This window comes from Cnephaeus nilssonii (genome assembly GCF_951640355.1).
Source record: "Cnephaeus nilssonii genome assembly, chromosome: 6".
NCBI lineage: Eukaryota > Metazoa > Chordata > Mammalia > Chiroptera > Vespertilionidae > Cnephaeus > Cnephaeus nilssonii.
This window is the reverse complement of record NC_137077.1, coordinates 62,452,027-62,596,205: the sequence shown is the minus strand read 5'-3', so window position 1 is coordinate 62,596,205 and position 144,179 is coordinate 62,452,027. Positions and strand designations below refer to the sequence as shown.

At 39.6% G+C, this 144,179-nt stretch overlaps 1 protein-coding gene and 1 pseudogene across 2 annotated transcripts; both read right to left on the bottom strand.

The window, feature by feature from the left end:
* Positions 1–27,804: 27,804 nt before the first annotated feature.
* LOC307101079 (AN1-type zinc finger protein 5-like) lies at positions 27,805–28,436 on the bottom strand (annotated as a pseudogene). The gene has a single exon. The product of its transcript is annotated as an AN1-type zinc finger protein 5-like (transcript).
* Positions 28,437–42,702: 14,266 nt separating this feature from the next.
* CAND1 (cullin associated and neddylation dissociated 1) lies at positions 42,703–96,948 on the bottom strand. Its single transcript, XM_079775385.1, has 15 exons — positions 96,514–96,948; positions 83,503–83,646; positions 74,245–74,399; positions 72,606–72,729; positions 71,051–71,307; positions 70,859–70,964; positions 67,835–67,980; positions 55,377–55,669; positions 52,519–52,660; positions 50,678–52,171; positions 49,073–49,168; positions 46,055–46,224; positions 45,806–45,970; positions 44,007–44,114; positions 42,703–43,264 (listed from the first exon to the last, which is right to left on the bottom strand). The coding sequence occupies exons 1-15, from the start codon at positions 96,579–96,581 to the stop codon at positions 43,040–43,042; spliced, it is 3,693 nt and encodes a 1,230-aa protein (XP_079631511.1). The 5' UTR covers positions 96,582–96,948; the 3' UTR covers positions 42,703–43,039.
* Positions 96,949–144,179: the final 47,231 nt, after the last annotated feature.

Genomic DNA, 144,179 nt, shown 5'->3' with positions numbered 1-144,179 from the left:
ATCTGTTCTTTCTAAAGATTTGGCCCCCATCCCGTCCTGACTCTTGGGGAAATTGGTTGCTTATACAGCTCACCAACGTCCTGGAGTAGCCAGGGGCGGCTGATTCCTTTCTGAATACCCATTATGCTTATTCATAAAACACAGAACATGGAACACAGGTTCAGGATTTTAGATCTGGATGCAACCTTTCTTTTATAACTGATGAAGTGATTTGCTGGTGATGAAGTGATTTGCTGCTATTTTGGAAGATGGCAGGTTTGAACACAGCATTGAATATGTCAGGCTTCTTGTTGTTGTTCCTAATAAAGCTTTTCTTGAGGGCCTACCCTATAAAAACAGTGTGAGAAACTACTTTTTTAAAAGATATAACTCCTATTCCCAAAAGGTTGACTCTGGTGTCTGAAATTGGCTGCCCCATCGACCCATAAACTGAAAGAAAGCTCATGGTGGCCCAGGAAAAAACAGAAAGATACTCTTGACAAAGTATCTCATGTAACATGACAGAGTTACTTGCTAAAGCCAATCACATGGGAACTCTCCCAGGCTTGAGGGCCAAGGGGAGAAATAACTTTCGTTACTGCTGAGCTTCTTGAGATAGGAACTCTGCCCACACAACGACATCAACAACAGCATTGCAGCATCCCCACCTCCCCCGGAACCCACATTTGGGGTCAGAAGTTCAGTTTTACAAATATCCATGAATTGAAATGTTTCAGTGACCCACAACCAAATTCTTGGGAACTGTTAGGCTTCCTTTCAGTTCTTTCATCCTTTCCTTTCCTTTATTCCTCTTCCTCCCTCGCCCTGGAATCTTGGTTGCTTTGATGTTCCAGCAGTTTTGGACACCTTCCTGCTTATCTTCTAGTTCTTCTCAGCTGAACACTGGGTTGTTTATGTTTAATGACAGATCCAAATAGCCTGACTCTTGGCCAAGATATACAAGGTTTTGAGATGATCAATTCAGCAATTATTTTCCAACTTCCTAAAGACTCTCATCAAAATGGTGCTCTAACCTGTCAGTGAGATTACACCAAAATAAACCAAGGGGCTGGCCACCTTCATACACTTCATTTCAAAAGTTGTCAAAAACGTATCTAAATTGGCACTGATCCTCTCCCTGTAGATTTCACCACTCTTCAATGAGTTGGTTTTAGGCAATTTCTCTTCTTCCACCACGAACTCAACTTCCAGCACAGAGAACTACTTGCAAGCTTTCTTAAATATGCCAGGCTCCCTTGGGTCCCCATGCTTCATATGAGTTCTTGCTTCTACTTCAAATGCCTTCCCTTTGACCTGCTTGTCCTTTAAACTTCAGCCCAGGAGTTGCCTTCTCTTGTCTCCTCCAGGCAATCTGGAGACCCTCACCTTTGTGTTCATACAGACCCTCTACATACCTCCATCACAGCACCATCACAAGTTAGTAAAACTGTTTTCCCTTCCCACACGCTATAGGTTCATTCTAGGAAATGGTTTAAGAGTCTGACTGTCTACCCCAGCACTCAGAGTTGAGTCACAAACATAGCCAGGTCTCTGCAAATGTCTGCCAGAAGGATGACCAATGATTGAGATGTTAAGAATGGGGTTGCTCTCTGGTGGGACGCAGCACTACGAACAGCCAGGACAATGGCTTCTTGGCCAGTTCGGACAGGCAAAAAGACATGCCCACTTACTTCCTCCCTCCCCCTCGTGTCATCTACCGGCTGTTCTAGAGAGCCCCTCTCCCCACCAGCCCACGTTTTAGACCCACAAGAATGAACCTTTACGTGAAGCAGTCACCGCTCCTCAGCTTTCCCAGGCCTCTCTGCAGTGCTGCTGACTCTCTCTGGGTCCAGCCGTGACTAAGTAGGCCGCCTGTATGCTCCCGAACTCAAAGGGGCTGGCCACTTGGGTGCTACATTCAAAAAGGAGACATGGTTGTTGCAAGGTAATTTTATTTACTTGCAGCACGTAAAGGAAACAGGGGATTCATATCCAAAGCCCTGCCTCCCAGAAGGGAGGCTTGGCCATTACTTATATACACTACTTGGTCAATTACATGTTGATTTCTTCTTTGCCGCTGGCAACTTTCATCTGGTTGAGTTCCTGTCAGCTCATCCTATTTATAGCTGCCTCCATAAAATGCTATGCTACATTTTAACATTTTGTAAGAAATAACATTTAGAACTGCCCAGACCTTGAGACTCTGGCCCTACCTAACGTGTCCTCCTGTGGCCAGGACCCTCTCGTATGTAGTCACGTAGCACTACGCCAGGTGTGCAGTTGACGCTCAGGTATTGTAGGAATCTGAGTTTTTAAGTCGTGGCCTCAGCAGGGACATCAGAACTTTCCCTCTCCTCCCAACTCAATTCACTAAAAGCCTACGCTTCATTAGTTTGCCTCCTATAGTCATCTTTGTTATAAAGGGAGTTCTGATTCTAAGGTAGAAATTAGTCACTTCATATTTAAAGTTCCTCACTGACTCTTTGAAGGCACCATTACTATGTCCAGGGAAAATGATATTCAGACAGATCCCTTAACTTCTAAAGACTATGTAACAGAAGGAAACTCCATCTCCCAAATAACGTGTTTGGTTCACTGTCAGAAATAATACCAGGCTGGTTAGAATAAGGACTTGATACTGGGTTTCCAATATTATATATGATCTCAATATTCTAGATTATGAAGTACCAGCTTACTTCTTTTATCAATTTTGATGATCTGCAGAGACTTGAAATTTATAAAGAGCAGAATGTGTATACCTACCATACTTTAAAATGTCAATTTCTGTCCATTCATCACTAAGACTTTGTTTAAATATCTTCTTTCAGAAAACTCTTCTCTTTTAAGTCTCCAAGTAATTATTTTACTTCTCTGACCGTGGTCTGATACTTTTGCCACATTACAATAATGAAGTAATATTTTATTATCGAACTGTATATTTTTCCATTTCCTCTTTTCACCACAGCCATTCCCACAGCCACCACTCAAGCGGTAGCTGGAGTTTTATATGTACTGCCCTTCATTGCAAAAGACATGGCTTCCAATTCTCAAAGGCAGGAAATTGAGAAAGAATAGCTTCTTGTTTTGTTTTTTAGAAGGAAAGGAGTTAACTTTTTGTCTTGTTTTGTTTATTTCTGAAAATCTGGGCCTTAAGTATCGGAAGCCAAATCCTGGTGGACCTGGAGCATAGACTTTGTACAATAAACTCACAGTGTGATGATATTGTTACAGGATTCCAGGGCAGGAGGAATGGGGAAACAGACCAAAAAAAAAAAAAAAAGTTAAAACAAGACCAAACTGTGGACAATTTGCAGCCAGCTTGTAAATAGCAAGCCATTATCTTCCCAGGCCAAGGACATGAGAGCAAATGGTTAAAAGCCTCCCTAAGGAGAGAATGCAGAAAGGGAGGGGAAAAGGAGAAAGGAAAAAAGGACAGTTTTACTCCCTAATCAATAAAGCCAACAGTCTCAAGGTTTGGCAAGATAAAATTGCTAGGTGCTTCTCATGAATTCTGGGAAGGCCACAACAAAGTAAAAAAAGACCTTAAAAATTAATCTATACCAAAATATTCAGCAAAGACAGAAGGGTATATAACGCCTCGGACCTCCACCCAACTTGCTCTTCAGATTAGTGGAGAGCCAGTCTGCACTTCATAAGCCAAATGCATAGGTTTGCTTGCTCTGCTTCTTTAATAAAGGTGTGTGCTTTAATTGCTTTAATAAATTGGCTTTACACAACACAATCTAGGTCTCTCATATAAACTCATTTATATGAGAAGACAAGGATCAAGGTTGGGACAGTCCTCTCCCACTGACTCATGTCAATAAAAGGTGCCTCTACCAATATGAGTTGCCATATTAACCGGCAAATAAAGTAAGAGTTTAACTAGAAAATAAAAAAGGGAGGCTCAGAGAGGCGGTGACCAGCTTCCGTAAACTGGAAGATCCCAGAGTAAAGGCCTGACCCTCCAGGCCACAAACTGATTCCTGGGAGCAAGTGGGGGCAGCAAGACTATAGAAACTGCCCTCACCGGTTTGGCTGGGTGGATAGAGTCGGCCTGCAGACTGAGGGGTCCCAGGTTCGATTCCGGTCAAGGGCACGTACCTTGGTTGCGGGCACATGCCCAGTAGGGAGTGTGCAGGAGGCAGCTGGTCGATGTTTCTCTCTCATCGATGTTTCTGACTCTGTATCCCTCTCCCTTCCTCTCTGTAAAAAATCAATAAAATATATATATATATATATAAAAAAAGACTATAGAAACTTCCATAAAAACCTCAGGAAAGTTAGGGGGAGATCCCAGAGGAGAAGGAACAGTGCCCACCTTCTCAGAGTATTGTCCATAATGGTACCAATCTTATGGAGAAGCCGCGTTTACCTGAATGCAATAGATAAAGAAGATACATAGGCTAGTTGTTGGGCCCGGGGAGGTCCCACCGGGTCCCTGCATTCCCACGTTTCCTGAGAAGTGTGCAGAGTGGCCGAGAACCAGCCAGCAGCCGCAGGGGATACAGAGTGAAGGGAGTGTTTGTAGCAATCTGATGCCCCAGCAGAATCACAGTTAACTCAAGGGACGTAATGGCTGTAAGGACTGAAGCCCAAGGGTCAGGTAGAGAGAGCCACACCTCTGCAGGCACTGGTCAGGCCACAGAGCTACTAGACAAAATGGCATAAACCAGGTGGCTAAATAAATAGCAGCCATTTATTTCTCACAGTTCTGGAGGCTGGGAAGTCCAAGACCAAGGTGCCAACAGGTTCGGTGTCTAGGGAGGACGAGTTTCCTAAGATGGACTTCTTCTCACTGTGTCTACTCAAGGCAGAGGGGTGGGCGAGCCCTCTGGTGTCTCTTCTATAAGCACCTTAATCCCACTCCTGAGGCTTCCGTCCGCATAATCTAATCACCTCCCAGAGACCCTCACCTCCTAATACCATCACGTTGGGAATTAGATTTCAACATACGAATTTTGTGGAGACACCGACATAATGTCTATAGCAATCCTCTAAGAACTTGGGCCACCTGAGGTACCTCTGAGGGAAAGGGCAGAGAATTCTGAAAGAGACAGAGTCTTAAACCAGAGCAGACTAAGTAACCTTGAATTGGAAAGACTGAGTTTTCCGTTATCCAGTAAAAACAGAGGCTTGCGACTTGCATTAATTTTAATTTAATGAAATAGATTTATACTTGTTCAAGTATATATTTATAGTTTTCCAAGTCCTTACTCTATAAAAATGAAAACCTAAAGCATTAACACCATTTATTCATTCAACCAAAAATTGAACATCTATTCCAAGCACTTTGCTGAAAGCTAGAACTAGGAAGACAAATAAGCTGTCATTAAGAAGTGCATGGTTTAGTGCAGGAGACCCTATGGTTATATGTGATAAGTACTATTGTAAAGGTATATGTATTTGTTTCCTGGGGCTGCTGTAATAAATTACCACAAATTTGGTGACCTAAGACAACAGAAATTTATTCTCTGTCAGTTCTGGAGGCCAAAAATCTGAAGTCAATATTTACTAAATTAAGAAATCCATGGGGCATATGCAATTCACACATAATATATAAAGCTGTCCAAAATAAGGTTTAATAATCTGCCAATCAAAATAGAGTGATTTTCACATATTTTATATAGGTACATAATCAAAATATCTGAACTAGAAAATTGTTGCAATAAAGCTGCTGCTAAATAAAAACAGTATTTCAGCCAAGCACTGTTTTCTCTTTGCTGCCTATTATCAATTGGACTTTTAAAATGCCTGGCGCTTGCCCTGACCAGTTTGGCTCAGTGGATAGAGCGTCAGTTTGCAGACTGAAGGGTCCCTGGTTCGATTCTGTCAAGGACACATGCCCGGGTTTCGGGCTTGATCCCCAGTGGGGGGCGTGCAGGAAGCAGCCAATCAATGGTTCTCTCCCATCACTGATGTTTCTATCTCTCTCTCCCTCTCCCTTCCTCTTTGAAATCAATAAAAATATATTTTTAAAAAATAATAATGTATAAAAAATGCTTAATTCTTTAAATAAATTACTTTTTAAATCAACTTAAGCCGTCAACCATGGTATTAGACTTTTTTAAATTTTCAATTATAATTTACATTCAACATTATTCTGTATTAGTTTCAGGAGTACAGCAAAGTGGTTAGAAAATCGTGTACTTTACAGAGTGCTCCCCCTGCTGCTTCAACTACCCACCTGGCCCCCTACCTAGTTATCATGATATTATTGACTGTATTCCCTATTCTGTAATCTACATCTCTGTGACTATTCTGTAAATACCAATTTGTACTCCCTAACCCTTCACCTTTTTCACACAGCCCTCCCCTAAGTCCCCCCCCCCCCACCTCTGAAAACCGTAGGTCTGTTCTCTGTATCTATGAGTCTGTTTCTATTTTGTTTATTTTGTTCTCCAGATTCCACATATAAGTAAAATCATATGGTATTCGTCTTTGGCTTATTTCACTTAGTGTAATACCCTCTGGGTCCATCCATGATGTCACGAAAGGTAAGGTCTCGTTCTTTTTTATGGCTGGATAGTATTCCATTGTGTAGCACCACAACTTTTGTTGTTGTTGTTGTTGTTGCTTTCAAACTGTAATAGAAAGTTTCTTTAGAAAGTCACAGAGGTAGAAGAAGTGAGCAGCAGAAAAAACAGGCTCAGGAAACTAGTTACAGAGGCAAACGAAGGGCCCTTGGAGCTTAGGAGAGAGAAGGCAAGAAAAACTCGCCTGGGGAAAGGGGTGGGGAAAGGCACAGCTTTTTTATCCACTCACCTATTGATGGGCACTTGGGTAGCTTCCATATCTTGGCTATTGTAAATAGCGGCATAATGAACATAGGGGTACATATATTCTTTCGAATTAGTGTTTTGGGCTTCTTCAGATAAATTGCCAGAAGTGGAATCACTGGGTCATAAGGCAGCTCCATTTTTAATCTTTTTAGGAACCTCCACACTGTTTTCCATAGTGGTTGCACCAATCTGCATTCCCATCAACAGTGCACTGGGATTCCCTTTTCTCCACATCCTTGCCAACACTTATTGTTTGTGGATTTATTGATGACTAGAGGCCGGGTGCACGAATTCGTGCACAGTTGGGGTCCAGCCAGCCCAGCCTGGTGGGGGTCCATCAGGCTGGGCCGGTTGGGGGTGGGGGGTGGGAGGGCTGATCGGGGCCTGGATCAGGCTGGTTGGCTGCCACAGTGCACATCATAGCCACCAGTCATTCTGGTCATTCTGGTCATTCTGCCGTTCCGGTCGCTGAGCTTTTATATATATAGATAGCCGTTCTGATAGGTGTGAGGTGGGATGTCATTGTAGAATAACTTTTTTGGTAAACAAATTATCTATATTTGGTTGCATTTTATTAAAAAGTATTGGAATCTTTAATCAAGGTATTCAACAAATGGAGGACCAAAAAACTTCAGTTTGTGAAAAGTTTCAGGGAATTAAGGTTATTGAATAAAGCTTATAAACAGAGAAGCAATGAAATGTGTCCCTATGAAAGCAGGGAAGTGAACAAATGTAACAATCGTTTAAACAGTGATATACAGAATTTTGAAATCTTATAATTACACTTTGAAATATCTCCACTTGGGAAAAACCTTTTGATGGAACTCCTATTTTAATTGGATAAATAGGCATGCTGTTCCCGAATAGAGTGGTTTACTCAAGAAGCCTACGCTTTTATAACATTTAAATTTGGTGAAATGTTTTAAACATAAAAAAACACAACTTTCCTGATGAGTTTGTCTTACAAAACTACATAGCAAAGAAAGGTAAACTGAGTCAAAGAAAAATATGTGGGTTAAAATTGTTTCTCCTTTGAAAATATAAACAATAGAATTAAAAATATCCTCCACTTAGCAGAGTTTGCTCTGAGATTTTGAAGTACCTTAAAGAGGATATATTCTCTTTAAACTGCGGCCCCCAGAGCTTGAAGGAACCCACCACACCACTGGCTGTGGCTCAGGCCCGGGGGCGGGTCAGTGCGAAGGGGCGGAGCTTCTGAAGGAACCGCAGCTCCTCATTGGCCGTGGAGAGCGCAGGTGGTGGAATCCGGTTGGGGGCGGGGTCGAAGGCGGAGCTCAGCGGACACGTGAGCGGCCGACAGGGGCACGTGGGTGGCAGACGCAGGCCTCACCGGAGCCCTCGGCCGGTGCCTGGATAGCCTAGGCCCGCAGAGCTCGGAGCTTTGCACGAGCCCAGCGACTGCGGGGCCTAGCGGAGACGTAGGCTGGAGCTCCCGGAAATAGGCTGCATACATTCTCCCTCCGGGTGCCTTTCCCGTCCTCCTGGGAGGCAGACATCGCCCGCGGGGCCCTGGCCCCAGAGCCCGAGCCTCGCCGAGGGGCAATTGGGAAGGAGCTCCCGGTGCACTGAGTCCTGGCGGTCAGCTGGGGGGCCGAAGACCCTCGCCCCCCGCGGACCTCCATCGTCAGCTTCCTCAGCCAGCTTTCCCTGGTGGTGCGCACCATGCAGCGCTTGGGGGGGGGGGGGGGGGGGCCTTTCCCGCTGAGCCCGAGCTGGGGAAAGGGGGCTGAGGCCCAGCCTCGTGTCCGGTCCTGGGCAGTGGGTCCTTCCTGCCGCCCCGATTCCTGCAGGAGTTCCACTTATCATGGGGCCCCAATCTTTTGCCTGTACTGTTCCTTGGGCGCTTGTGGTTCACTTATTTTGTTTGATGCTTAAGTGCTTGTCACTGCAGCAAATAAAACTGAGCGACTAAAATAAGTCAATGCCCTGGCGACTGGCTCCGTTGGTTGGGCGTCCTCCCGGGCGGAAAGGCTGTTGGTTCGATTCCCCCGTCTGGCACACGCCCAGTTTGCGGTCAGGATCCCCGTTGCAGGAAGCAGTCAATCCATGATCTTCAGCTTTCACATGTGTCTCTCCCCTTTCCTTCCACTCTCTCTAAAAATCCATTTTTAAACATCTTCAAAAATAAATAAAATAGCCCTGGCCAGTTTGGCTCAGTGGATAGAGCCTTGGCCCACATAACAGAAGGGTCCTGGGTTTGATTCTGGTCAAGGGCATGTAGGAGGCAATCAATCACGTGTCTCACATCCTTGTCTCTCTCTCTGTCTCTCCCCCTCCCTTCCACTCTCTAAAAATGGAAAAATATTACAAATAAATAAAATAGGATCCTCAGAGAAAATGCAATTAAATGTCAAATGTTTCCAATTTATATACCATAAAATACAATTTTGAATGTTATAAGCAATTTCATGAAAACTTTAGGAACATATTGAAAAAAATGCATTATTTACTCAAAAGAGAGAGGAGAAACACAGTCATAGACGTAGGGACAGATCCAACTAAGAAAGTAATTAAAATACAGTAATATGGTTCAAAAATAATTATTATGCTTGTGTTATTTTTTTAAACATTCAGATAATATATCTGCTTTAATATTTGTAAAGAGGCTTAAAAACAATTTTAATTGAATCATTTTAAGTGTCCAACAATAACATAAAACTAGTTTGTTGACTAGTAAGTAAATATGAAAAAAAAATCAGGTGATTTTAATTCTTTTTAACAACTCTTATTCTCACAAATAACTCGGTTGCCCAGCTGATGTGGCTCAGTGATTGAGCATTGACCCATGAACCCAGAGGTTGCAGGTTCGATTCCTGGACAGGGCACATGCCCGGGTTGCGGGTTCCATCGCCAGTAGGGGGCGTTCGGGGGGCATCTGATCAGTGATTCTCATCATTGATGTTTCTCTCTCTCCCTCTCCCTTCCTCTCTGAAATCAATGAAGATATATTTTTTTTTAAATAATAACTCGGTTGACTAATTTGATTCTTAATTAAGCTCAGCCAAAGTCCAGATTGCATGGCAGCATCTGAGGGTGGGAAGGATGCCCTGGGCCACACTGAGAGCTATGATTATGTCCTAGCAGTTCAGAGAACGGGACAGGGTACAAGAGCAGAAAACAAGTGGGCCAGATAGGCAGGGTGTCACCGCCCACCCACACTTCATCCGGAGCAGCCCAGCTTCTATCTGTTTGTCCACTGGACTTCCATGTAAGCTCTAATGTGAAGAGCTGGTTCTCTCGCTAAAAATAAGCTTGAAAAACACTGCTGAGGGCAGGGTCAGGGATGAATTTTAAGCAGGGGAGTAACATGATCAGGTTTGCATTTTTTAAAGTGACTTTGGCAACAAGGGAGGGTGGCCGCTGTGCAAAGTAAGCTCTGGGATATGTGGGTTAGCACGTGCGTAGAGGACTTAACTGTACTCAGATTAATGTCATGCCCTTGGCTTTTACAAAAGACCAACAAAATCATGTTTCAAAGCCCTCGTGTGAAGACCTGCACGTTGAAGTGCGATTAGCATTCCATGGAAAGTTCTGTTTCTTCAGACAACCTAATTTTATTTCAATTACAAATCAACAAGAACTCTTACGTAATGTGGTGGGTGTTTGATGTAGTTCTCTAGATGCTCAGAACTAAATTAAATGTTTGGCTGTAGCAACTAATTTTTTCTAGCTACTTACAATACAAAAATTTCCTCTACTTTTGTTTTGCCTTTTTTTTTCCCCCCTAAATTGTCATTTTGAATATCTTTTGGAAGTACTGAATCTAAATCATAAATAATAATATAATGATTGTTTACATTATATAGGGCTTACATATACCTGACGATGTTCTAGACTCTTTGTATATATATATATATATACTAGTAGCCCGTTTGCACGAAGATTCGTGCAATAGACCTTCATTCACCTGGCTGCCTGCACCAGTTTTCTGCCGGCACCGGGGACCCAGGCCTTGGCTGTGGCCACCGCCTTCTGCCTTCTTTCAGGGTCGGGGCTTGGCCCCGGGCGGTGGCCTTGGGCTCGGCCGCACCCAACATCCCTGCTAAGGATCGCAGGAGCCAACCCCCAGTGATTTCCTGCGATCCGTGCAGGCTCCCCGCTGGTGCCCAAGACCGGGAAAGCCTCGGGCGGCTTTCCCGGCCTTGGGCTCCGCCACACCCCAAGGTCCCTGCAACGGTTTCCTGGTGGGCGTGGCTTGGTTGGTGGGTGTGGCTTGGGCATAGCGAAGGTGCGGTCAATTTGCATATTTGTCTATTATAAGGTAAGATATTAACTCATTAATCCTCACCAAAACTAAATATGGAACTCTCCCTGGCTTTGGGATTAGTGAATTTATTTATAATACACTGGAGACATCAAATAACATCTGTTTCCGTTTATCACCAGTATAAACTTAACTAATCATCAAAGCATTGAAGTAGCCAATTTCAGAAAATAATTCCAATGAACTAAAAACTGAATCACCAGAAGTCACCTCCATAATTTTCAACTCTCTCATATATAAAATAAGGATAAAAATAATGATATGTACTCTACCTGGTTTGGCTCAGTGGATAGAGCATTGGCCTGCAGACTGAAGGGTCCTGGTTAGATTCCCATCAAGGGCACAAGTCTGGGTTGCAGGCTTGATCCCCAGTAGGGGCATGCAGGAGGCAGCCAATCAAAGATTCTCTCTCATCATTGATGTTCCCATCTCTCTCTCCCTCTCCCTTCCTCTCTGAAATCAATAAAAATATATTTTTAAAAAATAAATAATGATATATAACAAGGTTTTAGAAAGTTCCAATGAGAAAATTAATGAAAAGTCAGGTTGAAATTTTTAAATTGGTAAACAAATGTTAGTTATATTTAATAGCTTATGTTAAAAATAAGTTATTCTGAAAAACAAACAAAAATAAGTTATTCTGAAAAAGAAATGTGGAGTCTTTATTATCTTACACCTTTCTTGTGCTTCATTGGCAAGTTGCTCTTCACAATAAGTCCAGAATTTGATCACTTCTCAGCACCTCCGCCCTGGTCTGAGAGACCATCGTCTCACACTGGGACCATTGCCACATTCTTCTAAAGGGTATCCTGCTTCACATTCTCCTCCACACAGCAGACAGTCATTCTTTTAATATATTTGTATTGATTTCAGAGAGGAAAGGAGAGAGATAGAAACATCAGTGATGAGAGAGAATCATCGATCGGCTGCCTCCTGTACACCTCCCCCACCCCTGGGGGTGGAGCCCACAATCCGGGCATGTGCCCTTGACTGGAATTGAACCTGGGACCCTTCAGTCTGCAGGCCAACGCTCTATCCACTGAGCCAAACCGGCTCAGGCAGACAGTGATTCTTTTAAAATATAGTGCAGATCATATTACGCCTCTGCTTAAAATTCTCTAAGATAGGCAGAATATTGATCCCTCAAAGTTTTTCTAATCCCTACCACCTATGAATAAGTTCCCTTCTACTGCAAAGTGGTCTTTGCAGGTGTGGTTAAATTAAGGATTTTGAGATTTATAAAAGGGAGATTACCCTTGACTTTCCAGATGTAATCACCAGGGTCCTTAGAAGAGAGGCAGGAGTGCAGAGTCAGAGGAGATGTGACACAGAAGGAGAGGGTTGAGTGGTGCCATTGTTGGCAGGCAACCTCCAAAAGGTGGGTAAGTCTGGGGACAGATTCTCCCCTAAAGTCCCAAGAAGGAAAGCAGCCCTGCCATCACTTTGATTTCAGCCCCGTGTTACAGGTTGAATTGGGTCTCCCCCTAAAATATGTTGGAGTCCTAAGCCCCAGTTCTTCAGAATATGACCTTATTTGGAGATGGTCTTTATAGAGGTAAATAAGGTAAAATGATGTCATTAGGGTCGGCCCTATTTCAATATGACTGGTGTGTATACAAAAAGGGGACATTTGGGCACAGACATGCACACAGAGAGAACACCAGGTGAAGATGAAGGCAGAGATCATGGTGGTAGCTCAACAAACCAAGGAATTCCAGAGATCGCCAGCAAACCCCCAGAAGCTAAGGGAGAGGCATGGGACAGATTCTTCCTCACAGCCCTTGGAAGGAGCCACGCCTGCCAACACCTTGATCTCAGACTTTTAACCTCCAGAAATGTGAGACAATAATTCTGTGTTTAAGTCACCCACTTGTGGTACTTTATGATGGCAGCCCTAGCCAACTAGTATATTCCATTAGAGCCATTTCGAGTGTCTGACCTCCAGCACTGTAAGATAATCAACTTGTGCTGCTCTAAGCCAATACGTGAGTGGCAATTTGTTATAGCAACAAATGAAACTCATATGTCTCCAAAGGCTCCCCATCAGAAGCCCTAAAGCCTGAACTTATCACCATAGCTTACAGTCTTCCGACCTGACTCTTCATCTCTGACTTAATCTCCCACTACTCTTCCCCTCACTCCCTCGGTCCCAGCCTCACAGGCATCCTTGCTGTTCTTTGAACACCCTTACTCATTCACCCCAGGGCCTTTGCATTTGCTGCTTCCTTTGACTGAAATGCTCTTTATCCTCACATGCTCCCTAACTTCCTTCATATGTCACCTTGTCAAAGAGGCCTTCCTTCAGCATCCTATATGAAACAGCACTCTCTAGCTCCTTCCTCTACTTTATCTCTTTTTGCAGGTACCACCCTTTGACAGGTTATAGACATTTGTTAATCTGTGGTCATCATCTCCCTTGCCCCTATTAGAACATAAGCACCTTGAGAGCAGGAGTTGTGTGGTCTGCTCCTGTGTCCCCAAGGTCTACAACAGTGCCAGGCACACAGGAAGCACTCACTACATCTCTGTGGATTGAATGAATTCAAACTGCTGCTATATTCTGCCTCTAAAGTTCTTTCCACCTAAACTGTCTCAGTATTTTTGTCTTTGAGCATATAAACAAAGAAACCATAGGTTCTGGGGCCATACATCCAATATACTCAACCCATGTGGCCCTCATCAAAATAAACCGGAAGGAGATGAGCTCACCTGGAAGGAAGCAGTACAGATTTCCTGCAGAATTTCAAAACCTTTTAAACCAGATAGTCCAGATCACAACAAGGCAGACCAGGCCTGACCAGGGAAACCAGTCAAGATGTAATGACAGTTCTGGACTTATAATTAATCTCAAAAGCCTAGCTGGGCAATTAAGCCTAGGTCTGGAACAAGATATTAAAATACTGTAATGCACTAAAATATTTTTCATGCAGTAATAAAAGGGGATAGGCTTTAGTTGTTTTTAAGAAATTCAAAGTTAATCATAGTTTTCAAAAGCTCTCCTGTTTCCAACTTTAAATTTTAACAAGGATGTAACTGTGGTTGCAAAAAAAAAAAAGGCACTCTCATAATAAAAGTTATAATGTGGGTATACAGGCTGGAGAATTCATCTTGAAATAAAACTGCCTCCTGAGTCCATACTCTTATGATTTTTTTCCCTTCAGTTTAGAAGTCGAATCACACTCCACATCTGAATCTGGATGAGATTATAAAGGCTTTTGTTTTTATCTTTGTTTTAACCATAAAGTTATGTTCCTTTGTTTATTTGTATCACCATGCCCATAGACTTAGGAGTTATAAAGCAAACATAAGCAAAGGAAGGAATGGATGTGTCTATCTTGTTCTTAAGTTTAAATGAGTGTCTTCAGCTACTTTTCATTGCTGGGCAGACATCGGCCCCTCAGTAGTATAGAACAGAGATGTTTCTAAACCCCTCAAATCCCCAAGTCCGTAACTGCCCTTGTCAGAGGAGGAATGTGTACGCCGTCCTAGCTACTCTCAAGGAAGGAGGAGGGGCTAATCTGAGTAATCAGGATCCAAGATAATCAGTTGGACATGTTTACTAATATGTTTTGAATAGCCATTTGCCCTGTGCCAATCTTTAGCTCCTGTTCCTTATCTACAGCAGGAATAGTCCCTGAGTCCAGGCTGCCCCTGGGACCCAGCAATCTCACTCTTTTCCATCATATGCCTGGACTTGTTAGTCACCAATAAAAGTTTCTCTACTAGGAAGCCAGACAGAGGTAAGATTCCAAAATGTGGATGTAGGCCTGAGGGGGAGCTGAGAAGTCCCAAGAGGCCTCAAATGTAAGCCAGAGCTCTCTTCATGTACACCATGGGGTATTGGCCGAGTCTCCTCTCGCCCCAACCACTAGTGACCCCTCTGTTTTCCATCTGCTATTGGTCCTTCTGTCTGTTTCCCTCAGGCTTTTCTGAGTGCCTCTTGCCAAGTACTAGTAAAACTGCTGTTTACTCCACTATCCTATATAATAAAAGGCTAATATGCAAATTGTCGCCTCGACCAGGAGTTCAACCAGGGGTCGGGGCTGGCCCAGCCAGGGGTTGGGGCTGGTCGACCAACCACCTGCGTCCCCTCCCGCCGGCTGGCCGGACCCCCACCCATGCATGAACAGTATAAAAGAAACATATAAACTTAAATGATCCCTTGGGTTTCTTAATGGGCATCAGAACACACAACGCCATTGGCTGAGAACTACCTGTTAATCCACTCTCCCAAATTTAAATGGCATGAAAACTACATTACAGCAAAATCGCACGAGCCTGCAAGGCTGCTTGTGAACAGTTAAAACTGTGTATGTGAGATGCAAGAATATTACTGTCCACGGTTTTATTTTTAATAATGTGAATTGCTCTCAGTTACTAGAGGCCACCCTCAGGTCCCTGCCACGTAGCCCCTCCAGGAATAGTTCACAGGAATATATGCTGCTTGGAAGGTCTCTGACCTCTAGATCCTCTTTTAAAGAGCTCATCTGATTAGGTCAGATCATCCAGGATAATCTCCCTTTTGACTAACTCAAAATCAACTGATTAGGAAGCTTAATTACATCTGCAAAAATCCCTTCACCTTTAGCTTACAATATAACCTAATCATGGACATCCACAACATCCATCATATTCGCAGCTCCTGCCCACAATCAAGAGGAGGGAATTACATAGGGTGTGTACATAAGGGACAGAGTCTTGGGGCCACTTTAGAATTCTGCCCACCACAATCTAAAATCAAAGACTTGCAATTATAGAACAGAATTCACAGATTTACTTTTTCTGTAGTGGTCTAAAAAATTACATTATTTTAAAATGAAGATAGAAACTGAGAAATATCCTGGCCAGTGTGGCTCACTGGTTGAGCATGTATCTATAAACCAGGATTTCACAGTTTGACTCCTGGTCAGGGCACATGCCCAGGTTGCAGGCTCAATCCCCAGTAGGGAGCATGCAGGAGGCAGCTGATCAGTGATTCTCCAATGATTCTCTCTCATCATTGATGTTTCTATCTCTCCCTCTCCTTTCCTCGCTGAAATCAACAAATATATACGGTATATATATGTATACTAGAGGCCCAGTGCACAAATTTGTGGGGTGGGGTCCGGCCAGCCCTGATTGGGGCCGATCAGGGCCAGGCTGGCCAGGAGGAGGGGATGTGAGAGGTCAGCTGGCCAGCCCCTCACCCAATTGAGGTGGAAGGGGGCTATCGGGGCCACAGGGCACATCAAAGCAACCGGTCATTCTGGTCGTTCCAGTCATTCCAGTCGTTCTGGCGTTCGGTCGCTTGGCTTTTATATAGAGAGATATATTTAATATTTGTTATTGCTTTTTAGAGAGAGAGGAAGGGAGAGAGATAGAAAGATAGAAACATCCATGAGAGAGAAACATCATGGATTGGCTGCCTCCTGCAAAGCTAAATTCAATAAGAGCTCAGGGTACAGATAGGACAAATGGATGACTTGATGGGTTCCATTGTATTGAAAGTGGTTCTACAGTTCTAAGAGTGATAGGTACAAAGAAATCTAAACAGCAGGAACTAAGAGATTATTAAATCCAAGGAAAACCAAAGTTGGTCAGAAAATGAATGTAACCAAAGAGCACTTCGGGGTTCAGAAGTGAATATATTTACATATCATAGTAAAAATAAACACAGAACATTAATTCAACCAAAGTTGTGATGTAACTTTTGGGGAAGACACAATGGTAAGGAAAGTGAGAGAAAGGGGTAGCCTAAAAATGCTAAATCCACATTTTGTCTAATAAGAAGTTGATAAAGAATGACTAACATCGGATAATCAGAAGATTGCAGTTTATGCACATTAATGAGAAATCTGGAAGAAAATATTAGAAGAAAGAGATAAAGGTGGTGAAAGTTATTGCCTCTGGAGATTCAGGGGTGAACATAGTGACTTCTAATGTTTTCTCTCCAAATCCCTATAGACCTGGCTGTATGTCCCACAAACACATCAAGTGTGTTTACATGCAAAACCTGCCCCTGCATTCTCCTCCAAGACACTACCATTCATCTCTTTATTCATGCTTGAAACTTGAGATTCAGCCTCTAAAGCAATGCTGACCCATTTCCCCCTATAAGGCACTAGGTCCCATAAAGGCCACCTTCTAAATAGTTCTGACATATGTCCTCCCATCTTGAGGCCTACTAATATAATTCCAGTTCAGGCTTTTGTCGTATTTTTAAGACATTTTTTTAAGCAGTTTTAGTTTCACAGCAAAAGTGAGAGGAAGGTACAGACATTCCTCATATACTGCCTACCCCCACACATGCATAGACTCCCTCATTATCAACATTGTCCACCAAAATGGTACATTTTTCACAAGTAATGAACCTATACTGACACATCATCATCACCCTAAGTCCATAGTTTATGTTGGGGTTCACTTAGTGTTGTACATTCTAGAGGGTTGGACAAATGTCTGATGACACCTATTCATCAATATCTATATATATAAAAGCCAAGTGACCCCGAACGCCAGAACAACTGGAATGACCAGAATGACTGGTTGCTTTGATGCCCACTGTGGCCCCAATAGCCCCCTCCCACCCTGATCGGGGGTGGGGCTGGCTGGCCAACCACCTGCGGCCCCTCCCCCCGGCTGGCCCAGCTCCGATCAGCCCCAATCAGGGCCAGCTGGACCCCACCCGTGCATGAATTTGTACACCAGGCCTCTAGGAGTATTATAAAGAGTATTTTCACTGCCCTAAAAATTCTCTGTGCTCTGTCTCTCTCTATTCATCGTTTCTCACACAGCACAAGTCCTGGCAAATACAAATATTATTCCTGTCTAAATAATTTTGTCTTTTCCAGAATACCATGTAGTTGTAATCATACTTTTGTAAATACACTTTTAGATTGGCTTCTTTCACTTACTAATATGCATTTAAGGTTCCTCTGTGTCTTTTCATGGCTTGATAGCTCATTTATTTTGAGCACTGAATAATATTCCATTGTCTGGATGTCCCACAGTTTATTTATCCATTCACCTACTAAAGGACGTCTTGGTTGCTTACAAGTTGTAGCAACTATGAATAAAGCTGCTATAAATATCCACATGCTGGTTTTTTGTTCAGACATAAATTTTCAGCTCTTTTGGATAAATACCAAAGAACATGCTTGCTAGATCTTATGTTAAGGCTTGTTAATTTTGTAAGAAACTACCTAACTATCTTCCAACGTGTTTGTACATTTTGCATTCCTAACAGCAATGAATGAGAGTTCCTATTGCCCCAGATTCTCACCAGCATTTGGTGTTATCAGTGTTCTGGATTTTGGCCAAATAGTTGTACAGTGGTATCTCATTGTTTTACTTTGCATTTCCCTGATGGCATTTGATGTGGAGCATCTTTTCATGTGCCAATTTTCCATCTGTACGTCTTTAATGTGACGCTTATTATGGTCTTTGGCCAATTTTAAAAATCAAGTTGTTTGTTTAATTTCCCAGGATGCACATTTGTAGGATGGTGGGTTTTTCTCTGAACACTTTAAATATTTTACTCCACTGTCTTCTTGCTTGCATGCATTGAGTAGAATTCAATAGACTTCTTACCTTTGTTCCAAGTAAGGTGTTGTTTCCTCTCATTTTCTTCAGGATTTTTCTTTATTTTCTATTTTATTTAATTTGGAAATAACATGCCTATTTAGTTTGAAAATGATATGCCTAGGTATAGTGTTTTTTGTTTTGTTTTGTTTTGTTTTTGTTTTGATATTTATGGTGCTTGGTGATTTAGAGCTTCCTGGAACTGTGGTTGGTGATCTAATTTGGGGAAAATTCTCAGTCATTATTGTTCAAATATTTCTCCTGTTCCTTCTCTCCCTCTCTCTCTCTCTCTCCTTTTTTTTTTTTAATATATATTTTATTGATTTTTTTACAGAGAGGAAGGGAGAGGGATAGAGAGTTAGAAACATCGATGAGAGAGAAACATCAAACAGCTGCCTCCTGTACACCCCCTACTGGGGATGTGCCCACAACCAAGGTATATGCCCTTGACCGGAATCGAACCTGGGACCCTTCAGTCCACAGGCCGACGCTCTATCCACTGAGCCAAACCGGTTTCGGCTCTCCCTCCCTTTTCCTTGTAGTATTCCCACAAGAGCATGCATAGGTTATACCTGTTGTTGTTGTCTCACAGACCTTGGGTATTTTACTCTGTTCTTTTCAACCTTTGTTCTCTTGGCTTTTAAGTTTGGGAGGTTTCGATTCACCTCAAATTGTCTCAAGCTCAGAGATTCTTTCCTCAACTGAGTCCAGTCTACTAATAAGCCCATCGACGTCATTCTTCATTTCTGTTACCGTGTTTTTGGTTCTTTTTCATTCTTTCTTAGGATTTCCCTCTCTGCTTACCTTGCCCATCTCTTCTTGCATGCTGGCTACTCTATCCATTAGAGCTCCTAACATATTTATTTATTTATTTATTTATTTATTTATATATTTTATTGATTTTTTACAGAGAGGAAGAGAGAGGGATAGAGTTAGAAACATCGATCAGCTGCCTCTTGCACACCCCCTACTGGGGATGTGCCCACAACCAAGGTACATGCCCTTGACCGGAATCAAACCTGGGACCCTTGAGTCCGCAGGCCGACGCTCTATCCACTGAGCCAAACCGGTTTCGGCAACTCCTAACATATTAATCACAGTGGTTTCAAATCCCTTGTCTGGTAATTCGAACATCCCTGCCTTGTCTGGTTCTGATGTTTGCTCTGTCTCTTCAAGTTGTACTTTTTGCCTTGTGGTATGTCTTGTGAATTTTTCTTGCTGGTGAGCATGATGGACCAGGTCAATTGAACCGCTGTAAGCAGGCCTGTAGCAAGGTAGCTGTGCAGGGAGGGAGTGCTCCGCAGCCCTGGGGTGAGGTCTCAGTCTCAGTGAGCCTGTGCCTCTGGACCAAGCATGTCAAACTCAAAGGCTAACACGGGCCAAATAAACAAGGTTTAAGTTTATGTGGGCCGCAAAAAAACAAAAGCTTCAATTTTCATAGAAATGTAGGTTTATTTCAATAGAGACATGCTGAATACAAAGGGCTGAAGTAAATGAGTCATCGTTAACATAAAATAATAGAACATTTTAATAAAAATTAATTTTTTTCTTGAACATTAACTTACCAGACACTGAATAACTGCACAAATAAGCGTAACACAAATAAACCTATTTTTCTTGTTCTCCGAAAGCGAAATATTTCCTGTTGCCCACACCAAACAAGTCAGCCCAAGACTAATGACGTGCAATCAGCTGCTAAAATATTCGCTGCTAGTATTAGTGGAGAGAAATGGTGTGCCTGCGTGTAAGGCGCATTAGGGAAATGAATGCAACACGATTATAGTAATCAGTCATTAGCGAACGTTGTAGTTCATTATTAATAATTATGTATAACAGAATATTGTAAAAATTAAGTTATGAAATTTTTATTAAAACATTTTTTACATACCGTTATATTGGCTGGGCCTCAAAAATATTCATTGTGGGCCACGAGTTTGACATACTTGCTCTGGACTGTGAGCGTCACCTGTGCTTCGTTTCTCTCCCCCTCAGGTAGGACAGGATGCCTAGATGGAGCTAAAGTTCAGTGTTTCCTTCCCCCCAGGCCAGTTGGGCTCTGATAATACCCAGCAGGTGAGGCCCTGGGCAATTAGTTTCCCTGAGGGCAGGTCTTATTAAGAACAGAGTGCCTGGCCGGCTTCAAACTGTCTTTTTCTCCTCACCCTGCTGGAAGCATGAGGAGATTCTTCTCCCATATGAGCTCCTGGAGGTAAAACCCACAAAATTGTGGAGTCCCTCTGAAGTTTTTAACTCTCAGTCAGTCCACACTGACTGAGCCTCCAGCAATTCATCAGTTTCAGCTCAGGGTTCCTACCCCAGCGCTGGTTCCCAGGCGGTTTCCACTCGCCCCTGCTCCGGTAAGTTGGGACACCCTGTGTGTGCCTGACTGTCTCAGCAACCCTAGGGGCGGTTTGCCCTAGTCCTCCCTGCTCTTGCAGTTCCCAGAAGAGCTGTTGGTTCTTCATTGTGCTTAGCTTTTTACTTGTCAGTTTTCATCTGGTCTACTAAAATTGATCCTGACTGGAGGCCCTTTCTCCCCTATTGTCTCTTCTCTTTCCACATTCTGCAATTTAGCTTTTCTTTTAGTCCTCCAAGCCCCTGTATAGGCTATTTTCATCTTCCATTACTTCCATTTTCTACCTGACAAAATTTTATTGTATGAGTTAAGATTCTAGTGGTTACAAATGGGAGAAAAGACAACTCAAGCTGGCTTAAGGAAATTGATTGACTCACGGAGCTGAATTTCCAAGGTAAGCTGGCTTTGGGACTAACTTGATTCATGGATCAAAATAGGTCACTGAGACTGTTTTTCTCTATCTCTCTGCTTATCCCCTGCTTTTTTGACATGTGTTGATTTAATTCTCAGTGTTATTGCAGTGGCAAGTGGCCATGATAATTCCAACCTCATATTGTTGAGGTTCAAGTCCAGCTAGGATGAGAGGATGCAGGCATACCTCAGAGCTATTGTTACCGATTGGGGTTACCAGCTGGGTAACCTTCTCCTCGATGCAGAAAAGATTTTAAGGTCAACGAAAATGAAAGTAAAGCAAGCAAGAATGTATTGACCACAGCAAAAATATAGTTAGGAGAGTGAATCCAGGAAGGGCATAGAAGAAGCAACAGGAGACCTACGCTGGGCTGCCTGGCTCACTGGGAAGTCAGAGAACAGGGGGCCTTGGAGACAGGATCAGGGGTTAGCCCAGGCCGAGCTGCCACTGCCCATTACTCCCCTGGGTGCAAGTCTCCTGGGGTCCCATAGATGCGGGGAGATACGTGCCTGAAGTGGAATGAATGGCACAGGCACGCTCCCTGTAGGGAGAGTGTGAGCTGGGTCCTTTGTCCTGAGCATATTTCTCTCTCTTGCAGGTGGAAATCTTAGGGGAGATACCAGGGGAGGGTCTTAATAGAATATTCATCAGCTTTCCAGGTGTGCTCTTTCAGGGTCATCATCTCTACAGCTTGGCCAGTGCCAGGGAAGGGGTCATTAGTCAATGCAGCTGGTCCTGAAGCAGCCATGGATTACTTGTCTGGTTTTGCTGCTTTTTCTGGGCCTGGAGCTGAAATACAACTGAGGCCTAGATGCTAGCTTTAGGGAGGAAAAGGTCAAGGTATCTAAACCCTCTGACCAGCCATATGAAAGACTAGGGGTCCAAACTGGCTGGTCGGCTGGCTACTGGGTTGCCCATAGATAGGCGGTCTGTAGGCAGTGTTGGCACGTCCTGTGTTCAGGACCCCAGGACAGGCCCCACCCCAGCCGCTCATATCTAATTGCCTACCTAACAATATCATTGGTTCAGTTCCAGACCACCACAATAAAGCAAGTATCACAATAAAGTGAGTCATAAATCTTTTTGCTGGAGAGTCTTGTCTTTAATTTGTAAAAAAAAAAAAAAAAAAAAAAAAAAAGCAACCTCTGTGTTGTGCAATGAAATGAGTTATTTATGCCTGTATCTTACTGAAACACAGTGATCTACTATATTAATTTTTTAAGACTCAGCTTAAGCATCCCCACTAGACTGAGATCTTTGAGGGCAGGGACTATATCTTTTTCATCTTGGCACCTTAATGCCTTAAACCTATTAAGTGCTCAATAAGTACGTATGAATGAAGAACTGTTATAGGCTATAGTAAGAAGCTAGGAAACTTCTAGAGCAGGAGGAATAGGAAAACAGACAAGAAAATTAACCAAGGCCAGTTTACAACCATTTTTAAACAGTGAAGCCAGCAATCTCGGGGCTTATCAAGATAAAATCACCAGGTACTTCTCATAAATTCTAGGAAAGCCATAACAAAGTAAAAGGGGAGACCTTAAGAGTTCATCTGCATCAAGATAATCGGCAGAGGAATTTTAAAACCTATAGACAAAAACATACTTAACTGCCAAAGCCCCACCACACCGGCTCCTCAGGTTAGCTGAGAGAGTCCATCTGAACCTTATAGGCCAGATGTGTTTTGATAAATTTGCCTGCTTGGCTTCTTTAATAAATGAACTTGCTTTACTTTTTAAATAAATTGACTTTATTGCAACACTGCTGTCATTCATTTGACTTCATTCCTACAAGATTGACAAGAACCAATGAGGGGATGGCCCTCTCCCTCTAACTCGGGGGACTGTCCTACAACACCCTTTCTGGTGTTTCTGGGGTGCCTATAACAGAACCTGTTTTTAGAAAAAGAGGCAGCAACTAACTGCTAGGGGAGTTGGGAAAAGTTTCAGAGAGGTGGTAACACTTCAGACAGGCTGGCTAGTGAGCTGAGCGTGGGTGCACCAGGAGTTGGGGATATAGCAAGAAGGGCTTCACAAAGAAGCAATAACCTGTGAAAATGCACAGGTCAGCAGGGACTGTTTAAACCTAAACCATCTGGATTAGAAGTAGAAGATAACACGGGAGGAAATGGGACAGGTCAAGGAGATAGGGGGAAGTTTATAAAAGACAAAGAAAACAAACAAACGGAAAAAAAAAACCACAATGAAAACTTAAAATTTGTATTTATCAATAGGCAATGGAGAATCACTGCAAGATTTTAAATGAGGGATTCATGTAATCACGTATTTTATGTTAGAAAGACAACATTGATTTCTTCTTCTGCCCATCTATCCTCCCCTCTGCTGTGAGAGTCAAAAAACCAACGAGGTCCCCCCACCCTGATATTTCAAGTACTCTCACCTTGCAATATTGGGGGAACCACTTTGTAAAGTATACAGTTGTCTAACCACTATGCTATACATCTGAAATATTAACTGTAATATTGAGTGCAAACTGTAATTGAAAAAGAAAATACATTAAACTGAAAGAAACCAATTAGAATACTGTTACCTAATCAGAGCAGAGAATTATGAGGGAAATCAATAACAAGAGGTACTTTTAGGAGGTAAAATTAAGAACTGATAGTGATACACGCATTTGGATATGGAGGCATGAGAGATTGTAGGAGATTATCAGACTGGCCAAATGGATGGCAGTGCCAGGAACAAAGATAAGGAGCAGAGAAAGCTAGAGGCATTCTGAAATATGCCTCCTCTTCCTTCTTTGACTTGCTGTTTCTGTGCTGTATTTTCCTTTGCTTTTTCAATACACACACACACACACACACACACACACACACACACACAGAGCCCAGCTGGCCTGGCTCAGAGGATGAGCATCGACCTATGAACCAGGAGGTCATGGTTTGATTCCCAGTCAGGGCACATGCCTGGGTTGCAGGCTCAATCCCCAGTGTGGGGCATGCAGGAGGCAGCCACTCAATGATTCTCTCTCATTGCTGATGTTTCTCTCTCTCTCCCTCTCCCTTCCTCTTTGAATCAATAAAAATATATTTTAAAAAAACATTTAACTCTTACTATGTGCAACACAGTTAGGCTAGATCTACCCAAATTGGTAACTATCTTGCCAAGACTCTAAGGACAAGGAAAGGATGATGTTTCTAGAAACCTGTAAAGAGGGGTTCTGGCATAAATTCACCTGCATAGAGTTATAATTTTCCCAGGAGAGCCTTATGTGAAACAGGGAATTTGAGGAATCTAGCTGTAAGACTTAGTTGGAGCAATGAAAAAGATGATGGGGAAAAGCAGCAGGGAAAAACTCTTACCCTGCATTAGCCAATAATAATAGCGTCCACCTCCCCGCCACCCAGTTCTATTGAGTAATAATTGACACATCACTGTATAAGTTTAAGGAGTGCAGCATGGTGTTTTGATTTGCATATATTGTGAAATGATTACCACATAGGTTTAGTTAACATCTGTCATCTCATGTAGATACAATAAAAAGGAAAGAAAAAAATATTCTCTTTGTGATGAGAATTCTTAGTATCTACTCTCTTAACAACTTGCTATATACCAGTATCATAAGTAGTATTAACTATATCACCAAGATATACATTAATCCCTAGGAGTTCTTATGTATTTATCCTATAACTGGAAGTTTGTACCTTTTGACCACCTTCCTCCAACACACACCCTCTACCACCTCCTGCCTCTAGTAACCAAAAATCCGATCTTTTCTCCTGTGAGTTTGGTTGTGATGAACTCTAGCTTTTTGCTTGTGTAGAAAGCTCTTATCTCCCTCCCCTTCACTTTTGAGTGATAACTGCAGGTCATAGTATTCTTGGTTGGAAGTTTTTTCTTTTAGCACTTTGAATATATTGTGTCACTTCCTTTTGGCCTACAAAGTTTCTGCTGAAAAAATCAGTTTGTTTTTCTCTAGATGTTCTATGATTTCAGGTCTTACATTTAAGTCATTAATCCATTTTGAGTTGATTTTTTATATGGTTAAAAAGAATTGTCCAGTTTTATTTTATTTTTTGCATCTATCTGTGTCATTTTCCCAGTACAGTGAAACCTTGATATAATGGACTAATTCAGGTGAGGGGTTGTCCATTAAAGCTGAAAGTCCATTACATAATAAAGTAGGTTTTCCGAATGCTTATGTTAAAAATTTGACAAATCAGTTAACCTGTTTTTACTTATGTAGACACATTTGTGTAATTAAAATTAAATATGTATGAAAAGTTTAATTTCACAGAAAAGTTTTCTATATGTTACAGTAATTTTAAATTTATACTAAGTAGGTCAGGTAAATGCAAGCATTCACCAGTCACCGCTAGTAAACAAATGCACACAGCTGAGGTGGGGCTTAGTGCACATAGGAACATCACCAGCAGGCATTAAAGCTGCTGCAAAAAGTCACGCCACTCGACAACAGAACCAGTTACTAGAGTCATGCAGTGCGATCACGTGCTAATCATTTGCTGAACATTGTTTATGAGCAGGTACTCTTGATTTAAATATGTAGGCTACAGTTGTAGACGTGTAATATTTATTTATGTCAGCGAAATTACTACAGTGTTTTTTCCAATATATAGCCTATTTGCTAGAATTTGTCAAAAAGAATAGTGAATTAATAACAAAAATAATGACCTGTTAATTTAATTATATGCAAATCTTGGTTAAAAGCATTTTAAAATTAATAGGGTATTAATGTTCACATATGACATATGACATATGGACCGAAAATTTTGTCCATTAAATCTAAAGTCCATTAAGTAAAGGTCCGGAAAATTGAGAGTTTACTGTACCAGTTGTTGAAAAAACTGTCATTTTTCCATTTTATATTCTTGTCTTTTTTTGTCATAGATTAATTGACCATATAAGCCTGAGTTTACTTCTGGGCTCTCTATTCTGTTCCATTGACCTATGTGTCTATTTTTGTGCCAGTACACACTGTTTGATTATTATAGTTTTATACTGTAGTTTTAAATCAGAGTGTGATACCTCCAACTTTGTTCTTTTTTTCTCAAGATTGCTTAAGTTATTTGAGGTCTTTTGTGATTCCTTATAAACTCTAGAATTATTTATTCTACTTTTGAGAAGAATGCCATTGGTATTTTGATAGGGACTGCCTTGAATATGTAGCTTGTTTTGGATGGTATTGTCATTTAAACAATATTAATCCTTCAAATTCATGAGTACCACATATCCTTCCATTTATTTGTACCTTCAATTTTTTCCCATGTTTTATACTTTTCAGTGTACATGTATTTCACCTCCTTGGTTAAATTTATTCCTAGGATTTTATTCTTTTTTATGTAGTTGTAAATGTGATTGTTTTATTATTTTTTCCTTCTGTTCATTTGTCAGTGTATTAAAATGCAACAGATTTCTGTATATTAATTTTGTATCCTGCTACTTTACTGCTTTGTTTTAATTCTATTAGTGTTTTGGTGGATTCTTTAGGGTTTATAGTTTCAGTTTTCTTCCTTTCTAATTTGGCTGTCCTCCTCCTCCTCCTCCTCCTCCTCCTCCTCCTCCTCCTCCTCCTCCTTCTCCTTCTCTGATTGTTTTGTCTACAACTTCCAATACTATATTGAGTAGCAGTGGTGAGGATTCACATTTTTATCTTGTTCCTGGTTTTAGATGAAAAGCTTTCAGCTTTTTGCCATTGAGTATAATATTAGCTGTGGGATTGTTATATATTGCCTTTGTTGAGAGTTATTATCATAAATGGATGGTAAATTTTGTCAAATGCCTCCTCTGATTCTATTGAAATGATCATATAATTTTTATCCTTGGTTTTTTTGATATAATGAATCACATTACTTGTTTTGTGGATGTTGAACCATTGTCCCTGGTAAAAATCCTACATAATTATGGTGTATAATTTTCTTAATATATTGTTAAAATCAGCTATTTTGTGTGTTTTTTCAGGTATCTGTTTATTGCTATGAATTTCCCTCTTAGAACTGCTTTTGCTGCATCTTATAAATTTTAGTATGTTATGTTTCCATTTTTCTTTGTCTCAAAGTATTTTTTTTATTTCTCTCAATTTTTAAAAAATATATTTTTATTGATTTCAGAGAGGAAGGGAGAGGGAGAGAGAGAGATAAAAACATAAATGATGAGAGAATCATTTGATTGGCTGTCTCTTGCATGCGCCCTACTGGGGATCAAGCCTACAACCTGGGCATGTGCCCTGACTAGAAATTGAACCATGACCTCCTTCCTGGTTCATAAGTCATTGTTCAGACACTCTGCCACACCAATTGGGCTCTCTCAAATTTTTTATTGACCCATTTTTTGTTCAGTAGCATGTTGCTTAATCTTTTTTATTTAAATGGCCATGCATCTGCTCTTTAATGTTTTCCTATGATATATTAAAATAAAAACAAAGTTTCAGTCACTTCACAAGTAGTAATTTACATTCTCTGGATTTTTTCAGCCACAACAACTGGATTCTCTTTTCTGATTTTTGTTGCAGCTTCTGCTTTGTAATCATATGGACAGTTGTGCTTGTCAGAGTAACGGTGAAGTCCACAAAACAAATTTCCACATCGGCAGTCAAACCCTGTAAGGCCAACTTTCTTTCTGCACATTAAACATCTATTCTTCTTTGGTTTGGGTAACTCAGGAGCTTTTTCTTCACTTTGAGAAGTACTGGGTTGAGAAACTGATGAATTGGACTGAGTTTATCAGGTGGCTCTGACACCTCTGTTTTTGGGGTAGTTATTTAGTCCTCTCTTAAAATGCTCATTTCTGTCATTTGCTGAGTTACAGGCAAGGCAGCCACAGGCACATTTCTTGATTTTTCAGATGTGCTGCCAGCAGCATCTTCACAGTTGTTTAAACTAGCGTCTGCTCTTTGCACAGATGGAGAATCTGAGGTAGGACTGTTGGAACCACTAGCTGTCCCCATTGGGCTCATTCTGCCACTATTCTGCTGCTCTTTGTAGCAAACAGAACACATTCCATTTGTCCTAGGATTCCCATAAAAGCCACATCCTGTACTACACAGCATGGGCCCTGGGGTCTGGTTAGTCTCCTGGGCCATATTTTTCTGTGGTTGTATCACGGTGCACGTGGGATATCGGTGTGAGATAGTTCAATATTTCCCTGTGTCTCTCCTCCTCTCTCTGTTTCTCTTTGCATGTTGCTTAATCTTTACATATTTGTGAATTTTCCAGTTTTCTTCATGTAATTAATTTCTATTTTCATACTATTGTATGAAAAAATTGTTGATATTATTTCAATATTCTTAATTTATTAAGACTTGTTTTGTGGCCTAATGTGATCTATCTTGGAAAATGTTCCATGTGTATTTGAGAAGAATAGGTATTCTGTTACTTTTGGATAAAATGTTCTGTAAATATCTGTTAATTTCATCTGGTCTAATGTGTCATTTAAATCTAATGTGTGTTTTTTTTAATTAATTTTCTATCTTGGTTTATCCATTGATGTAAGTCAAGTATTAAAGTCCCTTACTATTATTGTAATGCCATCTAATTTTTTCCTTTAGGTCTGTTAATATTTGTTTTATATATTTAGGTGCTCCTAAGTTGGGTGCATAAATATGTACATATGTTATATTTTCTTGTTGGATTGATCCCATGATCATTTTATAATACTCTTCTTTGTCTCTCATTACAGTCATTGTTTTAGAGTCTATTTTTCCTGATATGCATATAACTAGTGCATGTTTCTTTTATTTTTCCTTTGCATGGAACATCTTTTTTCATCTCTTCACTTTCAGTCTCTGTGTGTTCTCACATCTAAAGTGAGTCTCTTGGAGGCAGCATATAGATGTATCTTGGGTTTTTAAAGAAATGTATTCATCCAATATCTTTTTTTCATCTTCACCTGTTTAGAGAAAGGAAGAAGAGAGAGAGAGAGAGAGAGAGAGAGAGAGAGAGAGAGAGAGAGAGAGAGGAACATCAATGTGAGTGAGAAACATCCATCTGTTGCCTTCCATATGTGCCCTCACCAGGGATTGAACCGACACATAGATATGTGCCCTGACCAGGAATCGAACCTGCAACCTTTTGTTGTATGGGACAATGTTCCAACCAACTGGGCCACCTGGCCCCTAGGGCAAGTGATTGTGTTTGAGCGCTTTAAGAGGCATTTCACAATTTGCTACAGCCCTTTGGGTCTTGTGGACATGACCCAAAGCCAAGATGGTTTTCAAAGCCAAGATGCTTTGTGAGCTCATTTCTCAGGCTCAGGTCTTAAAAGTTGGGGTGCCTGCCCTAGTCAGTTTGGCTCAGTGTATAGAATGTTGGTCTGTGGCCCAAAGGATCCCAGGTTCGATTCCGGTCAAGGGCATGTACCTCGGTTGCAGGCTCCTCCCTGGCCCAGGGCCTGGTCCTGGCACATACAGAAGGAAGCCAATCAATGTGTTTCTCTTACATTGATGTTTCTCTCTTTCCGTCTCTCTCCCACTCTCTCTAAAAATCAATGGAAAAATATCCTCGGGTGAGGATTAACAAAAAATAAAACAAAAAAGTTGGGGTGCCTAATGTGGGGTACAAAGCCTTCACTCCTCAGGGAGTTTCTCCTGATTATGGGTTGCTGCACGTGGGGTGGGGTTTTGGTGAGTTGTCTCAGCCTCTCTGACTCACCTTGATGTGGCCCTTTGCTCATTTGCTGATGTGAAGTACTTGCTCAGCTAGTTTTTAGGTCTTTTTCAGAGAAAATTGTTCCACATGTGTTCATAGAAGGAGGTGAGTTCAGGATCCTAGGTTATTATCTTTTACTGTCTTCCTTGATCTCTTTTCTCTTCAATTATGTTTTTATTGATTTCAGAGAGGAAGGGAAAGGGAGAGAAACATCCATGAGAGGGAATCATTGATCAGCTCCCTCCTGCCTGCCCCCTACTGGGGATTGATCCCGCAACCCAGGCATGTGCCCTGACTGGAATCAAACCGTGACCTCTTGGTTGATAGATCAACACTCAACTACTAAGCCACACTAGCCAGGCCCTTTATCTTTTTTAATTCATATCACTCATTATCTTTTCTTGCTTTGTTTAATTTTTTTTTAACATCCCCAAGATAATGCTATATAATAATGCTGGTACTCTAGCACATAACTTTAAATCAAATAGTTTTTATGTTTCACCACTTAGGATATTATTTGTTATTGGTTTCTGATAACTAGTCTTTATACTTTTACTGTTTCACTTCACTAATATAATAGTTTAGGCTGATATAGTTCCTAATATTGAGCCATCCTAGCATTCTCAAAATATGGGGTAAAAATTTCCCTCTAAGTACTTTTATAACATCCCTCTTTAAAAAGCTCAATTAATCAGTAATGAAAGTAACATCAGAAAAATGAGTAGACTATGAAGCTCTTATAGTCAGTCATGTATGAATAGATATATTTTTCAAACATATTTATTGAGTGCTTACTACATACCACACGCTGTTTTATATGTATATGTATGTGTTAACCTTTTTTAAAAATAATTCTTTATTGTTGAAAGTATTACATATGTCCCCTTTTGTCCCCCATTGGCCCCCTTCAGCCCACCCCTCCCTACCTCAGGCCTTCAGCACCCTATTGTCTATGTCCATTGATTATGCATATATGCATACAAGGTCTTTGGTTGATTACCTCCCACCCACCCACCCTCCCCCACCTTCCCTCTGAGATTCTGCACTCTGTTCCATGCTTCCATGTCTCTGGATCCACTCCCTTCATCAGTTTGTTACTTAGATTTCACATGTGAGTGCAATCATGTGATACTTGTCTTTCTCTGACTGACTTATTTCACTTAGCATGATATTCTCCAGGTCCCTCCATGCTGTCTCAAATGGTAAGAGATTCTTCTTTTTTACTGTTGCATAGTATCCCAATGTGTAAATGCACCACAGCTTTTTTATCCACTCATCTACTGATGAGCACTTGGGCTGGTTCCAGATCTTAACTATTATAAATTGTGTTGCTATGAACATAGGTGTGAATACATTCTTTCTGTTTGGTGCTTTGTGTTTCTTAGGATATATTTCTAGAAGTGGGATCACTGGGTCAAATGGCAGTTTCATATTTAACTTTTTGAGGAAACTCCATACTGTTTTTCCATAATGGTTGCACCAGTCTGCATTTCCACCAGCAGTGTACTAGGGTTCCCTTTTCTCCACATCCTCACCAGCACTTGTCATTTGTTGATGGTAGCCATTCTGACAGGTGTGAGATGGTACCTCATTGCCATTTTGACTTGCATATCTTGGATGATTAGTGACTTTGAGCATTTTTTCATATGTCTCTTGGCCCTCTGTATGTCCTCTTTGGAGAAGTGTCTATTTAGGCCCTTTGCCCATTTTTTAATTGGATTGTTTGTCTTCCTTTTGTTAAGATGTATGAGTTCCTTATATATTTTGGATATTAACCCTTTATCAGATGTATCATTGCCAAATAAGTTCTCTCATATGTGTTAACCTTCTTAACAATTCTTTGGTGATACACATAACTCCATTTTACTAATGAGGAAACAGACCCAAAAATATTAGTAATTTCCCCCAAGTCTCACATCTAATTAGTGGTAGAATAAAATTTGAGATGAGCTCTTACCAACTATGTCATACTGTTTCTCATGAAAGCATTAGAGAAGATGGCAGACAAATCTCATGTGCTATTCAGCCTCAAAATTCTACTTAAATGACAGTAAACATTTGTAAAAAGGAATAAATCCCAAACAATATATAGAGCAGATGGGAAGGCCCAAGGATGTATTTCAGAAATTCTGACCAACCCCTAGAAGACAGAAAGCAGGGGCCATCAGAGTAGAGGAAGTCACAAAGCCCTTAGGGGGTTTAGTCCAGCCAAATCCCAGGACTCTAAGCTGTGAAACATTTGGCACAGGGTGGGACTGGGTGGCTGCAGTATTCAGTGTTACATAAAGGGCTGTCTGTGAACAGTTGGTCCAGTTGGCCTGTTCCTTTCCCTTCCTGCACTCAGCCATTGCGATGGCATGGGGGATAGCAGTATCTATGCAATGTTACCAGAGGGGTGCTTTTTAAGAAATTGGACCATACATGTGTGTATGAAATCAGGCCCCAAACATGGGAGTTGGCTCCTAAATGATGCCCTTTTTGTTATGTGGCATCAGAGAAAACTTCCTGGAGTCCTTGACTCAAACTACACACAAAAGAAAGAGAATTCTGGATATTCTGGACAAGAGGCACAACTTAAACTTGAACAAAGCTATGAGGGCAGGGAACAGCCTGGTGGCTGAGGGAAATATTTTGTTCCCTCAGAGGATAAAGGTCAGTCCTAGGTGTGACAGCAACTGAGGCTAGCAATGTAAACAGTAGCCAGATCTGGAGCTTGTACATCCCCTATAAGCAAAAGGGAGCCATTGAAGGCTGTAGTGCAAGAATGTGAAGAACATTATTTTGGCAGTTGTGTGGAGAGATTTGGGGATGAATGCTCTTTGGGTATCCTAATGCTGTGATCCCCAAAGTTTTGTTTTGGGTAGTAGCATCGAGACCAGAAAATTTAGGAGAAATGAAAATTATTGGGCTCCACTACAATCTACTGAACCAGACCTCTGGAGCTGGGGCCCAGTAAAGTGTTTTAATAAACCATCCAGATGAATATGATACACACTCATTTGAAAACCACTCTTCTAAGGAATACCTCTTAGGACATTTCATCTTTTACAAACCTTTCCTGCCCAATTCATGCAAAATGGATCATATCCTTCATTTTTACCCACTCTGTCCCTCGTATATATTTCTCATATGGTAGAATTTTGTGGTGTTTCCTTATGTCAGTATTCTCATGGTATCCAGCACACTTCTTTATATCAGGTACTCTCTCTCACCTGCCTTTGCAAGACCTAGCAAAATGCTTAATAAATTAACTTGCTAAATGAACACAAAATACCAATTAGGAGCCATTTGCTGTAGTCCAATCATAAAGAGGAAATGAGATCTTTAACCAAAAAAGTAGTGGGGAGGAACCGAAAAGATATTTAGGAAACAAAATGGGCAGAATGCTAGTAAGAGCTAACAATTATATAGCACTTACTATGTACCAGGAAGTTTTAACTATTTTATAAGTATTCCTACTTAGTCCTCACAATAACTCTATGAGGTAGTTACTATTTTCATCCCCATGTTATAGAAGTGGGAACTGAGGCTAAATAATTTACACAAGTCAAACAGCGAGCAATCAGCCAACGTTCAAACACAGGCCATGTCTGGCAGCAGAATCCTTGTTTATGCTATTCTGCCTCCGAAACTTGTGCTCAGATTCTCAGCTTGAGTGGTTAGGTAAAGAGGAAGCCATCAGCAAGGACATAAAGATAGGAAAAGCCAGGGGGAGATGCCGAGTTCAGCATTAGAGATGCTATATGAGATACCTTTACAGGGTGTCCAGCTAGTAGTTTCATATAATACAGGGTTATGGAGAGGGCTAGGCACACAGATTTAGAGATCAACAACATGTAAATCTGAGAATGAATAAGATGACCCAGGAGGGATTATATACAATGAGGAGACATGTGGACTGAAGGCCTCAGTGAACAATATTTAAGGAAAACTAAGACTCAGTGGCCTCACAGATATAAGGAAACCCCCAGAAGACAGTGGTGTCCTAGAAGCCAAGACAAAAAGTAGTGTCATGAAGGGAGTGATCTATAGTATTAGCATCAATGAGTTCAAATAAGAAGTCTGAAGGCCATTTTGCCTTCTAAGACTTCACTGAAATTGTTTTGCTATGATCACCAATTGAGGAGTGAAAGCCAGATTAGAAAAGGTTAAGAAGTGAGAAGGCAAAAAATTGGGAATGCACATCTAATTCTCTACAGATAGATGGCAACTTGTGGAAGATTCAATTAAAAAAAAATTAAAACCTTTTAGATTAGATTTCAGCATATTTTGACAATTTAGCAGATGGAACCAGCGGAAGTGGCATTGAAATGAAAGAGAAGATATGGAGAACCAGCTTAACCGAAACCTGGGTCAGAGGTTGAGCTAAAGGACAACTCAGTCTCTGAGATGAGGCTATGAGGAGAATGGACATGAGATTTTTAGGTGGAAGGACAGGAATAATGGCCTTAATTGCATTGATGAAGTGAGCCTACTGGGTAGGCAAGGGATAACTGTTACACTTAAAGGAAAGGTTAGGGGATGCAAGGAGCATCTCTAAATGCAATAAAAAGACAAGTAACTTTATGAATAAGCCATTTATAAAATCAATCAGATCAAGGTTGGACAAAGAAGGCTAGGAGAGACTGGGAGAAAATGGTGGGAAATACAGACTGCAGGACTAAGATCAGTTTATAACGAGTGAGGACAGGACTTGATAGGCTGTAGAGTAGGATATTAGAGTTCACGTTCAAACAGCTCCGGATGAAAACATCCAAGCTGTAGCCTTCAGAGTGGATGGTTGAAATGGTAGACATGAAGGTTGATAAAAGCAAGAATCATGGGACTGGGATATTAGAGTATCTACATAAGTATATGTCAGAAGACATTTAAATTGTTGGCACTCGTAAGGAGACTGCTGTTTTTGTTTGGAAAAATACACCTGAAATGTGAAAGGGGGTTGGGGGGTGGGGTGCTTGAGGTAGATGATCCACGGTTCTGGATGCCACAGCTTAAAAAGCAGCTAACAAAATCTGATTATTACTCTGGAAGGGGTGAGGGTGGCCACAGAGGAGGGAAGAAAGAAAAGATAAAGGAAGAAGGGAGAGGAGTCGACTGGCACTGAGTAGAGGAAGAGCTTAAGAGAAACAGTGGCAGGGTGGGTTGAAAACAACTTGTAAGGATATGTAGGAACATCTAATTTCTATTTTTTATTGATGAGACACAGAGAGGGGAGAAACATTGATTTGTTGTTCCACTTACTTATGCACTAATTGGTTGCTTATTGTATGTGTCCTGACCAGGGATCAAACCCACAACCTCAGTGAATCCAGACACTGCTCTAACCAACTGAGCTGCCCAGTCAAGGTGTAAGGAACATCCAATTTTGAATTGTTTGCGGTGAAGTATGCAATGTGACATAACTACTCTACTCCCCTGCCTCTAAGAAAGGATCACTCCACAGCTCATCTGAGCTCACTATTCTCACCAATGCCTTGTGAATGGCGTTCAGCTGTTAGGTGTAACCATGACTCCCGGCCCACCAAAATAGGATCCGAAGGGGTGACTGTCACTGGCAGGAGGGAGCACTAGAAGAAGTGGATTCTGTGTTCACTTCCCCTTGGTCACAGCAACCGAAAATCGAATGGTAGCTCGGTCTAAGAGATGGAAGCAGACCCCCAATGGCACAATGGAGAGTAAGTTGTTTTCAATTACCTATTTTGGGGACTATCCGTATTGCAGAATAGCACATAATTCCAATATTTAACCAATTACTGTTCTATAATTTTATCTGACATCCGGACTTCCACTCTAAAACTACACTGGTTCAGAGTAACATCCCTCTCACTTGTGTTACCCCAGTAATGTCCCATCAGCAAATGTCTTACCTTCCTTTCTTTCTACCTAAATTGCAGATAATCTTTCAAAAGTACAAATCTGATCACAAGACCGCCTGGCTTGCCATCACCCCTGAAATTAGATCAAATTACAGGCCCCCTATAATCGTCCCCTCTAACTGCCCCTTATATTTCAAACTACAATACTCAGCTTTACAAGAGGTCATGTCCCTATGTTTTTGCCAATTCTATACCCTGTCTAGAGTGCGTGACTTCTGGCTTAGGCTGGATTCCCAGGCCAGGAACCTCAGTGCCACAAATCACACAGAATCATGTATTCCCCCATCTCGACACTATTTAATGAAACTTATCAAGTATGTTTTCCACTGTCCTTGATGCTAAGCACCTAGTGCTAAAAACCAGAAGGTACCAAGGGAAGAAGGGAAAAGGGTAATTAGGTAGCTTTGCCTCTGATGACCAGTTTACAGGAATGGAGGCATGGCAATAAATTTTGTATCCATCTTGCCATGCAGAGCACTGAGCATGGGCTATGGTGGAACAGGTCACAGTGGGCCTCTCAGATTTTAAAGACTGATTTTCAAAGTTTCCAAACTTAGCATTCTGAGCTTATTCAAACTGCTGACCAATCAGCCTCATTAATATTTCAGTATCAGCATGTAAAAGGAAAATCTTATTTTTGTTTGAGCCAATTCTCTCAAATGGGACTGAAACGGTTCAGAAGTTTGAAAGACTACTCACTCGCTCAATGGTCTTGTTTCAAATGGGCAATTTGTGGTAGCTTCCCTGCCATGTGCTATCTCCATCAGTCTTTAAAATCCATGTGTGGGTATACTGTGTGGGTATAAAGAAGCATTTTATTGTCTCCAAATATCATCTAATCCTTGGAATGTAGTAAAAACCTGCTATAGTCAGCTTAATTTTAATAGTTGCCTTCAAAGTTCAATTATATCTTGTTTAGGAATTACATAATATATCACTATTTAGCATGTCTTTATTGCTAGAGGCCCGATGTACAAAATTCCTGCACTCAGGGGATGTCCGACCGATGTCTTAGGCCTGCTCCCTGCTGTGCTCGCCAGCTGTGAGCCTGGCTTCTGGCTGAGTAGCACTCCCCCTGTGGGAGCGCATGGACCACCAGGGGGCAGCTCCTGCATTGAGCGTTTGCCCCTAGTGGTGAGTGCACACCATAGCGACTGGTTGTTTTGCCATTTGGTCAATTTGCATATTGGCCTTTTATTATATAGGCTAGGAAATGACCCATACTAGTTCAAAGAAGTAAATGGGCAAACTTTTCTTAAAGAGAAGGTAAATGAGTAATTTTGAAAATCTATTTACTCTTTTTATAAGAATTCAAGGAAAACACACTAGCTGCCCATGGCTAGTGTTCCTAAACATTTTAATACAGTATACTAGAGGCTTGGTGCACCAGTGGGGTCCCTCAGCCTGGCCTGCACCCTCTTGCAATCCAGGACCCCTCAGGGGATATCAGACTGCTGGTTTGGGTCCAATCCCACTCATCCTGGTCCCGCTGCGCCTGCCGCCTCTGCCACTTGATGGCGCTGCCATGAAGGTGAGAGAGGTTCATGCTGCCGCAGCTGCATTCACCAGCTGTGAGCCTCATGTCTGGCGCCTGTTGGTCAGCTGAGCAGCACTCCCGCTGTGGGAGTGCACTGACCACCAGGGGGCAGCTCCTGTTTGAGCGTCTGCCCCCTGGTGGTCAGTGCTCCTGGACCAGTTGCTTAGGCTTTTTTTATATATAGACTAGAGGCACAGTGCATGAAAATTCATGCACTGGAGGGGGGGGGGTCCCTCAGCCCAGCCTTCCCCTTCTCAGTCTGGGAGCCCTCAGGGGCGGGAAGCGACCTGGCAATCAGGGGAAGGCGACGCCCCATCACACCTCTGCTGCTGCCACTGCCAGCAGCGCAAGCCTCAGCCGGCCCTGGGCAACTCGGCGCCGCCATCTTTGCGACGATGTGATGGTCAATTAGCATATTCCCACTTTATTAGATAGGATTCCGAAGCACTCAAAGTGCCTCATACTCCCCTGTATAGTAGTAGCTCCTTTAAAACTCACTAGAGGCCCAATGCACACAGATTCATACAAGAATGGGCCTTCCTTCCCCTGGCTGCCGGCACTGCCTTCGCTCTGGCCTGGAGCCGCCTTTCCGCCTTCCCACGCTGCCCAGAGGCCCAGAGCGGCTGGGGCGGTGTAGAACGCCTGCATCGTCGCTATGGCGATGACACAGGCATCCCAGCCCCGGCTGCTCAGTGCCTGTGTATGCAAATTAACCCACCATATTTGTTGGGTTAATTTGCATACTCACTCCTGATTGGTTGGTGTCACAAAGGTACGGTCAATTTACATCTTTCTCTTTTATTAGTGTAGATAGTATGCAGAAAGCATTTTATACCCATAGAAAAACAGTATGCTAAAGGATTTAATAAGCATTTAAATCAGAGAAAGTAACAGTATATAAAGTAGAAATCTACTTTTACTAAATCATAACAGTTCTAAATAACGGGTGAAAGACGTTAATTAGAAGCAGTACTTAAATTGAGTTTGGAAGCTGACGAACTGGCACTCAAAAATATCTTGAAACTTCTACATGTATATAAGCTATAGCTGCTAGCAAGAAAAATCTCTAAAACAGTAGTTCTGAATTGCAATTCTGTGCCTTACTGCACCCTCCTCTGGGAACATTTGGCAATAGCTGGAGACAATTTTGGTTGTCACAAAGGGGATAGCGGTATCTAAGTGGGTCAAGGCCAGGCAAGCTAATACCTTACAATGCTTAGGGCAGCATCCCATGACAGAATTATCCAGTCCAGAATGTCAACAGTGCCAAGGTTGAGAAATCCTGATCTAAAAAGAACATGCAGTTTTCTATTAAAATATAAATTCTGGAGGAAAGCATGGATTTTTACTTCTGGAATAAGGAAACAGTTTATTTCCAGACTTCTTAGGAAGGCCTAACTTAGTTCATGGATGGTTGACGATTCTAACCAAGATGCACATTTATATCTTTTAAAAATACGCCAAGATTACAGTAAGCTACCACCATACACATTTATGTTGCCCTTGCCTAAGTAAGCAGTTGGTTTATATTAAAAGTGAAATGTCTATGAAACAAGTGAAACAGCTCTGCAGAGTAATAGGATTATTACAGGCTAGTAAAACATGAATTATCATAATATTACACATTAACCAGTTCCGGAGTACAATTCTTTAGACGTTTATGTGTGAGAGAGCATTTTAGAATAAAATCACTCAATGTGCATCAACCATTAGTTACTGATAATGGCTAAATACACCAATTCCAATACTCCCTAATCCAGAATTTCAGTTCACAGAATATAAACTTTTTCTTTTCTAAAACCTAAATGAACCAATTCAATTTGCCAAAATCACCACTGATCATTAAGATCAGAATAAAAAGGTATGAAGAAGTCAGGGGTATTAAGAGTCCCTCTACTAAAGATCATTCTGAAACCCGAAACACGTTGACATGATCTAACAAAGTTAACATTATCTGCAATACTCTCCTCAGTAATTTTAATTGAAGTTGGCTTTTGTTATAAAAAACAAATCCTATTTTGAATTTAGAGCTAACTTTCTAAGTTACAAAGAGCAAAAACATGTTGCCGATATATCTTGTCTTAAATTACAGTATTAAGTGTTCACAAATCTTTATTTCCAGTATTAATAGGAAAGTAAAGCAACTTACTGGATTGTAAAAGGGAACTATATAATTCCAGTATGCATCTTTCTTAATGGCCTTATCTAGTGAACTTGTGGCAGCTTGCCACCAAATACTTCCATTGTGTTCCATTTTTGCAACTGAAGGTATCAAAGGAGTTCTAATTAACTAGAAAAGTCAGTTAAATCAAGAATATCCTTTTTCCAAATAGTAAAATGAACACTGTATTGTCCCTTTTTCATTTCACAGAAGATTGAATAAGATTTCAAAAAAGATGAATTTGATGTGGCAGTGGTTTAAAAATTAGAATTCAATTTAGAGCTAGAGTCTGAATTATTTTGCTAAAATTTTAAGCTCTTTAATATCAAAACATTTATTAGGTATATTATATCTAGAGATTAGCAGTTAATTTTAACACTTTATCTTGGGTAAAATTTAAAGTGAGCAGAAATGGCCCTGGCCAGGGTGGCTCAGTTGGAACGTTGTCCCATACACTGAAAGGTTGCAGGTTTGATTCTGGTCAGAGCACATACCTAGGTTGTGGGTTTGACTTCCAGTCAGGGTATGTGCAGGAGACAACCGATGGATGTTTCTCTCTCTCCTTTCCCCTCTCTCTAAAATCAATAAAAACATGTTCTTGGGTGAAGATTAAAAAATAATAAAGTGGGCATAAATGTTCAACTTCTTAAATTGTGAGATATTATTATATACTTTATCATGTGGTTAAGTATAACTTACAAGGCCTCTTAACCAGGTAACTGAATTTTTCAATGAGGATTTAGTATCTCATTATTTTGAACTTCATGCCTTTATGATGTCCGAGACTGAGCTAGATATAAAGGTATCAGAACATCCCTTAGAATTGGTTAAATTAGACATGGACATTATTTCTTTACCTTTTACCCAACAAAAGTGTTAAAAAATGACCGATTTGGTTATTAACTATGGTTACATAAAAATTATGTAAATACTGAAACATTTGATGAAGTCATTGTATTCCAACCTTCTAAGAATTCTAATTACCAATGGGATCTTTAGATATCATTAATGAATAATATGACCATAATTTAAAAATTATCATTCAATGCTACTGATTTTATAAATGTTTAGGTTAGGCCTTGCTATACCAAATGACCTTTCTGCCTTATTTTCATAAAATAACCTGAACTCAAAACACAACTCCATATTGAGTTTTCCTTAAAAAGAAATCAGGTGAATCCAAACAATTGAAACATCCTCAAGGAAATCAGCAAACAGCTCTTTTCTTACAATTAACTTTTAGATCTCCTAAAGAACCTATATGAGTAGAAATGCTAAGCAGAACTAGCTAATAAATCTTAAAAGACCAATAAGCAGTCTGAGTGGCAGATTATGACTGGACCTCACACCTTGCAACCACCATATCAGTATCAGGACATCACCAGTAGAAGTATGGGGTTAATCAGTATGACTTGGTATTTAAAATCTGAGCATTCTTCTGTTACTCAGTTTATATATGTGAATATACATTATATATGTAAACCATATCTACTACTACAAAGAGCAGAACCTATTTTTGTATTAAAGGAGAATTTCAGCTATATTAAAAAAAATTAACCATCTTTCAAAACTTAAAAAAAAATATGGAAGGTTAAAAAAGGGAGAAATCCAATACATGAAAAATATTTGAATTTAACTTTAGATAATTAACTAAGACATCACACAACATATGCATGTTAGTTTCCTATTTGGTCCTAGAGCCTGCAGTATTGTAATTTATTGTGAAACCATGTAACCAAATACTTAAATATATCCACAACATCTATACCACGGTAATGTATAGTACATATATACTAATGTCTCAAAATAAATTTCTATTACAATTTTATGCAAATTATGGTATACGATTACCACCTGCCACATTCTGAAATGGCACCAACTTCATGTAACATTCCATGTCAATGTAATGTTTTATGCATTACCATCTGAATATTCAAAATTAAGCTGTTAACCTAATAACCACAGTATGTCACCAATTCAAATCACTGCATATTTAGATGTTAAAGCAGGTAGGTAATACAGCAGAAAAAAATATTTCTAATTCACAGTTTCAAAAATAAAGGGTGCAGTTTTCAAATATCTGACTGCTTAAAACTGGTCACTAAATTTAACAACTGCCTCCTTCAATACATGTAAACTATGTTTTGCACAGCATAGGAGATGTCTTTATTCAGAAGATAGTTCTTACTGTTACAGGAGCACCACAAATTTGAAGGAAGAGGCTACAGTGTGAAATGAGTTCACTGAAGGATATGTTCAAAAAATTTCAACTATGGTATAAAGTACTGCAAAGCTTTGTTTCCCCCAGCAGAGACCCCTTAATCAGGAAAAGTAGTCAAATACAATATGTAAATTAGCTCTACAAGAGAGGGGGGAAATCTAACTCAATTAAAAGGAAATGCTATAATTAGCTAACAAACCTGTGGCAGTCGGTTTCAGAATTTCCTAAAACTAAAATTTAAAAGCATACACAGTATTTATATCCTTTGATAATGGGACATAGAGATACAAATGGAATGAAAGAAAAAAACTGGCCTTGAGAATTTAATTTCTAAGTGGCAACACACACACAAATGGGTAACTGAGAAAAACTGTGTACTTAAATATTCAAATTTTAAATGTGTAAGAAAATTTATAATAGAAAAGAGTGGCAAATTGTTATTGTGACTTGATTTGCTGAAAACATCGGCAAATTCACACTGGCATTAAGAAAACCAAAGTTTCAAAAATTTACTCCTCACTTTCTCTCCAGATTTGTTTTCTGTGCAAAAATAAGTATCTGCAAATTGCACTAATACAATACTTGTTTTAACTTTTGTATTATGAATAATCTGCACATGCTGCTTTACAGACAATACATATTTGTAAACTTGCTCATGCAAAAATAGTGTGCGCAACAGGGATATTGCTAATCCCTATACTTTAAAAAAAAATGATATCTTATCTTTTTTAAATTGCCAAATCCTCCAAAATGTAACAAATCTTACAGATATTCTTCTCTGCCAGCTAAAAGTCAATTTATGTTGCTGAAACAAAAAGTTATATAAGGAAAAGAAACATGGTTTTTGTCTTGCAGAATTTTTGATTTTTAAATATGAGAAATTTATAAAAGAAAGAAATTCATGGTCACAAAATTTTAACATTTTAATCCTAAACATTACAGGGCAAGTAGATCCTGGACCCTATCTCCATATTCCATAAATCCTAACTCTTAGTTTCCATTTTAAATGTTGCCCTAACCACTAAAACACTAGTGGTTTTACAACCTCTGGGTTATGGAAATACATATTTCTGAAATAAATGTTACAAAAACAAAAATGGAAGAAAGCCAAACTGTCTCCGTGAAGGAAAAAAAAGTGGAACATTTTGAAGCTTTTAGATACTTCTCTTTCCATGTCTTATGATTAACCTGTCGATTCAGTGCATCATAAGGTCAATATCATGGTCCTCATGTTGAACAAACATCTAACTAGTGTCCATTGATTCCAAGTTAGTGGAGGATGAATCTTTTTGGATACTTTCAAAAATGGCTGCCAGCTCAGGGTTGGAACTGATCTGCGACTGGAATTCACTCATCAGTGGACTCTTCTCTGCTTCTGGAATGGTCAGCAGTGCTGCTACTGCTCTCATGGCAGATCGCTTTAGTTCATCTTGCTTTTCAAACTCCTGCTTTACTGAGTTTGCCTTTACCTGTAACATTGAGTAAATTTATATTATATGCTATAAAAGACAAACTATCATACAAACAAAATTTAAGCACCTAGAAATTTCTGGTAAATAAAGCAAAGCTGCTCTTTCATAGGTCCAAAAGTCATGTTGTATTTTAAGCATGGTTGTTTTTAAATTTCTTTTTAGCAGTAGCTTGTCTCCTTTTAAGTGAGTAAACAAAATCCTGAACCATGGTTGAAAGAGAGAAAACCTGAGCTTTATCTGCTTAGCAAGTCCTACTTTGGCCTCCACCAAGAAACTACCCCTCTAGACACCCTATTTATTCATTATTCTTCAGACACATCATGTACTAAACATCTCTGTGCCTTAATTCATATAGTTAATTTTATATGGAAAGCCCTGTTTCACCTTCTGAATCTAAACATATTTCTGACGTTTTAAGGTCCATTTTAAATGCAATCATGTTCATCTGAAGTCTTCTATGATTACCATCCCACCTCCACCAGAATTAAACACTTCCTTTCTCGTGGAACAATCTCACTTTATCCTATATCAATACTTCAAAATATGTATCAAATTGTTATTATAAAAATAAAAACTTTAAAGAATAGCATTAAATAAGTGCTAAGTATTCTAAAGTATCCACATTCAATAGGTTAACTTTTAAAACCTGCTACATATGGTGCTAGCATGGTTAAATTAGGACAACTAGAAATCTTGAATACACCAAATACACCCTAAGTTGATGTCTACCAATGATTACCTTAGTTGTACATGTGGCACGTAATGGCTCTACAAGCCGGTCCAACCTCTGCAGTACTGCACTTGGGCAAAGGGTGGAGAGTCTCACCAACATTAAAAATGTTAGCATCTATTATGAATAAAGAAAGACAAAATGTGACCTCTTGTTATTTTTCTAAAGACAATTCCAAATTCTAACAAAGCTTTTAAAAGGAAAATGACCAGCATGCACCATGAAGTTTCATTTTCATGTAATCTGTCTCAAAAAGTTTTAACCTTACCTGAGGTAATTTCAGTTACAAGTACTACTGAGACCTCACTTATACCTGGTAATGTGGTCCTAGTGTAAGAACTAGAAAAGTGGTTCTCAATCTTGGCCACACATTAGAACTGGGGAACTTTGCCCCATTACCAGAGATTTTTACTTAACCTGTTAGGATAGGGCCATAGATTTAGAATTTTTAAAAAGCTCACGTGCAGCCCTAATTGGTTTGGCTCAGTGGATCGAGCATTGGCCTGCGGACTCAAGGGTCCCAGGTTCAATTCCAGTCAAGGGCATGTACCTTGGTTGCGGGCACACCCCCAGTAGGGGGTGTGCAGGAGGCAGCTGATTGATGTTTCTCTTTCATCAATGTTTCTAACTCTCTCTCCCTCTCCCTTCCTCTCTGTAAAAAATCAATAAAATATATATATATATATATATATATATATATATATATATATATATATATATATATATATATATATTTTAAAAAAAGCTCACGTGCACCAAAATGGAAAGCATTAAGAAAGTAACTGAACCAGGAGAAAGGTTTTTTTAGTTTCTACTATCTTAGCAGATTTTCCTTTAAAAACAAAAAACAAACTGGTTATTCAGATTAACCCACAGAAAGCCTGGTAACCCATAACCATTTTTCTATTGACTATAAACTGTAGATTTCAACAGGAAGATCCTATTACGCCCTTGGGGGCTCTTTTTAATGGATCTGGGAGGAGGATCTTTTTAATGGACCTGGGAGGGGTCAGGTTACTACCACAAATGGAAACAAAAATGTTGGAGTTCTGAGTCTGGCTGCATAACTGCTCAACTACTACTTTTGCTTGCTTGACCAAAGGCCATGAACGGAAAAAAAAGAAGAAAAAAAAAAAGAGAGACAATGCACTTACTATTTTTCAATTTACCCTTTAATATTTACATTTTAAATGAACATGATCAAATAGGAAAACAAAGAACAGTTTAAATGAAGTTCATTCTCTAAACCTAAAAAGTGGTATGATTTCTCTTCTAGTTGCTTCTACATAGATTGTTTAGAGAATGAAACTATCTGAAAATAGTTCTTGCATGTTATCCTTTAAAAAATACTTGATATTAATCCCATATATTAGACTGGAAAACAAAAATCCCTCATTCAGGTAAATAATATGGTTATCTTGTAAAACGGCAAAATACCCTCCATGGGTAGTAACTGCAGCACACTTTTAACACATGCCAAACAGATCACAGGTATACTTTGAACAACAAAACCTGTCTGTTCTCTTTGGAGAGAAAGCACCTAGGGACTATGTGCTAATAAGCAAGCTGCACAGAATTTCTTGGAATTTCCCATCCACTAAGAGTTGACCTCTTCCTTCAATGAAAAGGTTTCCAGATTTTTTCTGTATGTCAACTAATGTTACAATTATACCACTAGTACTTTTGCATATTATAGTTCATTGACAAGCAAACAATTTTTCTCACTTAATAGACAAAAGTAAATTACAAGGGTAAAAGTCACTGTAGTTAGTCTTCTAAAACATTCTAAAAACAGGCAAACATCTTACCTTAATATCGTAATGGTCCTTCAAACCATCTTCAACATGATTTAGAAATTCAAAGATATCTAGTCTATCAAGACAACTGTCTAGAAGTGTGTACATACACTCAAAAGCTGCTTTTCTAATATCCAGGCCGTCATCAACTGTATGCTTAAATGGACCCATTTCTACCTGTTGAAATACAAAAGAGTATATGCATATACTTAAAAGAAAAAGATAATCTTAGAGAAAGTGTAATTGAACAAACTAGCTTACCTCTCTTATAAGCTCCTTTCTAACTTTTGTTTCATTGTAAAGATGTGGAAGAACAGTGTCTAGAAGATCCCTTATTAAAGATGGCTTATTATGTGCCGCTGAATTGAATGTGACCAAGGCTACTCTTCTTACATTCAAATCTGGGTCTTCCAACGTTTTTAGGAAATCACCTGAGAAATTATAAGAGAAGCAACATACAATTAAGATAAGCTTAAAAGAAAATATATGTGATACCTTTTTCTAAACTGATAGTTTATTGTGGTTGGTATTGTTATTTCTTCAATTAGGGTTAGGAAATAACATGATGAAATACTAAGTGAACTATCTAGTTTCTTTTGGCAGCAGGTAAACCATCATATCTCAATGTGAGTGGATTTAACTGATAATCTACTCTCAAGCACCTATAATACAGAGCAGTGGTCATCAACCGGCGGTCCGTGAGGTCCAAAGGTTGGTGACAGCTGGTTTAAGGAAACCTTTGAAGCAGCGGTCACCAACCAGCTGTTCATGGACCACTCCTGGTCCGTGAGGTCCGAAAGATTGGAGACCACTGATACAGAGGCTACATGGTGAGAGTTCAGAACATTCCTTAATTACTTTATAGATAATTTATAAAAAGGTAGGTTGCAAAGAGAAGTGGTGGAGCTCTGCACAAGACACAGAATCTAATAACTTGAATGACTGTCCTTAGAGTTCAAAATTAATTACTACACTAAAAACAACCTAAACAGAATTTTAAAAACTGAGTTCAAAATAAGATAAACAAGGTGAGGACATATCCATTGCTTGATAAAGATGGAATACTGCCCAAACCAGTTTGGCTCAGCAGATAGAGCATCGGCCTGCAGACTGAAGGGTCCCAGGTTCGATTTTGGTCAAGGGCGTGTACCTTGGTTTCGGGCACATCCCCAGTAGGGGGTATGCAGGAGGCAGCTGATCGATGTTTCTCTCTCATTGATGTTTCTAACTCTCTATCCCTTACCCTTCCTCTCTGTAAAAAAAAAATCAATAAAAAAAAAAATATATATATTTTAAAAAGATGGAATACTGTTAACAAGTACACAATCTATCAGATGACAAAGAGAAATGTGCCTCCAAAAGTCCTATTTTTATATGTATCTTTAATGAGAAATATATCAATTGGTAAAAGGTAAGAATACAAAAGGAGGAAACTGAAACCCAACAGGATAAAAAGCTAACGCGACTAAGGCACTTTAAAACAGATATACATCTGGTTTTCTAACAAATGTGGGGGAGAAATTATAGTGCAAAAATCTTTGGAGTCATATAGATGATGATTCAAACCACTTCATTTGTCAATTGTATGACTTCTGGCAATTTACTTTAGGCAGGAGTCTCGGTTTCCCAGTTTATAAAATGAGAATTATAAACACTTTAGTTCTACTGAGCAGAAAAAATACCATGTATATTATTGAATACAGTGTCTAATATGCACCTCGTATTCACACATGGAGCTATCATTATGTAATAACCCTATCATCAGCAATCTTTTAGAATTCACAAGGAAAAAGAGAAGTGCCAGAAGACTTAAACGTATCACAACAGCAATTTAAAAAAATGGGAGGAAAGAAATACTTCAGACACCACAGATCGGTGAACTCAATGTTGACTATCCAGGAAAGTTCTGATTACAAAAACTTAGGAGATAGCTTGGGTTAAAAAAGAATTTAAATGTACCATACTAAACCTCTTCATCCTGTTGGTTTAGAGTTACTAAGACATTAAATTAGAATACTAAATTGGAATGAAAATGCATTCAGTAAAGCATCTAAATAAAACATTGCTATTATTATGGACAAATGGTGACATGGACTAGGATGCGTGGTTCTCAACTCTGGTCTAGGAATTTCAGTTTCTAAAAAGCTTCCTAGGTGTTTGTAGGATGTTCATATAATCACAAATAATACTGAACTCAACCATAATTCAATTAGAACAATAATCACCTGATTGAATAACTACACCAATGTTGAACACTGACTGTTGTCAACCTGGAAAGATGTCTCTAGGGATGTGGCACAGGTCTTTTTCTTTGTCCTAGCTTATACAGTATCAAATGTAAATAAATATACCAAAGAGGGGAAAAAAAAAAAAAAAGGATGAGGGGATACAAAGGCAAGAATTTTTGGATAGAAAATTTCTTTGAATTATTTCTAGGTTCCAGCAATAGCACCCATTTATCCCTGGGTCCTCTTTACTCTGAATTAGTAATTCCTTTCTGTAGTTCTTTTAAATTGTTTTCCCCCTTTCTGGTTCACTGTAGAATAACCTGACAATGGGAAGCTTCTTTCCCATGTCCTTCTATCCTCTCTACTTCTATTTCTGTTCTTGTGTCCTCAAGAAAGCATAAAAGTGAGTTCTCAGGGCTTTTAGCTACTACTACCAACTCTAGGAAAACTGATGATGAAAAAAACAAGGGAAGTTATGACATCATGTAAAAAGTCCTCAAAGCTAATTCTTGTCTTCACAGAAATAGAGAGCCCTAGTCATTCTGGAGTATCTCCTTTTAGTTCTTCTGGTAATTATCTTCTTTATTCTTAGGTTGTTACATATAGAAGTTTCAACAATCCCCTCAGGAATTGAAGGGTTACGCGTAATAACAGAAAATTTGGGCCCTAACAGCTCAGGTTAAGATTCATTTTTCTGGGAGGAAATTTCAGGACTATTTAGAAAGATAAAATATTCCCCACTAGTTATTTTAGGCCATCCCCAGAATATGATTATCAAATGTATAGTTGACTCTAAAGACATTTTAGTGTGTATTTACTAATTTCAGTTATTTACAAAATTATCTGGTAACAATTTCAAACTAAGGGGTGACAGAATATAAGTATATAAGATCATACATTAGCAACATCTTTCTAATGAAACAATAACCAGCCCCTTAAAAGCATTTTAGGTTCCTTGGTGAAATTCTTAGTTATTGAAATGATTTGTTTTTTTGACAATTAACTACTAAATAGTTAATCAATCAGTATGTTTATCTTTGTTTCCACTTACCTATGCAGTTCTTTAATAGTGGATCAATAGGTTGTGGATGATCAGAAATAGTAAATTTCACAGCTGTAACCACTGAGCTTCGGGCATATGATGAGCCTAATTAAAAATAAATTTCAGTCTATTGGTAGGTAAGTCTACTAAAATCCATGGACATGTTTATCATTTTCAAACCACTTCAAATAACACTAGTGTTTTCAATTTTTTTAAATTCTCTTTGGCCAGAGAGGGTATTGCTATCAGAATACTAACAGATGAGCATTACTTATGAAACATAATCTATATAAAACCCTAATATGCAAATAGACTAAACAGCAAAACAACCGAACAACCAGTCTCTATGATGTGCACTGACCACCAGGGAGTGCGCACGGACCATGGTGGGCATCGGCCATGGCAGGATGGTGAAGCAGATGAGTGGGGACACCAGACCAAGGCAGGCTGCCAGTCGCTGTCATCAGGACGAGCCTCTGGTGGTTACTGAAAATTCTTTGCTCCCGTGTGCCAAGGTCCTGCCTGGTGCTCACACCTGCTGCCGGCACCTGGTACCGGCCCCAATCACTTGGTGCCGTAAGCGGGTGTGAGCAGAGGCTGCCGGCCCCGATTGCCCCTCAGAGCTTCTCCACCTCCCTCTGCTCCTGAGGGGCGATCAGGGCCAGCAGCTGTCACTCACACCCACTGCTGGTGACAGCCCCGCTTGCACCCGCTGCAGGTGCGGGAGTCGCCGCTCGCACCCGCTGCTGGCACCCAGTGCCAGTCCCGATCGCTCGGCGCCGTCAGCCCCACTCGCACCCGCTACTGGCGCTGGCCCCAATAGAATATAATAGTTCTATTATATTTCTAAATAAACAATATCTTCGAGGAGGAGGAGTCCTAGGAGAGTAGCAGTGGAGGATCTAGCCCTCACAAAAGGGAATTGATTAAATCTATAAATACCTTATAATATCTTCAAGTTTTTTCATTTTAAAAGGAAGCAACTTCTAGGAATAAATGGCTATTATTACCTTCTACTTCATTCAAAGGGATTTACACTACTAAATTTGGAAATTCTTCTAGCATCTTTCATTGAACTAAAGTTAAGTGTACCAATTTTAGTATTATAATTATTACTAGCAAGTTCCTCAGGATATATTAATTCAAGAGACACCTGTCTTTGCCACATTTTAAAACAAGAGTAACATTAGAATATAATGAAAATTAGAACACACTTATTTAACCATTATCTAATTACACTCTCTTTATCCTTTTAAACAAGAAGTTATTCAAATATGGCTCCATATTATAACATAAGGCAATGGGTTCTATATGTAACAAGATATAGAAACATTTTAAATTATGCATTAGGCACCCTTTAAGGCAACCAACTGCTAATAATAAAAATTTTTTAAGATAAAGGAAACCTAGGGCCCTGGCTGGTGTGGCTCAGTTGATCATAGCATCGTCCTGTATACCAGAAGGTGAAGGTTCCATTCCCGATCAAGGGCACATACCCAGGTTGCAGGTTCCATCCCTAGTCAGGGGCATGTAGGAGGCAACCAATCAATGTATCTCTTTCTTCTCTCTCTGAGATCAATAAAAAAAAATAAATAAGAAAACCTGGGTACTCACCTGATATCAAGTACCCTTTAAGACGTGGAAGGAGAGTTTCTGGATCAATTAGAGTGAGTTTGCCTAGACATTCAGCAACAACATTTCTGGTTCCTTCTTCTGCACACTCACAGTGCTTTAGCAATAAGGCCCAGATGTTTTCAACATATGGTTTAAGGCCCACCACTGATGCAGAGCTAATAATTTCCTTCAAGGAATGAAGCAGAAGATACTGCCTTTTGGGTTGACTGGTTATTTCTTGTAAGACAAATGGTAGATATTCAGGAAGGTTGCCCACACTAATGCTGCCTAATGCATAAGATGCAGCTGATTTGACTTCTTCACTAGGAGACGAGAAGGCTTCTAATATTACAGATTTTAGTTCCAGTTGCCCACTTAAGTCAATATGATGCCCAACTTCTCCAAGAGAAAGTAGAGCTAAAAGACGAATAGAATCTGTAGACCTTGAGTTCTTAACATCTTGAATAAACTGACCTACTACAGCTGGTCCTTCTTTAGGACATGCTCGAGTAAGGGCAGCTACACATTTGGCAATAGAATAATAGGACTGCTTGTGAGTAAGAGCTGTGCTCTGAGAATAAACTGGACCCGTCAGCATGCGCAACAAATCCATATATCCTAGATTATTTGTTCCAGTGACAACCAGAGCTTGGAAAAAGTCCAGCATGGCGCTAAGAGCGCCCCCCTGCAATAAGGGTGATCTCACAAGTCCAATAAGTTCATTGAGAATGGATTCACTTATCTTTGAAAGGGAGGACGGATACACTTTTGCCAGTGTGGTAAGAAAACTGATAGCCATCTGTGAAACATGCATATCACTTTCACTGATAAGAGGTGGGAGCTCATCTAGAACTGCATCAATCATGGCAGTTGTCAAGCTGTCGCTATAGTTTTTAATTAGAATATCTAGGGCAGAAAGAGTCCCCAGTTTCAAAGCTCTCTGGTTTTTCCTGAGAAATGAAGCAAGGATAGGAACCCCTTCTCCCAGGACAGGCCTCAAATCTATCTTCAAAGGTGACCCAGCAATCAGTGTCAACGCCTTCACTGTAGTTAGCCGGGTAATTTCATTCTTTAGTCTCTCCAAGAAAATCTGAAGTGTATTAGGCAAGTCAGAACCCAAATTGTCTCCAAGGTTGCAAATAATTTGTCCCATACAGGAAATAGCCCTTTCCTTGACTTCCTGATCAATATCAGCTGCTTTTAATCTCTTAATGGTACAGGTAAATAGATCTTTGATGTAAGGAGTTGCGTCAAACGAGGAAGGTTGATCTAAGGGGCGAATTACTTTGACAAGCTGTTGAGTAACAAGAAGTGCTTCAGATGTAATCTTGTAAAATGGGTCTCCAACACAAGCCACCACTGGAGGAACCAAAGCCTGAACATGAGGATGGAAGACTTGAGGAGAGTGGTTACAGAGGATTACGTATAGACACGACAAAGCATCAATCTTCAAATTTGATGAGCTTGATTTGTCATTCAATGAGAAAATGATTCCTAAAAAGACAATAAAAAAATCCAATAATTTTTATGTATAGTTTCAAGAAAAAAATTTAAAAACTAACCCCTAAAATATTGCTAGTTTCTACTTCATCACATTATCACTAAAGTAGTAGAAATTCCACAATCTATGATGTCAGAGCCAAAAAGTTTAAGGATAAGATTTAACTTTTTACTTGCAAATTTCTAACTTTAGGTGTTCTAGATGGTTCTATAACAAAGCTTAGGTCTATGTACAAATCAAGTTGTCACAAATTATCCTTTTGAAGGACTCATTCAAGCTTATCTAGGTCTTAATAAAGTCTATATTAAATTCCAAAAGTGATTTACTCTTTTTTTCATACCTGGCACAAGAACAGGAATGTGCTGTGTTAGGGCCCCAGGTAACACATTTACCAGTTCAGTTAACATGTTAAAACAGCACTGTCGCGTCTTCACACTTTTTTCTTTCATCTGTTTGTGCAGAGCTTTAACTATGTTGGGAACCTGTAATTATCACACATTCATTAGCTGTTTCAGCTACTGGTATTTCTTCAGTACAATTAACACAAATTACAGGGGATGAAGAGAATGGGAAGAACTTACCTTTTTTTGTTAAATTCCTAATTCCTCTAACTGCTAACAAGACTATTAAATATAAACTTTGCTGCATCAATTCTGTTCTCTTGTAACTGTATTTGCTTGATACTGATAGAGAAATACACAAGACTAAATATAAATCTAACCAAATAACAAAAATTTCAACCAAAATATTCAGAGCATAATTTATAAATTTTTTTAACATGAATAACACAGAAAAGCATGAAAAGAAAAAAAGACAAATTATGGAAAAGAAACCATTAAACGAGTCCTCTTTTTTGCTTTTAGTTTGCGATTACAATGAAATCAACCTCATATCAAACAAGAAACAGGGGCATGATTCAAAAATGTAAGCTTCTAAATTTTCTATCCTAATGTTCTGGTAGTAAAACCTAAATAGGATATTTACTAATAAATCTTATGAATGCCTGGATACAGCCACATATCATATCAAGCAATGATCTGAGAACTACAGACAAAAGAAAACACCTAATTCATCACAGCATAATCAGAATTTCCTGTGTTTTTACCTAATTTCTATACACTTATTCAATTACTCATGTCATCCATATACTTTATCTTATTTCTATAATTAATCTTCAATGTCCACAAAACTTTTAAATTTGTACTACTTAAAAACAAGATAGATATGGTATATATATCCCATTCTCTGGTTTAGTTGTTTAATTTGGCTCACATGTTTTAGAATCTATAAAAATGGACAAATATGCATCCCATTGGGCTGCAACAGGGATTACACATATGATAGGAAAATGCCTACCACATACCAAATGGGAGCTATATAGCTGTAGTGTTTAGGATCTTAGAAAAGATGACCTAAAGTGAAAATGTGTATTTTATTAACCATAAGAGCTGCTATTTACAAGTACTATGTATAAGGCACTACATTAAATGTCTACATAGATCATTTCTTCTATCACTACCTTAGGCAGACAGTTCTAAGTAAACCCTTATTACAAATGAAAAAAGTGAGGTTTAATAAAATGAATAAATAATCTAGCCTGGCCAGCGTGGCTCAGTGGTTGAGTGTCGACCTATGAACCAGGAGGTCTCGGTTCAATTCCCAGTCAGGGCACATGCCCAAGTTGCAGGTTTGATCCCCATGCAGGAGGCAGCCAATAAATGATTCTTTCTCATCAATGATGTTTCTCTCCCTTTCCCTTCCTCTCTGAAATCAATAAAAATATATTTCAAAGAAGAATAAATAATCTCTCCAAGATCACACAGCTAAATTAGGAATGAAGCCAGTTATGAATGCAAGTGAGGCGTTAGAAGCCGCTAGGCAGTTAGGGACGGGACAACTATGAGAAGATAAATGTAAAGTGGAAATGCAGCTAACCCCTGCAGGCATGAGTAGGAACCAGTTCATCAGCCTCACCCTGTCCCATGTAAAATTACAAGAACGAAGGGCCCCGATTATGAGGTGGACACAGGGTGGGGAAAGTAAATGGGAACCCTGAAATTTAAAATGTGTATGGATGTTGCTAGGGCTGAATTTTTCAGACCAACCAATGGGAAGTTAGCAGGACACATTAACTCCTAGAACAGTGGTTCTCAACCTTTCTAATGCCACGACCCTTTAATACAGTTCCTCATATTGTGGTGACCCCCAACCATAAAATTATTTTCGTTGCTACTTCATTACTGTAATTTTGCTACTGTTAATGAATCGGAATGTAAATATCTGTATTTTCCAATGGTCTTAGGCTCTACAGCAGCGGTTCTCAACCTGTGGGTCGCGACAGGTTGAGAACAGCTAGCAGGGTCGCCTAAGACCACCGGGAAAACACAGATATTTACATTCCGATTCATAACAGTAGCAAAATTACAGTTATGAAATAGCAACGAAAATAATTTTATGGTTGGGGGTCACCACAACATGAGGAACTGTATTAAAGGGTCGCGGCATTAGAAAGGTTGAGAACCACTGTACCTAGACAAAGAAGCTTCTGTGGCAAGTTGTTTGGGTCCCCTCCCTGCAACAGGGAGCTTTTCTGTAATAAAACTTTGCTTTTGCTCATCTCTTTGTCCATGAACTCATTCTTTGATTTCTCTAGACCCGTGGTCGGCAAACTGTGGCTCGCGAGCCACATGCGGCTCTTTGGCCCCTTGAGTGTGGCTCTTCCACAAAATACCATGGCCTGGGCGAGTCTATTTTGAAGAAGTGGCATTAGAAGAAGTTTAAAAAATTTGACTCTCAAAAGAAATTTCAATAGTTGTACTGTTAATATTTGGCTCTGTTGACTAATGAGTTTGCCGACCACTGCTCTAGACAATGAACTCAGACCCGAACAGAAAATTGGTATCACAAGTAGTCCGACTCCACTGTCTAAGATTTCTCCATTAATATCAAAGATTAAAAATTACTTTACTGAATCATGAAATTATTTTAATATTATTTATCCAGGAAAATAAAGAATACTTCCATCAGAATAAACTATTTATAAGTAACATAATATGAATATACCTAAATTACTATAAAACACATCCCAGAACTTCGTTTCACTAAACATGTTCTGGAGTTCACATTTCCACATTAAAAATACAATTTTAAAGATCACACTTACTAGCATGACTTTCAAAGCCATACTTTTAAACTAACCTGACTCTGAAGCATTGTTAAAGGTGTTTCTCCCTGTTCCATGGCATCAGGGTCACACAGCCAACTTTGCACAGGACGAGTTTGTTTCAAAAGAGAAAGGTATGCATGAAAAACATCTGCCTTTACATTTTCTTCACGCTCTTTAAATCTGGATATCAGTGCAGGAGAGACAGTCTTGTAGAATTCTGCAAGCATTTCATGCCTTGTGCTAACGACAGCATCCAAGCACTTAGCAGCTGCACGTCTCACTTTCCAGCTCATGTCATCATCATCACTGTATTCATCATCACTCCCTAAAGAGAAGTTTTAACATTAGGCCATTAATCATAGGAAAAGTTTATTGTTTAACACAGGAAGTAAGTTCATAACTAAGATAGTTTTCTAACTTTTACTAACATATACAGAGTGGATAAGTTTACAAAGAACTAGAACTTAAACAGATATAGTTAACTTTGATAAATAAACCTCTAAATAAAAATGATCAAAATTTTGTTTTTTGTTTTTTGTTAATCCTCACCTGAGGATATTTTTCCATTGATTTGTTAGGGAGAGTGGAAGAGGGGGGGAAAGACAGAGAGAACTATCAATGTGAGAGAAACACATCAATTTGTTGCCTCCTACATGAGCCCTGACCAGGGCCTGGGCCAGGGAGAAGCCTGCAACCAAGATACGTGCCCTTGACCAGAATCAAACCCAGAACCCTTTAGTCCGCAAGTAGATGCTCTATCCACTGAGCCAAACCGGCTAAGGGCACAATTGTGTTTTTAATTGTTAAACATTTTATCATTTATAGCAAGTAATGAGCTGCTTATTAACCCTTTAAAATCATAACACATTAAACTTATTTAGAACAAAAATATTTGTAAAATCATATATGTCCCATTCTTTTAAACAATTTGAATTAAAGGTCAAAATCAAACAATCGGAGAGTTTTTAAGATAACTAGTGGCCCGGTGCACGGATTCATGCACATTGAGAGGAAATTAATTAGAAGAAAAAACTTTTTAATATATTGCTATTTGCCCTTTCTCTATAATAGAAGTGTCAGAGATGAAAAAAAATTAGTAAAATGTATATGAAAATAATGTATAAATTGATTAATAAATAAACAATAACATGATATAACAACAACCACAACAGGAGGTTGGCTGGCTGGGGAAGGGATTGCAGGAGGGCTCCAGGGCGTGTTTGGCCCATCTCTCCCAATCCCAATCAGCTGGGCCCCAGCAGCAAGCTAACCTACCAGTCAGAGCATCTGCCCCCTGGTGGTCAGTGCACATCACAGCGACCAGTTGAAAGGTCAGATACTTAGCATATTAGGCTTTAATATATACAGATTCTTGATTTGTGGCTATACATGATGTGATAAGAAAAATGGCTATCAATCCCAGGACATCCTGTAGAACTAATTTTCTGGGGATAAAGAGAATTCTAACATCAGCTTTCTTTGCAACTACAAGACTTTTCACTAAATTTGTTAATGGGGGGTTATTAGGAACAAATATGCATATTCTCAACCTTTCAAGATACTGTCTTAATGTAGTTTAAAGAAACTATACTGTCTCAATTATAACAAGAAAATTCTGCCCATATAACAGAGCATCTTATTCTCCAAACTCCTATTAAGCCTTAAAACAATATTCTAATCATAAGCATTAATAATTCCACCTCATTTATATATACCTGATAACTTTTTTGTGTGTGAAATCTCTGAAAATTATTTCCTTCTAACACCATCAGTTTGATGAATAAGCTGGGTAACATGAAGTCAGGAGGATGGTTAAAATATTAACCCTTTGCACTCGCTTTTTTCTTGATTCCTTTATTCTACTCAGGATTTAATTTTTTAAATACCCCAGATTTTACAAAGCGCAGCAGTAGAATAAAAAACTGGAGTTTCTTTTCATACAAACATATTTATTTGGATTTTTTTATATTTCAAATTATTGATATATTCAAAGAGTAATTTTAATCTCGACATCCGAGTGCAAAAGGTTAACAGTTCTAAGGGCAGCCCAAAATTATCTAACAAGAATTTTGCTATTCTTAGATAAGACTAAAGGCCTGAAATGATTCCTCACTGGGGGAAAAAAATATCATTTCTTCATTGACTTATTTCCCAATCAGCCAGTGAAAGGTGAATGTAGCCTTAGAAAATCCTAGGATATATAATAAAATTGTCCAATATCTAAAAGTTTACTTAATTTCCTTTTAGCACATTATAGGAAAACTCAACCAAATACTGTTAAACCCAAGGCATTTGATTTATTCACCAATACCTACTTGAATAAAAATTACAAGGTGCTATTAAAATAGGCTATTTAAAAGCAAATAAATAAGTGAAGTTTTTCTCATGGCAACTCAACTATGGGAATGTATTTTATTTTTAAAAATAGGTTATAAAATTCAAGCATCCTAATCACTGAAATTATAATATGTAAACCGATAAAGCAGCTGAAGTTGGTTTATTTTTCAATGTAAGTGCACTAAAAGCCAACTATCCAAACCTGGAACATATACTGCTACAGCTTCTTTCAAATGATATTCCTATTAGAAGCTAAGATTTCCCTTCATTAATACAACACATTTATTGAGTGCCTACTGTGTGTCAAGTACGGTCCTGGGCACTAGGATAAAGCAATCAATAAGGAACTAAAATGAAAATCTCTGCCTTCATGAAGCTGACATCCTGCTATGTGGAAAATAATTACAAAATGTCAGAAAGTGATTAAGTGTATTTAAGAAAAGTGCCGAAAAGAGAGAATAAGAGTATAAAATAAGGGAAAAGGCCCTGACCAGTTTGACTCAGTGGATAGAGCGTCGGCCTGTGGACTCAAGGGTCCCCGGTTCGATTCCGGTCAAGGGCATGTACCTAGGTTGGGGGCACATCACCAGTAGGGTGTGTGCAGGAGGCAGCTGATTGATGTTTCTCTCTCACTGATGTTTCTAACTCTCTATACCTCTCCCTTCCTCTCTGTAAAAAATCAATAAAATATATTTTTTAAAAAATAAGGGAAAAGGCCTAAGATGGGGGGTAGAGGGGAGAGAAAAATGAGAAAAAGTAATCAGGTATAACCCCAAAGTTTTTGGTCTGAGAAACTAAAAAAGAATGGAGATGCCATTCTGAGATGGAAAAGGCTAAAGAAACAGGTTAGGCAGGGGATGGAAGAAGGGTTGGGAGAAGATACTTTATAGACATCTAAGCAGCAAACAAACAGCTGTATACATGAACCCGGAATTCATAGAAAGGTCTCAGATAAAGATAAAATTTGGATTTTCAGCTAGAAGACTAGACAAGATAAACAAAAACATTCTATTTAATAAAGAGGTAATATGCAAATTGACTGTCACTCCAACACACAAGATGGCCGCCCCCATGTGGTCAAAGATGGCCACCCCCATGAGGACACAAGATGGCCACCACAAGATGGCCGCCAGTGGAGGGCAGTTGTGGGGGATCAGGTCAGCAGCGGAGGGCAGCTGGGAGGGACCAGGCCTGCAAGGGAGGTCAGTTGTGGGGGACCAGGTCTGCAGGGGATGGCAGTTGAGAGGAACCAGGCCTGCAGGGGAGGGCAGTTGGGAGAGACCAGGCCTGCAGGGGAGGGCAGTTGGGAGGGACAACGCCTGCAGGGGAGGGCAGTTGGGAGGGACAACGCCTGCAGGGGAGGGCAGTTGGGGTACCAGGCCTGCAGGAGAGGGCTGTTGGGGGTGACCAGGCCTGCAAGGAGGGCAGTTGGGGGCGGCCAGGCATGCAGTTAGGGGTGACCAGGCTAGCAAGAGAGGGAAGTTAGTGGTAACCAGGCCAACAGGGAAGGGCAGTTGGAGGTGACCAGGCCGGCAGGGGAGGGCAGTTAGGAGTGACCGGACCAGCAGGAGAGGGCAGTTAGGGGCAACCAGGCCTGCAGGGGAGGACAGTTGGGGGAGACCCAGGCCTGCAGGGGAGAGCAGTTGAGAGAAACCAGGCCTGCAAGGGAGGGCAGTTAGGGGGTGATCAGGCTGGCAGGCAGAAGTTAGGGGCAATCAGGCAGGCAGGCAGGCGAGCGGTTGGGAGCCAGCAGTCCTGGATTGTGAGAGGGATCACAGATTGGAGAGGGTGCAAGATGGGCTGAGGGACACACACTCCTCCCACCCCCCATGCACGAATTTCGTGCACCGGGCCTCTAGTAAGAGTATAAGAGAGAAGTTCAAGGACTGAGCCCCAAAATACTCCAAAGTTCAGTGGTCAGGGTGATGAAGAGGACCAATATGGAGACTGATAGGACAAAGACCAGGAGAGTGTGGGTGGTATTCTGAATGTTAAATAAAGAAATGCTGCTGAGAGAAGAGGAAGATGGCTGCTGAGAGGAAGGCAGACTGCAAGATAGTGTGTGAGTGAGAGAACGAAAGGAGAGTGTGTGGACGTATGGGGAGTGTATATTTGTGGGTGAGGGTCACCTATACTCCATGGGACTGTTGGGGACTGCCGGACTGAGCTCCCCTGACCGGGCAGCCTACACTGCTGCTGAAATCTCTCCCGGAGCGATGGGCTCTACTGCGGAAACCGCACCATCTTGAAGGGAAGAGTGGCTGTTATATAAGCCCATACATCCCGCGACTCTATAAACAGAACACCCAGGGACCAACTCCAAACCCAGGAACACTGGATCTCAGGCAGCGCGAATACACTGACTCGGAGGAGCTCTGCACCTTCTCAAGGAAAGTTCAGATTACGCCTAGGGAAAGGAGAGAGAGGACTACATAACCAGACACCCAGAGAAGAGAGATCATGGGGAGACAAAGAAACAGCCCGCATATGAAAGAAAAGGAGGCATCTCCAGAAAAGGAAGTAAACGAAATGAAAGCAACCTGTCAGAGAAAGAATTCAGAGAAATGGCCATAAGGTGGCTGAAAAGAAAGGAACAAATTCAACAATATGTGTAACAACAAAGAGGAAGAACTAAGAAGAAATGAAAAATGACATCGCTGCTATAAGGAACTCAATAGAAAGCATCAACAGTACACTAGAAGAAGCAGAGGACTGCATCAATGAGATAGGAGACAAGATAGGAAAAAATACCCAAGCAGAGCAGCATCTAGGAAAAAAAATTAAAAAACAGAAGGAGAGCCTAGGGGAACTTTGGGACAACACGAAACGAAACAACATCCGCATAATACAGGTGCCAGAAGGAAACTAAGCAAGGAATAGAAAACCTGTTTGAAGAAATAATGACAGAAAACTTCCCTCATATAGGGAAAACACAAATCCAAGAAGCTCAGAGTCCCAAACAAAATGAACCCCAAAAGACCAATGCCAAGGCACATTATAATTAAATTGGCAAACACCAATGACAAAGTAAGTATCTTAAAAGCTGCCAAAGAGAGACAGAAAGTTACCTACAAAGGATCCCTCATCAGACTAGCGACTGATTTCTCAACAGAAACACATCAGGCCAGAAGGGAATGGAATGAAATATAGAAAGTCATGCAAAGGAAGGGTCTGAATCCAAGAATACCGTACTCAGCAAGGGTATCAATCAAAATTGAGGGTGCAATCAGGAGCTTCACAGACAAAAAGAGACTAATGGAGTTTATTACCACCAAACCAGCAATGCAAGAAAAGCTAAAGGGTCTGCTGTAAAAAGAAGAAATAGGAAGCAAAGAAGGAACACAGGGGTAAAGAATAAAAATGGCAACAAACAAGTACCTACCAATAATAACTTTAAATGTAAATGGATTAAATGCCTCAATCAAAAGACATAGGGTAACTGAGTGGATAAGAAAACATGACCCATTTATCTGCTGTCTACAGGAAACCCACCTCAGAAAAAAAGACACACACAGACTGATGGTAAAGGAATGGAAAAAGGTTTTTCAGGCGAATAGAATTGAAAAAAAAGCTGGGGTAGCAATACATATATCTGACAAATTAGATATCAAAGTGAAGGACATAAAAAGAGATTAGGAAGGCCACTTCATAATACTAAAGGGAGCAATCCAACAAGAAGAAATAACGCTGGTAAACATACATGCACCCAATACAGGAGCACCCAAATACAAAAAAAAAAAAACAAAAAACAACCACGTCTGGAGGATATCAAGGGAGAGATTGACAGCAATACAATCATAGTAGTGGACTTTAATAACCCACTATCACCATTGGACAAATCCTCTCTAAACAAAAAAAATCAGCAAAGAAACATCAATCCTAAATGACTCACTAGACCAGATGGAATTAATTGACATCTTCAGAACATTTCACCCCAAAGCCACAGAATATACATTCTTCTAAAGAGCACGTGGGTCATTTTCAAAGATAGACCATATATTGGGTTACAGGCAAAGTCTCTTCAAATTCAAGAAGATAGAAATCATATCAAGCATCTTCTCAGATCACTATGGCATAAAACTGGAAATCAACTACAATAAAAACAATCCAAAAAATGTAAACACATGGAGGCTAAATAGCATGCTATTAAACAATGACTGGGTTACCAGAGATCAAAGAAGAAATAAAAATCATGGCAACAAACGACAATGAAAACACAACAATCCAAAATCTATGGGACACAGTGAAAGCAGTCCTGAGATGGAAGTTCATAGCTCTACAAGCTTACCGCAAAAAATAATAATAATAATAATAAATTACCTAACTCTACAACTCAAAGAGTTAGAAAGAGAGCAACAAGAAAATCCCAGTGTAAGCAGAAGGAAAGAAATAATAAAGATCGGAGCAGAGATAAACGACATAGAGACCAAAAAAATAATACAAAAGATCAACAAAACCAAGAGCAGGTTCTTTAAAAGGATAAACAAGATTGATGAACCTCTAGGCAGTCTCACCAAGAAGCAAAGAGAGAGGACCCAAATAAACAAAATCAGAAATGAAAGAGGAGAAATAACAACAGACCCCACAGAAATACAAAGGGTTGTTAAAAAATACTATGAACAACTCTATTCCAACAAACTGGACAAACTGAAGGAAATGGACATATTCCTAGAAAAATACAACCTTCCAAAACTCAATCAGGAAGAATCTAAAATTCTCAATTGGCCAATAACTATGGAAGAAATTGAAGCAGTCATCAAAAAGCTTCCAGCAAACAAAAGCTCAGGGCCAGATGGCTTCACAGGGGAGTTTTACCAAACATTCAAGGAAGAACTAAAACCTATCCTCCTCAGACTATTCCAAAAAATTCAAGAGGAAGGAACACTTCCAAGCTCCTTTTATGAAGCCAGCATAACCCTAATACCAAAACCAGATAAAGACAACACAATGAAAGAGAATTACAAGCCAATATCCCTCATGAACATAGATGCCAAAATCCTCAACAAAATTCTAGCAAATCTGATCCAGCAGTACATCAGAAAGATCATACACCATGACCAAGTAGGATTTATCCCAGGAATGCAAGTATGGTACAATATCCGCAGATCAATAAACGTGATACATCACATAAACAAAGTGAGAGATAAAAACCACATAGTCATATCAATTGATGCAGAAAAAGCATTTGACAAAATCCAACACCCTTTCTTGATAAAAACTCTCAGCAAGGTGGGAATAGGAGGATCATACCTCAACATAATAAAAGCCATATATGACAAACCCACAGCCAACATCATACTCAATGGGCAAAAACTAAAACCATTTCCCCTAAGAATAGGAATAAGACAGGGATGCCCACTCTCACCACTCCTGTTTGACATAGTACTGGAAGTATTAGCCATTGTGATTAGACAAGAAGAAATAAAAGGCATCCAAATTGGAAAAGAGGAAGTAAAACTGTCCTATTCGTAGATGACATGATATTGTACATAAAAAACCCGAAAGACTCCATCAAAAAATTATTAGACTTAAAAAATGAATTTGGCAATGTAGCAGGATACAAATTTAACGCCAAGAAATCTATGGCATTTCTATACACCAATAATGAACTTACAGAAAAAGAGACTAAACAAGCAATCCCATTTACCATCGCACCAAAAAAATTAAGATATCTAGGAATAAACTTAACTAAGGAGGTAAAAGACCTATACTCGGAAAACCACAGGACACTGAAAAAAGAGATAGAGGAAGACGTAAATAGATGGAAGAACATTCCGTGTTCATGGATTGGTAGAATCAACATCATTAAAATGTCCATACTACCCAAAGAAATCTATAGATTCAATGCACTCCTCATTAAAATACCAACGGAATATTTCACACACCTAGAAAGAACTCTCCAAAAATTCATCTAGAATAAAAAAAGACCCCGAATAGCTGCAGCAATCCTGAGAAAGAAGAACAAAGTAGGTGGGATCTCAATACCAGATTTCAAGGTGTATTACAAAGCCACTGTTCTCAAAACAGCCTGGTACTGGCACAAGAACAGACATATAGACCAATGGAATAGAATAGAGAACCCAGATATCGACCCAAACCACTATGCTCAATTAATATTTGACAAAGGAGGCATGAACATACAATGGAATCAAGGCAGTCTCTTCAATAAATGGTGTTGGGAAAATTGGACAGATACATGCAAAAAAATGAAACTAGATCACCAACTTACACCATACACAAAAATAAACTCAAAATGGATACAGGACTTAAACATAAGACGGGAAACCATAAAAATACTAGAGGAATCCACAGGCAACAAAATCTCAGACATATGCCAAAAGAACTTCTTCACTGACACTACCCCTAGGGCAATGGAAGCTAAAGAGAAAATTAACAAATGGGACTACATCAAAATAAAAAGCTTTTGCACAGCAAAAGAAACCATCAACAAAACAACAAGAAAGCCCACTGTATGGGAGAACATATTTGCCAATATTATCACCGATAAAGGTTTAATCTCCAACATTTACAGGGAACTCATACAACTTAATAAAAGGAAGATAAACGATCCAATAAAAAAAAATGGGCAACGGACCTAAATAGATATTTTGAAAGAAGACAGAAGGAAGGCCAGGAGACATATAAAAACATGCTCAAAGTCACTAATTACCCGAGAGATGTGGTACCATCTCACACCTGTCAGAATGGCTATCATCAACAAATCAACAAATGACAAGTGCTGGAGAGGATGCGGAGAAAAAGGAACACTCGTGCACTGCTGGTGGGAATGCAGACTGGTGCAGACACTGTGGAGAACAGTATGGAGTTTCCTCAAAAAACTAAAAATGGAACTCCCATTTGACTCATTATCCCATTTCTAGGAATGTATTCCAAGAAACTAGAAACACCAATCAGAAAGAATATATGCACCCCTATGTTCATAGCAGCACAATTCACCATATCTAAGATTTGGAAACAGCCTAAATGCCCATCAACAGATGAGTGGATTAGAAAACAATGGTACATCTACACAATGGAATACTATGCTGCTATACAAAAGAAGGAATTCTTACCATTTGCAGCAGCATGGATGGAACTGGAGAGAATTATGCTAAGTGAAATAAGCCAGGCAATGAAAGAAAAATACCACATGATTTCACTCATTTATGGAAAATAAAGAATATTATAACCTGATGAATAAAAAGATAGATACAGAGGTAGTGAAGCATTGAACAGACTGTCAAATTACAGCAGAAAGGCTGGGGAGTGTTGGGGAGTGGGGAAAAGAGATCAACTGAACAACTTGTATGCATGCATATAAGCACAACCAATGGACACAAGACACTGGGAGGGGCGTAGGGGTGGGATGAGGGCATGTGCCAGGGAGTAGGGGAGGCTGGGGGAAGGTCAATGGGGGTAAAAAGGAGATATATGTACTACTATTTGTAATACTTTAAACAATAAAATAAAATTTAAAAATAAATAAATAAAAGTAAAAAAAAAAAGAAATGCTGCTGAGACTGAGTAATAGGCAGAGGCAAACATGAGGTCACTGGCAATCTTGTCCATCACTGGAAAACTGAATTCAAGAGAGAAGGGGAAGAAAAGAACTGGCGAGCCTTCTTTTAAGGAGTTCTGCTGTAAAGGAGAAAAACTGGGAAGTAGTGGCTAGAGTATAATTAGGGTTTAAAGGAGTTTTTTGTAAGTTGTTTTTGTTTTGTTTTTAAAAGATTAATGAAATTACAGATTTTAGAGGAAAGTCATTATGTAAATTCCCTCAAAGAATCAAATGAAAAAGTATTATAAAAAATAACAGGAAATCCACCAACCTATATACCTAGTAACTTATCCATTTAAACATCCTATCTATTAAAGAGGGAATATGCTAATTGACCATCACTCCATCACAAAGATGGCTGCACCCACAGCTGAGGCCAAGTTCCCATAAGGAGCCTTAACGAGCAATCAGCAGGGACCTGAGGCTATGCCTCACCCAGCAGGGCTTGACGGGGGACCTCAGCCCATGCCCCCCACCTGGCAGGGCTTGACAGGGGACCTCAGGCCGCGCCCTCCGCCCCATCACTGGCCAGGAGACCTGAAGCTGCGCTCCCCTGCCTGGCTGGCCTTGACAGGGGACCTCAGGCCGTGCCCCCCACCCAGCAGGGCTTGACAGGGGATCTCAGGCTGTGTCCCCCACCTGGCGGTGCTTGATGGAGGACCTCAAGGCACACCCCCCGCCCCGGTCTGGGCTGGGAGACTTCAGGCCATGCCCCCCGTTCTGGCGCCGAGCCAGGGGACCTGAGGCTATGCCCCCTGCCCGGCAGGGCTTGACAAGGGTGGGACTGGCCAGGTCTGGATCTAGCCCAATGTGGGGGAGCAGGCCAGGTCTGGGTCTCACGTGATTTTGAGGTGCATGTGGGTGGGCGGGGACTTGACTCTGGCTCCTGGGGTGTGCTCCAGACTCTGACAGGAGGAAGGTTTTCATATACATTTTACTAATTTTCTTTCATCTCTGATACTTCTATTATAGAGAAAGGGCAAACAGCAATATTAAATTATTTCCTCTAATTAATCCCCTTTTAATGTGCACTGGGTATATAGGTTGGTGGATTTCCTGTTATTTTTTATAATACTTTTTCATTTGATTCTTTGAGGGAATTTACATAATGACTTTCCTCTAAAATCTGTAATTTCTGCACCGGGTCACTAGTCTCTTATGATTCTCTTAATACAAGCAAACAAGAAAACATGAACCACCCCTATGTCCTTAAATGCTACTCCTTTCCAGATTAAATAACATGACATAAATTTTAAATAATAGCATCACGTAAATTTTAAGAGCCTCAGCAATGTTTAGATTATTCATGAATAATCTAAAGTTAAATAGAGCCTCAAACAATATTTAGGATTTTTCATGAAAGTAGCTATGTATAAAACCAACCACACTACTCTGAATATGTATATCTCCAGGTATAGCTATAAAAATAACATTCATTTCCCTCATTACCAAAATGCTATGTAGAAAATTTGAAGAACAATCAAGGACAAAAATCTAATTGCTAGCCATGAGAAAAATGTTACATTTTTTTCTGTATATTTTTAAAAAATTGTTAAAAAAATGAAAACAAAAAACCACAATCCAAAATGTCATCATTGGTGTTAAAAGTCCATGATACCAAATCTAAATTTAACACCTAACCTAACTGCAGTTTCAACCTGAAAAATCAATTTTAAACAACTACTATGGAATATTCTGGTTAAGCACCAGTAAGGTAATTTGTCACATAGGCCCTCTCCATCCTCCACAGAAAGAGGGAATCTGCATACATGAAAACCCTTCCTCTAAGAAAAGAAGTCCAGGCCCACAAATAATCCTTTCTTTTCTTTTGCTAATAACTTCCTTGCCCCATCCTTCTTCCTATAAGACCCTTCTATTTTGTACAACTCTCAGAAAGCCCTTCTAGTTGCTATATTCATAAATCCCTTAATTAAAGCCAATTAAATCTTCAAATTTACTGGGCTGAAGTTTGTTTTATATGAAATAAAACTGGGATACAGTAATTTCTGTTACCTACTTTTTTATTCAACTTATTAACTGCTTTAGTAAATATTTTTCTACATGCCTCTGAAAATACTGTATAACAGTTCAATACATGGTTTCCCCATAATTTACTTAATCAATTGCTATTGTTAAATATTGAGGTCATTTCCATTTTCATTATTATTCTATATAATAAAAACCTAATATGCAAATCGACCAAACATGGACTGACCAGAGGAGTGATGGGTAGCTATGACGAGCACTGACCACCAGGGGGCAGATGCTCAATGCAGGAGCTGCCCCCAGCCCGCAGGCCCCAGGACAGCCAAGGTGGGTACCAGCAGGGGCCTTCCGATCAGAGGGAGGTGACCAGCAGCGAGCTGACGGTGCCAGGCCAGCCGAGGTGGGGGCTCCCCAATCACCCTGCCAGTCGCCCCACAGATCGGCCCTGATCGCCAGCCAGGCCTATGGACCTTAACTGTGCACGAATTTCGTGCACCAGGCCTCTAGTAAATAATAAATAGTGAAATTTGGGGAAAGAAATCAACTCCATCTGTAACACTGGTTTTTTCATTAAAATTTAACAAATTTCTTCTACTTAATTTGAAATACCTTGGTCATCATCATCACCACCATCTGCATCCATGGCATTTTCATCTTCATCTTCATCATCATAATTATAATTCGGATCGTAGGTAAGATATTTAAGACAAATATTTATAATAGTAGAAACATGAGGATATACTTCCTTAGGACATCTGAAGAAAGAAACAAAAACTATCTTGAGTAACTACTTTTCTCCTTGATTCAATACTTGCCCTGTTTTGCTTTGTTACTAGACTTTTTCTTCCCCTTTAATATAACACAGGAAAGTGGATCCCAGACTTTTCAACACCAATGACCCTACATCTTTTTCTTCCATTAGATTCATTTTTAAAATATTTACTTTAGCCTTCACATTTTAACATCTCTTAAGTTGGAATAATTTTTATATTTTTAAATATATTTTTATTGATTTCAGAGAGGAAGGGAGAGGGAGAGAGAAACATCAATGATGAGAATCATTGGTCATCTGCCTCCTGCACACCCCCCACTGGGGATCAAGCCCACAACCCAGGCATGTGCCTGACCGGGCATCTAACCATGACCTCCTGGTTCATAGGTCAATACTCAACCACTAAGCCAGGCCAGAATGATTTTTATAATAAATGGTATGTCAGGGTTAATGTAGGGTAGAATAGAAAGAAATATGTATACAGTAGTCCCTCCTTTATCCATGGGTTTATGTTCCAAGACCTCCCCAGTTTGTACTGCAGACAGTATTGAACCCTACATATGTGTGTGTGTGTGTTTTCTCTGTACATACATACATACATACATTTTTATGGCTTCTCTCTGGCATATCGGAATTGCCAGCATTACTACTTTTACATTTGGGGGCCATTACATTCATGAGCTACATAACAACTTTCGGTCAATAAAGTACCTCATGTATGATGACAGTGGTCCCATCCTATATAATAAAAGCTTAATATGCAAACTGTCCCCTCAACAGGGAGTTCAAGAGGGAGTTCGACCAGGGGACGGGGCTGGCTAGCCAACCGCCCCACGGTCCCTCCCCCAAGCCACCCCACCCCGGCTGGTGTCAGGCAGCCAGGGAAGGGAGGCCCTAGCCGGCAGCCGCTACCTGTGCACGTATTTCATGCACTGGGCCTCTAGTAAGATTATAATGAAGCTGAAAAACTATTGCCGTCTTAACGCAATGCATTTCACAAAGACTTACCACTATGTTACAACTGCTTACAGTATTCTGTAAAGTAACATGCTGTATATGTTTATAGCCTAGGAGTTGTAGTGGAACAGAATTTGTCACCCCAAAATATGTCTTTTTGGCATAAGGATTATATTAAGCTGATTAATTTTAAGAAACAACAGACACGAGAGAAGCTCTGAAGACCAATTATAAAGTATCCCTTGTAAAAGATATTTACATTTATAAGGGAAATCTCTATTTGTAATGGTTTCTCCCTGGCTATACCAGGAAAAGCATATAGCCAGGGAGAAACTTCTATCAACGAAGAAGGCCAGAACTAAAATCTATAACAAACTTACTCTTTTTTATCTTGCTTTTCCTGGTAACATCCCCAAACTGACTGCCTTCACACCTAACATCCTGTTTACTCTTCAACTAAAGAAGGTATATCTAAAGGGTGGCTTCAGCCATTTTGATAAGTTAGTCAGTTTTCGTGGGTCTCTCCCATGTAGACATGAGATATACATATTATTAAACTTTGGTTTTTTTTCTTGTTAATCTGTCTGATTACAATGAGTTTCAACTAAAAACCAAGAAGGGTAGAGAGAAAATTATTTTTCCTTCCCCACAGAGCAATAGGCTAGATTCCACATGGCCTTGGTATGTGGTAGGCAAGTGGTCGGCAAACTGCTCGCGAGCCGCAGTTTGCCGCTCTGTTGACTAAGTTTGCCAACCACTGGGATAGGGGCTTAATCACAAGGAACAACAACAGCCTGTAATTATTGGAATCGAGAGTCTAGGTCAGTGGTCGGCAAACTCATTAGTCAACAGAGAGGCAAACCGCGGCTCGCGAGCCGCAGTTTGCCGACCACAGTGGTAGGCTATACCATCTAAGTTTGTGTAAGTGCACTCTGATGTTTGCACAAGGAGGAAATCACCTAAGAAGTATCTCAAAATATATCCCCGTCATTAAGCAGCACATGACTGTATTAAAAAAACAAAACAAGCACATGCAACAGATCTGATAACAGAAACAGCTATTAATTAAAGGTCTGGTAGCATATATAGCATGGATATGCTGGACAAAGAGATGATTCGCATCCCCACAGGATGGTGCAAGATTTCATTAGGCTCCTCAAAACAGGGTGCAATTTAAAATTTATGACTTTTTTATTTTTGGAATTTTCTATTTAATATTTTTGGACCAGTTGATAGTGAGTAACTGAAAAGAGAAACCATAGATAAAGGGGGAATACTATATGCTGTATATTTTCAACATATGATTAGAGGATTAAGCCCATATGAACTTATTCTCTTTAGCAATTAGGATTATTTGTGAAAATGTCAGTGTACATTCATCTAGGTTCGGTTATCTAGCTGTATGTTAAGAAGAAAGAGCATATAAATGCCTCAAAATAAAGGAATAATTTGTTTCTCAATTAAAAGGACAAAAACAATTCCCACAATTTCTGATTTTAACAATTTGATATGACTAAAGCTATTTAAAACCATTGAGTTGCACCAAGGGACTGCTGCAGATAACAACCAGAGAAGTTTCAAGACACTGTACTGTCAAGACACTGTACCTGCTACTACACTGTCAATTCTAGGCAAAGAGGGGAAAACTCTGTTACATGGCCCCTTCTAGTACATAATTGCATTTCTTTTTTTTTTAATCAAGGTTTCCAAATTGAGAACCACTGCCCTAGCAAAATGTATGTGACAGGCCTCAAAAACTGTTGAAAGAAATTCATTATACATTTATACATTTCTGGCCTGACTCCAGGCTGTCAGTAAATTAACCCATTTTTCCTCACCTACTTAATCTAGCTCTTATTAATGAAAAAATTTTATTTGAAAAAATAGAGATCTTAGTAACTTACCTTCTCACAAATGATTCAAAGGCTTGAATGCAGTACTCTCTTAACTCATCATCATCTACATTACAAAATTTTACCACTAAAGGAATTATCTTCTCAAGGTATTCACCTAAGAAAAGCATATTGGTACTTAAAAACATTCATTAATAGTTTTTTTAATTAAAGAAAATTTGAAAATATTTCAACATTGCTTACCTATTCTATGACCAGCTTGCCTACTAATAGCAGCAATACATTGTATGTAGGTTCTTGTTGTTGACATGGAATCATTTTTGGACAACTCTGACAAAAGATGTTCGATAAGATCTACAAAAACTATATTTCCACAGCTCATAACTAGATGGCCAAGAGCAATAATGGTTCTTTTCCTCACTGCAAGTCTAGGGCTGGTCAACTGGGGGAGTAGACAGGTCAGAATTGAAGGATGAAAATTAACAAGAAGTCCTCCTTGCCTTAAAAGAAGAAAAAAAAGAAAAGAAAAGAAAACAACAAATAAATTCAAGATGTTTTAACATTACTGAAATGTCTGGCCCCTGAACCCAATGTATTCAAAGAGTAAAAATTTACATGACATAATCCAAAATCAGAATGAAAGGACAACTAAATTCTTACTATCTCTACCAACCCAACTAAAAACTTGAGCAAAGTGAATGTAGTTTTGAAATCTGTATCCCTAAATTACCACCTTCTGGAATCTAGACCTATGTTATCCAACCAACAGACTTGGGAGTACATTAAAAATTAAAAACATAGTATGATTTTGTAATTTTCCCTTTCCCAGATCTATAAAATAATGTTCTCTATTGATAGCTTTTTCTTCTCTATTACAGCTCTTTCAGGGTTCACAACTCAAAGTATCTCTTGACTACCCCCTCTTTCCACTGTCTTTCTTCTACACATCTGTATACTAAATTTCACTTATCCTGTTGGTCCAACCCTTTCTTCCAAATCATTTCACATGTGTGGTTCAATAAGTCAATAGCAGTCAAATATCTATGTGCCAAAACAATCCTAGTAAATCAAAGCACACAGAGGACAAAAAAGTCTAACTAAACTTTTAATACTTCCATTTTAAACCCTAAAACACACTATATTTGCAGTTAGTATTTAGTTTCATTCTGCCTTATATTATAGCCATTTGCATTCTAATCCCCTATTGTAGAGTATAAGCTCTTTGTGTGTCAGGATGATACCTCTTCAATATGTACCACATGAAGTCACTTGATTATTTATTTTCAAGTTGAAGTGCATTAGCCACAACTAACACAATAATGATGAAATAGAATAATTATGAAAAACAAGGGTAAACCGAAATTGACAGGTCTTTTAAGGTATTTCCCCCTGTGAGTTGTTTAGATCTTTGTATCTCCCCAAGTTTGTCTTCCAGAGGAAAGTAGAAAAGCAACAAATGTATAAAGACAAGTTCCTTCCTCCTCAAAAACATGCAGTGTAAACTTGGTTACTGAAGTTTATAAACATTAACTGAAAAATTTGCCATGCTATACATCTTATCTCAGTAGATCATTGTATTCATGAACATAAAAGTAAAATAAAACATAAAAAATTTGCTGAAATATTTAAATCACAAATTTATTTCTCCGATTCCTAACCACCCACACATATTTATAAAACAGCCACAATTTAAACATGAATAATTCTAAACCAAGTTCTATTATACTTATCAGAAGGGTTTTTAATAAATGCACATAATATTTTTATTACAAATAATACAAATTATAGGCATGTTTACCTGCTCAACATATCAGCCATAATATCCAAGGCTTCTAGCTGAACAGAGACATCTTCCTGCTTTGCTATCGCACTGGTAAGACGTCCAGTAATCTTTTTACATACATTAGCAGCTAATGCAGAGCCTGCATGAATAAGAAACCAATAATAATTTCAAGGCAAGTATTTTAAATTCCACCTTATACTCATGGAAGTTGCCAAATATTCGACAACTTTAAACTTGATTATGAGACTGATTCAAGAGATCCATGTCAAAAATTATGTATTTCAAAATAGGCTGTTTCTCAATAAAATAATTTATTAAGACATTCACAAAATGAGATAATAACTGCAGAAGGAGTACGTGACCCAGGGAAAACAGTATCGATTCAGATAGGCACTACTGAACATCAATTTCTATGCATGGTATGAATGCCAACTACGGAGTCAATAGTAGCTGTAAGTGGTTGGAAAGCATCAATGAGATTTTTCTCTATTGAAGTCTTCTTTACCAGTAACCTAGACTTCTAAATTTTAGTGAATTTTAAAAACTAATGATCAAACACAAACCAAAACCAACATGGTTTATTTAAAAGAGAGAGAGAGAGATAACTGTAATCTCTAATAAAATCCATTCCAATCCAAAGATTCCATAACTTCATTATAAAGTGAAAATGTTGTTGTTCCAGAGAACTCATAAATCAAGGTTACTATTTTAAAGTACATTTGGGTTTTTAAAAAGTGAGAGAGAAAAAAAATTTTGCAAGAAAGAATCTGAATGGTTAACGAGAAATCAGCTAAACACAAGCATGTTTCAATGAGAAAAAAATAAGGAAAAAATATCAATATAGCTAATACAATTATAAAATAACATACTTGAGTTGGTGAAATAATTGCAGTTTTAAGGTTTTTATTTATTTTTTAATTGATTTTATGTTTTTATTGATTTCAGAGAGGAAGGGAAAGGGAGGGAGAGAGAGAAACATCAATGATGAGAATCATTGATCGGCTGCCTCCTGAATGCCCCCTACTGGGGATAGAGCCAATAACCCAGACATGCGCCCTTGACCAGAATCGAACCTGGGACCCTCAGTCTGCAGGCTGACACTCTATCCACTGAGCCAAACCGGCTAGGGCGAGTTTTAAGGTTTTTAAAATTACCAAGTAGTTATAAGAGATTCAACCTTACCTAAAGATACTAATAAACTGAACTATTTCACAGCTGTCTTAATAGTGTTAAATGTTTTATATCAAAAATTTTAAAGCAAAGCAAAATTAATATTGAAAATAAAGAGCTAATCAGAAATAACTCATGATTTTGATTATCTTTTGCCTCATTGCATAGGATGACATAATTATTCTATAGTCATGGTACATACAACAATATTAAATCTTGCTCCAACATAAGAATCATTCAGATATTTAAATTCCTATGAGATACTTAAATCCAATAAAATAATTCATTTAAAAGTGAATTTTTAATCAAAAATAAGACTCTGGTATTTTTTTCTTAGTTGTTCAAAGGGATGATTACCAAAGATCTTTTAGGATGGACACCTCTCTCCCTCCCTGACCAGGAGGGGGGAGGGGGGGAAAGAGAAGAGAAATATATTTCCCTCCAAAGGGAAATAGGAAAAAAAAAAGTGACCTTGCTTACTTACCACTGGAAGCTGGTGGAAGTTCTCCAATTACTGTTTTAAGGCCAATACTTGAAATATCTCGAAGTTGTTCTTTATCAGAGAGCATGTTAGTGCAGAGGGTATCTACAATTGTCTCTACTTGGTATTCTTTCACTTTACTCACTAAAGGCCCAAGGCTGTAATATAAAGAAAACCAAAAATTTTAATCTAGATAAATACAAAAACAGAAAAATAAACAAATAGAAACATTAACTTTCCTGCCTAGCACCTGTCAACACAAAGTAAACACACTATGCCAAAATGGTAAGTAGTATACAAATAAGGGCATAAAAGAAATTCTTGATACATAAACTCCTTGCGGTTAGTTTCCAATCTCCCCTCCCCGCTGATTTCCATTATAGTATAATGAAACTTAAGACAGTACTGCTTTTTTCTCCCAAAGCATATTGTGGTATATGCTTTTCATATTAGGATTTTATACTATTATAGGTTTGCATGTAGGTCCACTGGCTGAGGTCACAGCTTTGTGTCCTTCCCAAAGAATTTAGCACACAAAATAGGTAATGTTGAGCGCATGACTACTCATTGAGGAGGAGCCATTATATTCAGCACTGGAGTGAATAGTATAACCTCTATCACCAAAAATGTACTGTCTGGTTGGTGAGGTGAGGAATTAACATGTCTACATTATAAATGAACTGAAGGCATTCACTAGGCTACACAATGTTTGTAAAAACAAACAAACAAACTTTTAAATTCAATGTTAGTATTTATAGGAGATTGTACTTAAAGAGTTTTTTAGGTATTGGGCTTTGATGGGATATAGCTAGAAAAAAAAAGAGCATTTCTTATAAAAAGATCAGAGACTAGAATAAGTGGAATGCATATTGAAAAAGAAATGAGAGAAAGGAAGTGTTTGATACAAAAGGCAGATGAAAAACATAATAGGAAACTTAGGCCCCGGGGACATTATGGAGAACCTTTAATATCAGGCCAATTAATTTAAATGTGTTGTGGTAAACTGGGAGCCAATGAATTTTCTCAAGCGTAAGTGCAGAATGAAAATAGTTTAATTTGATAAATACTCTGGTCAGTGTTTCATATATATATATATATATATATATATATATATATATATATATATATATGCTTAATCAATAAATGCTGCTTGACTAGAGAAGTAGTAGGGAGAGAAATCTGGGGAATTAAGAGAAGGAAGAAAAATAAACAAAAATGTTAAACAAGTCCAAGAATAGCCCAATCCAAAATTATGGCAGTGACAACAAAGACATAGCATATATGGAGAACTAATGTGAAACAATGAAAATTGAGAGTGAAAATAAAAGGAATTAAAAAATGAATTTAAAGAGTTCTAGCTTGCATTAATGACAAAACAGCTTTTTTGGGCTAACTTTACTGCAAATAATCAATGTAAAACCTCTAAAACTATTATTTTAGAAAACAATAATTTAAATGCCAGCTACTGATGGAACTAAACCAGAGAAGAACTACCTGGATTCCATATCCAGTAAAATTACCCTTTAAAAATGAAGATAAATTAAGTCAATTTCAGTAAAAAACTGAATGTATCGCCACCAGACCTATACTTAGCTCTCTGGGCCAGTGGTCAGCAAACTCATTAGTCAACAGAGCAGCAAACCGCCGTGGTTTGCCGACCACTGCTCTAGGTTAAAGGAAAATTCAACCAGATGATAACTTGGATTTACAGAGAGGAATAAAGAAAGATCATGAGAAATGGTGTGTGTGTGTGTGTGTACATGGCTATATTTTTAAAATTATATATATTACAATAGCACAAAGACAGGAGAAAGAAGAATGTTATTGCAAGGCTTTTATAATTTATATCATGTGGTACAATACTAACTTTATTAATAGACTAGAGGCCCAGTGCATGAAAATTCATACCCTGGAGTGGGGGGTGTCCCTCAGCCCAGCCTGCCCCCTCTCACAGTCTGGGAGCCCTCAAGGGTGGGAGGAGACCCGGTGATCAGGGGAAGGCAACGCCCCCATCACACCTCTGCTGCTGCAACTGCCAGCAGCGCAAGCCTCGGCTGGCCCTGGTTACCTGAGCCTCAGGCGGCCCTGGGTGGCTGGGGAGCTGAGGGGGGCTGAGGGACTCCGGAGGCAGGCGTGCGGAGCAGCCGGACCCTTCTAGGGGCGGGCCCGGCCGTGCTACATGCCTGCCGCCCCAGCGGGGCTGAGGGGACTGGGCGCCGCCATATTTGTGAGGGTGTGATGGTCAATTAGCATATTCCCTCTTTATTACATATGTGATAAATTTAAGATGCAATTTTTAATCCCTAGCCTAGAGTGAGTACCAAAAATAGTAATGCAAATAGCTTTCTAAAAAGTCAACAGAGAAAATCAAAATTAAATATTATAATACAGTGATTCCCAACTTTTTGGTTTCATAAACCCTTATAACACTTCCAAAATCAACAAAGACCCCAAGAACTTTTCTTTACATGGGCTGTATCTGTCAATATTTACCATATTGAAATTTAAAAGTGACAATAATAAATTAACATAAATAATATTTTTAAAATGTTTTCATTGATTTTTTAGAGAGGCAGAGAGGATAGAGAGATAGAAATATCATCGATCGGCTGCCTCCTGCACAGGCAACATAAATAATATATACATTTATTTTTATTGTTGTTATTCCTCATCTGAGGATATTTTTCCATTGATTTTGAGAGAGAATGAAAGGGAGAAAGAGACAAACAGTGATGTGAGATAGACTCATCGATTAGCTGTCATCGCACATGTCCAAGCCAGGGTCAGGGATCGAGCCTGCAACCGAAGTATATGCCTTGCCCGGAACTGAACCCAGGACTCTTCAGTCCACAGGCCAACGCTCTATCCACTGAGCCAAACCAGCTAGGGCACATAAATATTTTTAAGACAAAATAATTATATTCTCCAAAAAATAAAAATGTGAAAATTTTACATTTTTACAAATTAATGTTTGGGCTTAAAACAATTGGATTTAATCTGTTGTAATATCACATATCATGTGGCCTCTGGAAAGTTATACTGTGCACTTATGAGAAAAGGAAGTCAAAGGGAAAGTAACACCCTAGTATTACTAATATAACAGTTTTTATACTTTCAGGGTCTCAGATGTCCCAGGAGCCCCCAAATCAAACTTTGTAGCTTCCCCCATCCCCCTCATAGCTTGCTGCCCTGCTTCCTCCTGTAGCTCTCCACCATCTGCTTGTAGCTCGCTGCCCCACCCTCCTGCTGACGTGTGATCCGGTGGTTACTCAGTTGGTCGTTACGCTTCACGGTGTAATGACCATTTGCATTTACATGTTTATTATATAGGACTGACAATAAATGTCAATGGACTAACTATCTGAAGTCTACAAAATACAGAACTTAAAAATAAAAGAGATTAAAATGAAAGTAATATAAAGAGATATACTACACAAATACTAATTTTAAAAAAACTCAAGATATTTTAACATAAGAGAAAATGTATTTCAAGATATGGTATATTTAAAAAGAAACATTTTATATTCATAAAAGTCAAATATCAAAAAAGGTATCATTGTAAATGTACGTACCCAGTCATTGAGCTTTAAAGTACATGAACAAATTGACATTTAAGATAAAAACACTTAAGAGATAAATTGACCACCACAGCTGAAATTTTAACATCCCTCTTTCAGTATTTAATATCAACAAAAGAAAAAAATCACTAAGGATATAAATCTGAACAATACTGTCATATACCTGACATAATTGACATTTCTAAAATAATGTACTCAACTACAGAATACACTTTCATTTCAGTGTACATGTAACATTCACCAAGACCTACTACCACAGCCGAAACATAAAACAAATCTCAGTAAATAGACAAAACAAGGAAACCAAAACACAAAGAAACAAACAAAACGACCCTAAATCTTAAAGAGTGTGTGGTCTTCAGACCATAATGCAATTAAATTAGAAACCAGTAAAAATAAAAACAAACATCTACATAACCTCCAAACATTTGAAAATTGCTTCTAAATAATCCATGGATCAAAGGAAAAAAATCACAGTGGAAATTAAAAATACTTCAAATAGAAAAATAATGAAAACATCAAAATTTATAGGATATAGCTCAAGAAGTACTTAAGAGAAAAATATAAATGTTTAAGAATTAGAAAGGAAGAATAAGAAATCAACAAAATAGGCAATCAGTAACAGAGAAAATTAACAAGCCATAAAAATCAGTTATTTGATAAAAGTAGTAAAGTTTGTAAATCCCTAGAGGAATTGAAGGGAAAAAAGAGAAAACACAAATTAGCAAAATCAGGATTAAAAGAGGGATAGTCACTGATGACAATTATTTAGGTAGAAAATCCTGAAGAATCAACAAAAAAATTCAAGATACTGCAATTCATGATTAAAAGCCTTATTCTTGTTAAATATTCTCTTCAAGTATTTCTATAGCTTCAACAAAGTCCCACTTAAAATTTAAGTTACCTTATTTATTTTTAAAAAAAGAAATTGACAAATTGATTGTATAATTTAGATGGAAATATAAGAACCTGAAATTGGGAAAGAAAGAAAAAAACTAGAAAACTTACACTACGTTACTTTAGACTTTTACAGATGTATTCCAGCATTTCCCAACCAAGGTTGATTTTCACCCTTTGGTAGACATCTGGTTGTCACTAACTATTGAGGGGAAGAAGGAATGCTATTGGCAAGTAGTGGGTAAAGAACAAAGTGCTGCTAAACATCCTACAATACACAGAATAACTCCTCACAACAAAGAATTATTGGCCCAAAAAATCTATAGTGCCAAGAATGAAAAAGCCTGACTACATTAATAAAACAGTGTTGTACTGGTGTTAGAACAGACAGATCAACAGAATAGAATAGTCTAGAAATAGACCCACACCTTTATAGTTAACGGATTTCTGACAAAGATGCCAATGCAATTCAGCAGGGAGAAAAGGTCTTTTCAGTAAATGGCACTTCAACAACTGGATATCTTTATGGGGAGAGAATGAACTCATTTCCTACTTCATAAAAATTAATTCAGTGGCTCAGTTGTCTGGGTGTCATTCTGTGCACTTAAGAGATTGCCAGTTCAATTCTGGTCAGGACACATTCCCCAGTTTGGGGCTCAATCCCCACTAAGGGGTGTGCAGGAGGTAGCTAATCGATGTTCCATTTTCACATCAATGTTTCTCTCTCCCTCTCCATTATTCTCTTTAAAACTCAATAAAAACATTTAAAAAAATCACTTCAAGATAGATCATAGAACTAAAAGTAAAAGCTGAAACTATAAGGCTTTTGGAAGAAAATATAGGAGAAAATCTTTGTAACTTAACATAAATAAAGATTTCTTAGGAAACAGTAAGTAATAACCATAAAAGAAAAATTGAAAGTAATTTTTAAATTAAACTAAATTCAAATCTAAAATTAAAAACTTAAGGTCATCAAACTGGGAGAAAATATTTACAAAACACATAAGTGCCAAAGGAATATATGAAGAACTCCTAAAATTTGATAATAAAAGATAAACTCAATTTTAAAAATTGGTTCTTCAATTAAGAGTGAGGTTGAACTTTTTATGTTTATTGGCCATTTGTATTTCTTCAGTGAATTATCTTTTCATGCTTTGCTCGTTTTTATACTGCGTTGCTTTATCTTATTGAAGATATTGTAATACAGTGATGATCATTGGTATTCATAATTGACAAAAAATGTGTTTTTATATGGGGAAAATAAATAAATAAATAAAAATCGGGTGGGAAAGTCAGCAAAAGATAAACAAATGGCCATAAACACAAAATAGCACTGAATATCATTAGTTATTAGGAAAATATAAACTAAAACTATACCTGCATACCCATGGGAATGGCTAAAATTAAAAAGTGACACAACCAAGTGTTGGTGAGAATGTGGTACAACTAGTACTTCCATGTAAAATGGTACAAATATTTTAAGAAACAATTTAGCAGGCTCTTAAAAAAATCAAAATGGACAACAGCAATTTCATACTTAGTATTTATCCATAAGAAATAAAGACACAGGAACTAAGTTAAAAAGGACTCATACAAGAATGTTTATTTTATCTTTATTCACAATAACCAAAGCCTAGAAAGAAACCAAATGTATAACAGAATGTGGTATTATGGACTATTAATCAGTAATAAACTCATGAAACACCAATACATCCAACATAGATAACTCTCACAGATTATGTGAGAGTGAAAAAAGCCAGACACAAACCTATACATACTGTATGACTCTATTTAAATCAAGTTCTACAACAGGCAAAACTAATTTAAGGTGAACAAAACAATGGTGACCTCAAGTAGGGATGTTGTATGTGAGGTAAAAGTACAATTTTATCTTTTGCAAATGTTTACCTAGTCTTCTGAAAAAAGATCTAACTTTTCACCAATGATGCCTGCCGCCTTCATCATGTACTTTCCACTCTATTTTACTTCATTGTTCTATTAATGCCTCATTATTCACTGCTTTGATTGGAGAAACATAATATGTTTTCCTTTCAAATAAGGCTAATCAACGCCCCCACTCCCACTCCACTACTTTTTATACTTTTATAGGGTTTTCTTGGCTATCTTGAGCAAACCCCCTGCCCTCTTCTCCTTCCCACCAAAATTTACTTTAGAATCAACTTGTCTATCTTGTGGGGGAAAAGCACTGATTTTTATAATTAGGTAAGCATTAAATTAATCTGGAGAAATTGAGTTATCCTGATCCAAGAACATGAAATGTCTTTCCATTTGTTACAAGTACATTTTTGTTAACCATTAGGAGTATTTTAAAGTTTTCCTTGATATAAGCTTTGAAAAAGATAAAACTGTTAAGTTTCTCTTATACAATAGCCTCACTCAAGGTCACCATTGTAACATATCTTGTTACATTTATTCTGAGGCATTTTGTCTTTCTGTTGCTGTAATAAATGGACATTTGTTTCCATATCTTCCAACTGGCTATTACCTGCATATATGAAAGTTACTGATTTTTGTTCATTAATTTTACATTCTGTTACTTCATGGAATTCTCATTGTTTACATTAATATTTTTTCTATATTGACTTAATTTTTCCCATGTACCTTGTCTTACAGTGGCTAATATCTTCAAAAGAAATGTAGCTGGGACAGAGACACATTTTTGCCTTGTACTTGACTTTTGTGTGGAGGTATCTGGTAATTTATTGGTATTTGTGTTGAGGTGTGAATGTGTGTTTGTGAACTTTTAATGTTAAAAAGATACTATCAAATTCATATTATTAAATGTTTTACTTCAAACTGGTGATGAATTCTCTCTAGTGAGATAAAGCATCCCTGACCTGTTTTTCCCCCTAATGACACATTAAATATGATGCTGGTATTTGGAAGGTGCTATGTGTTTTTTTTGTGTGTGTTTTTTTCTAAATCAAAATCAAGGTAGAATCTCACAGTACCTTGACAATTAACCAGGCAGTTTTTTCCTTCATCTGATCTATTAACCTGAAACAAATGTATTAATAAAGCACATAACATTGAACTGCACTATGTTCTTGCAATGAACCTCATTTGATCATGGTATGTTACACTTAATATACTGTCTTATTTTGAACATTTAAATGAAACTGGTCTGTAGTTTTCTTTTTTAGTGTTATCTTTACTTCGTCAAACTTATCAGTATTTAGCTAAAATAAAAGACTGCATGGTTTTCATACTTTATGTTCTGGAATAGTACTAGAACTATGTGTACTGGAATTATATATTCTTTGAGGTTTCAAAGAGTATGTGAAAGACTTCTGTGTCTGACTGTCCTTTGGATGATAAGTTCTTTGACAATTTTCCCAATTTCTTGATTAGACTACTTTAGTAATTTATGTATCTATTGGGATTTTCCCTCTTCCAAGAAGCAGATCTTGAGTTTTATCTAATTTATTACCTTTTTTTTATCTTAATTCTTTTATTTTCTTTAATATGTAATTTCTTCCCCAACCCATTAATTTTAAGTATAAAAGATCATAAAAAATCAAAAGCCTCAGATTCCTATGAGTTAAGATTCATACTCAAGTGATAAAAGACCTACATACCTCACAACTCTCAATCTAGAACAAAGATTACTTTTTCTTATTGTATTTAAAGGGTGGAAAATGTTTAGCATATATTTTGAACAAAACTTTATTAAGAACATGGCAAAAAAATTTAAAAGATGAAAATGTCCCAAGTTAAAGAAACATATATAAAAGTTGTACTGCGTGTCTAGAAATTCTATATTGATCTATGAGTCTCACGTTGTTGCCTACTCTTACAGCAAGTATCTAAAGGCTTAGCTCAAAACAAATTAAAAACCTTTATAAGGAATCCAATAAAGGAATAGTAATGAGACAATACTTCATTTAAATTATCAAATATTATATAACATAAAATGACATAAAATTCCTTAATTTAATTTTTATATGAAACTACAGGTTATACTAATACCTTACGATGTAAATTAAGGATTCCTAATATTTGGTATGTATAAATTAAATAGATGCATTAACAGAGTAAGTCCAACTTTCAAGTTTTCTTCTTAATATCATGTCTAATGTGATGCTTCTACTGTACTGTACACACAAAGACAACTGGAATTCTCACAATTTTAAAGAAAGGTTCTTTGTAGCCTGGTCAGTGTGGCTCAGTGGTTGAGCATCAACCTATGAACCAGGAGATTCCTAGTCAGGGCACATGCCCAGGTTGCAGGCTCAATCCCCAGTGGGGGGTGTGCAGGAGATGGCCAATCAATGATTCTCTCTCATCATTGATGTTTCTATCTCTCTCCCCCATCCCTTCCTCTCTGAAATCAGTATTTTTTAAAAAAAGGTTCTTTGTAACTATTTTATCATCAGTGTTGATTTGTGTTAATGATGTTGTTTTAACTGCTGCTATTCTTTAAGTCTTATTTTCATCTGTACTTTCCTTGAACACTGGAATATAGAGATGGATAGAGGCAGGTAGGCCTTTTAATAAAGCTAAAAAAAAACTGGGTCAAACAAGTGAGAGAACCACTCTTCCTGGAGTTTCCTATATTACTTTTTTAAGAAATAAAATACCATAAAAGGCTACAGTTAGTCAATATAGAAACTATAAGAAAATGCAGTATACTAAGTATAAATACTAAACATTCACCAGTCACCTAATCCAGAAAGACATAATACAAGACTAAGATAATTTACCAATTATTACAGTATTTTAAATGTGGTAGAGAGCACAGTAAGCAAGTAAAAAAACAACTTACCATTTGACAGCTAAATTCTGTACCTCTCCATTTTTATCTTCCAGTAACTTCAAAATCATTTTCACTACTTTCCTTTCACTATCATCATCCAACTTGATAGAATCTTTCTGCAGTTCTGTCATCAAATCATTTGTAGCCATAAACCTACCAAAAAATTAAAATTTGTTAATTTTAATAAGGTATCATTACCCAAAATTATCTTTCCCAGGTCAGTCTTGATTTCACATTTACTGACAGGAACTACAGTGAGTGATCTTTCATTCTAATTAATTGCATCACTGCTTTTAGGGGGAGAAAAGCTCCTCTTAACTTTTTCTTTGCATGTGATTTGAGTTTTACCTAGGAAGCCTTTAACACGTTAAGCGCCAAGCCTGTTTTATCTTCCTTTCCGTTTCAGTCATCGGCGACTGACATGGAGCTTAACGTGTTAACTACAAACATTAAGAACACCTTCTTAAGTAATACTGTGTGTTACATGTTACATATTGCAAATTAATACAAATTCTCATCTCCATCCCAACTCACATTACTAGGTATCAGGTGTCTTTTCAAAGTGATAATGAGGTGATTCTAGAAAGCTGTTTCACATGACATCCAAGCCCCTCCCTTAAGAACCACTGTCAAAGGAAGGTTAAATACTGAACAGCCTGACAAAATCACCAAGTGATCAACTGTTTAATCTCAGTTTTAAATAAAAGACTGAACAGAATATATAAATAAGGTAGACTTGCAGATTTTTTCCCTTTATACCTCATGAGTCAGTTCATTGTTTTAAAAGTAGTTTCTCAGAATACCAGATAAGCCCATTGAAATAAAGCTCCAAAAATCAGTTTAAAGACCAAATGAATTTTCCCCTAATTCTTGGCTCCCCTCTACCTAAAAAATGAATCTAACAGAAATAACTACTTAATACCTTTTTATTTTATTTGAACCAGATCCAGTTTGAGCAAAACTTCAATATTTTATGTTACATTCAGAAATGTCAAAGATCCATGTTTAAATCGACTGAAAAACAAATTAGAGCTAAAATGATAAACAGATATGCAGATAGTCTGGCAACTTAGGCAATAAATTATGTGGCAAGAATTTGGCAAAAGAACTTAATTAATTTAGCAAGTCATCAATTATAAGACAATTTAAGGATAAGTCCAGTAATTAGTATGTTCACTTAATGCTAACTTCAAAGTTTAACACTACATGCAAGCACAATTCTTACCAAATTTTGTAAAGGTGGTTTGGCTCTCTCCTGCATGCCCCCTACTGGGGATCAAGCCTGAAACCAGGCATGTGCCCTGACCAAGAATGGAACTGTGATATCCTGGTTCTTGGGTCACACATAATTCTCCTAATTGGAAGCCCCTTCCCATTTTATATGACAAAAAGTAAATTAAAACTACAATATTCTGGAAAGTAAAATAAAACAATCTGAATAGCACATGAAGGCAGGCACTTCTACACATAAAACAATAAAAGCATCTTAACCATTTTACTTAGATAAAATTCATTAAATAACCATAGTAGTTAGCACCTCTAAGAATCCCTGAAATGCTAATCATCTGGTTAAAGAAAAACATGATGACCATCAATTTCAGTAAAAGCAGATAAGCCCAATGTAAAAAAATGTTTTGGTTCCAGGCTCCATCCCCAGTAGGGGGCTTGCAGGAGGCAGCTGATCAAAGGATCGACCAGTTGCTTAGGGTTTTATATATATAGATAGATATAAAAGGCTAAGTGTCCGTCAACCAGTAACTATGATGCACACTGACCACCAGGGGGCAGACGCTCAACATAGCAGTTGCCATGAAATGTACTGGCCATCCTGTCTAATCTAATAAAGAGGGAATATGCTAATTGATCATCACTCCATCACAAAGATGACTGCACCCACAGCTGAGGCCAAGTTTCCATAAGGAGCCTTAACGAGCAATCAGCAGGGACCTGAGGCTACGCCCTCCCCCGCCCCCGTGGGGCTTGACAGGGGACCTCAAGGTGCGCTTCCCGTCCTGGTGCTGGGCTAGGGGACCTCAGGCTGCTCCCCATGCCCCAGCGCCATGCTGGGGGACCTCAGGCCGCAACCCCCACCAAGTGGGGCTTGACGGGGACCTCAGGCCTCGCCCTCTGCCCCAGCACCAGGCCGGGGGACCTGAGGCTGCGCCCCCAACCCTGGCACCAGGCCAGGGGACCTCAGGCCGCACCCTCCACCCCAGCATCAGGCCAGGGGACCTGAGGCTCAACCTCCCTGCCTGGCGGGGCTTGACAGGGGACCTCAGGTCATGTCCCGCACCCAGTGGACTTGACAGGGGACCTTAAGGTGCACCCCCAATGCTGGGTTGGGGGAACTCAGGCTGCGCCCCTGCCCAGTGGGGCTTGATGGGGGACCTGAGGCTGCGCCCCCCCCCCCCCACCGCCTGGTGGGGCTTGACGGGGCATCTTAGGCCATGCCCCCAACCCAGCGGGGCTTGACAAGGGTGGGACTAGCCAGGTCTGGATCTAGCCCACTGGGGGGGCCGGCTGGGTATGGGTCTCACGCGATTTTGAGGCGCATGTGGATGGGCGGGGACTTGACTCTGGTCCTGTGGTGAGCCCCAGTCTCTGACAGGAGGAAGGTTTTCATATACATTTTACTAATTTTCTTTCATCTCTGACACTTCTATTATAGAAAAAGGGCAAATAGCAATATTAAATTATTTCCTCTAATTAATCCCCTTTTAATGTGCAAGAATTTCATGCACCAGGCCACTAGTTTAAAAATAAACGGCACCACGGACCAGTTGCTGACAAACTAACACTCGGCTTCCCCCAAGTGGGACACAGACCCCGCCACCACCCTGGAGCGACATCTCACCAAATTGCAGCCAACGCTGCCAAGACCCCATGGTGCAAAATGCAGCCTACAGCCCAGCCCAGCCCGGAAACGGCCACTATGGGCTCCAGCTAATGACATCACGTAGCAATCCAGGCTTCCTCCCCCTAGCAACTAGTCTCCTTGGAGTTTCTTCAGCCCAGAAACCTGACTTGCCTTATAGCCAGGTGCAAACATTTTACAGTTTAACCAAATGTTTGTGAAGCATTTTCCGTGCCTCATCTGCTTTGATACTCACAGAAGTCCTGGAGTAGGTAGATAGGAGACTGGGCAGAATTCTATTATCTTTTCATTAGCAAGACACGAATAGTGACATTAAAATATTTTTTCTTTCAATGTGCACGAATCTGTGCATCGGGACACTAGTATTCTAATAAAGAAGTCTACTGATTTTCAAAAAACTAGTAATGGTTAACTTTTTAAAAAAAGAGTTAGAATGAGCCTAACCGGTTTGGCTCAGTGGGTAGAGCATTGGCCTGTGAACTGAAAGGTCCAGGTTCGATTCCGGTCAAGGGCATGTACCTTGGTTGTGGGCACATCCCCAGTAGGAGGTGTGCAGGAGGCAGCTGATCGATGTTTCTCTCTCATCGACGTTTCTAACTCTATCCCTTTCCCTTCCTCTCTGTAAAAAAAAATCAATAAAATATATATTTTTTTAAAGTTAGAATGAGCACCAGCAAAATTAGCAATAGTTAATATTTTTAAAAATCAGAAAAATTGGATATAGTATGAGGTTATAATAAGAGTTACCCCTGAATATTTCTTCCTTATGTTAAATATAAGAAATTGTATTAAAAATCTTCTAAGGAAACTGACCATTTTGGATGTTCTCTATGGCAGATTCAAAAGCTAATTGGTAAAATGTCTCTTAAGCATTTACTATTTTAGGCATGATACTAATGGCTTGGATAATAAACATAGACTCAGTCTCTTTCTCTTAACTTTTTCATTTACTAATGGGCAGACCAGTAAAGACAAATTTCAATCTTACAAATTTTTAAAAGCAATACTTAAAGGCATTTGGCAATGATCACTCCAAAAAACTGATGGTTAGTTTGGGTTTCAAAAGATTAATAGGGGTTTGCATTGGGAAAGCTGGTTTGGAATTTTAAATTTTTTATCTTTGTGTGGGTGGTAAAGGTGGTAGTGCTGAATAAGTACCTCAGTGTAAAGCACTAAGAAACAGTGCAGTGGAAAGTTGATCTGATAACCAAGAAGGCAGGTAGGGTATACAGTGTGGATATGCTGGACAGAGATGATTCATATCCATGTGGACAGAGCTGGGTGGTGAGAGAGTTCAAAACAGCGCTCAATTTAAAACTTATTAACTATTTATTCCTGGATCACATTTGACTGTGGGTAACTGAAACTGCAGGTAGAGAAACTGTGGATAAAGAGGCACTAATGTATCTCTTCTCAGTCTCCTTAGCATCAGGTTTTATACATATTTGTGCTTTTTGTTGGTAATTTTGCTATTTAAAATGACCCCCAATAGTAGTGCAAAAGTACTGTCTAGTATTCCTAAGTACAAGAAAGCTGTGATGCATCTCCCTGAAAAAAACTACACCTGTCAGATTTGTTTAGGCATAAGTTATAGTGCTGTTGGCCTTGAGTTCAATATTATGAATCAACATCCTATATAATAAAACCCCAATATGCAAATTGACCGAACAGCAGAATGATCAGTCGCTATGACTGCCCTGACCACCAGGGGGCAGACACTCAATGCAGGAGCTGCCCTCTGGTGGTCAGTGCACTCCCACAGGGGGTGCGCTGCTCAGCCAGAAGCCAGGCTCACAGCTGGCGAGTGCAGCGGTGGTGGCAGGAGCCTCTCCCGCCTCCGCTGCAGGCAGGCAATAAGGAGCAAGGGGTCCCGGACTGCGAGAGGGCACAGGCCAGGCTGAGGGACACCCCCTCCCTCAGTACATGAATTTCGTGTACCAGGCCTCTAGCATATTAAATAAGGTGTTTTTAAACAGAAACACATATAACACCAAGTTACAAACCCTGTATTTCCCCTAAAAGCAATGGTTCAGAATAGCTAATTGAATCTTCATGGCAACTTTGAATATTGAGAACCAACCCTGAGATTTACAAGGTTAAAATTAAGAGGACACTGAAATTTATTAGATATGGGAATGGTAAGACATGAGTTAGGGCCCTAACCAGTTTGGCTCAGTGGACAGAGCATCGGCCTGCAGACTGAAGGGTCCCAGGTTTGATTCTGGTCAAGGTCATGTACCTTGGTTGCAGGCACATCCCCAGTAGGGGATGTGCAGAAGGCAGCTGATCGATGTTTCTTTCTCATCAATGTTTCTAACTCTCTATCCCTCTCCCTTCCTCTCTATAAAAAAATCAATAAAATATATATTTTTAAAAATAAATAAAAAGGCATGAGTTAGGAAATGGACAGAGAAGAAAACCACAGGAATCAGGTGTGACAGTTGAATAGGTATCCTGTCCAGAGTCTTAACGTTATTAAATAGCCACTGTCACATCAGATGGTTCAACCTCTTACCTTACAACAGAAGAAAGTATTAATAAGCCTGGCTCAACTACAAACTACATAAATGGCTACTCTTCTGATCTGAAACAACAAAATATCAGCAATAGTGAAGATGTGAACATCATGAATTAATGTCCTGCAGCCCAAATTCATCTGCCTTTGGCCAAATGAGCCTAACCGGTTTGGCTCAGTGAATAGAGCGTTCAAATGAAGACTGAGAAAGACAACAGCCATTGAAGTCCAAGAATTGATCTGAGGCTCATACCTAAACCTCAATGTTACTCCAAACTGATCTGATGTTTATAGCTAAAGCATCGACATAAACAACCTCACAGAACAACCATATCAGACAAGGTCACTAAGCCATATAAAATACCAAAAACTTCCTCGTCTCATGAGTGACTGTTATTCTTGACCAATTACAGCTCTGCCTCTGCTTTAGTCTGTCCTACCTGTAATATTAAGATGTCAAATGATAAAAGTGCCCCAGTTTCAGACAACATCCAATCTAAAGCAAGTCTCCACTTCATTAGATCTTTTCCCAAATTACCCAAATAAATAGATCCCAACCCTCTTGCTGAGACACACCCCATAGTGTGTGTGCTCCCTCTCTATAATAGTAACAAACCCAAGTTGTGTCAGAGATAACTATAAAAGAATTTCAATAAGGAAAAAGTAGTAAGCTGCTTACATATCAAATACCAGTAAAGAAAATACCCACTAAATTAGTTACATGAAGATTGTGAGGAATTTTGGGGAAGAGGCAACAGCTAAGAAGTTTAAAGTTTATCTTGTAATCAATGGAATTAGTGGGGAAGGATATGATCAGGTCAGGAAGAAAATTCTAATGGAAGAGTTACCAACAGATTGTATTAAAAAGAGGCCTGAGCCCTGGGCAGTGTGGCTCAGTTGGTCAGGGCTTCATTTCGTGCACCGAAGGGTCTTGGGTTTGATTCCCGGTCAGGACACATACCTAGGTTGCGGGTTTGACCCCAGTCTTGTAAGGGAGGCAACTGATCAATGTATCCTTCACATTGGTGCCCCCCCCCCCCACTTTTCCTCCTTCTCTAAAATCAACAACAATAATAATAACAGAAGTAATAATAAAAAGGCCCTACAGGGAGACTAATTTGAGAAAAAAGGTAAATGGGTGACATCAAGGCTTTCCAACTGGGACATTTGGTGGATGGTAATATAACAAGACAAAATTAGAATTTTTTTTAAAAAAGGTGTAATTTAAGGTGAAAGAGGGGGAAATTAAGATGTTAACTTTTAGACTCCCATGGGAGTCCCACTTGGATATAACTTACAGGACATTTACTCAACCAATATTTGGGGGATATTATCATTAGGAACTGTGCCAAGCCCTGCAAACAGTTATGAACAAGACAGTCATGGTCTGGAATTTCCACACCTGGCTTATTCTACAAAACTGAAAATTCCTTAAGGAGAGAAATTATTCAATGCAGAGAAGCATTAAATGGTAGAAATAAATACCTTGTACTGCACAATGAGTAACTCACCACAACCTTTCCCGCATGTGTAAACACAATTTTACCCTTGTGATCAACTGCATCAAAAATCTAAATGTATGGGCCAACTGCATCACCCAGTGAATCAATTCTTTTTCAAAGATCTTATACACACACCACTGCAATCTAACTTTTTCTTATTTATTCCCTTAGACTTAAGAATTAACTTGCGACAGTCTTAATATTGTTCATGTAAATAAAACTAATTTTTTGTCATCTTTCTTCTTCCCAGTTCCCTCAATGAAGTCAGTGGTGAGCTCAATATAATCAGTGTTACCAGTATACCTATATCAAGAAAAATCACGTTAAGTGAAAGCAAGTAACTTACTGCCATCAACCTGCAAAGTACTTAAAAATGCCCCCAAATCACCTTCTTATTCTCTACAAATCCATTTATTCTGCTTAAACCTACTTTTTTTTCAAGCACAAGCAGTCCAGATAACTTCACTTAGTATTTCCTGTTACATTTCTGTGAATGCCCACACAGTACTGTCAGCTATGTTACAGGATCTCTAATGCCCCTTCCAGCTCTGAAAGCCTGATTCCATTTAACAGGACTGAAGTTTTTATTAGCATTTAAACAGCTTTCAAGAGAAAATGATTTCCAATATTCAAAACACAAGTACATTGGGTAACACACAATCATTATCAAGCTAGGAAATTCTACAATGCAGTAAATTATTTTAGATTGTATAAAATGGTATATAAAAAAATACATTGGCCCTGGCTGGTGTGTCAAAATGGTTTGAGCATTGGCCCAAGCAACGAAGGGTCTTGGGTTCGATTCCTGGTCAAGGGCACTGTACCTGGTTTGCAGGTTCGATCCCCACCCAGGTCAGGGCAAGGGAAGAAGGTTACCAATTGATGCCCCTCATATTGTTGTTTCTCTTTCTCTTTCTTTCTCCCTCCCTTTCACACTCCCTCTTAAAAAAAAGTAAAAAATAGATTGGTAGATTTTATACTGGCTTCTGGAAGAAACTTCCCCCAAATCCCTATATGCTTTTTTCTTAACGTGAACTAAAATCCAATTCAACTAAAACAAGTAACTATTGGGAACCTACATGGTCAAGGCACTAGACAGAGTAAAGAATTCAGTTCAGAAAGACAAGGTTCCTTACTCTCAAGAGAGTTTCCAGAACAGTACTCATCCCAAGCTAGGTACCAGTTCAGTCAAGATAATCTACTCCCTTTTCCCCAATGAAATATTGTACATGTGCTTTCCTTTTTTTATTTATTTATTTATTTATTTATTTATTTATTTATTTATTTGTTTGTAATCCTCACCCAAGGATATTTTTCCATTGATTTTTAGAGAGAGGGAAAGACAGAGAGAAACATCAATGTGAGAGAAATACATCAATTGGTTGCCTCCTGCAAGCGCCTTCCCAGGGCCTGGGCCAGGGAGGAGCCTGCAACAGAGGTATGTGCGCCCTTGACTGGAATTGAACCTGGGACCCTCTGGTCCACAGGCCAACGCTTTATCCACTGAGCCAAACCAGCTAGGGCTGTACATGTGCTTTCACACAGTTTTCTCTACATACAATTTAAAGAACTAGCTTAGACCCTCAGACATTCCACAACCTGAATCTCCTTGCTTTTTTCATCTTCTCTGCCACTTCAGCCTACAAAGACATATTGCCATGGAATACTTATCTTTTTTACAGTAGTGTCTTAACCATTCAACAAGCATGTAGATATTATTGCGGGCAAGCACAAGATCTTCAACTTTTTGTATTCTCTCTTACGGAATTATTAAAAGCTTCTTTTAGCACAATATATTCCCTAAGTCTAACTTAGAAATGAAATTTAAGGACTTACTCTTAATGTCCCCTAGTCAAAACCCTGGAGAAGTAGCATAAAGTGTTCATGTTCTGGGGGTATCTGGAAAGCCCAGATCCACTACTGTCAAACTGACTTTGGGCAAGTAATTAGCATCATCACTTATTTTCTCAGCTATAACAGAGATTGTTAGTATCCACTTAACTAAATAGGATCACCCTGGGGGGCAGAGGGGCCTGGATTGGAGCACTCACCAAAAGATGGGTGAGTTCGATTCCAGGTCAGGGCATGTAAGGGTGGCAACCAATCAATGTTTTCTCTCTCCCTCGCCCTTAAAAAAAAAAAACCCACAAAAACAAACAAATTCAAAACAACAGAAAAACAATATATCCTCAGGTGAAGATTAAAAATAAACAAACTGTATCAAGTGCATAAAAGCCCACACTAACCATTATTATTAACTACTAGAGGCCTGGTGCACAAAATTCATGCACTCGGGGAGGGGAGGGGTCCCTCAGACTGGTCTGCGCCCTCTCACAGTCTGGGAGCCCTTGGGGGATGTCTGACTGATGGGAGCAGGCTTAAGCCAGCAGTTGGACATCCTTAGCGCTGCTGTGGAGGAGGGAGAAGCTCTTGCCACTGCCACTGCGCTCGCCAGCCCTGAGCCCAGCTCAGGGCTTCTGGCTGAGTGTTACTCCCCCTGTGGGAGCACACTGACCACCAGGGAGCAGCTCCTGCATTGAGCATCTGTCCCCTGGTGGTCAGTGCACATCATAGTGACCAGTCATTCTGCCATTCGGTCTATTTGCATATTAGCCTTTTATTATATAAGATTATGAACAGAAAGATAAAATTTTTTCTTTAGCACTTGATTCATTGGAATACTTTAATTCAGTTGGTGGTGCGTGAAATATCCTATCCTATATAATAAAAGCCTAATATGCTAAGTGTCTGGTCCTCCGTTCAACTAATCGAAGCGTAATATGTTAATGATATGCTAAGGCCGCTCAACTGCTCGCTATGACGTGTACTGACCCCCAGAGGGCAGATGCTCCAACCGGTAGGTTAGCTGGCTGCTAGGGTCCAGCCAATTGAGACTGAGCAAGGAACAGGCCTAAGCCGTCAGTAGGACATTCACCAAGGGCTCCCGGACTGCGAGCGGGTGCAGGCCAGGCTGAGGGACCACCCCCAAAGTGCATGAATTTCAAGCACCGGGCCTCTAGTATAAAAATAAAAGCAGAACTTTGTTATCTCAACCCACTGAATATTCAATATTAATATTCATAAGTGGAGCATTCACATGATTCATGCATATTGAAGTTTTCAGTATGGTATCTACAGAATCACCTACCTACTGGTACTAAACCTTAATATATATCCCACCTTCAAAAAATACAAAATACTAACGACAGGAAAAAAGGCATTAGTTGTGTGTTTTTTCAATAAATTGAGCCTATGATTTAAATGCCACAAAACAATTCTTTTAAAAAGATGATATTTCAAATCTTTGAAGCCTGCACATACTTTTTTACCATTAATGGACAAAGTAGTTATCCACAGAAACCTGAAATTCCTGGCCTATATGGACCTTATGTAATCACCCATGTACAAGTCTCTCAAGTGAAAATTTAATTCCAAATTCAATAGCCTGCCCAAGATCTCACAGATATTTCACAACAAAAAATCCTACATGATCAGAACGCATATCTTGAGACTAGTAGGTTTTCTGTTTGGAGTCTACCATGAGAAGAATACACTTTTTTCTTCCTTTTAGATGATTTTTTTTCTTTTCCCCTTAGCACAAGGTAGAGTGGTTTGCACATGTTAGATACTCTATAATGTTAATTAGCCTTGTCCTCACAACTTTCTGGTAGTAGGTATTTTAAAACATGTAGTAGAAAAACTCTGATATTTACATCAAAATAAATAAACAAGTAAATAAATTTCTAATGAGAAATTAGAAAGCATCATTTTAAAATAGAAGGTATTCAAGTAAATGCCTATATTGAAAATGTACAGAAAAACTTTCAAAATGCTCGACTTCAAATACTCACTATTTTAATTAATCTCTTAAATGTCTGTAATATACATAGTGCTTTAGTTTCAAAGACTGTCTTGTCTGTTAACTAGATGGTTTGAGCATATCACAAGTCTTTAAAACAGAGTTAATAAAAATTCTTAATGATGCTATATTACTAGAAGTCAATTATTGTTCCTAAACATATGTCCTACCTAAAATTATCTTCTATAATACTTCTACAAACTATTAGAAATATTTCAGTATTACACTTTTCGGACAATAATCCTCCAAGCAATGTTTTGATTTATTCCAGTTCAAATTGATAAACAATCCTTACCAAGTTCAATACAGACTTGTAGCTTAACATCAGAGCATTAATTCTTTCAGTTTAAAAAAACAAAACCAAAAAGCATGTGTGTATTTTCATCTTTACAAGAAATTCAAGAAAGCTTCAGTCAATCATCACATATGCATATTACTACATTAGATTTCTTTATTCTAAACATATTACCCACACATGTCTGACTAGTTGAAAAAAATTGTATTATTATTATAGGGAAAGTGCTATCTTTATACTGAAATTGAACACAATCAAAATGAAATTTAGTACTTTTACAGAATGAGCCAACTTGACAGAAATGGGAAGAAGTGGGGAGGGAAAAATCACACCATACACTCCACTAACTGAAAGTTAGTTTTATTTAAACTTTAATGGCTTGAGTTGGGAGCAAGCAAAGCTGCAAATGTAAGTAAAGAGCATTCAAACCCCTTTTTAAAAAGAAAAACAACCAAAAACTTTTATTTCCCCTAAAAATCTTGGCACTAGAACTACACAAATCTAAATATCAAAATACCCAAAACAAACAAGTCTCCTCCAAAAAGTCACAACACTAAAATCTTTAGAATTAGCAAACTAGATTTTAAAAGTTTCAAATATGATGCTAAAAACTCCCTAGGTAGCAACTTTCTAAAATCACTTGGCTTTGAATAAAACTGTATTTCATTGGCCATTTTAATATGCCAGCACATCAATTTATTTAGGAACACGAATTCTACATTTTTCATTGTTCTTGTTTCACAAATCAGAGAATTTCTCCCTGGTAGATAAGGTTTAGACATGATTTCAGGTGTTAAATCATACTGTTCATACCACAAATAAATAATAAATAAGCTCTTCAGCCACAATTTTATGGAAGACTCCATGTTCTTTTAAAATGCACACAAAATACAACCACTAAACCTTAGAGAACAAAATGAGTGTCAAAGAAATAAAAATACTTTTGTTTTAACATGGAGAGCTTTTTTTAGTTTGTGATGGGATGGGAGGCAGGAAGAAAGGATTGAAAATTTTTACCGTATTGCAAAAATGAGAGAGAAATCAAGTTAATCCGTGAAAACAGAACAATTTTTCAATATGCATGTTACCAAGGTTTGGAACCCAGAGTGTAAGTCTTCTGGAACACAACTGCTATCCTATTCACCATCCCCATACCAGAAGCTCCTCATCTCCAGTAAGATCCATGTGCCTGGCTTACTTTGCTGTTTAAGGTTCAGCAAGTCACCTTTCTGGCAGTCAGTTCTGGATATAAACAAATAAAACTGAAACCCCGAGTTCCTGCTCGGGTTTTACCCGACAAGGGAAAATGACAGAGATGCTGGCGGGAAAACCCTGCGAGTCTAGTTTCCTCCGTCCCGGCTGCCCTCCCCCTTCTTCCCATTCCCACGAAAAGAAACCAGTCCAAAGAAAAAGTTTATAACTTAATCCGAGAAGAGCTCAAAACCAGCAAATCGTGCGAGAGGAATGCACCTAGGCCCGCTCACAGCTGCGGGAAAGGAGGAGACGGCGAGGTGCCCCCGAGTGGGCTGAGTTCGGGGCCGCAGCGAGCGAGCGAGCGGCCTAGCGCCTCCGGCGGCCCGGCGAGTAGGCCCGGCCTCCGGATCTCCACGCCTCGAGCAACTCCCCTCCCCACAACGGGAGTGATTTCGCCCCTTTTCGCTACCCGGGACACGAAAATCCTGCCGGGTGTGGGGGAGGGAAAGTGTAGCCGAGAATGCGGAGGGGACTTTTGGAGACACAGCAAGGGCCGGGGACCGGCGGCGGGCAACGGCCCGGAGGAAAGCATGGGGGAGGGGGTGGCCAGGTGGGAGAGGAAAGGGGGCGGCCGGGCTCTCGGATCCGAGGGGTGGGCAGGGGACTTCGGGAAAGCGGAGAAACCGGCTCCGGCCGAAGGGGTGGGGCATGGCCCGCCCGAGGGCCGGGGCCGCGGGCGGGGGACCCCGCGGTGGGCTTCGGGTCGGATTCCGGCCTTACCTGAAGTCCTTGTCACTGGATGTCATTTTCTCCAGCAGATTGGAAATGTGGTACGAGGCGCTCGCCATGTTGACGGCCTCGATCCCGCCCGCTGGCGCCGCTGATGCTGCTGCCCGCTGCCGCCGCCGCCGCTGCTGCTCCTCTCGCTCGCGGCGGTCCCGCTTCCAGGGTCGCAGCGCGACGCCGACGCTGACTAAGGAGGCGCCTCGACGGGTGGCCCCCTCCCCGGCGAGGCGTGGGCCTGTCCCGGGGAAAGCAGAGGCTACGAGGCCGGCCTAACGACGGCGCAGCTCGCCGGAGAACGGGCTCATGGGAAGCAGGGAGCACGGCCGGACCTTCCCCTCGGGCTCAGCTCGCTCCCACTCCCTCCGCGCTCTCTCCCCAGGGCCAGAGGCCAAAACCCGCCTCCTTCGCTCCGGGGGCGGGGGCGGTGGACGCGGGACGCTACGGCGAGCTGAGGTCAGGGTTCACGGAGGTCTCCCCACGCACGCTGTAGCCACGCTACTTGAAGGGCAATCCTGTTGGAGGAGGCTTTTGTCAGTCTTCACGTGCACCGCCTTTTAGGAGGCCAGACTGCGACCCAAAGGGGCTGTTCTCGCGAGATTTAAATGCGACGGTTAAAGGATGGGGGACGAGTGGGATCAGTGTACCTTAATCTAAAAATAACTTGATTTTTTTTTTTCCTGTGTGACGGAGAAAAAGTTTACAATTTTTTTAACGAGTATAAGGTCTGGAAATAATGCTAATGAACGAGTTAGTCTGGAGACCAACAGAAGAATGACTCAAAGGAGCTTTCATTTTGAATCGGATGCGTGGCCTACATTGCTTTAACCACGATGGTATCATGTTGCCACGTGAAAACCACAAATCCCAGAATCCACTTGGGACGTGAAAACTACAAATCCCAGAATTCAGTTGTGGGGGGGGTGTTACAGTGAATCAAGATGTGATTGGCTGAAGCAACGTCCCCTTATTAGCTCCCGTAAAAGGAAGGAATGCTGGGATTTGCAGTCTGGCAAGGCTGCTGTGGTGGAGAAAACCTTTAGATCGCCGCGCTCTGGGTTGCTGCCGCTGATTCGGATTTTCTCTGCTTTTGCTGCTAAGGGATGTTTGCAGAGCTAGGCTGCCGCCTTTGGGCAAGCTCATTGCAGAGCAGTTGGTGTTCTTGACCAAGGCCTCGTAGCAACTTGCTACCACTAACACTTAAAAGTGATGGTAGCCTCCTTAAAGACAGCCGATCCTCTCTGCTGGTCGTGCTCCTTCAGGTGTTTAAGAACCAGCTCCCTGAAGCAAGAAAGACCGCTGTAAGATTAATGGGGCAACGACTGATGATTGTATTCATGGCCTACTCGTTTTATTCAGAACAGCTAGCTAAATGACTACCCTCTGTAGTAGGTTTTGTTGGACTTGATAATCCTACAGCTGTGTCAAGGGCTTGTACCTTGGTTGCAGGCTCCTCCCCTGTCCCGGCCCTGTTCGGGGCTCACAGGAGGCAACCAATGGATGTGTTTCTCTCACATCCATGTTACTTTCTGTTTTCCCTCTCTTCCACTCTCTCTAAAAATCAATGGTGAGGATTAACAAAACAAACAAACAAAAAAAAACAACAACAATAAAAGCAAAGCATTGTTATAGGTAATAAAAGTTAAAACAGCCTGGCCAGTGTGGCTCAATGATTGACCTATCAACCAGGAGGTCACGGTTCAATTCCTGGTCAGGGCATGTGCTGGGGTTGCAGGCTCCAACCCCAGTGTGGGGCGTGCTGGAGGCAGCCAATCAAAGAGTCTCTCCTCATTGATGTTTCTATCTCTCCCTCTCCTTTCCTCTCTGGAATAAATAAAAACATTTAAGAAAAAAATTTAAAACAGATGACACAGGTTTTGACCTCTTAATCTATATCCACATTTTCCTTCATTACTCTTGTTTACCCCCATGCATCCTTTTACTTTAATGCGGCTTTTTTCCCAGTAGTACCACATCCCTTCCCTCATTTTGCCGGTCAGCCATTATTAGGTTCCCGGAGAGCTTCAGCCACAATTCCCTTCTGGTCTGAACGACCTTTCCTCGGTAGTTGATATAAACTATACACATACACATCACACACAAATAATCCAGTCATTTATCTTGTGTGGACCCCATGGCTTAAAATCTGCCATCTGGTGATAACCCTTTCTTTTAGCCTGAATCCAAACTATGTGTAAATCCTTTCATTTATCAGTTTCCAACTGAACTATAATATTTGCAGTCAGACAACGAGTATAAATCCTGTTTATTGCCTATTATGAGCTGTCTCGGGCAATTCACTTTTAGCTCTCTAAACCTGGGTTTCTTCGTGGGTAACAAATGACCATCATCAGAGTATCACCCCATGGGACTGTTTTAAGAGTCAAATGAGCTTAGTCTGACTGGGTTGTCATAACAAAATACCACGGACTGTGTGGTTTAAACAACAGGAATGTATTTTCTCATAGTTCTGGAGGTTGAAAGTCCAAGATCAATGTGCCAGCAAAGCTGGTTTCTCCTAAGGCCTAGGCTTGCAGATGACCACCTCCTCCTTGTGTTCTCACACAGCCCTTTCTCTGTGTGCTCCCACCCCTGGTCTCTCTTTCTCTTCTTATAAGGAAACCAGTCCTATTGGATTAGGCCCCACCTTGTTAATCTTATTTAGCCTTAACTGAGTTCTAATTTAATGTTAATTACCTCTTTGAAGGCCCTATCTCTAAATGTCTTCACATTGGAGATTAGGGCTTCAACATATGAATTTGGGGGAACACAATTCAGTCATAACATATATTGCATATAAAGAACTCAGCACATGGTCTGGAACATAATAATAATGTTTATAACTAATACTAGAAGCCCGGTGCACGAAATTCGTGCACGGCAGGGGGTTGTCCCTCAGCCCAGCCTGTACCCTCTCCAATCTGGGACTCCTGGAGGGATGTCCGACTGCCCGTTTAGGCCCGATCCTGGTGGGATCGGGCCTAAACGGGCAGTCGGACATCCCTCTCACAATCCAGGACTGCTGGCTCCCAACTGCTTGCCTGCCTGCCTTCCTGATTGCCCCTAATCGCTTCTGCCTGCCAGCCTGATCACCCTCTAACCACTCCCTGCCAGCCTGGTTGATGCTTAACTGCTCCCCTGCCAGCCTGTTTGCCCCCAACTTCCCTCCTCTGCCAGCCTGGTCACCCCTAACTTCCCTCTCCTGCAGGGTTGATCACCTCCAACTGCCCTCCTCTGCCAGCCTGGTCACCCCTAACTGCCCTCTTCTGCAGGGTTGATCACCTCCAACTGCCCTCCCTTGCAAGCCTGGTCCCTCTCAACTGCCCTCCCTTGCAGGCTGGGTGCCTCCCAACTGCCCTCCCCTGCTGGCCATCTTGTAGTGGCCATCTTGTGTCCACATGGGGGCAGGATCTTTGACCACATGGGGGCAGCTATATTGTGTGTTGCAGTGATGATCAATCTGTATATTACTCTTTTATTAGATAAGATAGAGGCCTGGTGCACGGGTGGGGGCCAGCTGGTTTGCCGTGAAGGGTGTCCCGGATCAGGGTGGGGTTCCCTTGGGGCGTGGGGCGGCCTGAGCGAGGGGCCTGTGGTGGTTTGCAAGCCGGCCACGCCCCCTGGCAACCCAAGCAGAGGCCCTGGTATCTGGGATTTATTTTCCTTCTACAATTGAATCTTTGTAGCCTGGAGTGGAGCCAAGCCTGCTGCTCCCTCCGGGGTGGCAGCCATTTCTGTGGCAGTTAATTCACCTTGTATAATTGAAACTTTGTAGCCTTAAGCGGGTGGGCCCAGCCAGGGTGTGAGGAAAGCTTTGCTTCCCTGTTGCCGCTGGCAACCCTGGCCTGCTCTCTCAAGCTCCATTCTGCCGCCATTTGTTTCAATTTGTTTACCTTCTATAATTGAAACTTTGTAGCTTGAGTGGAGGCTTAGGCCTGCAACGGCTATGGAAAGCTTGGCTTGCTCTGTTACCTGGGAAACCTTGCTCTCTGTGGCTGTAGCCATCTTGATTTGGGTTAATTTGCATACTCGCCCTGATTGGCTGGTGGGCGTGGCTTATGTAGCAGAGTGATGGTTAATTTGCATATTGCCATTTTATTAGAGAGGATTTTTTGCACATTTACAAAGGTCATGATAAACATTTAATAAAAGTTGACTATTATTATTATATTTTCTGTCTTTTACTTGTCCCTATCCCAAATAGACATCCTACATAACCAGTTTTTCAAAATACTGTTACCAATTTTTTTAAAATATATTTTTTATTAATTTTAGAGAGGAAGGAAGAGGGAGAGATAGAAATATCAATTATGAGAGAGAATCATTGATCCGCTGACTCCTGAATGTCCCACACCAGGGATCGAGCCCAGAACCCGGGCATGTGCCCTGACCAGGAATCAAACCATGACCTCCTGGTTCATAGGCGGAGGCTCAACTACTGAGCCCCTCCAGCCGGGCCTCTCTTCTTTTTTTCTATATGAAACTAGAAGCTATTGTAAACGTTTTGTCAAACCTCTAATTCTGACACCAACCCTGTCTTTCTTATCAGGTGACTTTGCACCTTATTTCACAGAGAAAACATACTTCCATGCCACCAGACTTGGTTTGACCAGTATCCACCCTCCCTTTCTTCTGTTCAAAAGGGAATCATCTTTAAAACAATTTTTTTTTCAATTACAACTGACATACAGTATTATATTAGTTTCAGGTGTACAACACAGTGATTACACACATATAATTTAAGAAGCGATCACCCATCTGACACTATATATAGTTACAATATCATTGACTATATTCCCCAGTGGTCGGCAAACTGCGGCTCGCGAGCTGCAGTTTGCTGACCACTGCCCTATACTGTATTTCACATTTGAAAGGTTAACGTGGTGGATGAGGTGTGCGGGCAGGCTAAATAGCCATCTCAGATGGTGATTTAAGAAAAATTGACTTTATTTAAGGGAAGGGGGTGGGCGATGGCATATCCAGAGGGAAGGGCTGCACAGCACTGAGCCAAGGGGACATTGGGTGGACGATGGCAGCACCCAGGAGCGGGAGTGTCATCCTCATATGCAGTCACTGGCAGGAAACTTTTGCTGTCAGTTGGTTTTGGGGGTGAGCCGGTGGGCTTGGAATATAGATGAAATGCAGGTATGCAATCAGGTGTCTTTAGGACAGTTTCCATTCCTTACATGGTTTGACTCCTGATGTCCAGCAAGTCTCTCCTGGTCTTTTGTTCTGTTGTGGTGGGAAGCTTACAAATGGCCGTTAAGGATTACAATGCCTTATAGTCCTAACATTTCCCTCAACCACTGAGCCACGCCAGCCAGGCTTAAAAGTTCCCTGACTGCCCTGGCTGGTTTGGCTCAGTGCATAGAGTGTTGGCCTGCGGACTGAGGGGTCCTGGGTTCAGTTCTGGTCAGGGGCACATGCCGGGTTTCAGGCTCGATCCCCAGTGGGGGGCATGCAGGAGGCAGCCAATCAATGGTTCTCTCTCATCATTGATGTTTCTATCTCCCTCTCCCTTCTTCTCTGAAATCAATAAAAATATATATTTTTAAAAGTTATTACCAAATAAAATCCAAATGTGTTGGCAGTCAATGGCTTCCTTCATCTGTCACTATACCTTTCTTTCCAACCTTTCTCTCACTATTCTAATATAGGAATTGCTCCCATCAATTTCTTAGTTCAGTCCCTCAAAGACCCAGCACCAAGTTTTTGTACATCATTATCATCCTAAGCACTTACTTATAGGTCAGGTGCTGCATTCACTCATTTGACCCACATTTTAAGAGGCACAGAGAGTTTAAGCAACTTGCTAAAGGTCACCCGATAAATTACAGTCAGGATTAAAACCCAGGCAGTGTGGCTTAGGAACCTATGATCCAAATCTCTATACTGAAATGCTTCTCCCCACCGGGGATGTCTTTCACATCCCCCGTCTCCCTTTCAAATCTCGAATCAATCATAGTGTTTATACGCTAGCCTCCAGTAAGAGTGTAAGCTCCTTAAGAGCAAATACTACCAACTTTAAACCCCTTCTGCTTCTTTCAAGTACTTAGCCCATGACAAATTCATAAGACAATCAATTTCATTTTGTATTCTTGACCACTTAGAGACTTGACTTGTGTGTCACTGAACATGGCTGGTTACTGAATAGCGGGGAAATCCTTCCCTTTAAGGATCTGTAAAGGCTAAATTAATTTAAGTGCAAACGAAATAAGCCTAAGTAAGACTATCCTTTAAAGGGTTTCTTTCTAGTCAATGGTCACAGTGGAAAACTAAGACAAATTTGAGAGAGGAAGAAAAAATGGAGTCCCTTAAGCTGTTAGAAGGTTCTTCAAATATCAACCAGTAGTTTAGCTTAATTCCTAAACATTTATTTTGTGCCTACATTTATTTTTTTAAATTTTAGGCAAAATTGAGAAAATTGTTTACCATAAGTATAAAATTAAAATAAATTTATATTTTATGTTTGTAATGAGAAGTAGATCCTGAAATTGTCTTTAAAATGTATAAATATGGTTATGACTGGGGTGAATTAAGTACTTAGAGATAAATATTAATTAAGAGATTCTCATTTATTCTGAGTGCTGGGGTTTTTCTGTTTGTCAGATATGGGATTTTTTTTGGAGAGGGAAGGGAAGGAACAGTTCAATACCCAGCACTCTGTGATCGAATTACTGTCACATTTCTCTGAAATCCTCTCTGCCCATGGTAGTCATCTCACAGACTGAAGGGTGTTAGTAGGACCATGGCAACAAAGTCACTCCTGGAAGGTGAGACTGGACTCCCTTGGTGGGTCTCTTTAAAAATAGGATATTTTATGCCTAACATCTTCATCTCGGGAACTTCTAAAACAGTAAGAAATGTCTCATTTTATACATATGTGGAGGGAATGTGAGGAAAGAGACCTCTAAGAACGTGGACGTGCAATAAAGAGGGATACATTTAGAATGGCAGTGACTCTTGTAGAGATAAGGGAAAGGTCTGGAGTGATATAACAAAGAACAAAATTTTCTTTGTCGGTTTTATAGCTCTTGAAGCCTAAATAGATAACATATAATTCCCCAGATATTTGAGAGGAATATTACTGAGTCTGGATTATTTTCCCAAGAGATGCTTGAGGGCTTTTTATCAATTTCCATCTTCCTCCACTATTATTACAAGGAAGCTCCACTGTACCATTTCCCAAACTGCACTAGTCCCTGACACTAGTTACATAAGATACTCTTGTAACTCAATAGAAGCAGATACTCTTGGTGGGGAAGTATGTGATAGAGAGTAGAGTTGTGGTAAGAAAGAGTTTAGAAAATGGGTTTCTTAACTGTGGGACATCTCAGAACATTTCATATGCTAAGTCTTGTGAATCCATAACAGGAATATATATAGAATCCATATGAATTGAATTGTGTTTCCTTCCCCTCTCCTTCCCTATGCAGATACTTGACACATTTGGAATTTTTTAAAGTTCTACTTCCATTTCAAGGGATCAGAGTACCATGAAACATGATTTGGATATCATTGTTCCATTGGTTATTTTTATTTTTTTCTGAACTGAATTCTCAATGGGTGATGGCAAAAAGGAAAGTCTTAATAGAAAATGAGTTTATTTGACATTTATTTTAAAACAGCCTTCTGCCAAGTAAATGTGGACTGGGCTTAATTCATACATTTGTTGTAAATTGAGTTAAAAGAAATAAAGAAAATAGAGCTACATTTATTCAACCAGTCATTAGTTTCTGAAATACAACTCTTTGTTGAATGTCAAAGCTGATATATTAATAGAGAAGGGAAAGGGCAATTCTGATTTGTGTTTCAGTGTAGACAGCTTTGCATGCAGATATAAATACATAAAATGCTTCCTTTTACAGATCATTTGTCAATACTGAATTCAACTTAGATGCAAAAGTAAGTAAATGCTATATATGACTAATCTTAAGAAGATTTATTTTCAATTGGTTGGAAACAACCCAACAGCAAGAGTTTTTCCTATGATCTACTCTCTTCTAAACAACTGCTAGGCGCTCTTTGTTAATTTTTAGTGGTACTCTAAATCAAACTTTATTGCAATTCTATGAAGGGATCATTCTTTTAGCGTTAGAAATACATTTGCAGTATATTAGAGAAAATTACAAAGATTATTTATGTTACTAACGTATTGTCTTTAGACTATCATTCCATTCTTATTTTTGACTTTTATAATAATAGTAGAGGCCCGGTGTACAAAATTCGTACACGGGTAGGGTCCCTAGGCCTGGCCAGCATTGAGGGCTGATCTGTGGGCAACTGGCAGGGCAATCGGGGGGCCCTGCTGGCACCAGCCTTGGCTGGCCTGGGGCCTGCAGGCTGGGGACAGCTCCTGTGTTGAGCATCTTCCCCCTGGTGGTCAGTGTGCCTCATAGCAACCAGTTATTTCGCCAGCCATTCTGCCGTTCGGTCAATTTGCATATTAGGCTTTTATTATATAGGATTAACCATCATCTGGCATTTAAAAACCATGACATTTTCTGATATAAATTTATAAGATCACCATCCAGGATTTTCAGGCAACTAAAAATAACTTTGTAAATGTAAAAGCTGTTTATCAGTTTTGGCAGAAGGATACAGAAGAAAGTGCCAGAATTCAGCAAATGCTGCATTTTGCTTTGAATACAGATGTGCTGATGATGTCTTGTCCTGTTGTTTATAAAAGTATCTGCTTGCTACCAGGTGCAAGTTTTTATTTTTGAGAAAAGGTGTGAAAAAGTAATTAAAGGCAAATGAATCCACAGGATCAAGGATATATATTTTAAAATATATTTTTATTGATTTCAGAGAGGACGGAAGAGGGAGAGAGAGATAGAAACATCAAGATGAAAGAGAATCATTGATCGGCTGCCTCCTGCATGCCCCCTACTGGTAATTGAGCCCACAACCTGGGCATGTGCCCTTGATAGGAATCAAACCCGGACCCTTCAATCTGCAGGCTAACACTCTATCCACTGAGCCAAACCAGCTAGGGCTCAAGGATATTTTTTTTTAATTACAGTAAAACAAAGTGAGGAAGATAGTAATTTTAGTGAAAATAATGAAATGATGCTGAGAATTTTCAACAATGGATATTCATGCAATGAAATCAGTCCATCATTATTACTTATACTAATAAGTGAAGTGCTAAAAACATTCTATAAAAAAATTGCTCATTAAATGAAATAGATATTTTTACTGTATTTATATAACTTTGGAAAATACAAATATTTTTATATAACCTAAGTAAAAAAATTTAGGTAAGCTCTCTTTGTATTTTATAGTGAATACATGTAATATTTTGCATTAATTCCTAGCAAGTGTGAGAGCTTTATTATAATGGATGTGGTTATTAACAATTAGGATATATCACAATCTAGAATTGACTTAGCAAATAATCATTATTGATGGGCACAAACTATTACTTTTAATAGTACAACCAAGGCTTAAAGCAGTAGAAAATATTTGCTGAACATGTATTTGACAAAGGACTTGTATTCAGAACTCCGTAGAACACAATAATAAGACAGATTCTTATTTTAAAATAGGCAAAAGATTTGACCAAATACTTCACTAAAAAAGCTACAGGATGATACATAAACACATGAAAAGGTGTTCAATATCATTAGTATTCAGGAAAGAGAAATTAAAGCTACCGTAAGCTGGGCATGTGTGGCTCAGTTGGTTGAGCATCCTCCCATGCACCAAGAGTTGCAGGTTTGATTCACAGTCAGGGCACATGCCCAGCTTGTGGGCTCAATCCCTGTAGGGAGGTGAACAGGAGGCAGCCAATCGATGCTTCTCTCTCTCTCTCCCTCTCCCTTCCTCTCTCTGAAATCAATAAAAACTTATTATTATTTTAAAAAGCGACCATGAGACAACACTACAGGCTTATTAGAAGAGTTAAAATAAAAAAGGCTGACCATAGAAAGTGTTGGTGAGGATGTGGAACAACTGAAACTCTCCTACATTGCTGGTGGAAAACTGTCTTAAAAAGCTAAACATCCATCTATCATATATCTCAGCCATTCCATTTCAATGTATCTACCCCAAAGAAATGAAAGCATATATCTATACAAAGACAAAGAGCACAAATGTTCATATCAGATTTATCTGTAGTAGTGCCAAACTGAAACAATCCAAAAGTCCACCAACAGGTGAACAGATAAACAAACTGTGATGAATCTATTGAAGGTAATACTTCCTAGAATAAAGAGGAGAGAACCATTGATACACACCCAGCATGAATGATAAGCAAAATCCTAATATATAAAAAGCCAGGGGCCGTCACAACCTAAACAACCAGACAGATGACCAAACAGCAGGCTGCATGGGGCGACCAGGCCGGCAGGGGGGCCAGTTGGGGATGACCAGGCTGGCAAGGGGGGGGCAGTTGGGGGTGACCAGGCCAGCAGGGGGGCAGTTGGGGGCGACCAGGCCAGCAGGGAGGGCAGTTGGGGGTGACCAGGCTGGCAGGGGGGGCAGTAAGGGTCAACCAGGCTGGCAGGCAGAGGTGGTTAGGGATGATCAGGCTGGTAGGCAGGTGAGCAGTTAGGAGCCAGCGGTCCTGGATTGTGAGAGAGATGTCCAACTGCCGGTTTAGGCCCGATCCCTGGGATCAGGCCTAAACAGGCAGTCGGACATCCCCTGAGGGATCCCAGATTGGAGAGGGTGAAGGCTGGGTTGAGGGGACCCTCCCCCCCCCCATGCATGAATTTCATACACTAGGCCTCTAGTTATCATATAAATGAAAGAAATCAGAGAAAAAGAGTACACAATTGGTGAGTCAATAATAATAAAAGCAAATATGCTAATTAGACTGGACAGCTGAACGAACTTCTGGACATCATTCTGGATGTCCTTCCGGATGTCATTCCAGATGAAGCCACAGTGGCAGGGCTGAGGCAGTTAGGGGTGGCCAGGCAGGCAGGTGAGTGGTTAGGGATGATCAGGCAGGCAGGCAAGCAGTTAGGGGCAATCAGGTAGGCAAACAGAGTGGTTAGGGGTGTTCAGGCAGGCAGTTGAGTGGTTAGGGGAGATCAGGCAGGCAGGCAGGTGAGCGATTAGGTGCCAGAGGTCCCAGATTGTGAGAGGGATGTCCAACTGCCTGTTTAGGCCCAATCCCACAGGGATTCCTGCAGGATCAGGATCCCTGCAGGATCAGGCCTAAAACAGCAGTTGGACGTTCCCTGATGGGTCCCGGATTGCGAGAGGGTGCAGGCTGGGCTGAGGGACCCCCCACCCCTGCACAAATTTTGTGCATCAGGCCTCTAGTTTACATATAATTTTAGAAATTGCCAACTAATCTGCAGGGACAAGAGCAGACCAGTGGTTGCAGAGGGATGAGGATGGAGAGAAGGACAGATTATGATTGGTGGCAGAACAGTTTTGAAATTGATGGAAAAGTGTTATTTTAATTGTGATAATGGTTTCACGGATATATACAAGTGTCACAATTCACAAATGTGTGCATTTTAAATGTGTGCTGTTTATCAGATGTTTATTATGCCTCAATAAAGATGACAAAATAATGATAAAAATAGAAGCCAAGTTAGCTAAAAACAAACTTAGTTAGAATAGGAGTCAAAGTAAATTTTAGTTTTCTTTTATGGATTTTCCCCGAAAGAGAGTGCTTGGTTTAAGACATAAAAAGAATAACACAGAATTGTTACTGGAGAGCAAGAGATACTAACTAGAAAGGAGGAACCAGGAATTGCGTAAAAGAGAGTATGCAGTATATATTTCCCATATGTATCCACAAAAACAAGTTTTAGACACATAAAAATGTTTATGTGCTGTTGCTCCATTTAAAATTACTTGGTAGGCATAGTTATAAACTCTTAATTACTTGAACATATAATACAATCATGTTGCCTGTGCTGTACTCCCATGTTTCCCACTGTGCTGGCACGTTTCTGCTTGGATGTTGCACAGTCACTGTAAACTCAACATGTGATACTGTATAGCCAGGTGTTTCAGAGTGCAGGCTCTAACTCACAGAGAGCTGTATTCAAATCCTCACTATAGCACTTATTCTGTATTCTTGGGCAACTTCACTAAAAGGAGATTAATACTAATGATCCCTAGGATTATATGAGACTTAAATGAAATGAATATAAAATGCTTAGTACAAGGTAAGTACTTTATAAATATTACCTACTATTATTAAAAAGCAAAATTATTTTTCTCCAGAAAACTGTCTTTCCTATTACATTTTTCCCCCCATAGGTCCTACAAATATTCCAGTCTCCTAGAGTAGAAATCTTGGGAAAATATTTGAATTTTGCATTTCCTTCATTATCTATATTCCCTTCAACACCAATTCTTCATTAAAATATCACTTAGATTTCTCCTTTCCAATAATTCCCAGTACAATTAGTCTCTCTAGGCCCTCTTCAATTCATTACTCATATAGTAAATCCATAAACTCTAGCCACACTATATATTAGCTGAGTGATTTAGGCAAATTAGTTAACCTCGCTAAGCCTCAGTGTTCTCCACTACAATTTGAGGATAATAACATCTACCTCATAGAGATAATGTGAGGATTAAACTATATAATGCATTAGAAATCCGTTCTTACTGTGCCTGATACAAGAGTAATTGCCTGAAAAATGGGAGTTACTTTTAACATTTCCTAATTATCTATTCAATATTTACAATTTAAGATCATTTCAGCTTTTGCAGTTGTCACATCTCACTGTTGCTTCATTGATCTTTTGGCCTGCAAAATCCTCTAAACACTTCTGTACATGCACTTGACCTGGTTATCTCACTTGCCACCCCCTCCTGTAAATTCACTGTTAGTGTATTGCAAGTGATTCTCAGCTCCAGCTGAGCTTAGAATCCACTGAGATGCTTCTAAAAAACATTGATGCTCAGGCTGCACCCAGACCAATTAAATAAAAATCTCCCAGGTAATTCTACTGTGCAACCGGCATTGAGAAACTGAGACCTACGTTTTGTTTTGTTTTGTTTTTTTTGGTCATGTTTTGCTTTGTTTTGTTTGTAATCTAATTGTAGAATTTTGCTTCAGTTTCTGAAGATATTTTTGAATGTTGATTTTACCATGAGACATGCTAGCTACCTCTTACTGTTACTAAGTTTCTGCAAATTTAGGTATATGTCAGCAATATCCTTAAGCAAATCATTTAAGAGAGAGAGAGAGAGAGAGAGAGAGAGAGAGAGAGAGAGAGAGAGAGAGAGAGAGGTATACCCTGGAGAATTCTTCATGACTTGGCTTTAATTCATTAATCAGCCCTTTGGAGAATATCATTAATCAAGTACTCTACTTACAAATCCATGTAACTGCACTAATTATACTTCTTAATCTGCAAACATCATTTCTTATAAATCTTCTACAAAAAATATTATGAGAGAACCTGTCAAAGGAGTTTGCAAAATCAAGATATATAATCCTATCAAAAATATTATGAGGCTTATCTGGCATGAATTTTTAGTAAACCTGATAACAAGTTTCCTTTGTCAGCTCTTAAAGACTTAACAATTCATTCTAGAGTCCTACTGGTAGTCATAGCAAACTCTCAATCGCATAGTTTGCATAGTTTACAGCATCTTTTTCTTTATAAATTTGAGGCTTTATTTTACTAACTCTATATTTAAGCACCTTTTCACTTCTCTCCAAATTTCTTAAGATTATCAATAACCACTTAGTAATAGTCAATAGTTGTTTTATATATTGAGATAATGATATCTTTTTTTAAAAATCTATTTTTATTGATTTCAGAGAGGAAGGGAGAGGGAGAGAGAGATAGAAACATCAATGATGAGAGAGACTCATTGGTTGGCTGCCTCCCGCACGCCCCCCACTGGAGATAGAGCCTGAAACCCAGGGATGTGCTCTTGACCAGAATTGAACCTGGGAACCTTCAGTCTGCAGGCTGATGCTCTACCAGATGAGCCAAACTAGAATGAGAGCAAGGGCTGATGGTATCTTTTTGATATCCTGAGATATTCATCCAGGCCTGGAAATGAACTAGGGCAGATAGATGTTTCTTTACTATTTTACTCTGTTGATTTTCTTTTTCTTTTTTTTTTTTAAACAAGGTCCATAAGTTTGGTACCTATATTTTATTCTATGTAACTTACTGTTTCGGGTCTTATATTTAGGCCTTTGATCCATTTTGAATTAATTTTGTACATGAGGACAAACTGTAATCCAGTTTCATTCATTTGCATGTGGCTTTACAGTTTTCCCAGCACCATTTGTTGAAAAGACTAGACTATCTTTAATCCATTGTGTGTTTCTGGCTCCTTTGTGTGTTTATCTCTCCATATACATTGTGTGTTTATCTCTCCATATACATGTGGTTTCATAGCTGGGCTCTCTATTCTTTTCCATTGATCTGTGTGTCTGTTTCTCTGCCAATACCGTGTTGTTTTGATTATCATAGCTCTGTAGTATGATTTGAAGTCAGGTAGTGTGATACCTCCAACTTCATTCTTTTTTTTCAAGATTGCTTTGGCTAATCAGGTTCTTTTGTAGTTTCATACAGATTTGATGATTTTTCATTCTATTTCTTTTAAAAATGACATTGGTATTTTAATGGGTATTGCATTAAATCTGCATATTGCTTTGGGTAATATGGCCATTTTAACTATGTTGATTCTTCCAATCCATGAACATGGGGTATTTTTCCATTTTGTTGTGTCTTTTTCAATCTCTTTTAGTAATGTTTTGTAATTTTCAGTATATAGGTCTTTCATGTCCTTTGTTAAGTTTATTCCTAGGTATTTTATTCTTATGGTTGCAATTGCAAAAGGAATTGTTTATTTTCATTTCTTTTTCTGAAGTTTTGTTGTTAATATACAGGAAGGCAGGCAATGAATTTTTTTGCACATTGATTTTGTATCCTGCAACTTTATTATTTGCTTATTGTTTGTAATATTTTTTTGGTGGAGTCTTTAGGGTTTTTTATATGCAGAATCATATCATCTGCAAAAAATGATATTTTACTTCTTCCTTCTCTATTTGGATGCCTTTTATTTCATTCTCTTTCCTTATTGCTCTGGCTAGAATTTTCAGCACTATGTTAAATAAGAGTGGTGAGAGTGGAATCTGATCTTAAAGGAAAAGTTTTCAGTTTTTCACCATTGAATATGATATTTTTGGAGAGTTTATCATATATGGCCGTTATTATGTTGAGACACTTTCCCTCTACTCCTATTTTATTGAGTGTTTTAATCATAAATGGGTGTTATAGCTTATCAAATACTTTTTCTGCATCCATTGATAAGATCATCTCATTTTTATCCTTTCTTTTGTTAAAGTGGTGTATTATGTTGATTTATTTGCATATGTTGAACTATTCTTTTGCACCTGGAATGAACCCCACTTGATCATGATGGGTTATTTTTTGGGTGTACTGTTGTATTTGATTTGCTAAAATTTGGTTTAAGATTTTTGCATTTGTATTCATCAGAGATATTGCTCTGTAGTTTTCTTTTTTTGTGCTATCTTTGCCAGGTTTTGGTATCAGGGTTGTATTGGCCTCACAGAACGTGTTAGAAAGTATTGCCTCTCCTCTGGAAGAGTATGAGAAGGATAGGTTTAAAATCTTCTTTGAACATTTGGTAGAATTCACTGGTGAAGCCATCAGGTCCTGGACTTTTATTTTTTGGGGAGGTTTTTGATGGTTGTTTTAATTTCCTCACTACTGATCAGTCTATTTAAATTTTCCAATTCTTCATGATTTAGTTATATATTTCTAGGAATTTACCCACTTCTTCTAGGTTATTGAATTTGGTGGCATATAGTCTTTCATAATATTCTAGTAGGATCCTTTGTATATCTATGATGTCAATGGTGACTTCTCTCTCATTTCTGATTTTGTTTATATGGGTCTTTCCCCTTTTTTCCTTAGTGAGTCTAGTCAAGGGGTTGTCAATTTTATTAATCTTTTCAAAGAACCAGCTCTTTGTTTTAATAACTTTTTGTATAGTCATTTTGTTTTCTCTTTCATTTGATTCTGCTCCAATTTTTTTTATTATTTCCTTTCTTCTGCTGACTTTGGGTTGCTTTTGTTTTTCTTTTTCTAGTTTTTTAAGATGTAAATTTAGGTTGTTCACTTGGGATTTCTCTTGTTTCTGGAGATAGGCTTATAATGATATAAACTTCCCTCTTATTACTGCTTTCTCTGCATCCTAGAAGTTTTGATATGTTGTATTGTCATTCTCATTTGTATCTATATATCTTTTGATCTCCTATTTTATTTCTTCTTTGACCCAGTCATTTTTTAATAGTATGTTGTTTAATCTCCACATATTTGTGAGTTTCTTTACTTCATTTTTGCAGTTTATTTCTAATTTCAAGGCATTGTGGTCAGAGAATATGCTTAGTATAATTTCAATCTTTTAAAATTTGTTGCTGTTAGTTTTGTGACCCAACATATGGTCTATGCTTAAGAATGTTCCATGTGCATCAGAGAAGAATGTATAATCTGATGTTCTGGGATGAAAGGTTCTGTAAATGTCAATTATGTCCATTTGGTTTAGTGTTTCACTTAAGGCTGATATTTCTTTATTGTTTTTCTGTTTGGTTGATCTGTCTAGAGCTGTCAATGGAGTATTAAGGTCCCCAACTATGATTGTGTTTTGATCTGTTTCCCCCTTTAGTTCTGTGAATAGTTGTTTTTATATATTTTGGTGTTCCCTGGTTGGGTGCATATATATTAAGAAGTATTATGTTTTCTTGATGTAGTATCCCCTTATTATTATAAAGTGTCCATTCTTATCTCTTGTTATCTTGAAATCTATTTTGTCAGATATAAGTATGGCTACACCTGCTTTTCCATGAATGTTGCTTGCTTGGAGAATCATTTTCTACCCTTTTACTTTGAATCTACCTTTGTCTTTACAGTTTTGATGTGTCTTGTATAGTCTGCATATAGTTATATGGTTGTTTTGGGTTTTTTTAACCACTCTGCTACTCTGTGCCTCTTTATTGGTGAATTCAGACCATTTACATTTAGATTAATTATTTATGTATGAGACCATTTACATTTAGGATAATTATTGATGTATGAGGATTTACAATAGCCATTTTATCTTTTGTTTTCTGGTAGTCCTGTGTCTGCATTGGTTCTCTTCCATTGTGTTTCTGTCTGTTGTTTTTGTTTGGTGGTATTCCATACTTCTATCCTCTGTTTCCTCTTTTTTTAAGCTATGTGTTCTGGTTTGGGTATTTTTATGTGTGGTTACCATTAGGTTTATAAAAAATGAAGTTGCATATAGCATAGGTTGTTTTTTTTCTTTTGAGTGCATCTGATCTTCATCCTTCTTTGCTGGTTCAGATCTTTATTCCCTCCCCTTTTATGTTTTTGTTGTCACAAATTATCCCTGTTTATGCTATAAGTTTTTTGATGAACTTACTCATAGGGTTGTGACTTTATGTTCTTTGTTTCAGGTAGAATAACTCTCTTGAGTAGTTCTTGCAATGGAGGTTTTCTGGAGATAATATCCCTAAGCTTCTGCATTTCTGGGAACATCTTTATTTCTCCTTCATATTTAAAGATAATTTTACTAGATATATTATTCGTGGCTGATAATTTCCCTCTTTCAGATGTGTGGATATTTAGTTCCACTCTCTTCTGGCTTGTAGAGTTTTTGCTGAGAAGTTGGATGAAATTCTGATGGGTTTTCTTTTGTAGGTCACTTCTTTCTTTTCCTTGGCTGCTTTGAGAATTTTTCTTTGTCCTTAATTTTTGACAGCTTTAATAACAAGTGCCTTGGAGATAGCCTCTTCTGATCAAAGTAGCTAGGTATCCTGCTTTTGGATTCAAGGATCTAGTTCTTTCCATAGATTTGGGAAGTTCTGATACACTATTTGTTTGAATAGACTTTCCATTCCATGCTCCCTCTCCTCCTCCTCCGGAATGCCTATAATTTTAATATTGCTTTTCCTGATGGAGTCAGATAGTTCTTGTAGAGCACTTTCATTTTTCTTTATGCTCAGGTCTCTCTTTTCTTTCCTCTGGGTCATTTCTAGATTCTTATCTTTGATAGCACTAATTCTTTCCTCCATCTCATTGACTCTGTTTTCTATGCTCAGTAGTTTACTCTTTTTAAAAATATATATTTGTATTGATTTCAGAGAGGGAGAGAGAGAGAGAGGAGCATCAGTGATGAGAGAGAAATCATTGATCTGCTGCCTCCTGCATGCCCCACACTGGGAATTGAGCCCACAACCCAGGCATGAGCCCTCACCAGGAATGGAACCGTGACCTCCTGGTTCATAGGTCAAGGCTCAGCCACTGAGCCACACAGAGCCTGTTAACTCTTAATCTCCTTAATTGTCTGCTTCATTTTCAGGATTTATGATTGGTATTTTTTTTTAAGTTTCAATATTTTCAGTAAAGTACTTATTTTGTTCATTGTTTTCTGAATGCATTGAATTGCCTGTCTATATTTTCTTGTTTCTCTTTGAGTATTTTCAGAACTGCAATCTTGAAATCTTTGTCATTTATATCACATATTTCCATGTGTTCCAGCTTACTTTCTGGGAATTTTTCATTTTCTTTTTGATCATCCTTGTAACCATGGTTATTCATGGTATTTGCCGTTCTTCTTTGCCTAGGCACTTATATCTGTCTATATTAATGGAGAAGTCTTTGCTGTTTTCCAGTAGATGGCACTGAATCACAGGATTTTTTTTACATCAGGGAAACAGTGGTTCTACTGCAATAGCTCTTGGTTTACAGATAATATGCTTCTGGACCCAACTTCAAGGGCAATGGGAGGCGAGTTTTGGGAGTCCAAGTGGCTGCAGGGCTTTGTGGTTCCATTTCTTTGTCTGAAACCCCACCATCCTGCCAGACAGTGGAGAGCTGCCCGGCAGAACTCCTCACTCTGTCAGGCATCTGCTGTCTCAGACACTGTTCACTCCCTGGCCGCCCCTGCTGCTGGCCTGTCCCCTACAGCTCTCTGTTCCTCCTGGCTGAAGGAAGTGCCTTCTACTGCTGTCTTCCTCCATCTCCTGGCTGGGCCTTGAGCTCTTGGCTTCAGGGGTCCATCTGCATGCCATCTGAGTATTCTTCCCTTCTTGTCTCCCCGTTTATTCCTGGTTGCCCACCTTTAGATATTTCAATGTGCAGGTCTCTCAGGCATGCGTCTGTGTTGAGCAGGGATTTCTTTGTTGAATTATAGTTGGTTAACTTGTTGTCATTTCAGGGGGAGAGGCCCAGGGCTCTCTCACACAGCCTTCCTCTGACTTTGATTTTCTTTTTTATTATTACTATTCATTTTGTTCTGTCCAAATGATAAATCTTCACAGAAAAGATGGAAGGAAATATACTAAGAAGTTAGTAGTATTGAAGAAAATTAAGTATTTCAAATTGGTTTCTTTTATTCAGTAACATTGTGCCATTCATCCCGAATGGTAGCCTTATATACCATTCTTGTTTCCTTACTCACAAATAAAAGTAATTTTTCTTGTTATTAATCATTTTCACAAGCCTCAGAACCTTCTGAGCTTTTACCTTCACTGACATCATTTCTATATAATCCTTGCTACTTCTCCAAATATTTCACCTCCTCCTCTTCCTTCTCTTCCTGCCTCCTCCTCCTCCTTCTTCTTGTGCCTTTCCCTCATATTTCTGATCTCATTTTTGCAAAAGTCTTTTAAAGGTGAACTCTCTGAAGGTTTCTCCATTCATTTATATTCATCACTTTATATTTCTCCCCTTTTTGCCCTATCACCATAGATCAGAGGTTGGCAAACGTTTTCTGTAAAGAGATAGATAGTAAAAAATTTAGATTTTGTGGGCCTGCAATCTCCATTGTGTTTACTCAACTCTGCCACTGAGCACAAAAGCAGCCATAGAAAATACATAAACAAATGTCTGTGACTGTGCTCTGATAAAACTATATATGTGGATATCTAGTTTGGAATTTTATATACATTTCACATGTTATAAAATACTTTTTCTTTTATTTGTTTAAGACCATTAAAAATGTTTAAAAAATCATTGAAAGCTGATGCAACTTAGTAAAACGAAAAAGGTGGTTGGATGAAATTTACATGCATTTTGTAATTTGTCAGCCTGTCAGAGAAGGGTCAAAATGTTTGTCCTTATTTGACTTTTCCCAACTCACAGTAGATGGTTAATGAAGCAGGAGCATCCTACAGAGGAAATTCACTGCCACACTGTATTGCCACATACTATAATCAGTAGGAAAAATGATAATAAAAATAATCACATAAATGAACTGAATTAGCTCTTAAACCCACATTTTCATTGGGAACTGTTGTGGGTTGAATTATGTCCCCTCAAAAAATGATGCCCAGCCAGTGTGGCTCAGTGGTTGAGCGTCGAACTATGGGCCAAAGGGTCAAGGTTCGATTCCCAGTTGGAGCACATGCCCGGGTTGTGGGTTCAGTCCCTGGTGTGGGGCATACATGAGGCAGCTGATCAATGATTCTCTCTCATCATTGATGTTTCTATCTCTCTCCCCTTCTCCTTTCCTCTCTGAAATCAATAAAAATATATTTTAAAAATGCAAAGCACTAATGTCTGGTACTTATGAAATATAATGACTATATTGAGGTCCCCAAACAGCTGCATGGTATTGTACTGTCTAGCATAGCACCCTGCACAAAACATGGAATCACAAAAGTTTGCTAATTTGAATCGATAATTGCAAAACAGCTACTCTGAATATAGCAGTATGTATTCAAATTATATATACTCATAGAATTTAATGTCCTTTCATTGGCCCTTAAATCCATATTGTTCTTTACATATATTTTTGTTGTTTTTTTATGGAAAAAGAATATAGGGAGAAAACCAGTAGACTACAATAATGTACTACTCTAAAGAAAAATATTAAAAAACAAAGAATACAATTTAAGTGGAAAAATACTGAAAAAAAAGTCATTATTTGGCAGAATAAGCTTATTTTATATTCTACATCTAACATTTTTATCCTTATTTGACTTTTCCCAATTCACAGTAGGTGGTTAGTGAAGCAGAAGAATCCTACAGAGGAAACTCCCTGCCACACAGTATTGCCATACCCTTCTCAAGAAACTCCAGGGATTACTGGCAACCTTGGAAGCTAAGAGCAAGGCATACAACAGTTTTCCTCTAGAGCCTTTGGAGAGAACACGGTACTACCCACACCTTGATTTCAGACTTCGAGCCTCCAGAACTGTGTGTGAATAAATTTCTGTTGTTTTCAGTCACCTAGTTTGTTGTACTTTGTTACAGCCGCCCTAGAAAACTAATACAGAAACAAAACAATTTACCTTGTAAATGATATTAAACATATCTGGGTGTTTCTATTTATGTGTCCTCCTCAGAAACTCACTTCTAGGTAGGGAAACTGACTTCTAGGCATGGGATAGAGAAAGCCACTCTCTGTTGGTACTACCTCTCAGTTTTGCAAGAACTTTCCCATACCATATTCCCATTGCCTCTGTTCTATATTTATTTATGATAAACTCTTCAAGCTTTGGTTCTAGAATGAAGTCCAAACTTTGATGATGTTGAGAAAAGTCTTTATTTCTCTCTAAAAGCCGTCTTTCAAGGCTCTTGTCTCCTTATTAATTTTTATTATATTTTATTTTTAAATATATTTTATTGATATTTTTACAGAGAGGAAGGGAGAGGAAGATAGAGCCAGAAACATCGATGAGAGAGAAACATCTATCAGCTGCCTCCCGTACACACCCCCACTGGGAATGTGCCCGCAACCAAGGTACATGCCATTGACCGGAATCAAACCTGGGATCCTTGAGTCCACAGGCCAACGCTCTATCCACTGAGCCAAACTGGTTAGGGCTCCTTATTAATTTTTAAAAGTCAAGCTTGGGTCTCAGGGCTGGGCAATGACTTTTCCTTTCAAAGTTCTAAGTTGTCTTCTTTTCCCATAGACAATGTGTCTCCTACCATGATCAACTAACTCTTCCTGAGCTGAAGGACTACAGAGGATAAAGGCACATTGTTGAGAAAAGAAAATATACCATGTGATATTTCAAAGCAGTGTTCTTCTATATCAGTCATTTATGATTTTATTGTCAGAACTTTTTTTTTTTTTTTTTTGAGAACTTCCCTAACCTGTCAAGTGTTGTGGCTTTTAATAAATTGTTACAGAATTGTGTTGGTTTTTTTTTTTCTTAGAAAACCTTGAATGGATATTAAATGATGAATACAGCTATTTTGGACTCCAAAGAGTAGCCCTACTCTTTAGCTTTAGAAGCTTCTCTATAGGAAATTTAGAACAATTCTGGAAGACATTCAGAAACTATCCAGAGCCATTCTCAAAAGGGCCCTTTTCTAACCACGCTGGATAAGCTCCCAAGGCCAGATTCGTCTTTCTCCTGTCTCAGGAGGGATGTGCTGTCTCTCAGGCATCTCTTAGGATCCTACAATTCCTTCCACCAGCATTCCCTTGGGTTTGGACAAAGGAATCTTCACCGTTTTTCCTGGGAAACCTCAAACAGGATTTCCAATGGCCTATTCTGATATCCTAGAATTCTTGAGAAGGGTATTCAAATATTACAACGTGGCAGTGAATTTCCTTTGTAGCCTTCTATATTTTTAATGTGCATCATTAACCATCTACTGTGGATTGGAAACAGTTGAAGAAGAACAAAACTTTTAGATATAGATTGCAAAATCAATCCCAAGTAATGAATTTATTTTATTTTCAGTACATTTCCTCTTAAATTGTATTCTCTTGTCTTCTGATATATTTTCTTTAGAATAGTACATTATTGTGTCCACTTGCTTTCTCCCCATGTTCCTTTCCATATTCTTTTTCTTAAAAATAAATTTGAAGAATAATGTGAATTTTAAGTGCCTGTGAAATTATTATATATGTTAATATATATATATATATATATATATATATATATATATATATATATATATATAATTTGAACACATATATTCAGAATAGCTGTTTTGTATTTAACAATTTGAGTTACCAAACACTTGTGATTTCCAAGTTTGTACAAGGTACTATGCTAAATGTTGCAATACCATGCCAGCCCTTTGGGGACCCCAATCTAGTTATTATAATTCATAAGATGCAGCATGGCAGAGGGACATGGACTTGAATTTAGATAGATTTGAACTCTTCTTAGCCATTTACAAACTCTGATGTAGGGCAAAATAGCTATTATTATTCAGGCTGCTGATGAAAAGTGACATAAATGTGCAACATGTGGACAGGAGGGAAGTGACTAGTTCTGACTGTAGTGAGAATGGATTTCAAAATAGTTGATAAAGAAATGGAATTAGAGAGGAGTTTTGAAACATGGGTAGGACTGCCAAAGGTGGAACTGGATCAGGGTCAGGAGAGAAAACTATTTCTTGGTTTATAAATAAAATATCCAAAGTTTAAAAGTACTTGTCTTATTATTTTACTTAATCATTTAATTAGCCCTAGCTGGTTTGGCTCAATGGATAGAGCGTCAGTCTGCAGGCTGAAGGGTCCTGGGTTCCATTCCAGACAAGGATTATGGGCTTCATCCCTAGTAGGAGGCAGCCGATCAATGACTCTCTCTCATCATTGATGTTTCAATCTCTCTCTCCCTCTCCCTTTCTCTCTCAAATCAATAAAAATATATTAAAAACATTTAATTAATATAAATGTTATTTTATGACTACATGTAAATATGCCATTTTATTATTTGTGTTTTATGAACTATCTAATTGAATATGCTGTGAAAATGTTATGATCTCCCAGAACCCAAAGTATATACATTTTTAAACTTACTATCTATACTAATAAAAGGGTAATATGCAAATTGGTCAGGACGCCCTCACAGTAACGACTGAACAGCAGGCTACATGGGATGACCAGGCTGGTAGGGGGGGCAGTGAGGGGCGACCAGGCTGGCAGGGGGGTGGCAGTTGGCAGCAACCAGGCCAGCAAGGGGGGCAGTGAGGGGCAATCAGGCCAGCAGGGAAGGCAGTTGGGGGTGACCAGGCCAGCAGGGGAGGCAGTTGGGGACAACCAGGCCAGCAGGGGAGGCCGTGAGGGGCAACCGGGCTGGCAGAGGGGGGCAGTGAGGGGTGGCTAAACCAGCAGGGGGGGGTCAGTTAGGCGGTTAGTGGTGATCAGGCTGGTGAGGGGGCAGTTAGGGGCAATCAGGCAGGCAGGCAGGTGAGCAGTTATGAGCTAGCAGTCCCAGATTGTGAGAGGGATGTCTGACTGCCAGTTTAGGATCGGGCCTAAACCGGCAGTCGGACATCCCCTGAGGGGTCCCGGATTGAAGAGGGTGCAGGCTGAGCTGAGAGGACGCCCCCTCCCCTTATGCACAGTTGTGTCCTATCATCCTATTGTGTCTAATTTTAGTTTGAGCAATCCTTTGAGTGGCTAGTACCTTAAAAAATAAATCTTGGAAGAATCAAACATTTACCCTAATGAAACATTTAACACTCTTTCCGATCCTGTTTTCTGGCTTTTCTGAGAAAATTTAGCAGCATATGCAGTGATTGCTTGGAGTTGGGTAGAAATGCATGAGTTAGAAAACAGGACCTAGCATTAACTAGCCTTATTTAATGAGTAACAACCTCTAGGTCATAGGTCTTTTGTGAAGACAAAATGGAAATATGCAGATTCAAAACTTTACCCAGCATCTGGCACATCAGTGAGCCCTCTGTGGGAGATGGCTACTAATAGTGATGCCGTGCTAATCCGACAGCGTTCTTCAAACAGGACTGTACACTCTTCCTGGAGAATGAGAGAAAGATTGTGAGAAATTAGCAACATAGTAGTAGTAGTCTCCCCTTATTCTCAGGGGATATGTTCCAAGACCCCCAGTGGATGCCTGAAACCAATGTTAGAACCAAACCCTGTGTATATACTATGTTTTTTTCCTACACATTAACACCTTTTCACTTAAAGGCAGCCCTTTAAGGCTTTTCTTGGCACATCTGAATCCCAAGCATTTCTACTCTTGGGCTTTGGGGCCATTCTTAAAATAAAATAGGGTTACTAGATACCACAATAGTTGATCTGATAACCGAGAAGGCAACTAAGTGACTAAGGGCCAGGGGCCATGTACCGTGTGGATCCACTGGGCAAAGGGATCATTCACATCCCGGGAGGGATGCAGCAGAAAAGCGAGAGATTTAATCACACTACTTAGAACAGCGTGCAATTTAAAACTTATGAATTGTTTATTTCTGGAATTTTCCATTTAATATTTTCAGACCAGAGTTGATCACAGGTAACTGAAACTGCACACAGTGAAGCCATGGAAAAGGGGAAATACTGTAGTGTTTGTATTTTGGAAAAAGACAATCTCCCTTCCAAATGTTTATTCTCCTCTCATCAGCAGTTTTCAGCCCCATAGTTCAGAAAAGGAGCAAGCTATTCTCAGAAGTTAAAATGTTTTATGAATATCATCCCCATGGAAACTTCTGAGGAAAAGAAGTCATGCTGATCAAGGTAATTGATTCTTAGAATCAGATACGAAGTTCAGCACTCACTGCTTTTCAATTTGTGTCCACCCGTTTCACACCCATCCAGGATTCGGCCAGGCCATCACTTGTTCTGGCATGACTCCTAAGAAATTAGAAAGATACCTAGCCTATCTATGTTTCCTAGCAGAATGTCTTTATTCCTGCTAATCTCTAACAGACCACTTCACAAATCTTCTTCATAACGTACATATATGCTTTTGCACTTGTAGTAAATCTTTGGGCCAATAGACAAGAAGTTCTTACAAAACATGTAATAATTTAATGTAGTTTCATCATTATTTTCAGCAATCACAATAAAAGAACATTTAAATGTGTCAAATAAATACCTTAGGGAGTGGTTATTAATATCAGAATTCCTTTATCATTAGCTTCTTTTTTGTTAATTCTCACCCAAAAATATTTTTTCATTGATTTTTAAGAGAGATGAAAGGGAGGAGGAGAGTCATAGAGACAGAAACATCAATGTGGGAGAGACACATTGATAGGTGGTCTGCAACCAAGGTACGTGCCCTTGATCACAACCGAACCTGGGACCCTTCAGTCCAAGGGTCAACTCTCTATCCACTGAGCCAAACTGGTTAGGACTAGCATTAGCTTCTTGAAGAAAATAAAGGGCTGGCAGAGAAGCATGTAGCTAAAATGTCAGAGCTCTTGAGCAATAAAGCAATGGAAAAATAACTCAATTTAGCAAACTTTTTTTTTTCATATAGTGCTTTAGGGCAGATTTACCTCTGGATACTCCTGGGCCTGTTTGTTTATTTGTTTTTAATAATATTAAAGAGTTTCTTTTTTCATATATCCAAAACAATTCAATACAGAAACAAGATCACTATGCCAAAAAAGAGAAATAGGTGAAGTACATTTATAATCTCTTTTACCTATGAAATGAAACTAGCCCCTGTCCCATTAGGGACAAAGACAAACAGAAAACACTGAAATAAGAGGAGTTATTGTAAAGAAGGAGAAATGATGAAGTTTCTGCTTTCTCATTTGTCTTTTTAGTCAACATCTGTAACTGAAGGTCGGCCACTAGATTAGTTCTAGAGTCGGGTGGTGGTTAGAGGATTAGTCTTCAGTGTGCCTGGGCACAGACCTTGCGTGCAGCTGTGCTCCCCTGTGTTGCCTTTGGACCAGATTAAAACAACAGTGCAGAATCCCTCCCTGCTGGAGTTTATAGATCTTTGTAGCTCTGCTGGTCAGCTGGCTATCCGTTTGCTTTCAGGCCACATCAAGTTACTGATTCAGATGAATTAGGTCATAGGCTATGATGTACCATTCCCCAATATTTCTTTCTTTTTTCTATCTGAATTTTTGTAATCAATCACAAAAGTGAACACATAATTATAGGCCTTTAACATGAATCTTGTAGAGTACAGAAGAAAAATATCATCTAAAGCAGCGGTTTTCAGCCATATTTTTACCATGGTATGTATCAAGAAAAAACATTTTATATCTCAACTCAGTACATGAAAATTATATAGATATAGATATAGATATAGATATAGATATAGATATAGATATAGATATAGATATAGATATAGATAGATATGCAATATTGTGATTTATAACCAAAAATAGACATGTGGTCTCCATCCCTGTTTCTGGCACAGAAACTCCTAAACCCTTGGGATTTCCCTAAGTAATGAGAGCAATAAAGGTATCTTTTGTCACGTTAATGAGGTGACTTGGTTACCAACCACACAGGGGAGAGGGGCTGGAGGTTGAATCCATCACCAATGGCCCATGAGTTAACCATTCATGCCTCTGTGATGAAGCCTTCAGAAAAAAACAAAAGAATGAGTGCACAAATGCGAGAACAGCACATCTGGAGAGGGCATGGAAGCGCCTTGTCCTTTCCCCATACCTTGTCCTTCATCTCTTCCATCTGGCTGTTCCCAAGTATATCCATTTATAGTAAAGCTGTGATCTAGTAACTAAAATGGCTCTGTGGGCCACTCGAGCAAATTAATCAAACCCAAGGAAAGTTATCTATAGCCAGTTGGTCGGAAGCACAGGCGATGTATCCTGAACTTGCAATTGGTGTCTGAAGGGTTTGGGGCAGCAATCTTGTAGGACTTGCCTGTGGGATCTGACTCTATCTCTGGTAGGCAGTGTCAATTGAGTTAAATTGTAGGACACCCAGTTGGTGGGCCAAGAATTCCTTGGTGATGTGAGGAAGCCCTCACCCCCCAAACATTGGGATTGGGCCCAGGAGCAAAAAAAGAGCATATGTCCTCACACACCCAGATAATGTGAAATAAAGGTTTCATAAAACAGTACTTATTCTTACTATAGGCAAAGTATTCCAATGTTTTCTGATCTATTTTATTTTATGTTTTCCTAGGTGGTTGGGAGCCATTCATCAATCATAACCTGACGTTGAAAAACTCCCCTTCTCAGGAGAGTCCCTAGAACTTGCCTCTCTGGCTGAGAATCTGCTGAGTTTGTCACTGTTTGTATCCAGGGTAAAACCTTTATTGTTCTGGTAAACATTTAGATACTTTCTGTATGTCAGAAACCAGTAGGAAACAGATTTTTGTTACCTCCACAATCGTGAATATGTCCAGAGACTTAGGCCTGAAGTCTGTGCATCTGTATTCAAGTAATTTTTACACCAGGACTTTTTGACTACATTATGATGAACTTGTTAAACATACTGTGAGCTATGGGAGGGCGGGGAGGGGGGAGTTCAACATGCTTTAGGATAAACATTTTAACATTATCTCTGCTGCTTCCAGAATGACACTGGCAAATATGCTGCATAGGCAAGAGGCACTGGCTTGTCTTGGATGCTGGTGACTTGTCTGATGTCAATTTAACACAGCCATTGAAGGTGTACAATTCCCATCTCATCCTCTCGGGGACAGACAAGCCTCCTCCCACCCCCATTTTCTAGCTGTTTTTAATCTTGCAGTCTATTGGCAGTCCATGGTTAGAAACCGGTTTTTATAGAGAGCGGCGTGTGCAGTTGGCGCCCAGAATTGGAAGAGCCTCTGTCTGCCACAGCAGAAATGCAGAGAGGCAGATGTGGTGCTTTGATGAAGGCTGGACTCAGAAAACTGGGGGTTGCAGGTTCCACTCCTTATGGATTATGGTGCCTTGGGAAAAAAGCATTTAACCTCTCGGAGCCCCACGTTATAAACAGATAGGGTGCTTATCATATGCCAAGTATGGTGCTAGATTTTGAAGATAAAGACACTAACATATAATACATACCCCTAAAATGAAGGGATAATACTCTAATACTGTTCTCACAGTATTATTGTCAGAATTAAAAGACAGAACGAACAGGAAACATCCAGCACAATGTTTTACCCTGTTAGGATTATTTGTTTGTCTCTTTTTGCATTTGATTGTGAAACAGAACACATTTAGAAAAGTGCCAAAAAAAATTATGCTCAGCAAAATGAATTATTTAAAGGCAAACACTCATGTAACTGTCACCCAGCTACAGAAATAGAATACGTATTGCTTTTATCCCAGAATGCCTACTTGCTTCATCCATTCAGAAACTCAACCTCCTACTAAAGGTAGCCAGCCACTCACATACTGTTTTACCTTTCTTTATGTGTTTGTTTGTTTGTTTTTACCACTTAAGTATGCACCCTAAACATTACAGTTTGATTTAGGCTGGTTTTGCAGTTTATATACAATCTGTTCTCCCTGGATTTTTTTACATGTCACATTATTTTGTAAATTACCCACATTGTCAATGTGAGTTGTTGTTAATTTGTTTCTGTATAATATTCATTTGAATAAATATATCACATTTTCAATTTTAAATCACTCAATCACTGATGAACATTTGGTTTGTTTCCACTATGTGGTTATCATACAAAATGCTGCAATGAAAATTCTTATACATGTCTTTTGTTACATCTAAGTCTGCATCTCTGTAGAGTACATACTTAGAAGAAGAATTGCTGGGTCAGAGGACATATGTATCCTCACTCCTGCTAGATAATGTCTGTTTGCACCAATTTACACTCGGGTAAAAATTGCTTTTGCACCACTCCTTACCACTCTTGGTATTGTCAGACTCTTCATTTTAACTCTTCCACTGAGTATGTAGATCTCATTTTAGCTTAAACCTCACATCCCTGATTACTAATAAGATCAAGCACCTCTATTAGCCATTTGGCTTACCTCTTATGTAAAACTAGAGGCCCAGTGCATGATTGAATCATGCACGTGTAGGGTCCCCTACACGCTTTCACTGATCGCGGGGGAGCTGGGTGCCTGTCCGCTGGTGCACCAGGCCTTTCAGAAGCCTCCGGCTAGGTGGAGGCTTCTGAAAGGCCTGGTGCCGGAGCAGACAGGCACCCAGTGCCCCCGCTTTTGATGGTCCGCAGTGGGACGTGAGCTCGCTGCCCCAGAGGCCCCTTCTGTGCCGCAGCACAGCCATGGCACAGACGCTGAGCTCGCGCCGCCGCTGGCGACACGAGCTCAGCGTCCCGCTGGCCCAATCAGCTACCCCGGCCACCCCGAGTCCCGCCCCCTGCGCCTCCCGCTGGCCCAATCGTGGGCATAGCGGAGTGATGGTAATTTACATATTACCCTTTTATTAGGTAGGATGCCTGTTTAAAATTTTGACCCTCTTTTTTTTTTTCATTATGTTGTCTGCCTTTTTCAAATGCTCTGGATAGGATCACTTGGTTAGTATCCTATATAATAAAAGGCCAGCGATCATAACGGTGTAATGACTAGAACCACTGATCAACCAGTTGCTATGAGGTGCATTGACCACCTCTCGGTCCCTCCCCCACAGCGTGCAGGCTCTGATGACTGGATGGCCAACGGGGAACCACAGGGAACCAGGCTGGATGGTGGCGGGGTGGGACTGGGGACTGGCAAGTGGGAGGAAGGCAGACCTCTTGGTCCCTCTCCTCTGGCCCGCAGACTCTGTTCAATCTTCAGTTTCTTCCGAAAGGAACGTAGCACCTCCACTGTGCAGCCTCCTGGGATGCGGACTCACCGCTGTGAGAGGCTCCGGAGTGGAGACTTCAACAAGGACTTCAGCGCCTGCAGCAACCCTCAGCCTTCACTGCTGGGAGGTGGACAGAGAACACCAGCTTTAAAGCACAAACACCCTCCTCGGGAAAAACAGCCACCTCCCTATTCCACAGCTGCTTCCTGGTCTGCAAGAAACTGTGCATGCTCCTCCCTGTGGGATGGGCGGGGCCAGAGCCTGAGCTGAGCGGTTCCATGATAGGGGAGGGGCTGAGCCAGGAGCTGGGCCAGTGCAGGGACAGAGGGAGGGAGGGAGGGGCAGGAGCAGCGGGCAGCTCTGGTTCCCTGAACCTTCTCCCACAGGCATAGCCCTTCCTGGTTGAGTTTCCCACATCATGGTTAGGGTTTTGGCTGTTGACGCTGGCTGTGAAAGGATTCACAAGGGAGAGAAGAGACAGGTGCAGAGAGAGGGCGTTTATTTTACTTCTTTAAAGGGAGCAAAAGGCCAGGTGCCCTTTGATGGCACAAGGCACCTGAGCAGAGTGAGCTTTTTTTTTGATCGTCGGAGGAACCAGGGTGGGTGGCAGCAGCGGGGCTGGACTGGGGACTGATGAGAGGTCGGAAGATGGCCTGATCGCAGGCTAGGCCTAGGGACCCTAGCCGCGCACAATTTTGTGCACTGGGCCTCTAGTAAATACTATAAATGTTATGCAAATGACTTCTCCCAGTCTGTACCTTGTTGTGTAATCTCTTACTAATGAGCAGAAGTTCATAATTTTAATATTAGTCCACTGTAACAATCTTTTTAAGTGCTTTTCTTTGTCCCAACAATATTTTCTGAAAAGAGCTTTTCCCTCTCTGCTCTCCAGTGCTACTTCTGTGATAAATTGAGAGTCAATACATACTAGTATGTAGGTCTGTTTGTGTGCTCTCTTATGACTCCATTGATCTATTGCCTATCATTGCAACAATCCATAAATTTCCTATATCCTTACTAATTTTTATCTATTTATTTAATCAGTTAACTGAAAAATGTATGTTACAATTTTTCAATACTATTGTGGATTTGTCCATTTCACTGTAACGTCACCAATTTTCACTTTATATATTTTGAGTCTAAATTATTAGATACATACAAATTTTCATTTGTTTTAATTTCTTGTGAATTCAACGTTTTACCATAATAAAGTGCCCTTCTTTATTTTTAGTAATTGAAATGTAAACTTTTGTTTTTATATCTTCCATGTCCTTATTTCCTAAATGTGCTTCTTATAAACAGTACCTAGTTGTAATTGTTTGAAAATCTTTGCCTTTTAATTGGATCACTTAGTTCACTTGCATTTATTATAATTGTGGACTCATTAGTTTATACCATAGTCAATCTATTGCCTCTCTGCTCCAAATTCACCCTTCACTGCTATGCTTGTGATATTGGGATATTTCTTCCTTGACAGCTTGCATGATGTTAAGCTTCATCAGTAGAGGCCACCAGAGACACAAAGAAGAAGGACGCAAAAGACAAAGCATGTAGCATCTCTCCCTGGACAGCTCCCTCTGTCACAGGGAGGGAGGCTCCCCAGTGAGTTCATTTTGGAGCACTTCACTGGATTCTCTCAGGTTTTAACCACTCCCTTCTCTGTGCTATTTCTAGTGCTGAACTTCTCACATTGCATTATAATTCATCTGGGTGTCACACTGTCTCCACCACTCGGATAATACTTCCTTAAGAATAAGGTTTATGTGTTTGTTATCTCTATTCCTCAGTGCTTAGCACTGTCCTGGACAACAATAATGGTTTCTGCCTTATTATATGTTAGAGATTGTCTATTGTGTTTTAATATAGTGGATGCTTGGTCAACATTTGTTGTTAAAAAGGTAAATTATTATTCCCACTTTCAGGAAGAGTAACTGAGGATCACAAAAGGAAAATGACTTGTTGAAGGTTACATAAATAGGAAATGGCATGGTCAAATGTAAACATAGACATGTCTCTTTCCTCTATTCTGTGCTCACTAAGATACAAGGATGGATCATGCCAAGGGGCCTGGTGTTATTTTGTTGCTTACAAATCCTCTGTTGGGATTGAACTCAATAGTAGGAAATAAGAAAGTGTCTTCCCTAGTACTATGTGCCAATATATTTACACTAGAGGCCCGGTGCATGAAGTTCTTGCACAGGTGTGGTCCCTAGGCCTGGCCAGTGATCAGGGCCGATCAGGGCCTTCCGGCTGCGGGCCAGGGCCTTCCTTCCCCTCCCCCCTCCCCCTGGCCAGCCCCGCCTTCCTGCCAGCCACCAGCTGCCAGCTGGGGCCTGCTGGACGGGGGAGGGACTGTGGGAGGTTGGCCAGCGTGGGGAAAGCCCAGGGGAGGTTGGCCGGCTGTGGGAGTGCACTGACCACCAGAGGGCAGCTCCTGCATTGAGCGTCTGCCCCCAGGTGGTCAGTGCGCATCATAATGATCGGTTGTTCTGGCGTTCCGGTCGCTTAGGCTTTTATATATAGAGATATATTCAGTGATATGATGGGCATTATTATTATCACATTACAGAGAATGACACTGAAGCCCAGATATGTGAAGTGCAACTTTTCAAGTGATACAGTTTCAAAATGGCAGAGAAAAATTCAAACCCAGTTCCAAGCAACTCTGGAGTCTACACTTTTGATAATTAATATATCAACTGTTCAGGTACCTAAAAAAGGTAAAGAAATAATGATATAACAAAGACCCATGTACCTATTACTCAACTCATAAAAATTACCCCGTGTACTGATCACATTCTCCTGCCGCTGGTGGCTATCATTCTCATGCATATCTTTAGGTTTTATATATATATTAGAATACTGTACAATATACTGCATATTTTTCATGTAGTCATACTAATAAGTATTATTCTTCAGCAAATATTTGAGTATCTACTCTGTGCCAACTACTCTTCTAAGTACAGAGGAAATAGTAGTGACATAATAAAACCCCTGCTCTCATAAAATTTAATTCTGGAGTAGGGAGACAGACAATAAAGCATAAACTAAGCAATATATAATACATCTGGTAGTACATGGTAAGGGATAAAGAGTGATGGGGATGTGGAAAAAGATGAAGTCCTCTATTATGAAGAGATATTTGAGCAGATATCTAAAAGAATGATGTCTTAACTGCAGTAGCGACAGAATCACTAAAGCTTTCATCTAGGGTTAATTGGGATGAAGTGTGGGGGGGGGGGAGGGTGCGGACTGAGGCTCTGGCATGTGCTGTGGCTGTAGCACATCTCATGTCTCCAGATATGAGGACAGTTATAAGCATAAGGATAATGGAAGAGACTGGGCCTCTGTTCATGGCATTGGTAACTCAAATAATGGGTTACTTGAGCCAGTGGCCACTGTGATAGTCTGAGGGCCCTGCTAGTTATTAAGCTGTGGTTTTTCAGTTCCAAACCCACTTTCTGTACTTTGCTTTGTGATACTTTATGAACAGCTGGCCAAGCAGCTAGCTCCCTGTTAGGTTTTTCCAAAAAAGAACACTAGAGGGAGACTAGGAGCCTGGAGAGGAGAAATAACCAGCCAGTACCTTTGGGCTTTGTGTTAAGTGCCTGCCATCATCACCCCTTCAGAAACACCGACTTCCAGTCCCCATCCTCAGAGACCAGCATCCTGCTACCTGGAGGCTCTTCAAGCTTCTAAGTTTTAATAAAAATTTGTTCCCCAGCTCTTGGAATGGCAGTATTATTTCTGTGTTATCTCAATATTTTCCTTTTGCCTTTTCAGTCTTTCAATATCTATTTAACTAATTCTTTATGATACACTGTCTCTGATCCACAACTGTTTTGAGTCAAAGAAATTGAAAGGATTATCCTTTCCAGAGATTAGTAATGTAATGTGTTATCTTGCACATCTGGAAGTGGTTCTAATCATTTCCTTTGTTGATTGATAGAACTTGGGTTTAATGGTGACATGTATTTATTGAGAAGGAGAGGCAGAAATTTCCCCAATAATGTAAAGGAAGGAATTTAAAGGTTTCAGAGGATGGGTATGGTGGAGTGTATTTATTATAAGAGACATGTACACTAACCCCCCACCCTCATGACATCATCCTGGATGCCTCAGAGGACCCTTCCTTCACTAGGTCATTAAGCAACACATTGGTGAGACAGCCATCAGTATCACATAAAAGCTCAGTAGTCCTTGTCCTCTGTAAGCCAGGCAGGATGATGTGAAAATCTGCCATTGCCATGGGTTCCCTGATTTCAATTGGCCAAAATGTTTGGCCATCAGCTACATAAATGATATACATTCTAATCAAGTGTTTCTTGATCTTTATAACATGGGAAAAAAAATCCAGATCACATATCCAAAAAACTGACTTGAGTCACCAACATGGAGAGTCAATGCCCCTCATCCAGCTGCAGACCTGTTTACAAGCTCAACAGGCTTTGATTGAAGAGGAGGGCGAGTCCCTTGAGAAAGTACCCTGCCACTGGGCTACAATATATTCTGTAAATCTTCCTCTAAACTTTCCTCAAAGAGAGGGCAGGCATTTACCATCATGACTGTGCACTAAGGGAAAGGAAATACTCTGACCTTAACCAATAAGCTTCTAGAGTAGTTTGGAAGAACGTGCTCAATTCCTGCAGCCACAAGGTAGATGATGATGAAAATTAGGCCCTGGATCTTATTTCAGGAGGACTGACTGTGCAAACTGAATAGATTTCCTATGTAAAATACGGGACCTTGATAGAAAACGAATAGGGTCCTGAGATCTGGAATTAGGGCATTTAGATAGGTGAGCCTGAGAATTCTCTAACACCCAAATTCTTCTAATCTCTCTAAACTGGCAAAAGCAGACCCTTCCACCTGCTAGGGTGAGAGTCCTGGTACCTGGAGACTGTGCAATGGCCTCAGCTATAGCAGGTGTCTCATAAAATGGTGCCAATTATTAGCGTGACCCCTTAGTAGAAAACTAGGGCCAGATTTCAGCACAGGTTAAATGAGAAATTAGTCTGATCCAGGAAGAAGTAGCTTGCATGTTGAGGGAATTGAATAATGTGGATCACATATACAGGTATGAACCAGGGGCACATGTGAGGGACCAGATCTTTAGAACATGGGACTGGGCAGGAGTGTAAAATATAAGACTAGATAGGGGAAAATTCATGGCTATGGAGGCTTTCTTCTATGACTTAGGACTCAATATTTTGAGAAAGACACCTGGCATGGTTTTTTGAAGTCTGGATACAGCAATAGCTTATATTAAATTAAATGGAGATGCCAGAATTTCCTTGGCATGAGATTGGGAAAGTGTTCAGAGGACTCAAGGACGTGGGAATGCTAGAATGAACTTACTGTGTAAAATCTAAGGACCCACCAGCTTACAGTTCATGAGAGGTCCTAAAGGATGCCTCCTTTCTAAAGGCAACAAAATGTACCTTTGAAGGAATCACCAATATCTTTGAGAAGTTTAATGGTTGCTGTCTTGTATAGGTTGGAGATGAAGGTGTGAGATACAGCATTGAAGTGTGCTCCTTGGAGTTCAGGAAGATGAGGGATTAAGACTTGGCAGAAGCCAGATGGCAGCACTAAATCATCAGAGGCAAGATGGATCTAATTACCATAAGAGTAAGGGTAGGGAGCAGCTCTAGGGCCAAGCCTCAGACTGACCTGTGGCAGGGCCACAAACAAGTCCCAGCTTGGAGGGCAGAGCCCTCTTAGCATAATTAAGTTAGACCTTATAGTCCTCCCCTGCTCCTTCCTAGGTAGCTAATGGGCTGTGGGAGGTGCAGCAAGTGCTGCCAAAACAAGGTGAAACTCACAAGAACATTGTAAACATGTTGACCACTACCCTTGTTTTGTTTTGTGTGCTCTGACTATAAAATAAAGCTTCCGCTTGCAGGCTGGGTCACTGTTTCCTCATCCAGGGACAGTGATCCAACCTAGCCCCAGCTGTATTCTCTTGTCTGTCTTCTTATCCTTCACTGCCCCTCCTCACAGAACTTGGCCGTGCTGGCGTGGCACAAGTAAGATCAATGCATGACATAGTTTGCCTGGGACAGTTTTTGCCTGCTGTCCTAATATAATTATCAATAGTGCCAGATTTCACTCTCAACAGTGCCCTGGTTTTGACAATAAATCTTTGGTCACCTAGTAATGGACAGAAACAGTGGGATAATAATCAGGATGCCTTGATCCATAGGGACCTAGGGTGATGGCTAATAGATCACAATGTTTCTAGAGTCAAAATAAACAATGGGCTAGGGTTTAACCTGATTGGTAGAAAAACAATAATTTTAAAAATGGAATTTAAAAAAAAAGAGAGAGAGGTGGTGAGTAGTGGGCCGATGTCAGCTATTATTAAGAGGAAATTGCAACTTCTCATTCACTCCAGACCTAAGCCAGTTCACAGACTCAGAGCCAACTGATTGAAGCAGAGGGTGTTTGCCCTTGAGGACATACCCTGCAATGTCATCACCCTAGTATGTATTTTCCAAACCTTCCCCAAAGAGACCTGTGATTATTTTTTTCCAGGCTAACTGTCCATTGGAGAAAGGAGAATATTCAGATTTTTTGAGGGCCAGTAACAAAGTGAAATTTATGCAGGCTAGTTGATATATAGAAACCTGGCCCAAGTCCATCTTACAGTGGGTCCAGTGAGACAACAGATCCAGCTTGCGGTAAATTTCCTGGTCCTGAATGTGTAATTGGAAAAAATATTCTTGGCACAAAAAGAACTTTTACATTTGACCAATGACTTGAGAAGTGAGAACCATAATGCCAGTAAGAGCCAAGTGCAAGTCCCTGAAACTGCCACTTACCCATGGCAAAGAGAATACGTCAGAAGCAATACCATCCAAGAGGAATTTCAGAAATTAGTGCCACTCTACAAGACTGAAAGGATTTAAGGATGGTGCTCCCTATCAGGTCAAGGCTCAATCTTTGGCTGGAAAAAAAACATATGGATAGTGAAGGATAATATTGGAATACCTTAAAGCTGAACAGATGGCAGTCCCAATAGCAGCTGACATGCCAAATATGGTAGCTTTGTTGGAGCAGATGGACAAAGCCAGTGGTATTCAGTAGCCAACTATTGATATGGTAACTGTGTTTTGCTCAGTCTTAATCAGTAGAAAGGGTCAAAAGCAGTTTGCTTTTGCATGGCAAGGACAAACTTACTGTCTTGACCCAGACCTATGTCAACTTTCTTGCTCTCTGTCATAATGTGTCTGCATATTATCAGTCATCTTGATATTTCATGAACCATCACTGGCCCATTAGATTGATGACAACATGCTAATTGAATCTTGTGAGAAAGTAGTGGTAAGTACCCTAAATGATTCCCTAGTACTAGAAAGTGGAAGACAGCGCCATGGCGATACGGGAGCTTGCCATATTTGTAAAGTTTCCTGGACTGGGAAATACTGGGATATCCCCTTCTAAGATGAAGAATATATTGTTGCACCTCATACTCCTTGCCACAAGAAAAACAAGCACTATGTTTGATGGGCCTTTGGACTTGGCAGGAACATACTGTAATGCAGAATTTTGCTTTGACCCGTTTATTGGATGACTTGGAAGGTTTCCATTTTCTAAGAGACCTGGAGTGAGAGAAGATGCAAGCTTCTGTGCCCCTCAGGCCATTGAACCAATCATTCCGTTTTGAGTACACAAGTCTTTTACATCTTCTTTACAGATTTATTTCTATGTACATCATACTTTTGATGTTATTTAAAGTGGTGTTTTTATTTCAATTTCTGGTTATATACTGCTGGTATATAGAAATATAATTTATTTTCAGATATTATTAGATACCATGCAAACTTGAGAAACTCACTCAGTTGATTTGATGCCAGATATTGAGTCTTTACCTCATTAGATGTATATGTTTGTATTGCTATAAATATTTTTGAGATTTGTTATGGGATCCAGTGAACTTAGATACAAGAATACAAACAATTTGATCCTTTTATGATTTGTTTCACAGGTTCAGAGTAGTGCTCAATGGGATTGCTAATTACTGAGGCAACTTAGTGAGGTTATTACGCATTACCCTGTGAATTATGGGTTTTTTTCAGTCTGCCTGGTGGGAACAGACACTATTGCCAGCCCCTTGTGAGTGCCAGGCACTATTCTCTAATGTTTTGTTGTTTTTTTTTGGTTTGTTGTTATTCCTAAACATGGGTGATTTCTTCACATCGATGAACTGATGAGTACTTTGCCAAATAGTTGAGGGGGATTCTGCAGATGTCAGAGTTCTCTCTCTATGAAGCTCTCTCGTGTTTAGTGCTCTGGTCTGCAAACTCTAGCTGTCTTCATCTGCTCAGACTCTGAGTTCATGCTTGAACCCGGCATGTCCACAAGTTAACTGCCTTTTACATACATGATAAGAATTCCATACTCAAGTTGCTATGGTGGCTCCTCAGAATCATCAAGAACCAGGCCATTTACAGTTTTCTGATCAGTCATTAAAGATGTACAAGTTTCCTTTGTGGCCCAAAATGGCTACAAGTGCTCCAGGCATTGCATTTGCAGTCTAAGCAGCAGGCTGGGGGAAAGCAAGAATCTAAGGAGCATCTCAGAGGTTCAGCACATTGCTGTCTGCAACTATACCAGCAGCACTCCGTCAAATATGCCACCAGCTATCACGGGAGACTGAGCACTGTGCCTTTTAGCTCGGTGTGTCATTATTTAGTGTTCCATTACTGAGAACAAAAGGGAATTTGGATGTTGAGGAAGGCACTTAGCAGATGCCGCCACTTTAGAGAATATAAAAATTCTTGTTACAAAACACTTTTACATTTCAGATAAAATATAATCAATGTACTCTTAAAATTTATTTCTGAGACTTCCATTTCCATCCAAGATGGAGTAACAGGAACCCGATTTACCCTTCTACCCAAAACAACAACAACAACAACAAAATAAAACAGGCCCTAGCTAGTTTGGCTCAGTGGTGAGAGCTTCAGCCCAGTGACTGAAGGGTCACAGGTTTGATTCCTGTCAAGGGTGCCTGCCTCAGTTGTAGGCTTGATCCCCATCTCCTGTCAGGGTGCATGTGGGAGGCAGGCAGTTGATATGTCTCTCTTACATTGATGTTTCTCTCTCTCTGTCTCTCCCCCTTCCTTCTAGTCTCTGAAAATCAATGGAAAAATATCCTTGGGTGAGGATTAAATCCCACCCCCACCCCCCAATAAATAAAAAAATAATAATAAAAAAATAAAACCAATGGTTTGCATGGACATTAAGCAATGAAGAACAGCAATCCCCAACAGACAGAATAACAATGAGGTAAACTCTATAGTTGCTCCATCTTACCACCCTGACTTTCCAGTTCATAGCACCAGGAGGGGACCCAGGGCATTATAGCAACTTGAGTTTTTTGGGCAACTGTCGTTTAGAAGTTTATGTTTACATGCTGAGTTCTATCTCACTTACCTAGTTTGCCAAATAGCCAGGAACTTAAACCGACACCCAGAGACAAAACTTGCTACAAAGAAAATTTTGAGGTAGGGGAAATTTACTTGTGGTGATTAAGGTTCACCATTTGGTGTCTTTTCTCTACTTTCCTACCATCTTATATGCTTAGTGCTTTTATACTCTTGATCTATCCATTATAAAAATTTGTGCTCAAGGAAAGAGCCCAAACTCATTTACTAGGGATATTTTCATGTAAATAAAGACCAGAGCTTTCATCTAAAGAAATTAAGTTCTAATAGTGTTTTTTTCAGTAAGTACAAAGACCTTTTAAAAATTACCAGGTTTTTATTGGGGAGGGGTGTTAAGGTCTTGAAATTCTATCTTTACAGGAGCCTGCACTTAAGTGGGAAGATGGATAGACTGATTCAGTTAATGAGTATGTTTTTTACACGTGCCTTAGACAGGTAATATGCAAATATGTGGTTCATCAACCTGCCTCCCTCTTGAATTTAGAACGAGAGAGTAATATCTAGGGGAAAGCCCTTGCGTCACCTCCAATTTCCTCAAGCTCTTCTCTGAAACGATATAATGTTGGCATATAATGAGCATAGAGTTTCTCTTTCTCTCCAGTCTGTCCTGGGAAGCTGATATGTTGCAGGGAACCATGTCCATTTGAACTATTTACATGTAATGAGCCACAGCAGGTAGAGAAGCAGGTATCACCTAGTATGTCTCTCATTTACAAGCCCCTCAGTTCTTTTATTTATCTGACTTCTCAATACCACTTCTATATTTTCATTTTGAATATAGTTCTCTAAGTTTATGAGCTGGAGAGGAAAGATCTGTGAAGTATGAATGTTATTTTTATCAATTTTCTTTTTCTCTGCTCTAACAGCAATTGTTTACTACATGCTGGAAAAAAAAGTACAGGGACGATAAGATAATTTCTTTTCCTCCTGGTGGGATTCATGTAAGGCTATAATTTTGTGGATTTGGCAGACACTCCCTGAGAATGTCTTAGCCCTGGGGATATATGTAATTCTTGGACCCAGTAAACAAACCCATTCATAACTCATATGTATACAATTTAGTAGGACTGCCAAGGAATGCTTGCCTGAATTTATGTGTACAAATGACAGATACATAACACAATTTCTTAAAGAAGGAAAATGCACTTCGAATTTTATGTTCTCATTTGCTTGCTAACTGGGAACAACATCTGAAAGGGAGCTATCAAAGAATTGTAATGTAGGTACAAAGTGAATTGTCATAAAGATATTGTTAATCAATGTATACTATTAATTCACTTATAAAATATGTATTTGTCAAGAGCACTTGATCTTTTTTTTTCTGCCCAGAATACTCTTCTTCTCCAAGATTTTTGCATAACTCATTTATTCTCATCCTTCGGTTATCAGTTTAAAGCCCACCTACTTAGAAAGAACTTCCCTTGCCATCCTCTCAAGTAGCCTCTTTATACAGTGACTCTCTCCTTGCCTGTTTTATTTCCATTATAAGATTCATCACAGTCTGAAATGATCTTGTTTATTTACATTTTTACTTACCCTTAATAATAAAAAGGCAATAGGCAAATAACCATCACTCCGCTACGCCCACGATTGGGCGGTGGGAGGCTGGGGGGCGGGACTCGGGGTGGCATATCCGGCCATTGAGAGGCGCGGGACTCCCGCCCCCCCTCCCCCTGCCTCTCAACGGCTGGATTGGTGGCCGCTGAGGGGGGCTGCCTCGGACACCCTGGACACCCAGCTCCGCTGCCATCAGAGGCAGGGAGCCGGTTGTCCGCACCCGGATCCCCTGCCCAGCTCCGCTGCCATCGGAGGCGGGGAGCCGGTTGTCAGCACCCGGATCCCCTGCCGTGCTCCCCTTCGTCAGCGCCTCAAGCCCCAGCAGCAGCGGCAGCTGCTGGGGATGAGCTGGTGATCCCAACAGCCTGGCAGCTCAGTGGCGGCAGCGGAGGCAGCATTGGGTCTGGGGACTGGCGAACAGGCAGAAGATGGCCCTGATCGCAGGAGGCTAGGCCTAGGGACCCTACCCGCACGATTGAATTGTGCGCTGGGCCTCTAGTTTAATATATGCCTTCCCCAAAACAATTGAACTTTATAAGGTTAGAATTATTTATTTATTTATCCTCACCTGAGGATATTTTTTACATTGATTTTTTCTTATTTTAGAGAGAGGGGAAAGGAGAGAGAGAGAGAGAGAGAGAGAGAGAGAGAGAGAGAGAGAGAGAGAGAGAGAAACATCAATGTGAGAGAGACACATCAATTGTTTGCCTCCTGCACATACCACTACATGCCCTTAACTGGCAATCAAACCTGCAACCTGTCTATTCTCGGGCTATTTTTATTTTTTTATTCTCACTAAAAGGTATGGTTTTATTAATTTTTTAGAGAGTGGGGAGAGAGAGAAGAGAGAGGTGAAAGAGAAACCTCAATTGGTTGCCTCCATTACACACCCTAACCAGGGATCAAACTTACAACCTATTTATGTACCCTGAACAGTAACTCCAGGGCACAACAACTCTTTATGTGTGATTATCATTCCCATTTTACAAATTAAGAAAGCAGGCTACAAAGAGTTTAACTAATTTGGCTCAAGGTTACACAGCTAATAAGTAAGGGTGTACCATTTCCCATCCCCACCATGAATATATGAGAGTTCTAGTTTTTCTACATCCTTGCCAATACTTGATATAGTCATCCTTTTTAATTATCAGCATCAAATTGTCATTTTAATTTGTAGGAGCATCTCATTGTCAATATGATGTGAAAGGCAAGGATTTGGACTGACTGTACAACTGGTATTTATATTGCATTTCAATGTCAAAGAGTAGCAGAGCAGTAGAAGATAGAGCAAAGGACTTGTTAAGAGAAGACTTGGGTTTGAATTTTGTCTCTGCAATGGTTCACTTCAGGTTGCTCACATTTAAAAAGGGTAACAATGCTTACCTCACAGGGTAATTAGGAGATTTCAGTGAGTTTTACATAAGAAAGTATGCAGCACAACATTGGTGCCAAAGTTTGTGGGGTTTTTTTAAACCTATTTTAAGTTTAATGTTGTTTTTCTCTGTTAGACTAAAAAAAAAAATGCTCACAATTTCTTGTCCTTGCAAGTCTCCCTTATCCCCTCTGATTTGTTCTCCATCTTCTACTTTTTGGCATCTTCCCCACCCTAAAGTAATATTGCTTAACACCAGCTTGAGCAGACAGCACACATGGCAGAAAGGAATACTCTAAGAAAAGCACAGTCATCGGTTTTATGTGCATCAAAGTTGCAAATAGTTTAAGTGTCTTATGTAAATTTTGTGCAAGCTGCTGTAAAGGCATTTTGGTTATTTTGATAAAGGATCACCCCAAGGTTTTGCAATAATAGTTCCAGTGATGTTAGGTATAATGAATGGAAAAGAGGTCAAATGCCAAGTAGTTAAAATGATGGGCTCTGAAAGCAGAGCCTGTGTGTAAGTCCTACCTCAGCCCCACTTGATAGCTATGGAACTTTGGGCAAGCTATTCAGTTTCTCTATATTTTGGTTTTCTCATCAATTAGTGGGGACTTTACTTGCTCTTAACCCTTTGGATTTTTATGAGAATTAATTGTGGTTTACAATAAGTGCTCAATAAGAGTTAACTTTTGCAACTCTAAAACTTGTAAAACAAAACCTTGAAATTTATGCCCATCTTTTTAAAAGTTTTCTTGTTACTTAACAGCATCACATATCTGTAACTACACAAATAATATTGCTCTCATTGCTAATATTCTCTACTTGATTCCTTCCCCTCCCCCCAATGCCTCAGTTTTGCTTGAGTTTATTCTACAATTTTGTCCCTGGAGCATCCAGTTTTGCCTGCATATTAGAAATAAAATAAATATAAGGCTTGGTATTGTGCACAAGCTTGTGTTGTGTCAAACAAGGTAATGATATTTGGATTGACTAAAGATTTAGGTCAGTAATGGAAAGAGAGAATTAATGTTGACTTTATAAAGTTGCAAATCAAGGAATTATAGTTGGCTTGTTATTTCCTTACAACAAATTCATTGACAGGTGTGGTAGGATTAGTACAATACACACTCCACATTCCTCTTTTCTACCTCCCCAAAGGTATTATATAATCTTAACCTTCCTTTAACAATTTTTTCTTTTTTACTTCAACTTTGCATTTCTCTGTGAATCCTAAACCTTTGTTGGTCCAGGTACTACTTGATTTTTCCCAGTGGTTTGATGATGTCACTTTGGGATAAAAAAGCAAACACCTTTCAGTACTCTGATAGCATATCCTATAGAATAAAGAGGTGGTATGCAAATTAACTCTCACGCCCTCACAAGATGGCTGGCTGCCTATGACCAGGCCTGCAGGGGGGTTAGTGAGGGATGACCAAACGACTGAACAAGCAGGCTGCAGGGCGACCAGGCCGGCAGGGGGGTTAGTGAGGGATGACCAAACGACTGAACAGCAGGCTGCGGGGCGACCAGGCCGGTGGCGGGGGGCGGGGGCCGTAAGGGATGACCAGGCCAGCGGGAGGGTGCAATTGGGGGTGACCAGGCTGGCAGGGGGGGCAGTAAGAGGTGACCAGGCCAGTGGGAGGGTGCAGTTAGGGGTGACCAGGCCAGCAGCAGGGGGCAGTTAGGGTGACCAAGCCAGCAGGGGGGGCAGTTAGGGGCGATCAGGCCAGCACACAGAGGCAGTTAGGGTTGATCAGGCCAGCACGAGGGGGAGCAGTTAGGGGTGACCAGGCAGGCAGGGAGGTGAGCAGTTAGGAGCCAGTGGTCCAGGATTGTGAGAGGGATGTCCGACTGCCGGTTTAGGCCAATCCCCAGGGATTGGGCCTTGGTCGGCTGTCGGACATCCCCCGAGGAGCCCCGGATTTGGAGAGTGTGCAGGCTGGGCTGAAGGGACACCCCCCCATGCACGAATTTTGTGCACCAGGCCTCTAGTCAAATTATAAAAACACACACACACACACAAATTGAATATAGGTAAAAGAAAAGAAACAGGAATGACAGCAGTATTTCCAAGGCCTAAAAACTCTAGGTTACAAGAGTGCAGAACGTTGACTTGACTGTTTTAGTGCCCACCTGGATATTCTTGATAAATAATTCACAATTAATTTGCTTGTTTGAAAGATTAAAAATGAATTTGAAGGGCCATTTTCACTCAATCTGCCTGGTGTTGATCTAAGCAGTAAAGACAATAATGAAAAATCTCTTAAGAGATTACACTCCAGAGGAGGAATTTTGGGAGCCGGCATGAGGCCAGTTTTTGTCCCAGACTGTAAAAGGGTTTCTGATGCTGAGCAATAGTGTTGCAACGGTTCCCAGTTTCCCTCTTGATGTGTTTGGTTTAGAATTGCTTTCTGTATTTTCAGCCAAAAGATGTGTGCATCTGCCTCTCAAAGATTAAACTGCATCTGTTGACAAGAAATAGGCATTGGGGAAGCATATTTGTTGTTAAAAGGAGTGTTTTCTTTACACCAGGTGTTAAGGGAATGACAATGAATTAGCATTCTTCTGCTTCTTGTTAAGCTATAGAGTAAATTTTTTACTATATGACATTAATCTCAGGAGATCAGATGGCTTGATTAATAGAGGTGGGCATACAATCAAGAAAAATCCATTCTCCTGATCCAGTAACTTACCTAGACCATAATAGTTGTAAAACAATACTTAATCCAAAGCCATCTACTGACTCCAAAGAATCCATCATAAACCTCTTACCATAATATGTTCCTCAAGGGATATTTCATTTTTATTTTTCTATTCCCAGTGAGGACTCCTATGTAATCTCAATAAAAGAAGACAAATAAAACAAAAATTAATTAACAGACATTTCAATCAATAATTACTCTTACCTGAGGTGTGCTTTTAAAATTATTCAAATGATATAAACAATATAATTTGTCTTAACTTTTGAGTTTTCTGCCATTTCTTATTGTATATCACCTTGATTTTTTCCCTGTATTCTAATTATAGGGAAAATATAAATACTTGAAAAACTATCTTGAATGTTTAATTGTTATTTTTAAATATTAGAATTGAGAAATAACTTAGAAACAATTTGTTAATTATATATAAATTAGAGGCCTGGTGCACAGATTCATGCACATTGAAAGGAAATTAATTACAAGGTGGCCGGTAGGGCAGGACTGGGCGAGACAGGCTGGGCACGCCCTGGAGCCAACCTTCCACGGTCCCACCCTGGCCAGCTGAACCTGTGGCAGTACCAGGGCTCAAAGGGCATCTGTGGAGTGAGCGGGTCCCTCTGGTAGGTGGGGTGCCTCTGCCTGGTCTGTGGGGTCCCTCTGCCTGGACTGTGGGGATCAGGCCAAAACCAACAGTCTGACACCACCTAAGGGGTCCCAGAGTCACTTAGCAGCTCCTGCGTTGAGCATCTGCCCCCTAGTGGTCAGTGCGCATCATAGCTACTAGTCGGAGCATCTGCCCCTTGGTGGTCATTGCGTGTCATAGCTACTGGTTGGATGGTTGCTTAGGCTTTTATATATATAGATATTAATAAACAAAATTTAATATTTCATCATTAAAGGAGACTCTAATGTCATCCCATAGCATCTAATGTCATCCCATAGCAGGTAAGGAACAAACAAAATTAAGGGCAGGAGATGTCTACATATAAAAATAGAGCCATTTTTGGGCAAATACACTGAAATACTATTTAAATAATTATATTTTAGAATTATGCAGGCAAGAAAAACATTCCTAATATTTATTTATAACTTACATAACTAAATGGATAACAAAAAAAAAAAATCAGGAATGCAAACTCTGAAGAGAATGTGATTAAAGTTTTAAATGTAAAGAGTTTCTCAGGTAATATCTTTTCTATTTAATTTCATTCAAAAGTATCAGGTGGACAGGTGGGAGAACACATTCTGGAACATATTTTTTGTGTTTTTGGGAGGAGGAATTGTTCCTTTTACTAGTATTAAATATTTTTTCTTTCACCCTTTTAATGTTGTTTACCAAGCTATTCTACTTTTAGGATTTTAGTATTGCTATATTAGTTTCTCTATGATAATATTTATCAAAATACATATCCTCATCCATTTTATCCATTTTTTTTCTATTTCTGGGTGATTCTGGGAAAAGAACATCGATGGATTTATTTTTATCAACTATGAGACTATCTTTTAGTAGTTCCATTTGGTTCCATTTGCCATTACTATAATGTGTCTAGAGGTGAATTTTTAAAGTATCTTTTAGAAGATAAGTTTGATGCTTTATATATCTTATGATTACTGATATATTTGTTCTTGTATCTGCCATATTATTTTGTGTTTTTATCTATTATACTTTTCTTTGCTTACTTTTTCTTTTCTTTTTCTATCTTCTGTTCAAGATTTTGTTCCCCCTTTCTCCGCTACTCACTCAGAAATTATGTTTTCTGTTTCTTTCTTTTTTCTTTCCTTTTATTTTTGAGCCTTACAATTTTTAACATTCATACACATATTTTTTAACAAAGTACAAGTTAACCAGTATTTTTCTCCTCCTTCTGAAGAAGACAATAATCTTAGCACACTTCAGTTTTCTTTAAAATTTCCCCCAACTCCCATGTAATTTTTGCCTAAAGTTTTAGAGACATCTTGTTGCTAAACATAAAAATATTATATATTTTTAATAAACAACATTTGTTTGCATTTTTATTTTGATTACCTGATTATTTGCTTACTTTAGATTCTTGTACATCACTACTTCATTCTAATTCTGTTAATTAATTTAGTTAGTTGAAAATAGACTTTCAAAGTTATTCTAATAATGGTTTTTACTTTAGAGGTGTCAGTAGCTTTAAAATATCCTCACAAATTATAGCTTGACTGGCC

Coding starts and splice junctions, on each gene's coding strand:
- CAND1 (XM_079775385.1), bottom strand. CDS start 96,581: ATGGCGAGCGCCTCGTACCACATTTCCAATCTGCTGGAGAAAATGACA. Junction 70,965..71,050: donor GCAAGCTGGTCATAGAATAG/GTAAGCAATGTT, acceptor TGCTTTTCTTAG/GTGAATACCTTGAGAAGATA. Junction 67,981..70,858: donor TTTGAATCATTTGTGAGAAG/GTAAGTTACTAA, acceptor TTCTTTCTTCAG/ATGTCCTAAGGAAGTATATC.